Genomic DNA, 144179 nt, shown 5'->3' with positions numbered 1-144179 from the left:
TAGGACCTCTGGAGGGGCACACCATTATGCCTACATACTCGCATACATAGACACATATCTTAGCATGCGCTCAGCACCCACCTACTAGTCCTGGATATACTGTTCTACAGCCAAATTATCCAATGCTTGGGGGCCTCTAGGCATATGCAAAGCCACCCTTAGGACAGGCATGAGCACCCTGAATGCCTAATAGTACCAGTGCTTACCGCTCTCTCACACTTGTGGGCTCTGTATTGTTGAATGAAGTGGAACAAATATATATTATGTCCTAGTGTTCTCATTAGAGCATGAGGGAAAGTGGGACCACTTGCCCCTTTTTAGGGACATAGGGGACAGATTCTCTTTCCCCATGTCCTTGCAAAGCATGAGGGCATGTGCTTAAGGTTCCTAATAGATAATCCAGTGCTGGGACAACTACAGTTCATTCCTATAACATTAAATTTTGACACTTTATATACACTTACTGGAAAAACATGTTTTTTGCAGACAAAATACCATCTTTTGTACCAAAAACACCCCTAATGTTTTCAACAGATGGCTAGTTACTGAAAAAATTTTTTGATTTCATATTGGTTGGAACTTTGTGAATTTCTCAGTCACATAATTCTGGGTGTATTAGAACAGAATGACATTGTAGGCTGAACAATAAACCACTTTATTGAACAATGAGCCCTGGAGAGAGGTTCAGTGTCTTCTCTGCATTCTCTCCCCCGACTCAGCCATATGTCTGCAGTTCCGTGCATTAAAGTGCTAGCGGCAGAGATAAAAATAAATCTGTCCAGGATAATCATTCTACATTGTAAAGATTGATCCAGAGAAAATGCATTTCCATTTATCCTTTATATTTCAGGCAATGGCAATTAGTTCAAAATGTGGCTAGTAACATCAGACACAAATCATAGAGACCTAGAAAAGTGCTTGCCTGCATTCATAACAGTGTTTACTTGAGGTAAGCAACACTATGCCTGTTATAGGATGATCATAAAACTATATTTTGTAAGGCCCATATATGGTACTCATCAACTATTTTTCTTAATAGGCATATTAATTCTACAAGTTGACGTTTTTACAATGTGTTGTGGTGAATTATTATTACTTTTACTCACAGCGACGAGTTCATAATGCTGTATTGTTGCTGATAATTTTGCTCTTAAAACAATAGTCCCACAAGTTAAAAGGACAGCCGGATCATGCCATAAAAATATCACTTATTTTTTTAAATTATGTCTGACACTGACGTCGTTATTAGTCAATAAAATAAAAATGATTGCAAATGATAAAACTGTCTTATAGCTCATTATGCATAGGAAAACAAATACAAAAATTAAAAGTAAAAATTATAAAATAATGAAGAACACAAACGCATTTTGGGAAATACGATGTTATGTATGCAGAAAAACTATGTGCAAGAAGAAAACACTTAGATGTATAGATGAGTTATTAATGATAACATAAAAAATGTCTAAGGCAATTAAACAATTTAAACAGATTTTAATATGAATTATATTTTGTGTGGCACATATTTGTTGCTTAAAATGCACCAAAAGGTCGCACCGGGATGTGTGTAAACAATCACGCACCAATTACTACTTCAATGGCTCTCTGGCTGTTGCTGTGTGCTGCTGGTAGTGGAGGTATCTGCTTTAACACAAGTAACTCTAAAAAATAAAGCCACAGATTATTACGCTATAATATATCCATAATCCGTACTTTTCCATGTTTAAATTACATTTTTATAGTAGCTCTAAAAACTGGTAAGGACCAGCGATACAATCAGTGAAAAATCAACCGTATTTTATTTCAGGCTCTGAAAGCAGATATTAATATTTAAAGTTTATTGTAGCCGCATGCTCCATGAGAGGTTGAGGTATGACATTTTGCACCCACCCAAAATTACTTATAATTCCTGTGGCATGCCCATACTCAAGAAATACCGGCCTGTAACATCTTCAGATAAGCACTATACATGTGTTATGCAGGTGCTAGCTTTACTTGGTTGTGCCAACCTTGGCGTCAGGGTGACTATGAATGGTTAGTTACAGTACAGATTCGTTCTACGATAATTGTGCCATAAAGTGGAAAGATATTATTTCATATTATTAATTCGGAGTGCCGAACCTGCTCTTGCGACTGCTGTTTTTTCATTGTATCCTCTACCTCTATCGCTTGCTATTACATTGCCATATATTAGAAAATGCAGTGCAATGTAGTATGTTAGATGACCGCCTATATTACAAGAAAATACATCTCTGCATTTCCCATAAGCTGCTTGCACGAGTCTGCATTTTTGTTTGTGACTTTTTGAGCGGATACTACTTTTGCAGTTGCCGAGGACAACAAAATAAATAATAAATAAACAACTAAACAAAAAAAATAAGGTCACCTTTGTAGCACACATTTGGTGACACACATTGACTAATTGAGTGGAGTAGCAAAAGCTTACACTGGCATAAGCGCACACACACACACACACACACGCACACACACTTTTATTACATAATGTATCTATTTTCGACTTCTCTGCTAACTACTCGTGGAGAGGAGAGAAAGAGGATAATACCACCAAAGCTGCTAGTTACTGCACATGTCAACAATCAACAATTTCTGGAGCTGTGCATCTTTCTTTTAGAGTAGAATATAGGGGCAAACATTCAGTTGAAGTGGATTGTACCATTGAATTTGAATAACGCTTTTGGAATAGCCACATTTATTTTCATTTATTTGGAGTTAATACTTTGCAGGATATTTGTAAACCATGGTTCATGCACTAAAGCAAGAGTTTGTGGTAGGGATGCAGTTTCACCTTATGCATTCGGAAATACCAACCATGACCAGTTTCTCCTACAAGTGGTGGTTTTAATGTATATGATAACTGAGAGGTCCCCTTGATTTCTCTGGTGTCCCCTTGCAATACATTGTATGGGTGAGAATGTGTAAGAGAGCGAATAAACGGTTACAGAAGTTGCAGCTATTCTCTAATACAATGAATATCAATTTAGTTAAATAGCATTGCTTAAATCTCTGTTATGAGCTACCTAAAGCTTAAATAAACCTCAGGGTCAGCTCCTTCATAAATATTTAAGAATGAAAATCACCATAAGGGGCAGAAGATGAGCTGTAACTTGGGGTTCTTTGGCATTTGGAGCAGGACTGGAGGCCAAACCCTGCACTGATGCCACATCCACTTCCGGAAGCAGAATTAAATTAAAGAAAGGCAGGGGCACTGATTCCAGGCAGCTTAAATGTGTGGCTTCAGAGGTAGCTGCCCCTCTTACAGCTCTGTGTGGGAATGCATTAAATTCAGCATCACTCCGTTTATGTGCACACATGAGGCCAGGAACTATGGAACATTTTTTGTAGGAACTTAATTTAATAGAAATTGAATACAATACATGTTAATGAAAAGAATAAAAAATGAATAAAATACATCACAATATTGTTTATAATCATGTTTGGTTACTATAAAATGCAATATATGTTATTTACATATACTGTATGGCCAGAACTATGTAGTCATGTGCTCATCAAACATCTCATTCCAAAGTCATGTGGAGCTGGTCCCCCTTCAATGCTATAACAGCCTCCAGTCTTCAATGAAGGCTTTCCACTGGATGTTTGGGATGCTATCGGTATCATTCTGGGGCTTTTAACCACTCGCTATTGAAATATCACCCATTGTCCTTTCTAGTTCTTGCTTTTATGTTATGATTAGTCAGAAGGAGATGATGCATTCATATTCCTAACTAAGCAAATATTTCAAAGTTTCTTAATTAAGTGATTAAAAACATTTATTGAAAAAATGTTTGGTCATATTTGATGTAGCTTACAGCAGTGTTCATAGGAAACATGATAATATGCATAATCCCATCTCATAGAAAACTGACCTTTGAATGAGTTGCAGAATTATTAGAGGACAATAGGGGTGTCAGACCCTTGTGCGCTTTTCTGCTTTTCTGCACCCTCTTATCTGTCCAAATCCCTCCCTAGGTACAAAAGCATGGGCATTGGTAGCTTTTATATTGTTGAACCGAAGGTGGTCTCCCACCCCATATCCCATGGTGAACTTGAGCATCTACAACGCACCAGCAATATCCACGGATTATTATTATTATTGTTTTATGTAGCGCCAACAAATTCCGTAGTGCTGTACAACAAAGTAGTATATAATATAACAATTTGACAGAAACAACAGGTGAGGAGGGCCCTGCATAAACGAGCTTACATGCTATGTTATAATTCTCTGAGTTTTGTTAGAAATGCATTGCTTTTGAATCACACTGTTGATTGTAGCAGGGTTGTTTTATAAGTTAGCATGCTGGATAGTATAGTATATGAATATTACATTTCTTCGGGCTTCCTCTCCTTGCTTTTATCCAGTAATGCGGATTATTTTGGGCACTCACTTTCCTGGCATCTGAGATGACAGCTTTGTTAATATTCTGCTTGGCCATGATGACAGCCTCATTGAAATTCTGCATTGCAGCTCCACCGAGAACATGCCACACAAAGGAAATCTGGCAGCATGCTGCATTATAACAAGCTGCACATGTAAAAACAGACCTTCCTTACCATCTAATCTGTTTAATCAGTCAGAAACCCGGCAGTCATCCATCTTCGGCTTGTCAATCCACAGACATGGCATCTGATCTAGTACACTAGCATTAGGTATTTCATAAAGGCTTCAGCTTTACATCAAGGAAAGGACTGAAAATCTGGACATTGAGCAAAAAACAAAACTCTTACTTCTAATAACAATGTTTTCATTGCGAACATTGTCTCTCACTGGCATTATTTTATTGTATTACTATCATTGTACATGTAAGTGCTAAAATTGGTCGAAACGGCATGTATATGTCTAGATAAGTCTTTTGGTTGCTGAACGTTCTTTAGGATAAAATAAATAGGTGGCATAATACCTGAAAAGGGAAAATAGTCTGCCATCTTAAATTTAATTACAGGAATGTATTGAGTCTTGCACACACATCTTGGAACCATACTTACTTGTAGGCTACACATAAAGAGGCACTGACCTAGCAAGCATGCAAGGTTTGAGGTGCTGCGAAAATGGGCATACAACCAACCAAGGAATCAGTAACCCATTAAATGGATAATGAAAGTCTTATACATGCGTTAAAAGAACTATTCAAGAAAAAAATATTGAGGATTTTGTCATACTGAGTGACATATAGTTATCTATGTCCAAGTATGGCAAGGTACCCCAGTTTTGGGAAATCCTATCCAAACCTAACTTGGCTCTCCACAGGACATGTGTGTAACATAATGCTACATAGCATTTTTTGGCAGATGGGTTAAATAAATATTAGGGCAGCCTTTCCAGCAATAGTGTTGACATTCAGATCTCTGTAGATCACTAGCCAGACCTCAGCTAGTCTATTGTATAACATATGGTTATATATATACTGTAGATAGTCCAACAAAAGGACTGTTAAAATTATGACAGTCAGAAGCATATCAATGTATATGTTTTAGAAGAATGACCATAGTGCACCTCATGTTTGTGGGTACCCAGTGCGAATTCATTTCCAGATTCCAGGTCAGAGTTTCATGCGGAGCAAAGCATCAACATGCGATCCATTGAAAGTCATCTTTTAAGCAGTCTCTTGATAGAAGGATTCAATGGGAATACATAAATAAAGGAGGGGAGTTATTTCCATTGACATCTTAGTAATTTGCTTAAACACAGCTTGTCTGCCTATTTAGTATTGAAAGGAGAGCTTCTCTTGGAAGCAAGGATAGGCCAAGGACACCAGTGTCTGTGGCGAGGTTTGTGAAAGTCCATAGAACATCATTAAATTGTCCGCCACAGACCCCAGTGAATGTCTACTAAGAGCAATGTTGGTGCCAACCCTTGCTTGGAAGGTGAACATAATAGAAAGGAAGTAGAGGTTTTTAGCAAGTTTCTACCAGATTTTGTGCAATATCAGAGTTCAATTGAATCAGTAGTTTTTATTTAAGAAGAATTTAACAGTCCATCAGCAATCAGGGGGTTCGCCAAAAGGAGGTAAACAATGACTACATTTCATGATATAAATGCTGACTAATGTTTTGTTGACTCTAGACAGCAAGGTGACTATAAGTAGAATCTTAATTAAACCATGGAACAAAGCGTGCAATGAAACATAGGAGCGAATGCACTCACTTTGGACACTTTTCTTACCTTATTCCACCAAGACCAAAAACCAAAGACTCTATGGATAGATCACTCTGCGGCATTTCTAAATATAGGAAATATTATAGATATTTACTGTTGTGGCTAGTTAATATTGGGTAAACAGTTGCTAGCCCAGCCTAGTCATATCACATTACAATACGGCTTTCTACACTGTGAAAATAAATGGGTAAACTGTATTGGGTACATTTCTAGGTCTCTAAGGAATTACTGCCTTATACCAGCTGTTCCTCCATTCCCTCGTTAATAACCCTGCCACTGGTTAATACAGGATACACTCCTCAGTAAGGGAATGAAATGTATTTGCCACTTGTGATGGATTATGTCTCTTATGATCTCTGCTTTTAGCTATACTATTTCTCTGATAAACCATTAAATTATAATCTGGTTGCCTGGAACATTTTAATGTTCCCAATAAATATGATATTCTATCACTAAAGTGATAATAATGCAGTTAACCCTAAAATAACACGGCTTACTACAAGCTTTTAAACTACAACTACTTGTGGTTGTGACTTGTATTTCAGCAACAAGTAGAAGATCATGTGTTCAAGATGTAGTGTGGAATTTCTAATCTTCTGTGGACATACTACATAATCATGTATTAGCTAAAAACAGCCACGATATATTTCTTGTTAGGCTGTATCTAGTATTACCCTGTTATCGCTTTTTGATATAAAGGTGTTTTATTCAAAATATAGATTTTGTTACTGTGTGGGAGTCACATCAGCATCCATGTGAATCTAAACCCTTGCCACTAAATAATATGTTGAGGGCAAATGCTTTTAAAGACTTATTGTAAAAAAAGTTATAAAAAAACCTGACTTTAGAATTAATTGCAGGATTGTTAGAGAATTATTAGAGGCCATAAGTGGTCAGATCTTGCCCATTATCCCTTTCTCTGCACCCTTCTACACTACCTCAGTCCAAATCCCTCCCTAGATTCCTACAAATGCATGGGCCTTGGTAGCTTATATATTGTTGGACTGAAGGTGGTCTTCCACTCCATATTATCCCATGGTGAACTTGACCCTCTACAATTCACCACACATATCCACTGACGCTACCCTTGCACTGATCACCAACACTTGCCCTGACTATACCACAAAGCATTACAAAGCCCCACACAAATGTCAACATGGAGAATCTTATTACAGTTAGTTGGGAAAAGAAACATGTGTTTCACGTAAGCATGTCCCTCCAGACAATTAAACGCAAAAAAAAACATTGCTTGGATTTACACAAAGCAAGCAGATGCCCCAGGAGCAGTGGCGACTATTATACTTTTGTTATTGGGTTAAAATGATACTTAATCATTCAACATGGGAAGCCTGAAGCCACAATTGAGTGCGACTAATCCTTGAAATAAATATTATAACACAATAAATAACTTTTCCACTAAATGATTTCAGGGCCTTGAACGTTTTGTCCCCTGAAGTCACTACAACTTCAGGAGGGCATTTTATCTCTGGATAAATATAAATTAAATAATTCCTACTGTAAGTTAATTGCAAGGAAACAGATGGCCAAACACACACACCAACACAGGCTCTGTCACACCGACACCCAGACACACACCAGGACATGCTCTGCCACACCGACAACCAAACACACACACACACCAGGACAGGCTCTGACACACTGACACCCAAACACACACCCTAAGACAGGCTCTGCCACACTGAAAACCGAACACACACACACCAGGACAGGCTCTGCCACACCAACACCCAAACACACACCAGGACAGGCTCTGCCACACCAACACCTATACACACACCAGGACAGGCTCTGCCACACCAACACCTATACACACACACCCGAGGACAGGCTCTGCTACACCAACACCCAAACACACACCAGGACAGGCTCTGCCACACCAACACCTATACACACACACCCGAGGACAGGCTCTGCTACACTGATAACCAAAAACACACAAACAGCAGGACACAATCCAAGTCACAGACGTCTACATCAGGATGGATTTTTCACACTGCATTGTCGTTTGTACCCCCCCTTAGTGTTTTTGCCCCTTGTGTGTTGATGCCCCTGCTGCCCATATATATTAATATTAGCCCCAGTTGCCGATAGCAGGTATAGATCAACACAAATTCACTTGTGATCTCAGCACTGAAGGTATATATCAAATAAACAGAATCAGGCATACAAATCCTGTATTTGCAGGTATACAATAATATATGAAACGTAGCATTGCAGGTATAGATCAAATAAATACATGGAAACAGCATTGTAGGTATTAATCAACTGAATAAGACATACAAACACTGTATTTGCAGGTTTACATAAATAATGTATGGAAATATATAGATATGGATCTACAGAAATAACGCAAAAACCCACCTTTGCAGGTATAGATCAATTGGAATTCACATAAAAACACGTCATTAAAAGGTATATTTAAAACCCCCTAAATTACAGGCATGCACACCCCAAAGCCAGCCCTGGCGTCAACACTGCCCACATAGAACCTGGCCAGCACCCAGATAACACACAAAAGATTTGCAATCTTTGTCCCCATATAGCACAGCACAAGTCAACTTTGTCCCCAAACAGCCCGGCCTGTGCCATCTTTGTTCCATATACACCCGCCTGTGCCGTCTTAGTCCCCAAGGTTCAAACATTAACACATTAACTCATGCTCTCCCTCATTCAGCATCCACACATTAATTCACACTCTTTACTTATTTAAATATTCTTACTACCCTCTTCCTCACTATCTACCCCCTCTCCCTCCCTTATCACTTTCTACCCTCTCTCCCTCCCCTTTCCCTACTACCCTCTTCCTCAATATCTACCCCCTCTCCTTCCCTTATTACTTTCTACCCCCTCTCCCTCCCTTATCACTTTCTAACCCCTCTCCCTACTCACTATCTACCCTCCCCCTTTGTAGTTCTCTCACCTTTAGGTACAGTGACGGGAGCACGAGGCTTCTGTCTTCCTTCTCTGCTGCGGTGGCCGCTGCTTCACTGCTGAGCGACGAAATATGACGTAATATTTCGGCGCTCAGCAAGAAATGCCGGCACCGCGACGGAAGTAGAGGCCTTAAAAAAAAAAAAGACGGGATTTAAAGTCGCATTGCGACTTTATTCCAAATTCGGCAGGGGGGCAACAGGGGGGGCAAGGATTAACCTAGGGGGGGCAATTGCCCCCCCTTGCCCCCCTGTAGCAACGCCACTGCCCAGGAGCCATGAGCACGTGCGCTGCCTGTGGCGATGACCCTGCACTCCCTTTCACTTGTGTAGCTGTTCTTCAGTGTATGAGGCTAATTTATAATGTTATTGATTATTATTGTTTTCTGAACATTATTAGTGGGTCTTCATTTGTTGGTTTATATTTTAAATGGCCTTCTACACCCAAAAATCACATTATTTGAAGGTAGTTGCTTAATTTGAAAAGTCCTCTGGCGAATACACAAACAAAAGGAATGGTAAAATATCATGATTTTTAGGGGCACTTCTGTAAAGGTGCGCGATCATAGAGTAAAGCTTATTAACCATTTACTGCCTCTGTGGCAGTCCGTGGATTAAAGATCCCAATTGCCTAACAAGGATGGCTTCACGCACACATATGTTTATGCAAATTAAGAAACAACATCACTTTTTGGTTTGGGAGTCAGGGGATTGGGTAGTAAACGTCACAGAAATAGATATATAGTTGCCATGTAGTTTTCTCTTCCTAGCCATGGCGTAATGAGACTACCTAACATAACTTTCACTTTTTTTTATTTAGTACCGCATAGATGTATTTATGGAAAATAACTGATTATGCTAAATATCTATCTTTTACACTTAGAGACCACTTGATCTCTATGTGCATGCCTAGCGCATAATGTAGAAATGGCTTTTCAGAGACAAGTAGGACAGCTGTCCTATGCTTGTTATATTGAGATACCTGCAGCTGTTTACCAATCCCATATAAAAGATTTTTGTCATTGGAAAAGAGCTTTTGGTTTAAATTGAGTTTTATAGGGTGAACACAGACAAAGATGTAAGGTAACATAAGCTTTTAGAACCTCTGACCTGTAGGTGTCTTCTTCATGTGCAACAGATTTAAAACGAATATACAATATAAAATATGCTGGGCTACCACTACCGATGGGAGGAACATGTAAATTTGTTTTGGCTCACCCTGTGGGCTTACTTTGAAGATGATGATGCTCAAAATGATCATAATACATTTTTCACTGAACTGAAAGAGTGCCTGTTTCATTTACTTTGTAGAAACTAATATCCCAATCCATACTTTATATAGAAAAACAAAAACTGTCTGCACTTCTTACCCTAATAAAGCTGGCAACAAATATATAAACATAATATAAATGAGAGGTTTTGGTTATATGAATTGACCAAAGCATAATTAAGCTCACCCGCCACGTCAAGGCACACTCTCAGTAGGGAGTAGGTTCTCACCCTATTGAGAGTGTGCCTTGACGTGGCGGGTGAGCTTAATTATGCTTTGGCCAATTCATTTTTTCTTTTCCCAATCCATACTTTAGAACAAACTCTAAAAAAAAATAAGAGAATAGATAAAATGATAGCTCACAATGCCCAGAAACAAAATGCTATGTTTCTTAAGTAAATATATTTTAATGCAAATTAAAATTCTAAAGATATGTGATGTTTATCCTTTTAGTATTTCTTTATAGTGTTTATAAAGGTAATGCAGCTCAGAATTGTACTGCAATAGAATTTCTTGCCCACTCCACAATGCTTTGCGGAAACAAAGAAAATAATTTACATTCCTTTGTCCCATAAGAACAATCCATCTGTTGGCATGTGTCCTATATTTGTAGAAGGCATTTTGATATGAGTAATAACTCTGCTGGTTTATCTTGAGGATGCTACATTGTGCCAAAAATTTTGAGCCTCTCTAAAGAGCCCCGGCTGCGGCTACAATGAATCCGTCTGCTTAAACCTGTGCTATGCTTTTGACCATGAAGCTATTTCAGTAGTATTCGAGTCGATATGTGTATAAAAGTTCACATTTACAGAATTTACCATGAGTAAATTGAAATCTAGCAGGTCTTTTTTTTAACAGATGTGAACAAGACTTGGAAAGAATGGATGTAGACGGTTGAAGTCACAGGTAAGATAACCATTTTACTAGATGCCATATCACTATAGTGGTGCATAGTGTGTTCTTTTGCATACATGGAGGTATAAGAAAGTAACTGTGACAAGTATTACCGCGAAACTGTGCTTCCTTAGCCCAGGACAATACTCAGGAACGTCACCAGCCAGGAACAGCAGAATCCACATATGAATAGAGTGAAGCAGGAGCATTGATTAAAGCTAAATTTCCCTAGTCAATAGCCAAGACTCAGTCTAGGGGGAAAGCACACTCTTTTATTAGGTGCACACACAGGTATTAATACAGAAAAAAACACAACACTGTTTCCCATCTGGTCTTCCCATTAAATTAGGGTAATACACAAAAAGTTTTCTTTGTAATCGAATTAGCCCTGGTACTTAACCCTGGGACCACTTGTGAATATTTTGTCTGGGGAGCAGTAGACATGTTGTCCCTTAAGGGTTATCCTTACAACTGGGGTGTCTGGATAGCTCGGGGGTTCCCGCTGTCTCTTGCCCAAATATTGTCCTATTCAGCATTTCCTCTTTAAAGTTCCAGCAAGCTGTGGCAAAGTTCATATCCACTCAGAGTTTCTAGGTTTGTCCTGGTCAGGCATATGGAGCCCTCATAGCGAGTTAGTCTCCAGAAGTCTGGATTGGGTAGGCCAAACTGAGTTTCCCGGTTGCCATGTGCCCCCAATACTCACAGCATCCAGAGAGGACTGGGAAGCTAAGAAAGGAGCTTCCTCATGAATCTGCCATGGCCGCCCTCCCAAGCTCAGACCTACCCCCGTATGCCCTCAATCTCAGGGTGACACCCACACATCCCTACCATAAGCCTGGATCCTCGTGGTTGCAGCCCAGGGTAGTTCTCATCACAGTAATCATGACAAACATTTAAGAAAACTTCCTTTTGATCTCTTGAACCATTTCTGCTGCTGTTAAACAATACTTAGGAGTCAGATTCCATTCATATTCACCACATTTTGCTGTCCTCCTCCTAATGTCCCTTGCAGGAGCTGGACAGGTGTGAGCTCACATTGGGGGGTGATTTCTTGCACAGTGATTGAACTGGTTGAATATATATAGAGAGAGGTGTTCTAGTCTAAGCTTGCAGCTGCTACATTTTTACAAGGTAAGTATTTTTTTCTTTAATAGGGATCCCTTGTTATCATACTGATGCATAATAGCATAATATACAGAACAACTTCTTGACAATGTACCCTGGTTAATCTGTGTTTGTGTTCCGATATAGGGGAATCTTGTGGTGTTTTATATGTTTTTCAATGTTCTCCCTTTAATAAGGGCTTCATGAAGAGCAAACTCCAGTGCTTCATAGCATCAACTCATAAAAGAAGGTCCCATTTCACTGGGTGATGGCTCCTCCTTACTGAAAAAGTCAAGCCAGAGAAACTCAACATACAAAGCAACCATGTCAAAGAAAGGGCGTAATAAGGGCGAAAAGCCTGAAGCCCTCATACTTGCTCTCCAAGCTGCTAATGAAGAACTCAGGACAAAATTAACAGATATTCAAATTGAGCTTCATCAGGAAAAGTCCAAGGTAACTATATCAACAATTAGGGGACGCAAAGAAGAGGGTTTGTTCTCCAGATGGCAAAATTACCAGTGATTTTATTAAGTTTATTCTCTTAGGTGAATTGGTACCTTTCAAAATGAACATTAGAGACGTGTTATTTTGCTGTTAACAGAACCTGGAGATGCATCATGATGTAATACATAAACAAGTTTTTGCTACAAGTTGTCAAAGATGCCTTATTTTGTTTCCTCTAGAGTTAAACTTATGACATGTTGGTACATGCTACAAGTTTAGCCAACAGTAATTTTCCCTGTTGTAAATATTCCAAATATGCTAATACCGGTATTAACGTTTTAGCAGTTCATCAGAAAGGATGCTGTTGTGGTGACTTGCTAGTGGTGGCAACCACATGTTTCTAGTAATGGTCCAAAAAAGCAGTTTTGCGTCTTAATGTGTCAATACTTTAAACGTAGAACCAATACAAAAGGCTACTTTTAATGGTATGCGAATGTGGACTGAGAATTGATGTTTTCTCCAATATGCAGGTTGCCAGACTTGAAAGGGAGAAGAACCAGGAAAGTAAACGCATAAAGGAGCAAGAGCAGCATAAGCACACAGTAAATGTGACAGAACTGAAGGCTAAGCTGCATGAAGAGAAGATGAAGGAACTTCAGGCAGTGAGGGAAAACTTAATCAAACAGCATGAGCAGGAAATGTCTCGGACTGTCAAACTCAAAGAGGCAGAGATCCAGCGACTAAAATCTGCTGTCAGTGCCTTGCGTGATGGCAGCAGTGACAAAGTTAGGACTGCCCTGAGTGTGGAAGCACGCGAGGAAGCTCGGAAAGTGTTTGACTCTGAACGCCTCAAGCTCTTACAAGAGATCACGGAGCTGAAGTCAGCCAAGAAGCACGTAGATGAGGCTCTCAATAACATGATACAGGCTGACAAAATCCGAGCTGGGGATTTGCGGAGTGAACACCAGTCCCATCAAGAAGCAGTTGCCAAAATCAAATGGGAAAGTGAGAGGGACATTCGCCGACTGGTAAGAGAGCCTTGGCCCTTCAGGTGTATGATGAACATCACAACCCATGAAGCTTCTTTAGTGCAGAAGGTTTTAGGTGGAATTGCAAACATCAAAAATTGTGACTCAGACTGCACTCCTAGATCTCTTTTGAATCATATGGTGCATTATAAATGAACCATCAGATTAGAAATTTGGTTAAATGTAATTTGACTTACATGACAATGGGTAACAGTACATTAAAGACCACATAACAATGTAAAACAGCATACATTACCAGGATATTTTCCAATTATTAACAGATATTAAATGCCTGCATAGTGAATGTATATTTATTTTTCTGTAAAATATTTGACATATATGCCACCAGCAAACTTTTTGGAAACCGCATTTTAATTTTACATTGATTCTTGCATTTATTGATTGGTTGATTGATTCTTCATTTTTATTGTGTCATCTAGATGGATGAAATAAAAGCGAAGGACAGGATAATATTTTCATTAGAGAAGGAAATGGAGACTCAGTCCGGTTACTTACAAAAGCTGCAGCTCCAGAAGGAGGCCTTGGATGAACAACTGTTCTTGGTGAAGGAAGCTGAATGTAATGTTGGAAGTCCCAAACGCGAGATTCCGGGACGGGCAGGGGATGGTTCAGAGCATTGTGGCAGTCCGGTAAAAATACTGCATTCATAAAACAATTAACAATCAGTTTATCAAATTAAAGGAAACCTAGCAATGTTACGGTTGGAATATAATGGAAATATTACACTTTTGACATCTGAGACTGAGGCATCAGCTTTGTGCAGTTTTTTAGGTGACTGGAACTATTCCTCAGACTACTTAATTCTCCAACTAAGTATCTCTAGTATCAAACTTTACGTATTAACGTATTTTTACAGCTTTTACAGCTTCCTACAAGATACCTTTAACCTCTTAAGGACCAGGGCTATTTTAATTTACAGTACAAGCATTTTTCATGTTTTTGCTATGTCTTTCTTAAACCATTTTTTCTCTCTTTCTCATTTAGTGAACCTACGCGAATTATATATATTTTTAAAACCATATTTATATATGTAAGACTTAAACCAGATACGTCTTTGGTCCTGTACGGGCATCTTTTCATGCCGTACCTGGCACGTCATTGGTCACAAAAGGGTTAATGGTGCTTTTCCACCTACTCTCCTAAACCCTTTTATAAACAAATGCAGCATTATAAAACATTTTCTAGAACTGTAAAATGCCAAAATCCATTCCCAAAATAAGTATTTAATCACGTAAAATCTCATCTCATTTGGATGTTGTGTCAGGGATATTAAATTGTGATGTGTCACGCAAGCCCGCACTGATTGCAATAGAAACTGAAAAAGCATCTTAAAAGCTTCTGTTGTCTTTAGAGGAAATAATAAAACAACGGATCGTATAATGTTGATTAAGTTAACATACAAGAAAGCGCAGTTAATATTTTATCGAAGTGTAACAGAGCGGTTAACTTCATATACAGTATAAAAATTGTGTTGAAGTTGCATTTGGTCTTGTTATACCTAAGGTTTGGCACACTGGTCACTGGGTCTTGTACAGTGAAGCTGATCTTGCACATCAGTAGCACGAGGAGAACTTTCTCTTTCATACTTAATGTATAAAGAATATTTTAGCCATTTTAAGCACATTATTGTTGTGTCAAAAGTTACCTGTTAAGACAAATGTGTTAGTACCCATTCCTAATTTGGAAATTAATTTGAATAAAAAAGGCATCAGACTTGAAGTTTGTGCCACTTGTGATCTATTAGAAGACAAAGACACTCTCAAGTTCCTTTTTACAAATTATAGTATAGTATGTGTATCTATGTAACCAATTTTGCTTTTTCTTTTAGGACTTACGAAGGAATCAGAAAAGAATAGCGGAATTAAATGCTACAATTCGAAAACTTGAGGACAGAAATACCCTTTTGGGTGATGAACGAAATGAACTGGTATAATATCACATGCATATGTATTTTCATAACAAAGTCCATCTTAAAATATGTGAACAAAATCTTTGTTTGGAGTTACATATAAAGATGCCTGGGTGGCAGTGTTGATCAAAATATAAGTTAGCTAACTTGTCATCTCAGCCTGGGCTTCCATTCCACTTTGTGTAGGCAAATGTTCTCTAGTTCTGTATACATATGGCAAGGTGTGTGTGACATCCCGTACTCATCGGGGTCAGCCACAGTGCTCATGGACCCATAAAAACTACTAGGAGCTAGGCCTTCTAAGTGTCTTTACTGAGACTTTACTCTAACGTATTTTATTGTTAAAAGAGCGTTAAGCCATTTTGCTAAATTGTTGCATTTGTTCAACACGTTTACCAGCAGCCCTATATGGTGCTATGATATAAGCAAATTAATATGCTGGTTAGGGCTCCGATAATCTTTTTTTAATACAGAAACCACTTGTATATACCATTTGCATGTTCGACAGTTGAATTGATGCTGTTTGTGTTGCAGCTGAGGAGAGTGAGAGAAGCAGAAAGACAGTGCAAACCTCTCCTGGAGAAAAACAAGTGCCTCACTAAAAGGAACGAAGAGATGATGCATTCTCTACAGCGTATGGAGGAGAAGCTTAAAGTCATCTCAAAAGAAAATGCTGAAATGGTATGTCGAGGCCTGGACATCATCCAATGTTAATTATATGGGAAAGAAACAGTTGTACAATGTCTACTGGATTTCTCTACCTCTTGTAGGCAAGAAGATCCAGCCAAGGTTTAGTAAGCAGAGCCCCTTTTGACTTAGGCTGAGGTTTTAGCTGAACCCAACGACAAACTTATTCAGTACAGAATGCCAAGTCAACAGATTCTGTTTTCTTTCTTTCTATCTATCTAATATCTAAGATAACCGTTATGTTATCTACAGTGAAAAAATAGATGGTTATTGTACCTTGACATAGGTAATATTAAAATGAAATTTTATTTTACAGTTCATTTAATTCATAAAATCTAGAATGTAGTATGTAAATATTTATTGTGTTTTTAAATGAACCTGCAAAATAGTAGCGATTGGCTAACGAGAGGTAGCATAGTGCTCTTGGGCATTTAATTGGGGTTACAGATGGTCACTTATGGTCAATTTCATAAGTTAATATATGTTTTTATTTTCAATGCAGAGAGAGAAAATCACATCTCACCCTCCACTAAAGAAGCTGAGATCCTTAAATGATCTCGATCAAGCTGGTGAGGAGCAAGAAATTGAGTTTTTGAAGCTACAAGTGATAGAGCAGCAGAATATTATTGACGATCTAACAAGGGTATGTTTACCAGGTTTGAGTGTTAAAGAGACTACTTGCATTTGCAATGCTTACTTCCTACATGCCTTCTCTCAGGGCCTGGATCGTTAAAGCCTTAACCCACAAACATTGGACATAATTATAGCAGGCTCAAGAATCAGACACAATATCTTAAGATGAAAACAAGGATGGTATTACATATGTCACGTTCCAAACATGTTAGCTCTGGAATGTCATTTTAACCAAAAAGGATAAAACAATGGGCATATAAATTTTGGGGGCACGTTAAGTGAGCATATAGCACAATAATACCGCAGCCGCTAAAATATACAACCAAAAACAGATGCAACAAACTCTACAAAATGTACAGACTTACGATATAGAATACCAGATGTTGTTGACCATGAAGTAAATTTCCGTTCATGAGGAATCATTTTTCTGTTTAAATCGGTATTCAGGAAGTTGGATCATGCTTGTCAGTTGCCATGGGTTTCATTATGCATTCTGTTGAATGTAATAAAATAATTCTATTCATTTTCTAGGACCGGGAAAAGCTTATAAGACGGAAGAGACATAAAAGAAGCTCTAAACCGATAAAGGTATATACACCCTTTTACCTAAACTGTATACGGCATGTAAATATAGCACAGAAATCATATTCCTCTGTTAGTAGTGAGATTAATAGCAATTAATGAAATGTACAAATATGAATGATGTCAAAATTATCTGAAATATAACATTCTACTCCAGAGACATCTGGTTGACACTGTGTTTGGCTATGATGATGACTCCATGGACTCAGAAACCTCTTCTGTGGCATCTTATCGAACAGACAGGACACCAGCCACGCCAGATGATGACTTAGATGAAGTAAGCAAAGGACAGAATTTGCATCCTTTCAGCCTTTAATATCTATCAGCATATTTAATTCCCACATAGCATGAAGTCGAAATGGCTAAGCCACCCAGAGTAGGTAATGTTTAGTAGTTTTTCTAGTTCATCAAATGTCAGCCAGAGAAAAAATGGCTCAGTATATTGCTTCTTAGGCAGTTGCATTTTCAGATGGTAGAAAGGTGGCCTTTGTTTCCCAAACATTTGTATTCGATGCAAAAATACCATCTGAACCCATGTATTTGTGTTTAATACAAATACGTCTAATCTTTTTGCTTCATAGGGTTTGGCAGCAGAGGAATCAGAGCTTCGGTTTCGACAGTTGACCAAGGAGTACCAGGCACTACAGAGGGCCTACGCCTTGTTACAGGAGCACACTGGCAGCATGATAGATGCTGAGCGAGAGGCCAAGGTAACCGCGTACAAGTAGATGAATCTGAATTGCGTATCATTCACTTTCATTTTGCACTGTAACACAATAAAAAGGCGCAATCCCATCAGGTTTAAACTCTATGTTGTTGGGTGATACAGTCTTTGGATTTAACTCAGACATATTTGTAAAAACATTGGATTTTTTGACTTACTGTTTTGTAATTCAGTTGAGTTTTTGGGAGTTTTGTGGCTGATTGCCCTATGGTGAAACCTTTCATGATCAAGTGCCTCTGAGTTGGCTTTTCCCATATGCCTTCCGAGATGTTGAGCTGAGATGTTTAATAAGGTTTTTTCATGCCCTAAGTTGTTTCTATCAAAATGTACTTAACAGCCTGCAATTAACTGTTTAAAGTTCTGTTCTGCTTAGACAAAACATTACAGTCTTCTACAAACACTGAACTTGACATTTGGTCCATCTAGCCTGCCAGTTTTGATCCTTGGTCAAAATATCTGACAATATCATATGCAGGATAACTGTATATTCTTTTACTGTATTAACCCCTACCACTTTCCCTGAAAAGCTGTACCACCACTTATGTACCACCATCTCAGTGAAGTAAAATTTCTAGCTTACTTTCTAGTTTTAGACCATGATCTCTTATCCTAACATTTCTTCTCATTTGAAATATGTTTCCCTCTTGTACTTTGTTCAATCACTTTATCTATTTAAATCATACCCCTCTCTATCTACTAGCCTCCAAACTTCACATATTGAAGTTGTTTTTTTTCTTTCCTGATGATTTGTATACTGTAATCCAGCCCATATTTAAATAGCCCTTTGAACTCTCTGGAATGTCTGTATCTTCTGTGAGATGGGTTATCTGCAAATGTATACAATAGTCTGTAGAATATTAAGCTGGAAATCATTTGCAGATCTGTCTTGTTATTCTTCTGATTATTTAATCATCTGAAAAAAATATGACATTTCCTTCCAGTAGGGAGGCCACTGGAATGCTGAAACCCACTGGAAGGTCAATGGAGCAGATGAGAGACCCAGCAGGGTCCGCCACTGCTTATATCTCTGATTATCTGATTGCCCCCCTTGCTGGCTGATCGCACACATTGCGATCAGCATTACAAGGTTATGGGGGTGCGCTTGCTGATCACGACGTGATCAATGCAAAGGAGATCACAATGATATTGGGAGCTTAGTGATGTCGCTGTGACACCATTAGTATCCATAAGCTATATGTGAGAAAATATAAAGGGGAAAAAACTAAAACTAATGAAAAAAATTAAAAATATTTTTTTAAAAATGCCTTTCACTCAAGAACAAAAAAATATATGAAAAAACCTTCACTAGTCCCAAACCCCTTATGCCAGTAATAAAAAAATAATACACTATATGGTAACATGTAAGGGATCTGGCCCTCTAGAATATTGTATGATTGCGTAATAAACATATGTTTGTGGGATATTACTGCAATCAAGAGTTGTCGTGGAATATACAATGGATTATTGTTCAGCAGTGGCACCTACTGTGTGGAAGAATTCCTAAGAGAAATCGCCAAAAAATCTATTTTTCGATTTTTTTTAACATACTCGCACTAATAATTATTATATTTTGTGTGCGTCTATGTTTGTTCCCTACTTGCCCTGAACAAAAGGATATCTAAAGTGTGTGGGTACATTAAACACAGGAAAGGGGACTCTTGATCAAACCAACATATGGAAAAAAATGACAGAAAACAGTCTTTTGTGTACTGGAAAAAACCCTCAGTACTAAGGGGATTTAATATTTACACCAGTCTCTTTAGCAGTGTTATACATGCTGGCTGATTTATGTAAATAAATGTTGATATATTCAAAACTAAAAGTGAATAGAATTAATTATAAAGAATCCTGAAAGTCATGTTATAAGGTAGTGATCTTTAATTACTGTACAACATATAACAGATACAGGAGCAGATGCAGACCGAAGCTTTACGGTACAAAGCAAAGATTGAAGACCTGGAAAAGGCCTTAGCACAGAAGGGACAGGTTTGTTGTATTCTAAATATATCTATATCTTTTCTAAATAATCATTAAGATTTGGATTATGGGGAATGGATGATTAAACCGAGATTTAAAAAGTAGGAAATCTAGTAGCTTTACATATAATAATGTCTATAAAAGTTAATGGAGGATGCAATGTATCCTCTAAAAACCTGGGGCTGGTGGAGTATTTAAACACTAGCCTGTGAGTTTACTTTTTTGTACTCCATCGCACATAACAGGGAATGTAGGGAGAAGATGAGGCATCTCTAAAAGCTTAACGTTAAGCTTAAAGTTAAGATCTAAAAGCTTAACTTTACTCCCTACATGGATTGTGATGGGGGTGTAGGTTGGTCAAATATTATTGCATCCCACTGCACACATGAGCCATTGGGCCCCTTTGATTTTTCTTATTTTTAATAATGTTTTGTTTTTTTTATTTCAGAGTCTCATTTCTCATCATAAATTTCTTTGTTTTTGTAGCAGAATTCTGCAAGTAGCAGGTTAAGGAAGTGAGGTTGTCATTAAACTCACATGTCCAAAAAGTCACATAAAATATTCTCAAGCAAGCCACTCATTAATTAGTGAATGTAACAGCTTCTTTTGCGAGTTTTAGCATATGAGGCCATGTAACTTGGAAAGTTGAACATAAAACCAGCATACAAACTTTTAAGAATTCCTTTGTTGCTACAACACAACTTTGGACGGTATCATGTCTATGTGACTGCAAGCTTGAATTGTCTGTGAGAAGATGTGTATGTTGCATGCTGGCTGATAAAACATTTATTTTCTGGTGGGGTTTGGATACAGAAAACTAACAGAGATTACTTTAATGTTTTACATAGCTGTACATGTGTCCTTTATTTAGACTTTATACGCTGTCACACATCTGATTGTCTCTATTTACACTAAAATAGTTTCTCTTGTAAGCAGGACTCACAGTGGGTAGAAGAAAAACAGCTTTTTATGAAACGGAACCAGGAATTATTGGAAAAGGTATAGTAATAGTAACTCTGAAATGTACAAATGTTACAGAACTGAATATTCAATTATTATATTTGTAATTTAATGAAACCAAACCAAAATGAATTGACTATTATCAGGTCACATATTACCAGTTTACAATATATGTTTCTAAAAGCATAATGTAATATACATATACCTAAGTTCTAGGACTAATTTTTTGACACTAACCCCAGAGCACTGTCAATGGTACCAAAAGTTTACACTCCTAGATGGATTTAATATAGAGTATGCCGAACTCACATCACAAATGTTCAAAGGTGAACATTTCTCGACAAGCACTCCTTTTGAAATCTGTTTAGAAACAAGTAACTGTTAAATTACATAGCTGTAAAACATGAACTTATAGAAAATGCAAAATGAATGCCTTGTCATTCGTGACTACTTGTATCTGGGATCAATTAGTCCATAAATTAAATATAAAAATAGTCATAATGATTACTTTGTCTTAGATAGAAAAACTGGAGGTGGAGAACACCAAATTACAGCAGGAGCTTCAAGATGCCAGAGATCAAAATGAATTACTGGAATTTCGGAACCTGGAACTTGAAGTAAGAATGTTATTAAAGGCAGTATATTAAATGTTGAAATGTCATGCAATGAATCAGGGTGGGACTTAACCAAAGATGTAAAGTATAAATAAGGGGCACAGGGGAGAAGCACATGTCATGGAGATACGGAGATGGTAACAGGTAAGCCTGTAGCAGATGGAAGCAAAGACTAACATTCCAGCAGCTTTAAGACTATCATTCCAATTATCCTTCCAATTGGACACAGAAGTCACATTCTGGCACTGGCTGTGCGAACGACAACACCGGAGAGGTGATATAAATAACGTTACCAGTTCTAACCAACCAAAACAGACATGAAAATAAGATTCATAATTGGTAACGTGATAGATCAGTCCTTTGTAACTTTGTTTAATAAGTATCTGTTTAGATTGATCTTCTCTAATATATCTAATTTATATATGTAATTTATATTTGTTAATATAAATATCTAGTCTAAGTTGACTTTGGAAATATTTTTAAAAGGGATACAATAGCTGGATTCCTAACTATGCATTTTGTTTTCATATCTGATTCTAAATACATGTTATCTATTTACTTAAAGGAAAGAGAAAGGAAATCTCCTCCATTTAATCTCCAGATCCATCCCTTCTCAGATGGTGTCAGTGCATTGCAGATCTATTGTATGAAGGAAGGGGTCAAGGTACGTATTTAATATTTAATACTGTGACGTTTCAATACATAACAAAGACACTGCTGGGTGTTTTTCTTACTTATATCTAAGTAGAACGAAATCCAGTAAGTGGATGACCAGCGTAGGTAACCTTGCTATGTTTGGTATAGTTTCTAGTTTTCTGAATATTTTGCCTTTTTAACTGAACCATAGCACAGCTACAAAAATATATTTGTGTTATTTTATCTGCTGAGGAGGTTATATGTGAGCATTGGACAGTTTTGTATAGATATATCACTATGACCACAATCCAAGAAAAATATGGTTGCAGTATTTCATGGAACATTTAGGGAGGAGAAAAATTCTCCTTCATGCAACCCTCCAACGATGTGCTGATACAAGCAGGGCCTGGCAGTAAGGTGGGTCTTACTACATCTGCAACTCAAGTACACTCCACCAGATGTTAATATTAGGTGGAACATAACACACTAAAATAAGTTGTGAGTTTTTGCCAAGTTCAGATGCCGGTTTGGAGTTAGTACCACTTGATCCCCTGTACTTGTGGATCCATCCATATTCATCTGAGGAGTGAATTGTATTAAATACTAAAGTCTGAAAATGTTTAGGGAGACTCAAGGTAACAGCTCAAAAAGTTTCTTTGATAAGCAGTACCTTTCAATTTGACTTAAAGTTAGGTTGAATTTATTGCTTTTGCTTTGGCTAAATACAACAATGAAGAGTGACAAAAAGAGAGAACAAATCATGATTGACTGACCAGGCATTGTGGAAGCTTCTTTCATAATATGTTCTCTGCTTGATTAAATTTAGATCAATTTGTTCATTTTAGGATGTCTGTATACCAGACCTTATAAAACAACTCGACATACTAGGAGACAACGGGGTGAGTAGAACACCTTTCTCAACTAATATTATGTTTAATAATAATAAGCAAGTGCCTGTATGATGTCAATTATTTGGGATTTATTTTTGTAAACTGTAAAGGAGATAAAACGGCTGCCTGGAGTCACTCATTTAATTTTATTTTCCTGACCACCAGAATCTGAGAAATGAAGAACAAGTTGCCATAATTCAAGCAAGCACCGTATTATCTCTGGCCGAGAAGGTAATACTAAATTATTGATGGGTTCTAGTAGACTTTAGTCAATTAGAGAGCTTGTGATAGCCTTCCAGTTACACTGACTCAGTGTTAGTTCTTTAGAAGTTGTCATGCATAATTTAATCTGCCATTGGCTCTAATACTCTAACAAAAGTCCTGTAAATTATTGCATAAAACAATCTTACATGACAACATATATGTTTCTTCACCCACAAATACACACACACATATATATATATATATATATATATATTATTCCTGAATATTATTCTTGTCATTAACGGTGGTTCTTTATTGTTCTTCTGACTGCTGTAGACAATAGAGATCCAAATACCACAGTAATTATCCCATATATTATTAATACTGTTAATATGGCAGATTGTTTCACAATATTTTATTTTACCGGACAGTGGATACAACAGATAGAAGCTGCAGAAGCTGCCCTTCATCGGAAAATGATAGAGTTAGAGAGTGATATGGTAAGATTTTTTCTAGTTTTGTTTTTTTAAATAACAAAAATTCAAAAATATACCTGAACGCTTATGTGTGTTTATATCTAAAATCAATGTGTATATATATAGATATATATATATATATATATATATACATTGATTTGATGAAAGGTGAAAAGGCACTAAGATCCCTTTTGTTATATAATTTGTTCAAGCAGGGGAGGCTGGCAAGGGAGACATGGGGCAATGGCCTCTGGGCATCTCTAATTCAAAGACGTTGGGCTACCTAAAGAATCATTATGTGCTTTATACTTACATTTCCACCTATAGCAATGACAATTTTATCTAGCACTTACACATTGAATTGATCCTTTTTGGGGCTTTTTTGTTGGATTTCTTTACATTACATGAGGACTTGTCCGTTGAATATGTTTTTGGTTATTTCATTATTGAGCCACTTGGATCAACTTCCCACTCAAGTGAATGTTACCAGCCCTTCCCTGCATTCAATGACAAGTATCAACATGTTTCAGTGTTGCAGCACATGTAATTAGTATTGTTGATGAAGTAAAGAGTATGGTGGCTTAAGCCTTCAGTACTGAGGGTTCTGCAGCCTTATGTTCTGTGCAGCTGGTCCCATTCTGTGATCATTATAATTTTCTGATTTGTGTATTATAATTATTTCTAATGATATTGTAGGTGGTTTAAAATTTTGTTTTAAAGATTAATTATTGAATAATTGCATTACTCCAGGACCAGTTCTGCAAGCTGAAAGGTTACTTAGAAGAAGAACTTGATTATCGGAAACAAGCCCTGGATCAGGCTTACATGGTATGGGTTGAACAGTCCATGTCAAAAATGAAATGCTAAAATGTTCATTAAATATGTGTCTGGCTCTACTATAGGCGAGTAGAGCTTGCAGTAACATGGAAATGTCATGTAGCAATATTAGCTATGGTGCATAACATAAGCCTCCCAGAGGAGAAATTAAATTATTTGTATTAATTAAAACAAAGAAATGACAAAAAAAATGCCAAATTTTTTACATTTGTAACACAACTACAGTGTGTTCTGCTGACATACTGTATATGTCAAGATTGTATCACATTATAGCATATAGTCACATATAAGGACAATTGTGTTAGGGTGTGTGGCTAAAGGCATGTTGGGGGTATTGCCAGGCTTATTAGGAGCATGGCTGGCCCCGGAAGGGGATGTGGTCTGGAGGACAGAATTGAGACATCATTATGTATTGTACTTCCATGTTTGTATTGTTTCTTTAACTAACTAACCTCTGATTGAGCAGCGAATTCAGGAACTGGAAGCCACCCTATATAATGCGTTGCAGCAAGATACCAAGATCAAGTTTGGTGAACTTTTGAATGACAAACAACAAGATGAGCTCAGAATGGCAGTAGAGAAGCTGAGGAGACAAATGTTAAGGAAAAGCAGAGAATTTGACTGTCAGATCTTGCAGGAAAGGATGGAGCTCCTCCAACAAGCTCATCAGGTAAATACAATATACGGAATAAAAGATTGCAAAGGCTCAACCTACTAGAATCATTGTGAGAAATACCGTATTTGCTCGATTATAAGACGACCCTGATTATAAGACAACCCCCCAAATCTGAATATTAATTTAGGAAAAAAAGAAAACCCTTAATATAAGACGACCCTATAAGAAAAAAGTTTTACCAGTAAATGTTAATTCATGTAAACTATTTTTTTTTTTATAAAAGCTATGATTGAGAAAAATATTTTGGTTTTATTTCCTTCTATTTTCCAACCTGCCCCCCCAGTTATGCACATCTGACCCAGAAATGCCTTACACCCCCCTATATGCCACTGTGCCCCATGATATGCCTTTTAACCCTATATGCCACTGTGCCCCATGATATGCCTTTTGACCCCCTATGTGCCACTCTGCCTCCAGAAATGCCTTATACCCCTATATGCCACTCTGGCATTAAGGGGGTTAAAAGGCATATTATGGGGCAGAGTGGCATATAGGGAGGTTTAAGGCATTTCAGGAGGCAGAGTGGCGTATAGAGCGTTAAAAAGGCATTTCACAGAGCACTCTGCCTACAGAAATGCCTTATGCCCCCCATTTAACACTCCCCTGCCCCCCCCTCAAACTTACCGGTGCAGCCGATTCGCGATTCGCGTAGACAACTTACACTGCAGCCGGAAGGAGGTGTGGCTAGTAGCGGGGGTTGTCTGCGTCCATCGTGCAGACCTTCCCCGACTGTCAGAGAGGGTTCCCCGCACCGGTGCCGGTGCCGCACTGGTGCGGGTAACTCTGATCTCTGACAGCAGGGGAAGGTCTGTGCGATGGACGCAGACAACCCCCGCTGCTAGCCACACCTCCTTCCGGCTGCAGCGGAAGTTGTCTGCACGAATCGCGTAGACATCTACACACTGCCCCGGCTACACACCGGGGACTCAGAAGCACCGGTAAGTGGGGCGGGTAAGGGGGGGAGACAGGAGGATCCAGGTCCCCTGCAGCTGCGGGGGATCTGGATCTTAGTCGTCTCATAGTCAGACCTATTTGAGGTCTGATTATAAGACGACTCCGATTATAAGACATTTGCTCTGAAAAAAACCTTGTCTTATAATCGAGCAAATACGATATATAAAAACATTCCTGAGACAAGATGTTACAAGTTTCATGCTTCCGTCCATACTTTGTAGAAGGTTTAATTATTTCTTAAAATTGTATCCATGAAGTCTCACATGGTGCTCCAAAAAGTCTCAAATAGTGACCGTACAATAACAGATAAAAATGTTAGCAATAACAAAACTGATACTATCCTGTAAAATTCATAAGGTAAATATCCTTTTTGTGTATAGATATGCTGAAGATAAGCTCCTTTAAGATTACCCCATATATTTTTATCGGAAATTGAGAAAAATGGACTAATAATCATTCATGTTTTGATCTACTGATCTACATTTCAGATTACCCATCCAAAGCCCTTCCATAATGTACCGTATTTGCTCGATTATAAGACGAGGTTTTTTTCAGAGCAAATGCTCTGAAAAATACCCCTCGTCTTCTAATCGGGGTCGTCTTCTAATCAGACCTCAAATAGAGTCTGATTAGGAGACTAAGATCCAGATCCCCCGCACCGCTGCAGGGGACCTGGATCCTCCTGTCTCACCCCCCCCCCCCATCATACACACTTACCGGTGCTTCCTGCTGTATTGCCGGGGCAGCGGGTTGACGTCTACGCGATCCGCGTAGACAACGTCCGCTGCAGCCGGAAGGAGGTGTGGCTAGCAGCGGGGGTTGTCTGCGTCCGTCGCGTAGACCTTCCCCGACTGTCAGAGATCTCTGATCTCTGACAGCCGGGGAAAGTATACGCGACGGACGCATACAAACCCCCGCTGCCAACTCCACCTCCTTCCGGCTGCAGCAGAAGGCGACGTCAACCCGCTGCCCCGGCTGGAAGCACCGGTAAGAGAGGGCTGAGAGGGGAGAGAGGGGAGAGAGGAGAGAGGAGAGGGGAGGGGAGGGGGAGGAGAGAGGAGAGGGGAGGGGAGGGGGAGGAGAGAGGAGAGGGGGGGGGAGAGAGTGTGTGTGTGTGTGTTAGTTAAATGGGGGCATAGGGCATTTCTGGAGTGGCGTTAAGGGGGCATTTAATAGAGCACTCTGCCTCCTGAAATGCCTTATACCTCCCTATATGCCACTCTGCCCCATAATATGCCTTTTAACCCCCTAAATGCCAGAGTGGCATATAGGGGTATAAGGCATTTCTGGAGGCAGAGTGCTCTATACAATGCCTTTTAACTCCCTTAATGCCACTCTGCCTCCTGAAATGCCTTATACCTCCCTATATGCCACTCTGCCCCATAATATGCATTTTAACCCCCTAAATGCCAGAATGGGATATAGGGGTATAAGGCATTCCTGGAGGCAGAGTGGCATATAGGGGGTCAAAAGGCATACCATGGGGCACAGTGGCATATAGAGGGTTAAAAGGCATATCATGGGCCACAGTGCCATATTGGTGTGGCAAGCCTGGGGGCAGATGTGCGTAACTGGGGGACAGGCTGGAAAATACAAGAAATAAAAACAAAAAAAATATTTTTCTCAATCATAGCTTTTATTAAAAAAAATAGTTTACATGAATTAACATTTACTGGTAAAACTTTTTTCCTTTAGGGTCGTCTTATATTCAGGCTTTTTCTTTTTTCCTAAGTTAATATTCAGATTTTGGGGGGTCGTCTTATAATCAGGGTCGTCTTATAATCGAGCAAATACGGTACTTACTGTACGGATGTTAGTTTTTTTTATTATCTGTCCCTATCTAATTTGTTCCTTAGTCCAAGTTTTATAGCCAGAATGTTATACCATAATTAACCTCACATGAATTGCTACGAATAGACATTAAACAATTTGTTTTGAGACCAGGTAAAGTTAATGCTTATAAAAAAATATCCATATTTTAAAAATGTATTTTGTTACTGTATGGAATTTCAGCCAGTCTCCTAGATTCACATTATAGCAATCATTTAAAGGTTAAATCTTTTTAAGCCTAACAATGTTACTTCACTCAAAGTTTTCTCTTTGATTTCTAGAGGATACGAGATCTGGAGGATAAAACTGATATTCAGAAGAGACAGATTAAAGACCTGGAGGAAAAGGTTGGTTGTAAAAGCTTATCTTTAAGAAATTACTTATTTTTCTGCTAAATGAGAAATTAATTTGTTAGTAAAGCTCTTATTATCAGTTTGGTCATTTTTTGTTGAATCAGCAGTCCAAGCCAAATCCAAGAAGTAATATGTAAGGCTCCCGGAATAGTGGAATAGTTTGACTCAACTGCATTTTATTGAGTTGAAAAAAGCAGGTCGGACCAGGGAATTTTCTTATGCGTATGAATAAAATGCTAAGCCAGATATGGACCCTCTTGCCCAGTGGGACTAAAAAGATTTCAATATTATAGATGAAGCAAGATTAGACTGTAGATTGTAAGATTCACTAAATAACAAAATATTTTAATGCTAGTTGGTTAATTATGCAAAATACTGAGGAAACAAATGCAAATTAAAGTGATTAATATAAGTGTAATAAAAATTCACAGTATAAATTTAGACAGTATACTAAGCTAAGCTTAAGCAGATGGCTTCAAGCCTTAAATGATCTATGGAGCTGAGATCAGTGTATGGAGTGGAGACCTATGTAAATAATAAGTGTAATGCCTATAGTATATTATAGAAATATTCAGGCATTTTCACATATAACTAAATACCTTTTAAATATTTTGTTTGAGACCCCAAACAAAAACCTGCCACTGTCCATGCTGAAGGACAAATAGGGTTAGAAAGACCAATTCTGGTATACAATGGGAAAAGTAGATCAGAAAAGCAATATCACACATATCACATTTCATGGTGTTTTCTCTTAAGCATTATGCGTTAGTTCAGCTTTAGTATACTTCAGTAATGGAGATTACATGTTTCTACTAATTTGCGTGTTTCTGTAATTATGGCTATGTTTTTAAAGCTCCGTAAAAACTAGACTTGGGCACCAGGGGGCTCTTCGTGTTCGTCTTCGTGCTCGTCTTCGGGGAAAAAAAAATCTTCGTATTCCGCGAATATTCGCCCGTTCCTGTCTTCTCTTCGGGCGAATATTCGCGGACATTCTTCGTGCTCGTTTAATCTTCGTTTTCCTCCTGGTTGCCTAGCAGGGGTTAATACGGGGTTAATAACACATCACAGCAGCAGCAGCTGCCGTGAAGGTACGTGTGTGCAGCTCTATTGGTCGTTTCGGCAGGGGGCTGGTCTGGCATCAACGAGTGAATTGCAGAACTGCAGAATGCACTTCATTCGTTGATGGCAGGCGAGCCCCCTGCCGAAACGACCAATAGAGTTGCACACACATACCGAGGTGTACTGTCCATAGATGTTTAATAAAAGAATAGGGAATATTTTACATTTTTAAATTGATTTTGGACCACTTTACATGCCTAACATTTGCTACCTATTTACAATGGCATACTTTGCAACAACCCAACTTACTTATTGGACAGGACTGGAAAATAGCAGGACTGTCCACCAAAATCTTGGGTGTGTTGGCAGGTATGCTGATGGAAAAATGTTGGACAAGAACTAAAAAATAGCTTAGGGTTAATGTACGGTTATGTTTAAGATTAGTAGCAGTGCACTGGTTTGGTTAAAGATGGATTATGTCTAAATAATAATAATTAAATTTTAATGTTTTTTTTTAAAAAAAAATAGGGGTTTATTTAAATGTATTTTAAAGTTAGATTTATTATTTAGTACTTGATTATATTTATTAAATGTTTATAGTAGCGTTACCTACCGAGCTATAACTACCTATGTGTATTTGCATTTTGCATACCTAGTTTAGCTAAATTAGATGGGACAGGACTGGAAAAAAGCAGGACTGTCCCTGAAAAAGTTGGGTCTGTTGGCAGGTATGTGGATGGAAAAATGTTATAGGGTGAAGTGTGAGTTATAGTGTTAATGTAATGCTATTAGTGAGTGAAGGCCAGGGCAAATAACAAGGAAAAGGTCCTTGTGTTTTGTGCATTGTAAGTGTGTGTGTATGTGTGTTATGTGTGATGTCACTGTGTGTTATATGTGTTATATGTGTTATTGTGTGTGTTATGTTTGGTTGGTTGTGTATCAGAAGGAAAATAATGAAATGGAAAAGGAAATGGGAAAGGCAAATGAGTGGGCAATTGGCGACCCGCTCACCTGTTTCACCCCAGGGCAAAGCACCCAAACACTGTCAGTCTTAGACGTTTGGCAGCAGACTTCCAGAGCTCAGACACAAGGCCCTAGCGTAAGCTGGCCACTCCGGCGGAGGTAGCAGGCGTTGCCACACCGCAAACAGAGGCAGCCAGGGGGGAGAAACTGCCCTTACCATTAGGGACATTTTGGGCATGACTCTAGCCAGGAAGCGAACTGGCAGAGAAGAGATGCTGGCACCACCACCAGCAGCAGCATTGAAAAGGCGAATGAGTGGGCAATTGGCGACCCACTCACCTGTTTCACCCCAGGGCAAAGCACCCAAACACTGTCAGTCTTAGACGTTTGGCAGCAGACTTCCAGAGCTCAGACACAAGGCCCTAGCGTAAGCTGGCCACTCCGGCGGAGGTAGCAGGCGTTGCCACACCGCAGACAGAGGCAGCCAGGGGGGAGAAACTGCCCTTACAATTAGGGACATTTTGGGCATGACTCTAGCCAGGAAGCGAACTGGCAGAGAAGAGATGCTGGCACCACCACCACCACCACCACCACCAGCAGCATTGAAAAATTGGAAAGGCGAATGAGAGGGCAATTGGCGACCCGCTCACCTGTTTCACCCCAGGGCAAAGCACCCAAACACTGTCAGTCTTAGACGTTTGGCAGCAGACTTCCAGAGCTCAGACACAAGGCCCTAGCGTAAGCTGGCCACTCCGGCGGAGGTAGCAGGCGTTGCCACACCGCAGACAGAGGCAGCCAGGGGGGAGAAACTGCCCTTACAATTAGGGACATTTGAGGCATGACACTAGCCAGGAAGCGAACTGGCAGAGAAGAGATGCTGGCACCACCACCAGCAGCAGCATTGAAAAGGCGAATGAGTGGGCAATTGGCGACCCACTCACCTGTTTCACCCCAGGGCAAAGCACCCAAACACTGTCAGTCTTAGACGTTTGGCAGCAGACTTCCAGAGCTCAGACACAAGGCCCTAGCGTAAGCTGGCCACTCCGGCGGAGGTAGCAGGCGTTGCCACACCGCAGACAGAGGCAGCCAGGGGGGAGAAACTGCCCTTACCATTAGGGACATTTTGGGCATGACTCTAGCCAGGAAGCGAACTGGCAGAGAAGAGATGCTGGCACCACCACCAGCAGCAGCATTGAAAAGGCGAATGAGTGGGCAATTGGCGACCCACTCACCTGTTTCACCCCAGGGCAAAGCACCCAAACACTGTCAGTCTTAGACGTTTGGCAGCAGACTTCCAGAGCTCAGACACAAGGCCCTAGCGTAAGCTGGCCACTCCGGCGGAGGTAGCAGGCGTTGCCACACCGCAAACAGACGCAGCCAGAGGGGAGAAACTGCCCTTACCACTAGGGACATTTTGGGCATGACTCTAGCCAGGAAGCGAACTGGCAGAGAAGAGATGCTGGCACCACCACCACCACCAGCAGCAGCATTGAAAAATGGGAAAGGCGAATGAGTGGGCAATTGGCGACCCACTCACCTGTTTCACCCCAGGGCAAAGCACCCAAACACTGTCAGTCTTAAACGTTTGGCAGCAGACTTCCAGAGCTCAGACACAAGGCCCTAGCGTAAGCTGGCCACTCCGGCGGAGGTAGCAGGCGTTGCCACACCGCAGACAGAGGCAGCCAGGGGGGAGAAACTGCCCTTACCATTAGGGACATTTGATTCATGACACTAGCCAGGAAGCGAACTGGCATCGAAGAGACACTGGCACCACCACCAGCAGCAGCAGCAGCAGAATTGGGAAAGGCGAATGAGTGGGCAATTGGCGACCCACTCACCTGTTTCACCCCAGAGCAAAGCATCCAAACACTGTCAGTCCTTGGCGTTTGGGAGCGGACTTCCAGAGCTCAGACACAAGGCCCTAGCGTAAGCTGGCTACATTGGCGGAGGTAGCAGGCGTTGCCACACCGCAGCAAGTGCAACCAGGGGGGAGAAACTGCCCTTACCATAAGGGACATTTGAGGCATGACACTAGCCAGGAAGCGAACTGGCAGAGAAGAGACACTGGCACCACCACCAGCAGCAGCAGCAGCAGCATTGGAAAAGGCGAATGAGTGGGCAATTGACGACCCGCTCACCTGTTTCACCCCAGGGCAAAGCATCCAAAAACTGTCAGTCCTTGGCGTTTGGGAGCGGACTTCCAGAGCTCAGACACAAGGCCCTAGCGTAAGCTGGCTACACCGGCGGAGGTAGCAGGCGTTGCCACACCGCAACAAGTGCAACCAGGGGGGAGAAACTACCCTTACCATCAGGGACATTCGAGGCATGACACTAGCCAGGAAGCGAACTGGCATTGAAGAGAGACACTGGCACCACCACCAGCAGCAGCAGAATTGGGAAAGGCGAATGAGTGGGCAATTGACGACCCGCTCACCTGTTTCACCCCAGGGCAAAGCATCCAAGCACTGTCAGTCCTTGGCGTTTGGGAGCAGACCTACAGAACTCAGACACAAGGCCCTAGCATAAGCTAGCTACACCGGCGGAGGTAGCAGGCGTTGCCACACCGCAGCAAGTGCAACCAGGGGGGAGAAACTACCCTTTCCATTAGGGACATCTGAGGCATGATTTCAGCCAGGAAGCGAACTGGCAAAAGATACTGGCACCACCACCAGCAGCAGCGTTGGAAACGGAAAAAGGTGAATGAGTGGGCAATTGACGACCCACTCACCTGTTTCACCCCAGGGCAAAGCATCCAAAGACTGTCAGTCCTAGGCGTTTGGGAGCGGACTTACAGAGCTCAGACACTAGGCCCTAGCGTAAATTGGCTACACCAGCGGAGGTAGCAGGCATTGCCACACCGCAGCAAGTGCAACCAGGGGGAGAAACTACCTTAAACATTAGAGAGAAAAAATTTAACTTTCCAAGCTAAGAGCTGGGTAACCCAATTTGGGCAGATTGAATTTAAGAAAGGCAATCTGCTCCATCAGATGAGGTGCCATGCGTGAGCGCTGTGGACTCAGTATGTTTCCAGTCATAGAAAACACGCGCTCACTTTGAACAGTGGTTGGCGGACATGATAGAAGCTGCTGCGCAACCCATGAGAGTGCAGGCCACACACTCTTCTTTTCATCCCAGTAGCTAAGAGGATCAACATTAGGAGCAGAAGGAACTTCACAGAGGTAAAGTTTGACCATTTCAGCAGCACTACTCTCCTTTCTGCTGCTAGCTCTGTCAGATGGTCCAACTATACTGCCAAGTGCCTCTTCCCAAAACGCAGCTGCTCCACTCAGCTGTGTTGTGCTGCTTGTGGCACTGCTGCTGATGCTGCTGCTAGGGGTAGCAGACCACATCATCTCTTCCTCCTCCTGCACCTCACCCTCCTCGGACAGCATTCCCATTTTACGCTGCCAGTCACGCACCTTGTTGACCAATTGCTCCCGGTAGCTACTGAGAACATTGAATTTCAAAGCTAGCTTTCCCTTAATTCTTGGATCACAAAGGCACGCTAGCATCATTTCGGGACTCTCTTCCATTCGCTTGCGAAGGTGTACTTTTAGCAGATCCTTCAGCTTCCTGACTATGGCTGCTACGTCAGGATGTAGAGTGCCACCTTGAACAGCCTCACGGTTTCCAAGGAACACATCCATCTTGCTGCCTAGATGGGAGAACACTGGGATTACCTGGGCCAGACTGGCAGTGTTTGAGCTTAAATTTTCTGTGGCATCCCTGAATGGTTTAAGGACTGCCACTAGCTGGGCGATCACTGTCCAATCCTCCCTATTCAATGGAGAGGTAATCCCAATATTGTGCTCTGAGGCAAGATTATGGATTGCCCTCTGCTGCTCCAAAATCCTCTCTAGCATGTCTAACGTGGAGTTCCACCGTGTACTGACATCCTGACGTAGGCAGTGTACGGGAAGACCTGACCTCTCTTGCTCTTCCCTCAAAAGTTGGCTAGCCTTAACACTATGGTGAAAGTGCCCAGCGATCTTTCTGCAGCGGGACAGAACTACTGCTGCCACATTAGTTCCTTCTGACATTGCTGCCTTCACTACAAGATGGATGATGTGGGCTGCACAGCGCACACCAACAATATGACCATCTCGCAGCGCTTTCACCATATTGGCACCTCCGTCAGTTACCACAAAACCAACTTCAACATTGGTGCCCGCCTCTGCTCCCACCCAAAGGCTAAACATTTTCCTAATCGCATGCAGAATATTTTGGGAAGTGTGCTTTTCATCCATCACTTCTGCATGGAGAAGGAATGATCGGTAGCCTGCTGCAGCAACTTCCTTAGACACACCGGGCTGCCACCAGTGTGCTGTCAAAGAAAGAAAGGCATGCTGGGCGCTAGGTGCACTCCACAAATCTGTAGTGAAATGAACACACTGACCAGCAGCCTTGGAAAGCTCCTCTTTCACTGCTGCAACACAGGACCGATACAGCGAGGGGACAATGTTCCTGCTGAAAGTGGAACGTGACGGAACTGTGTATTGTGGAGCCACAGCCGCCATCAATTGTTTGAAAGGCTCCCCTTCAATCATGGAGAAGGATGCCCCTCCAACAGCAATGAACTGACCAATAAGTCGCGTTACTTTATTGGCCTGCTGTTTGGGCATCGTTCTCTTGGAGTGGAATGCCCCAAATTCTTCCAGGGTGGGCTGGGCATGCAGTGCTCCAACCTGCCTTGGTCTCTGGCTGCCAGCACTAGTTGCTGCTGCTGCTGCTGCTGCTATTGGCTCAGAAGAAGAAGCTGTTGGGGTTTTTCCACGGCCACCAGCTATGCTGCCTGCACTAAGTTTTACCTCTGCATCTTTCCCCAATAGCACAGCGTTGTGTTGAGTGCTGAGGTGATGCTTCATGCTAGCACTGGTAAAATGGCCAGACACTTTCCCTCTGCTTATTAGCTTCCCACAATGTTTGCACTTTCCATAGCGCCCTTCTTCAACATTTTCAAAGTGCTCCCAAATTGGGGCGCGCATAGCCTTGGAGTGTGCCTTGGGTGCTGCTCTTACTGCTCGGGGTGGATGAACAGAGGCAGAACTAGTGGTGGTGGGACTGGTGGTAACAGTACTGGCCATAGTGGGACTGCTAATTGCTTTAGATTTGCTAGGTTTTGCTGCTGCTGCTGGTGGTGGTGATGGTGATGATCGTAGCGGAGAAGGTGGAGGCTCAGGGGAAAATTGTGCACTAGTCATTTGGACACTGCTCCCTGAGGAATCTGATTCCTGACCACTCATCTCCTCTACTTCCTCTGGCTCATAGTCTAGCTCTTCATTAGCCAGATCGAATGGAATTCCTGCTAGGCTGGAGCTAAGACTGATATCGTCGTGAGACTCGTGACTAGTAGTAGTGCGAGCAGGAAGAATAGACTCTGCACTTGGCCTCTCAGTCTCAGGCTCCTCTGCTACCTCGCTAGGTGGAGTTCCACTATGTGTAGCCCTCTCTCTAACTGTCTTTACAAAAATTTTGTAAGGACTTGGTGGCTTGCTAGAGGTACTAGGAGGACATGGCGTGGCGGTACCAGTGGGAACAGTAGGCGCAGCACTAGTGGTGGTAGAGGCGGGGGTGGTGGTGGTGGTGGTTTTCCCTACAAAGGAATGAGATCGCTTTGGTTTGGGACCCCTCTGAGTCTTGCTGCTAATTTGGCTCTGCTTGGTACCTTGCATGCTGCTGGTGGATGGGGAAGATGCTGCTTGGGGCAAAAGGCACTTCTTTTTAGTCACTGGGCTGGTACTACTTGTGCTACCCTTTAACTTTGAACGTGCTTCTGGTGCTTTAGGCTTTCCGTAAAAAACCATAGAGCTTGTGGGCCTAGCCGCACTACTACTGCCTGCTTTTGGTGCCTTTCCTTTACTTGATGATCCTTCAAGCAATGCTTCCCCAAATGATAAGCGAGAGCTTGGCCTACTTGGCCGACTAGACTGACGCAAAGGCTGCATCTTAGAGCTGGTGGTGGTGCTGGTGGTGGTGCTGGTGGTGGTGGTGGTGGTGGTAGATGGAGCTTGTCCCTCCTTAGTCCCAAAAGGAGGATCCATTTCAAATTTTGTGTTGTGTGTGTAGTGTAGTGTAGTGTAGTGTAGTGTAGTGTTTAAAAAACTATAAAAAAAAAAATAAAAAAATAAAAATAAAAAAAAGGAAAAACGAATTAAAGACAAAAAAATTAGAGGAAGTTCTCTTCAGTGCTACTGCTTAAAAAGTAAAACTATGCACTACTGCACTGTGCTGTGTGCAATCTGCCAAAATCCTAAAGTTATTGAAATTATTAACTCAAGATTAACTATTTAATAACTAGCAGTATTTTATTTTTAATTTGAATTTACACGGGCCTAAGAGCTTAGCCTACCACTATGCTAGCCTAAAGCTATATTTCCTTACTATAAGTCTACCTCTAGGCAGACGCTCTCAAACCCACTAAGCTAAAGTGAGGTTAAATCAGATTCAGTATATGATTTATTAATTAATATTAAGTTATATAATATTAATAGATTAGAACTAATTTACTTATATATTATGTATTATAGATAGAAGAATATAGATTATGAATTAGAATTTAGAATTAGAATTACTTATATTATAGATTATGAATTAGAATATTATTATTTATAATATATTATAGATTAAGATTAAAGAAGATTAGAATTATTTTAGTACTACAGCTAGTAGCTTGAAGCTTTGCTTAGTACAGCTCGTCACAGTCAATTTTTCTTGAAAAGAATTAGAAATAAAATAAAATGTCACAGCAAAACAGTTATCTTCACTGCTTGCTGCACTCACTAGCCCAACAAGTTCACTTCACTGATGGACTGAGGTGAGCAAAACACTAAGGGTACTTTTAATAAAATTGAAATAAAATGTAAAATAAATGAGAAAATCTTTGCAAAACAGTTAACGTCACTGCTTGCTGATCAAAAAAAAACACAGCACTTATGCGGCTGCACTCACTAGCCCAACAAGTTCACTTCACTGATGGACTGAGGTGAGCAAAACAAATGAAATAAAATGAAAGATTAATTAAGAAAAATTGACTTGGTCTCTTACTGTTGCTAAAACAAAGCACAAACTATAGAGCTGCAGCACCAGTACTAATAAGATTAGCTGAACTATACGCTAGTAGTAATTAATTAATATTATTACTTTTATTTATAGCTAATTTAATTAACTATTAAGATAAGAAAGAATTAGAGAATTATTGATATTACTGATTTTAGATTAGACACTAGTAGATGTTCTGAATGTCTACAGTACACTCTACACTAGTATACTATTACTAACTATAACTGACAAATATATATATAATTTTATAATGAATTCAATTATTAATTATATTAATTAATATTACTGATTTTAAATTAGACACTAGTAGATGAATGTCTACAGTACACTCTACACTAGTATACTATAGTATATATATATATGACTGACAAATATATATATATATATAATATTATAATGAACTATTAAATTATAGATTCTATTAAATTGTAATTTATAAATTCTATTTAATTTATTTAAGCAGGACAGGCAATAGGCACTAGTGCCAGCCCAGGGCAAGGGCACCCCAGTGCCACTGAGGCACTGGGTGCACTGTCAACTCAACAGCACTTACACTAAAGTTGATGACAAATTAATTTTAAAAAAATTAAATTAATCAAATTATTATTATTAAATATATTAATTAAGTAGCACTGAAGTGAGGATGAAGTACACAGTGAGAAATGGCAGGCTAAGGCTTACCAGTCTCACACAGAACAGAACAATCTCTCTCTGTAACGCTCGGATGCAGCACAGCAGTGTTGCCAAAGCAGTCACAGCGAAAAATGAATGGATCTCTCAGGCAAGCTCTGGTCTTATAAAGGCGCCTTCAGAATTCAAAAAACAGCAGCACAGGCATTGGACGAGACCCTTAGCGTTACGTCACAAGAGTGAGCTGATTGGACAGACGAGGATCAGCTCACTCCTGTTTGAAATTTTGGCGGTTGCGCGGCAAAAACGAAGACGATCACGAAGAATCTTCGAATCTTCGTGATTGTGAGTCTTCGTCTTCGCCTACGGTTTGCCGGCACTGTATTCTGTTCTACGTTCCTTCGGAACGAACAAAAAAACGGCCTCTTCGTGCTCGTTTTCATGTTCGCCCGAAGACGAATGCACAAGTCTAGTAAAAACACGCTATATGAAAAAGAATGAATGTATTACATTACTGAACAGTTTGGGAGAATGTTGCAGTTTTTCTGTATAACGAAATTCCTAATTGTAAATGTGGCCATAAAATCACGTTTTTAGGAAATTAGCCAAATCTTGAGACTGTGTCATTAACAAAATCTAATCACTTATGTTTCGGCTAGGCCAGGCATGCAGATCACGTCTACAGCTGCGTTTACTTTGCTTAACAAATAGCTATCTTTTTTTCCTCAAAAATCATTAGAGCAATGTTGTTTGAGGTTCATATCATACAGAGTTATTATAACTGGAGATGATTGTGGTCTCCCTGATTTGCTGATCTGAGCTGTTCCAGATGCCAGTTAATGAACACTTGGACATATTCAGTTTTTTCCATCTTGCATTACATACATACAGCTGATGAGCAAACGTTATTTTATTTCATTACAGAGTGGTTTCCTATAGCAAACCATGGGCTCATCACTGGTTAATATTATGAGCGCGGTTAGGCAAAGAACTTACCTTGTAACCGACATTCGACTACATTGCACATATGCATCAATGGCTCCCATAAAAACAACTTCAATGAACACATACCAGATCTGTATAATCTCAGATCCTCTCATATCCAGTCATTCTTATAGTAGATCATCCAATCACACCAGGCATCAAACTTTCTTTTTTAATTTATACTTAGCACCTATATTTAAAAATGTTCTTCTCCATTGCAAATATCGTGTTTCCTTCCAAATCCCATTAACATCAATATGGAATTCTTGATTTTTAATATAGTTCAACATAATAATTAATGAAAACAAAAAATGCATTGAATCACCCAGACAAATCCCGTTTTAATTAAACAATAAGACATATCTGATTATCATATGATTCTGAACTGGCATTCTGGGCTCTCCATTATTGTCTAAATACTCCTATTTTTCCTTCTGCAGTTTCTCTTTCTATTCTTGTTCTTCTCTCTTGCCTTCATTCTTTGGCCTTGATGCTACGTTACCTCTTGAGCAGGTAAGAGCTCTCATTAGCTTCCTTTTGCCTATTAACTTATGTAATTAGTCTGCTGATAACACCATGCTTCTTTTTATGAAGCATCCCTAAACTGAAGACCTCCAGATTTTGATTCACATAAAACATTGTCTTTAAAGATTTAATAACTAAAAATATGAAACCACTTAAACAGCAAGAGACAAGGTTGGATTTTCTAGAACAATAACACGTTGGTGTGATGGTATTTTTTCAATGCATATGAATACATTATGTATTAATTTATAAAATGTTAATAACTTGTGTTAAGTTTTTTGGCCAACATCTTTATCTAACTTGAAATAGTCTGGTCCAGAGAGCACAGTTGAGAAGGCTCCATGGCAAGGGCATGGATGACTATCAGCAGGGAACGGCTGGCAACTTTCAGCCCAGGGGTACCTTCAGCCAAGAGGCTCAGTAACATTTGGGGGTTCTGCTGCATACAATTTTGAAGCGTTACAAGAATGCAACGTAGATATTGTTAAAGTGTTTAAAGTGTTGCAAAGGATACGCTTCCGTTCAATATCTACTGATCATTTTTACTATGTTGCAGAGTGCTAGACAACATGGAGGAACCTGTACAAAAAGACAAATGCTTCCATATTTGTTGAGGAGAGAACACTGTTTATACTTGTATTGAATGACAATTCGAACATGTTTTTTAAAGCCATTGCTCCTGATCTGCTGCTTGGCAGCTCCCGAGTGGTCCTGTCTAAAGTTACACTATATGCTGCATTCAGTGGAAATGTACAAGTCGAAGCAAAAGAGGAGATCAAAATCGTATTCTTCTGAATCCACAAGGAATTGCAGGTCAAGAAATCAAGAAGACTTGGGCGTAGAACCAAAGCTAATTAGAGATAATCTATTCCCTGCTGTGCAGGGGGAAACTTTTAAAGTAGCATCATGAATCCAATGACTGAATTGACTGAAAAATAATTCAGATACTGCAAAGGAAAGAGCAGGAGGTAAATTGACTACCCCATTGAGGTTATTTACAATAAAATATGAAATTCGGACAGTCTGGTTTACTTTATACAGGGATCCTATTTGTTTTAACTCAGGGATTGTGACCGCCTAAATGTGACTATAAGTGTGAAAAAGGGGACTGTGTTATTTGTTACGCAATAGTAGTACATTTTATGGTCTATATTCAGCATGTTCACCCCCAATGCATTATGGGAACAGGCATGAATCCCACATAATTCAAACACGTTCTACACGTCCAATCTCCATAAAGAGTTTACAATGGCGGTTTGCTGTAACAGTATCTGGTAAAATAATTATATGATTGCCGGATACATGTTTCTGCTACCAGGTGTTTTTAAACCAGTTGTCACCTTCACAACCTTTAGCTTAACTAAATTAATTTAGTTAAAGGGGAAATTTTACCAAATTGTGGGCATTCTGTTTTTACAAATTTAGGGTTATGTATGAAAATGGTTCTGGGGCAACACTATGAAAAGTATTCATATGACTGCAGTAACCAATGCAGCAGCCCTGCCGATCATTGATTTTTAAGGTGATAACACCCCTTTTTTAACCTTTTGCATAATCACTTTTTATGCATAATTCCGTTACCAATTCTTCAAATACACAAAAGTAAATTTACCGGATTATTGATGGAAATTATCAATATATGGCCAAGTGGAGCATACAATGTTATTATCTGTCAAACCTTGGATAAAGCCTTCGAGAAATGATAAACGTTGAAATCATTGCTCCTATTTTGAGGTCAAAGTTGATGCAAACCTTCACAAACAAGGTATGGAAGTGGATTGTGGTTTAGTGTAATCAGGCCTAGGTGGCAGTTCTGGTGGGGGAAGTCTTTCTGCCACATAAATTGGGGCAGAATGTCTTATTAGGCAATCAAGCTCACAGGTACACCACTGCTCCATGAGCTGGTTGGGGACACTATAGATTACTGTGCCTAGACAATTAATGCAGTGTATGTAAATACATTTAGCACCACTAAATGTTTTGTAGGTGACACGTCTACATTAACTAAAAATAACAATAACTAACGTAACTCTTTCCTGGCAGCAAAGGAGATATGATGTTTATTAGTAAACTCTACATCTGTGGACATAATTATAAATGTTGATTCCATGCAACACACACTGTATTCACATGTACTTAGTTCATCACTGTGCCCATAATGCCTTACAGTACCAAAAATGACACCTGATTACTTTATGCACACCTCTCTGGCGCTCGCAGGGTTAATGTCACGTTTTTGTAGTACCTACCACAAAATGAGAACTTAGCATCTGTAGTGCCTTATACCAGACGCCTCAGAGTGTACTGTATACATACTATAATGTGCTGCAGACAGACAGTTTGTATGAATTTTTCGTGCACAGAACCCTGACATGATACCCTGGAGAACGTGCCCCTTGTGTTCTGGAGAGGTACTGCATTGATAACAGTTGATAGGATATTACATGCAGCAATACAGGTTTACTCATTTGATTTATGTCTGTCCATATTAATCTCAGTTAAGGATATAGGTCACGAGAACTGACCGAAACATTTACTACTATTTCCCCCATTTTTTTTCCCAAACCTGCATTGACACACTTACCAGTCTATGGAACAATTGAGAGTGTTTCTTTCTTTCTCTCTCTCTCTCTCTCTCTCTCTCTTCGTTGGTTCAAATTAATTCATCATTTTTTTTCCTCCTGATGTCCCATGACCTTACCTAATTACCCTTCGCCATTGACAGAGATGTCCACTGTAAATTAATTAAGCTGTGGGGAGTCAAAAAGCAGTAGATCTCACAGAGGTAAAGGGTTTGGAATTTTAACAAATATTTTTTAAAACATGTTTTTTCAACCTACAGCGATACATTATCTTTCTTTTCAGAAACACGAGTACTTACATAATACATAAATGGTTGTTTCTAAACAGACTCGGACACCTTTTCATGGTGCGAACCTGAAGTGTGGGGTTTGCCCCCTTCTTACTTATGGTGACAAAATATTTTATGCCCTGGTAAAAATGAATAGGTCTAACCATCATCATCCCTGAATTATGAACAAATGTATGTGTGCATCCAATCAATATGCAGGCCAGTGGTGTTACACGTCACTAATCCTGCTGTTGGCTAATCCATGTAATCAAACTGAACAAAAAATAAGACTGTACATAATTATATTATTAATGTATATAGTAGGTTGTTTTAGCAGACAGAAGTGTATTTCCTTTCAATAAGGAGACTGGAATGATTTATCCTGCTTATTAAACTGTACAATCTTTTGTATTATGTTTCCTTTGTAAATGTATTTATTTTTATTTGTTTTTTATCCTAAAGGTTGCTGAGCTCACTGTATATGGGGCAATATATAACGTAGACTGGATAAAATCATAAATTCATATGCTTTATTATGCACAATTTTTGTTTGGCACCAAGACCAGCTAAGGTGCTAACACACATCTAAAATTTAGAAGAGACAGCCTTGGTAGTGTCCCAGATAGAAGGCATAGATAAGAAGCTCCCAATTCTCACAGGATTGTGTCTGGATGATGTGTAAAATCAAAGTTCTAAAAACCCTAATTGTTTCATTGTATAACTTTTCAGGGGTAAAAAATCTAGAAGATTTGAGACACTACCAAGGGTGACTCTTTTGGATTTTTGATGCGTGTTAGTATCTGAGCTGGTCTTAGTCCCATACTAAATTATAAGTGCATAATAAAATATATGAATTTATAATTTTAGCCAATCTGTGCTATATATTTCTCTCTCTCTCTCCTCATATATCATCTAAGTATCTGTGGAAAAGAACAAAGCTTTATGTGAAACAAACTTTCTCTGGTTGTAAACAACTCATATTAGACCTTAGCAACATGCTAGTCCTTCTATGTTTGGTGTAAGTTCCCAATGCCATATTAACAACCTGAGTATCTATCAACTACACAAGCAGCTCTAGCTCTGATATATTAATGTATGCTTTGATAGTAAAAGTATTTAAAGAAACTGGCACTGTGAGATACAATCCTGTATTTTACATAGTGGTACATTTTCATTCCCTCTGCTAGTTTCAAGTTATGTGCAATCATTAACATCGGGGTCTTTGATATACACCAAGTGGTATTGGCGTAAGAACTCATATTTTCTCAGTCATTATTCAACTTCCTAATAAGTCAGAAGCATTCAGTCATAAATTACATCCACTTATTTTGATTGCACTTGTCATGAACGGGGTCTATACAGATGATGTAATGCAGGACTTGACAAATCCCAGGCGCCAGGTCGCCATGAATTTTGTCCTGGCGCCTAGGTGTTTGTCAGCCTCTTACATCTGCAAAAAATTGCACAGCCACTTCGAGCCTGCCCCCAAGCCTGAGATCACTCCCACGGAGTCATCCTGTAGGCTGAAAACACCCCCCTCCTGCCTGATCGCTCCATGAGAGCATCAGTGCAGCGTTAACCCCTTCTATGCTGCGATTGCGGCATTTAGGGGTTAATTCCCGTTTTGTAAGGGGCTATGCTGCCAGGCAGACCAGCAACAGCAAAAACGAGCCCCCAAAAGCCCTTTGATGACTCCTGTAGGCATGGAAGCCTACAGCAGTCATCAAAGAGACTCCCCCTGCAATGGCTGGTCTATAGACCAGCAATTGCGTCCTAGCCAGGGGCGGGCTGGGCCGGGGGGCAATTGCCCCCCAGGCCGTCCGAAATCTAATCTAAACGGCCGCTGGGTGCTGATGCCGCCGGCCGGTGCTACTATAATACTTTTTTTTTTTACTTACTATGGCAAGCGGCAAGCCGATCCTTTAAAAAAAAGGTATTAAAGCAGAACCGGCCGGCAGCATCAGCACCCAGCGGCCGTGTGCGATGGCCGCCTAGTGATGGGAGCAGTGCCAGCGTGAGGGTTGAAAGCTCCGCCCCCTCGCACGGAGCTTTCACCCCTCACGCTGCTCCCATCATCACTATGCGGCCAATCCAATTTAAACGGACGATGCGTGCCGCTGATGCCCCCGGCCGGCGCTACTTTAATTTTTTTTTTTAATTTAATATGGCAAGCCGGAAAAAAAAAAAGCCGCCTAGTGATGATGGGAGCAGCGTCAGGAGTGAAAGCTCCGCCCCCTCGCGCTCAGACTGCTGGAGCACCGGATGTTAGTGACACAAAGTAGAAACGGCAGTCTGCAGCTACGAGGAGACGGAGGCCTAGACGAAGAAGTGGAAGAAGGTTATTAAACCAATCTTTGTACAAATTATATATTATTCTTTTGTATTCGGTAAAAAAAAAAAAAAAAAGGTAGTGTCACCTCTGTCCCCATTGCTGTCCACATTCAGCTCCCCAGTGTTACCTGTGTCCCCAATCATACCCTCCCGGTGTCACCTCTGTCCACAATCAGCCCCTCCCAGTATCATTACTATCCCCATTCAGCTCTCCAGTGTCACCTCTGTACCCATTCAGCCCCCCATGTCATTGCTGTCCCCATTCAGCTCACCAGTGTCACCTCTGTCCCCAATCAGCCCCTCCCAGTGTCACCTCTGTCCCCATTCAGCCCCCCGTGTCACCTCTGTCCCCATTCAGTTCTCCAGTGTCACCTCTGTCCCCATTCAGCCCCCCATGTCATTACTGTCCCCATTCAGCTCTCCAGTGTCACCTCTGTCCCCATTCAGCCCCCCATGTCATTACTGTCCCCATTCAGCTCTCCAGTGTCACCTCTGTCCCCAATCAGCTCTTCCAGGGAATTAATATTTGAGAGTGTATGGGCCCACTTGATCCTGGTAGGGTACTCATATTAGCCTTAAATACACTTTCCCTGCTGCTGTGTACTATACGTCCCATAATTCTCAGCCAGTATCATGGGGGACATTTACCTGGCTGAGCATCAGGGGGACATTAGGTTTTGCGTTTTTTTTACTATCCTTTGTTGCTATTAAATTTACTTATGTTAAACCACATTTGAATCATATTTGTATTTTTATAATCAATATGCGTTAGAAAATCAGGAAAAGATGGGCTGATTCGGTGGCACAAGGGGCCACTTGACTTGACTTGCCCCCCAGGCCTTAGGCTGCCAGCCCTCCCCTGGTCCTAGCTGCCAGAGGCAGCTTCAGGGAGAGGGGAGAGGGTTCTTCGGTCTCCACATTAGTGATGTCCGGATCATGGACGAATTGTTCATTTGATCCGATTCTTTTTAGTGATCCGGATGAATCGGTTCAGTAGACTGAACGATTCATTTGTAGCAGTGCCAGTTCAGTCTGTGAATCATGCAGCTGTAACCTGATCCTAGAGTGAGTCATCTGCAGAACACTCAGACACAGACTCTGGGGTCAGGTTACAGCTCATTAATTCACAGAGGAACGATGACTCATAGAGTCAGAGAGTCGTTCAAAGATTCGAATGATCCGAAGATTCAAATGATTCAATGATTCAAATGATTCAAATGATTCGAATCTTACAGGGATCCGGATCTTACAGGGATTCGAATTCAGAGAATATTACTGATACCATACTTTTATAAATAAATACATTAATAATGTTCACTGCCCCCAGGATTTAGATTCCCCTGAGTTTGCCCCCCTTTACCTATAACTGCACCTTCAGTTAACTTTATTAAATTAATTAAATTAACCCTCAGTCATCAGCATAAAATTAACCCTTATACCCCATCAACCATAACTGCCCGTAAATTAACCCTAAAGCCCCCATCAACCATAACTGCCCCTAAATTAACCCTAAGCACCCCATCAACCATAACGGCCCCTGAAATTAACACTAAACACCCCATTAACCATAACGGCCCCTGAAATGAACCCTAAATACTCCATTAACCATAACTGCCCCTAAATTAATTGCATGTACTCCAGATAAATTACCTAATAAATTGGTATGGTTAATAGGGTCTTTAGGGTTAATTTAGGGGCATTTATGGTTGATGGGGTGTTTAGGGTTAATTTAGGGGCAGTTATGGTTGATGGGGTGTTTAGGGTTAATTTAGGTGCAGTTATGGTTGATGGGGTGTTTAGGGTTAATTTTAGGGGCAGTTATACTTAATGGAGTGTTAAAGGTTAATTTTAGGGGCAGTCATGGTTGATGGGGTGTTAAGGGTTAATTTAATGGTGAGGGTTAATTTAATTAATTTAATAAAGTTAGCTTAAGGTGCCGTTGCAGGTAAAGGGGAATGTAAATCCTGGGGGCAGGGATTATTAATGTATTTATTTATAAAAGTATGGTGATATTATCTGAATGATTCGAATCCCAATGAAGGCAGAGAGTCGTTCAAAGATCCGGATCTTACAGTGATCCGGATCACTGTAAGATTCGGATCCCTGTAAAATCCGAATCTTTGAACGACTCTCTGCCTTCATTGACATCACTCGAGTAGGCAGGCAGGAGGGTTCATTGACTAATGAAAGGGGCGGGGCCAATCGTTAGTGTGCCTGCACGGAGTTACTGGAAAACAGTAACTCCTGTGAGTCACACTGAGTGATCCGAAGATTCGAATCATGAATCAGATCATTTCAGTGAACGAGTCGAAATGATCCGATTCACTTTAACGATCCCAACTTCCCATCACTACTCCACATGAGTGTGGAGACCAGCCCCAACCCTCCCCTGCTGCCTGATCGCTCCATGAGAGCGACAGTGCAGCGTTAACCCCTTCAATGCCACAAATTCGCAAGGCAAGCGAATTCAGACACTGGAAACTCGACTTTCTGATCTCGAGGACGACGCTGCTGGCCTTAAAGCTTCAGAACAATCGCACGAGGAACTTATTAGCGCTCTACAGGCCCGTAATCGAAGACCTTGAGAACCGTAGCAGGCGCAATAATTTGCGTCTCGTTGGTCTTCCGGAATCGGTAAAATCGGCCGCCTTCTGGCCTCTAGTCACGGAGTGGCTCCCCGCTGCACTGCATCTTTCCCTCCCCCAAAATCGTTTGGTGGTTGAGAGAGTCCACAGAGTGGGGCAGGAGAACCATTCGCCGACCGCTAGACCCAGAACAGTTATTTTCAAGATCCTGAATTATCTGGATAAAGTTAAGCTTCTCGAAGCCTACAGAAAACACTCGCCTTTACAATATCAAGGTCACACTATTTTATTGTTTCAAGATTTCTCAGCCGCGGCGGCTAAGAGGCGACAATTCTCACAAGTGTGCTCCATTTTACACAAACGCCAAGTCATGTTTGCTCTTATATACCCGGCCAAGCTCCGTGACACCTATCAAGGGAAGACGCTGTTCTTTGAGACACCTGAGTCCGCGGATTCCTTTGTCCGTACCGACTTGGCAGATGCTGCGACTGATGTGGAGGCTGTTCGAGGGTCGGGCCCTTCTTCTACCTCCTCTTCTCCCCTTCGCTCTCACTCTTCTAAACCTTCTAGGGTCTGATGTTACGCTTCACAGACTACCTCTCTCTGTTCTGGTTCTCTTTTTTGGTTTTTGGTTTTCTTTTGTTTGTTGTTTTTGGTGCCTTTTCCAGCGCACCATGGTTTTGGTTAAAAGTTATAAAATGTCAAAAGGAGGTACTTTACTGTTAAATTCAAAGCAGTTGTCAGATATTATTCTTTGGTTGCTGTGGGGGGCTAGCTGGGACTCTCCCGCACCGTCTTTCCTAAATGTTCTCGTTCTCTTCCCGACTCCACGGGCGGGCATTGGTTGAGCCTTTAATACAAATGAACACAAATACTGATTCTACCTCTACATATTCTAAAGCACATGTTCGGATGGTCTCCTGAAATGTGGAGGGCCTAAACTCCCCTGTAAAGAGAAAGAAGATTCTGTCTCACCTTAATAAATTATCCCCAGATCTCCTGTTTTTACAGGAAACCCATTGGACGGATCCTGTCTCTAATACATTAAAAGCCCCTTGGCTGGGCAACTGTTACTCAACTCAACTGTTATGTCCCGAGGGGTGTCAATTATCCTTACAAGGCGATTGCCCTGGCTCGTGGAGTCGGTTATCAGAGATCCGGGGGGTAGATACATTGTACTTACACTGACTCTTAATGGTGTTAAATACACCATTGGTTAATGTCTATGCACCTAATATGAATCAGCCTTTTTTGCTGATTTATATTCTGTTTTGTCAGGCCTCCAGTGTCCAAATTTGATCCTGGTCGGTGATTTTAATATGACTGCCCACTCCCATTTAGATTCCTCTGCTCCTCAAGCCAGACCTCAGTCCTTCCTTTCCGCTCCATTGCTAAAACACTTCCATCTCAATGACGTTTGGAGACTCACACATCCAGTAGAAAGGCAATACACTTTTTTCTCAGATCCACATAAGTCCTTCTCTCGCCTGGACTATGTTTTCCTTTCCGACGACTTACTCCCCTTCCATTTGTCATCCCATATTGGTAATATTGTCATTTCTGACCATGCCCCTGTCTGGACTGACTGGACGCTTCGTGATCCCCTTGCCTTTTCACTTAACTGGAGATTCCCATCCTTCATGTCCCAGTCAGAGTCCTTCAAATCATTTTTGGAAACTGAGTGGCACAATTACATTGATGATAACATTGTTCATCTGGACGATGTTAATCTGTTATGTCTGTTATACTTGTTTCTCTTAATAAGACATTGACTCAGGCTTACCAGAATTATAAGGCTCATGCCACCCCTGAGACGGAACGGGCCTACAAGGAGGCTAAGGCCTTGTACGATGCTTGGGCAGCTGAGAAGGCCCAGACCTCATATACCTTTGTCCGTAATAGGTTTTTCCGTTGGGGCAATCGTTCTAGAAAACTATTGGCCAACCTCGCCGGCACTCCCTACATACTCACCGGGGGGTTCGGAAGGTGCGTCCCACTCCGACATCCTCCTGTACAGACCCTAAAGACGTTGCCTCCAGTTTTGCGGATTATTTTGAGTCCTTTTACTTGGCTGTTCCGGTTAATACTGAGACGGTCTTGGAGATATTCACCAAAGCACAAATACCTAAGCTAGGGAGGTCCTTGGGGCCCCGATTACACTCCGGGAGCTACAAACAGTCATTAAATCCTTGCCTAACAACAAAACGCCCGGCCCTGATGGCCTTCCAGCCGAATATTACAAGCTTCTCTCGCCCCATATTCTCCCATATTTGAAGGATCTTTACAATAATATTCTGAACGGCAACCCCCCCACCACTGAATTTTAATACTTCTCTAATAGTCTCGACCTAATAAGGACCCTACACTTCTTCCGTCGTATAGGCCCATCTCCATTCTTAATCAAGATCTTAAGATTCTTTCTAAGCTAATGGCCAATAGACTCCAAACCATATTGCCTAACCTAATCTCTACTTCTCAAACCGGTTTTATGAAGGGGAGGCGCTCGACACAGAACATCCGCCGTGTTTTAGCTGCCATTCACCACACCAAACTTGCCCGTCAGTTCCATATATTATTATCAGTTGGCGATAAGGCGTTTGACAGGATCTCATGGCACTACCTCACCAGTTTTCTCAAATTTCATCATTTCGGAATGCCATTCCTGAACCTGTTTAGGGCGCTATATGAGTCCCCTGTAACACAACAGTTAATTGTCTTAACTCACGGTTCTTTTCACTAGGGAGGGGTACTTGGCAAGGCTGCCCCTTATCCCCACTTTTTTTCAACCTGGCGGTGGAACCCTTGATGCTACTTCTACAGTCCTCTCAATCTATTGTAGGTATCAAGGTGGGCAGGGTAGAACTTAAATCAGCGTTTTTTGTAGACGATTTTCTTTTATTTCTATCCGATCCTAAATCGACCATCCCCCACCTTCTGTCTTTATTACAATTATTTCACGTGGCCTCCGGTTTCCTAATTAACCCGCTTAAGACAGTGGCCTTGCCCATTTATGACCAGGCTAAGTTAGGTTGGGGTGATACTTTCCCCTTCCAATGGTTCTCTTCACGCTCAATAACTTACTTAGGTCTGCAGATTCCCGCAAATTTACATCTTCTTTATGATTTAAACTTTTCCCCACGCCTCTCTCGCATGGCGAACGATTTCTGCTCCTGGGGACGACTACCGCTCTCCCTAACGGGTCGTTGCCATTTATACAAAATGGTGACCTTCCTTCGTCTTCTCTACCCCCTTCAAATGCTGCCGCTTATCATAAAAAAATGCGACCTCCACACACATGATAGACTCCTTCGTAACTTTTTATGGCAACATAAGAAACGTAGGATTTCTTTATTTAAACTCCAACAGCCTGTTTCCTATGGTGGCCTTAACCTTCCGAGCCCTCTGGGGTATAGCCTTGCTGCTAACTATAAAATAGCACTTGAATGGCTCTCACAAACACCTTGCTGCGCCTGGCCTCTCTTGGATCAACAGTTTACACCTGACGTTCACCTGCCCCCTTCCGACTGGCCCGTTTCCTTACGGGACAACCCCCTACTTGTTACCCCTGCCAAGGCTTGGAGGTTGGTGCGTAGGGCCCAAGGCCTTAGCCCGAATGTCTCCTTGTTCCTGCCTTTTCTCCGCAATCCTGATTTCCATGACGGCAGGGCTGCTGCTTTGTTTTCCCACTTATATGCTAAGGGGGGCAGGCTCCTGACTCATTTCTTAACTGATGGTACCGGGGCATTACTTTCCTACGAAGGACTTCTAAATAAATTCTACCCCATTCCTATTCATAGGTTGCATTTCCTACAAAGGTCCAGTTACACTTCTAAAATTCTCTCCTGCCTTTCTCCATCTGACATAAACAATAGACTAGATAAACAGACCCTACTCTTGCAGACTGGTCGTACCTCTGTCTCCCGACTGTACAGTTTAATTCGCCCGTTGATTGATCTTGAGACCTCGACTCAGGGATTTGCTAAATGGCGGCTGGACCTCCCAGACCTTACGACAGATTGCCTGATTGACGCCACTATTAGGGCTACTAGGATATTAGTCTCTAAATCCTATTCCGAAATGTGTTTGAAATTGTTACATAGGGCCTACCTTCCCCCAAATCTATGGAAACTGATGCACATGGCGGCTGATTCCCACTGCCTGAAATGTCTTCATCCTGACGCAGACGTAATGCACTGCCTTTGGCTCTGTCCCCAAATTCAGGTTTTCTGGGCTTCCATTCATGATTTTGTCACTACATCGTTGAAACTGCCTCTTACTATGACCACTGAATGGGCTTTATTTGGCATTTTTTCCTCCACCGATACTTGTCGACTTACAGCGAGAGATAGATCCCTACTGGTGGTGGTGGCGGCGGTGGGGAAGAAGGCCATTCTTTCCCAGTGGATCCAACCACATCCACCCACTTTAACCATGTCCCTGTCACGGCTTAATTATATTTTCCAAATGGATTGGACCGAATCTTCCCTACATAGAGAAACCAAAGCCCGTGCCTTCTTTACTAAATGGTCGGCGTATATTCCCACACTGGCTCCCTCCACTAGGGCCTCTCTCTCCTTTCCATGTTCCAATACACTGGATGGTTCTCTCGGCAAATTCTACTGGGCAGACACCCCCTGCCGGGTTTAGGTTGATTTTTTTTTTGTTTTGTTTTTATTTTATTCTATTACTATTGTAAGGTTTTACTCCTGTATCTTGAATTGTATACTTCGGTACACGGTGTATCGTTCGTTATCCTGGCTGTATGCTGTGTCGGGTGTCCCTCATCATACTCTTACTTTGTCTTATTTACCACTGTACCACTGACGACTGCTTTATGACCATCTTGTAATCTTTTTTCTTTTTGGTCTTTGTATAAGTATGCTTGTATACTTATACTTAATACCTCCTGTCTGCGGCAAAAATAAAGGAACATAAAGTGGGCCAATCAAAATAATTAGAATAGCCAACCATTGCAATACAATGAATGCTATTTTTACTGCTTTTTTATCTGTAATAATTGTAAAAGAAAAAGCATGATACCATAGAAATGTTATATTGCATATTAATATCAAAAATACCCAATACCTGATCAATTAAACATGTTTATATGTCATGTTTCACAAAGACTCAAGAATAAGAGTTTCTCACATAACAGAAAAAATTCCAGCAAAATAATAATACAGTAAATAAAAAAATTAATACAATATAAAATACTGTTAAATACAATAAATATTGTTTCCATATGTCAAAAATACATAAACCACAATCTGTATACCTTACAATGTATCCAAGGGCACAGGGGACCATAGTCTTTGGGAAAGTAGGTGCCCCTCAGACTTCACTGGCACCTGGAAGTTTTTACTGTAAACAGTACTCCAGATTATACCAGAATGGTATGCATAGCATATAGCAACCTAGGTAATACATTCATCTTAATAGACACCATACAGTCTAGCCACGGTATCTCATTTGTATGCCACCTTTCCAAGTCACCTTTTGTCTCTCTTCCTAATTTCCTAATGTTCCAAGTTTGAATAGTGGTTGGAGATTTAGGGATTTTAATACATAGGTACTTTACTATATGCCTCTAACTCTTCATGTAGAGACGATAAGGAAGTGTGGGATTTGTTCGCTTTACCATCATTTTGAGAGGCTAGGAAGGCTCTGATGAAATAATTTTCCCTTATTCTAGTTGCATGCAGGTCCAGGGCCTACAGCTGTAGGCTTACTATACAGAGCCATAATGAAAAGCCTTCTCCACATCTAATGATAGAAGAAAACATGGTCTACTCGACCTGTTTGTGAATTTGAGTGAGAGTAAAAAGGTATGAGAGAAAGTAGGAGAGTGTGAGCAAGAGTGAAAGAGCGTGAGCGAGCGATTGTGACAAAATATGAATGAGATTGTGTGAAATTATTTTCGGAATCCAAAAAGCCCTCGGAATTTTGCCTGGACTGAAAGGACAGGAAACTAAATCTGTTTTCTGAAAATGAATGGACCAAAAACTGAATGAAAAAGTCTAATTATTTGTGCTATTTGCAAGCAAATTAATTCTTGGTTTCAAAGACCAGATTTATGACTTCCAAGCTACTGCAATGATTCAATTTGCTTGCGATGGAGCCCAAATGCTATTTAAACTTTAGATTGAACAAACTTAAAGTGTAAATTACTGACTTTGTAAAAAAGGGAATAGAGGAAATTACTACAGCTAGTTAGCAATCTAAGGGGTTTTGCACAGGCCCACCAATATCCATGTGGTCCTTTACTCCAGTTACCTCCTTACACTCTGCAGACCGATCCTGAGCTTCCACCACCTGGGAGCTGGGGTACATGGCATTGGCAGTGCCTCTACCCTGCTATTGATGTGGGTGTATGTCAGTGAACTGGAGGCCAAAATTTCTTAATGGCCTCAGCCCCAGGCCTCAAACACTCCTTAGCAGGGGTCCTTCAACTTACACATCCAGCATTCAATTCCCCCCCAAACTACTAAATGCAGCCTTTTATATATTTAGCCATGTGCTTAGCAGTTTGCTGTCTGCTGGTCACTCCACAAGAACTGCAGCCAAGTCAGTGACACAGCAGAAATTACTGTCATCTCAGAGGGGTTACATTATCAAAAAAGGGAAAGAAAAAAGTAACCAAGTTATACTAGCGGGGTAGGTTGTCAGGATAACACTAACAGTAGCTTGGTTGAGGTTGACAACCTACCTACCCCTACCCTGATCTCAAGCCTAAAAAAAACAATGAGGGGCAGGGGATGGTCAGTCCTCAGCTCCAATTCAATGCTCCAGACTATCATATGTGAAAAGTCTTGGGGATATCATCTGCCATAAAAGTAAAGATAACCAGTGTGTACTTAATCCCTCCTCCCATTGACATCTCCCGACCTAACCATTAGGTTGCAGAAATATTTATACTTGGAACGTGTATTGAACAGTTATTAACAAATAACTGCAAGCAGGCAATCTCTAAATATCCAAGTTAGGACAGAGGTCCTTCCACCCAAATTGTAACCCTATAGGGGTAAATAGTTATGCAATAAGTAAATATTGAAGTAGGGCATAGTACCAAATGCCACTTAACAATGTTCATTATTATGAAGAGTCCAGCTGTTATTTTGCTCTTTCAGATTTATTAATATATGATGTGGAGTATGCGACCTGGCAGCTGTATGAATGAACATATTATTTCCTGCAGAGAAGCAACTTACAACTGATATTGCTATTTGTATGCTATCCGTATGAAACCTTAATATATTTCACAGGTCACATCTATTGAGGTACTTAGTATTCCTTTCAATACCTCCAGTCCCTCATTTACAATTCAGTTCCCATAGCAATGCAGTTGAGATCTCAGAGGTGCTAATTGCTTATAACAGTTGGGAAAAAGCAAAAGAAACTAAACGTTTTTATCTGTGACCCTGGACTAATTCTGCAAAATGCCTCACATCATATAATGCATGCAGTACATATAATTTGGCACTGGGGGGCAGCACATCTCTTCATAGCAAACGCAATAAAGGGTTGGGTCACAAAAGAAAATGACTGCTTGTGCAGAAGCGTGTATTGAGCATGCATGTAAATTGCGAGCTGTGATTAATTCTTACATAACAATACCACTGCTTTGCCGTATACTGACGTTCTAAAATATGTTCAGTGATGCAACATTGCCATGTGAACAAATATGAGTCATGATCCACTAATTTGTTGCAAGTGTGTTTTATGTCAGCTTCCAGAGTTCCACAATAATAAAAATCATAGGGCGTAGAAACTATTGACTAGGTAGAGAATAGTAAGAGGAGGATGGGGCCTTTGAATGTGTATAGGACACGTATTAGCAAAGACAAAGTAAACCTCTTGTAAATTAAGATTATATGGGTGCCTATGCAGAAATGTACAGTATATGATTCATTTAACAGCGTTGATGTTGAGAACCTGACTTACCTGTACACCCACTGCTTGAAGATATGTTCGAATATAAGCCCTGCAAGAGTTGTTTCATGTGCATGGCACATGTGCACCTAGAAAACTCTTGAAGGGGCAGCTTCACGCTAATTGATACATTTGCTTTTAAGGCTGGACTTACACTATTTGAGAAACTTTTTAAGCAACTATTTTCTGCACTTGCCTAGTTCCTGGCCTGTGCCTTGTCCAACTAGTAACCCTGGGCTTAAAGTTGTCTCCTTTTTTGACCCTGGCCTGCCTTTGACCTCATCGTTTGGATGCCATCTGTCTGTGCCACGACTCCTGTCGTTTGTGCCACAACTACTGCCATCTTTCTGTGCCATGACTCATGACATCTGCCAGTATCCAGACTCCTGCAATCTGCCAGCACACCATCTTCTGAGAGGTCCATTTGAGACATTAAAACACCATCTCCTGCCCTGTCCACTATGAGTCGTATTCCCAACCATGTGGTTGGTGGGTACTGCAAGGTATGGACTACTTGCATAAGAATAAAGAGTTCATAGAACTTAAGGACCAGGTAGGTCCTAACAATTGATATATATATATATATATATATTCAAAGAGTCAATCTAATAAAAATCTAACTATTTGGGCTCCATCAGTGGAAAAATGTGTAGCCTAACTCTAAGGTACTCAAAGTTTATCACTATCACTATATAAGAAAGAAATAATTCTGAATTTGTTTGCATTTGCTACTATGTTCTCAAGTTATTTTAGCCTCTAGTTTTACAATATTGAAGATCCTCACAAGTTTTGGACACATCTCGGCTGATTTGTTTTAAAGATATTGTGGTTTTGTGCATTTTGCTTAGTGTTCCACATTCCTGTGTGCCTCAACATATGAAAATAATTATTTTTCTTTATGCTCTTACATGATACAGTATGCAATCATATTCAGCTGAATGTCTACATAAAGAATCTTTAGTGGTGTTCTGTGTCTCCTAGAATAGACCCATTTACAGCCTCCTAGAATGGACCGACTTACATTCACTAAAAGCCAGTGGAGGGCATTGTGTTGTTGCAATAATTATCTAATATGCAGAAATACATAAAACATTTCAAAAACAACAAAAGGAAATTAAATTGGAGATGAACCAGATAATTAGATGGCATTTATCATAATTTTCTTGTTCACATTATAATTAGTTTAATAGAAAAAATATAATTATTAAAAAATGCAGGCACAATAAATTTTGCTCTGAGAATTACAACCACATTATTATGATATAACTTGAGGCAGAGAAAGAAAATAAGTGTATAATCTGATTGCATGAGGTATTCCCAGGTCATGGTCATACAATAAATACATAAATAAATAAAGACTTTACTGAGTTCAGCTTTCCACTGTACTCAATAAGTCCCAAATAAAAAAAGTATGGAAACAATTCTGAAAGGGAATTGTATGTATGTGGTCCAGTGGAAGAAAGCCAAGAACATATTTTGGAGACAATTCGTAAGATAAAGATAAACACGATCGCTCCTGTCTCAGAAACCACTGGGCTGATGGCGAGGGACATCCTATTTCGGACAGAGGTGAGGTTCACGTAACTTTGCCTCACGTGACCCTATAGAAGTAGTGGCAGCTCATTCTATGTGCTAGTTGCATTAAAGGTAGACTAAGGCTTCATGGAGGGTAAGTGAGTTCCATGAAGTGCCTAAGTGTGCGTGTGTGTTAGGATGCATTTATGTGTCTAGGTGTGTTCATGTGTGCATTTTTTGGTGTGTTAGCATGTGTGTGTGTGTTAGGATGCATTTATGTGTCTAAGTGTGTTCATGTGTGAGTTTTTTGGTGTGTTAGTGTGTACGTGTGTTAGTGTAAGTGTCTTGGTTATGTTTATGTGTCGGGACATGTTAGTGTGTGTGTGTGTGTGGGTGTTAGGGTGTGTTGTATCTGTTAGTGTGAGTGTCGGGTGTGCTTATGTTCTGGATATGTTATTATGTGGGTGTCCAGGTATGTTAGTGTGTATGTGTGTGTGTCTGGGTGTGTTTGTGTGTCTTCCTGATTGCACCATCAGCATCTCCCTTTCCATTAACACTTTCTCTCCCCTCTCCATGTTGGTGTACCCCAAGGCTCAATTCCCCAAGGCTTTATATATATCCTGCACTTAAAAATTATTATAGTCAACTAATTTTTTATGATGCCACCCATACAAATGTTGTAAACACCTAACACTGTAAACAGATTTTAGGTGGCATGAGAACTAGAGCGGTATTAATTGAAATGACCTTCATAGAAATAAAACTATTAATTCTCTACTAAGGCAAACATGTTGATATGCAAAATCAATATATAGATAGAGATAAAAAGAGTTCATCTCAGGATAGGGCTACTTTAAGGGGATTCCTCCCAAACAAACTGTCAATTAAAAAGATACTAAAGAAACATTACATTAGAAGGAACAATCTAAGCGCATCCAAAAGAGAATACATAAAAATAAAGAAGGAAAAGCCAAATGGCAAATAAAGAACTATAATGTTCAAAAATCAAGATAAAAGCTACCTATTGTATACAATTTGCAGTTCAATTTCTCACAGATAAAACTAAAAAAAAAAAGTATGTACTCCAGAATAAACACTACTGATGATGCAACCCAAGAGTCAAGACTTGGTAGCTATTGGTGGTTGCGGTCATTGATGGCGCTTTGTATTTGGCAGTACCCATTTGTTTGACTAAAGGCTCTAAAATAAATACTTCACAATCAGACTTGGGAAATGCTAGCCCACATAATCACCCAATCTGCTGTTCCTCACTCATTGCAAAATACACTCCTAACCAATCTCTCAGCTGATCCAATGATCTCTGTCTGTCCTCTACTCTGGTTTCTAGTACACATGCACGCTTACAAGACTTCTCAAGGGTTGCTCCTATCCTCCCAGCTTATCCATCTTTCCCCTTGCCTTCGGCCCTTTAAAAATCCCTTAAGACTCACTTTTTAAGGACACCTACAAGCTTACGCCTCAGCATCCTTTTCGCCCATATTCTTCTAGCTCACCTTTCCTGGTCCCTTTCCTGCATTACTTATAGTAGTGTTGCTGGTCCATCCCTAACAACGACACCCTCACCTGTTGATTCTGTATGTCATCTTGTTTTTTTATATACTAATTGATATGGTGGTGCTTTATAAAACTATAAATAATAATAATAATAATAATAATAGAAACAAGAAACATTTTGGAGGCTGTCATTGCTGCTAAAGGTTGTGCAATCAAATATTAAGGAAGGCTGCTAATTAATTAATTAATTCCATTACAAAATCAGGGTAAAACTGTCAGTCTCCAAGCAGATAAATGAACAAAGTCAAATAACCAAAACTTAACAATTTGGTTATTTAAGTGTAGTTTTTTATTCAGGAGAGGACTGCATGACCTAATTCCTACAAAGCATGTCTGCTTTAAATGTATTTAATGCATTCAATCAGTGAAAAATGGTGGTTGTTTCCACTATCTTTCAGGATATGAAACACAGACTAACGTAATGAGATTAAAGAGGGGAAATACATCAAAATGAAGCAGTATAATCAGATGTAGTTTACCAAAGACAAAAACACATAAATAGGTCCTCTGATACATTGTCGAGCATAGAGAGCATATGTTTGACTTCTTGAAGCAGTGCATAACGTAATTATAAACAGTGCATTCTATTAGCAAATAAATGCCAGCAAAACACTTCAACACAATGGAACTACCTATTTTTGTACCTATGTGTATCTCTTTAAGAAAACAATATTGCTTAAATAATATTTTTAATCTTATTAAACATTACAAATAAACAACAGTAAATAAAAAGAAATATTTACCTACTAAATGGTATGAACAAGTTTCTAACGCAGGATATGGACATGTGGTAAAACAAAATGATGTTCCCATTGTTTATCAACATAAATATTCTTCATGTATTATTTCATGCTCTTACATAGTGCCCCAAGTCATTTCCCCCCCCCCCCCCGAAAACATCCAGACTGAAATTGACTTCAGAGTAGATTTGCAAATTTTTTATTTTTTTGGGAAATGGGATTTCCGAAAATGAACATATTGGACGAGTTTCGTTGAATACAAAGACGGAGATGGACGGATTTCGTCGAATATGAAGAACCCCCCCCTCCCCGAAAACAAACACAATAATGCCAACGCCCAAGTCTACTTCAGAGACATTAGGAAATATTGTAACACTGTACAGGGTCATGTGAAGACACAATAAGCAGAGGATTCTATTGTGAATAAATAAATAACAAAAAAGACAACAAAGCAATTTATTCACAAATTATCAAATTCCAACCAAAAGAACACATTTTTATAATAGGATAATCACAGATCGTACTGACCCTACTTAAAAAAAAGTGAATTAGGGGTATATTGGGAGTATGAATATCCTTCAGTGAATGTACCCCACCCCCATTACAATAGATGGTGTCCTGTTAACAATATTGAGGATGAAATGTAGATGAAGCATTTAAAAATGTAGGCATGAATCCTTACAGCCCTCAGCAACCTACTTAAGTTCCTATATTACTTGAATACATTGAGTAGACAGCATTGCTTAGCTTATCAAAATGCGATTCCAGAATTTGCAGTGTTGGCTTCTCAGGACAGATTATATGGTAAGATTGCATCCAGCAATAGCACATCCTTACAAAAACTAACATTCACTTAATGAAATGATTACTTGGCCCAACAAAAACAGTGCAACGGTCATGTTTTGGATTCCTTTTTATATTAGAGGTAAAGGTTTGAGGTTACATTAAACTACATAATGCTTTGCGTTGCATGGAAAATGTCGAAACTCTTTGTTCCAATAATTCTTCCCCGAGACTCACCTTTACCCCCTCTGGCTGCAAGACATTCCTGAGAAAAAGGCAGACAGATGTGAGTGCCAGTAATGCCATCACACGGAGTCATGCTTATTACAAACAGCTATATCTTAACCTGGATGAGAGACTCTATATTTTGCGGTCAGATAAAGTAATATACCATGCCCAGGAGAACATTTTCTGGAGAGTAACATGCTGCATGTCTGACAGGTATGTGAAAAATGTGTATGAAGGAGTAGCTTTAACTTGCAATGGATGGTTTAAATTAAATGTAATGTTAATTATGAAGAAACATTTCTAATTTAAAAATAGCCTTACAGGGACTTTAACGTTTCTAGAAGGCTTTATTGGATTACAGATGATTTACTTAATACAATCTCTAATCCTGTCTGATAACAATGTTGCTGCTAATTAAGCATGAGCTAGTTTGGATGCTCTGAAACTGAATCCTTGCAAGTATCACTATTCCTAGGCGTTGAAAAAAATCCTCTGATCATTGCAACTAAATCCGAAACCGAGGCAAAAAATGAGTGGAAATTAATTTACTTTAAAACACAATAACTGGGCATTATTATCATGGCAAATATACAGAAATTACAGGACAAGGTGCAAACTATGGAACCATCAAGTCCAAAATACAGAGTCAAAGTGCAATTGATGAAGTCATAATGTTCACCTGTTTTGACTCAATAAATATGGTCTATAGTTTTAAAAATCTTATGTTATCAGATGACCACTTTTATTATAACTTTTATTTTTGCAGTTGACGCTAGTAGCTAGTGGAGATGTCTGTGCTGGCACCTCTACAGGCCTTGACTTTCATCATGCTGCACCCCACCATAGATGAAGAAGGTATGACTGGGCTGGGGAGGCCACTAGGGAAGGCATGCCCAGGGCAAGGATTTCCATGTCCAGATACTGTTGGTTGTTGAGGGAAGCCAAGGGGCACATTTTGTAGGTCCCTAAAGAAAGCCTGGGCCCAAAGAAGCTGCACATTTTACCTAGAGAATATCGTCATTGTTTTCACTGTGGTTATCTTAACCAGATATTATGGACAAATATATATATTGTACCATCATGTTTGAGAGAATGGAGGCTATGCATCAAAGTATAACATTTGTACTTCTGGTAAATTGTTGACGCTATATAAATTAAAGATAATAATAATAATAATAATAAAAAGTTTGAAAAGTGGTCCTATAACATAACTTAACAACCAATGGAATGCTCTACTTTCAATTCTAGCTAATTTTAAGGCAAGACGGCAGGCTTCCTATGTTGCATATCTCATAAGTTCCTTTACTCTCACCAACAGCGGCAAAGAAAGAGTTAACATTAAAGTGGAAAAACAAGAACCAGTGGCATATAAACCCTCAAACCCTTGTTTTGGCCGGTTCTGCTGCAGGGATTTGTTTACAAGGTGAGCCCATGTATTATTTGGAGGTGAGCCCTCGCTATTTATTGTACCCAGGATGAGCCCCTGTTGGTTTCCGGGTGACTCTTAGGGTGAGCCCCTGTTCTCTATACCTCCTATTCCTCTGCCCTCTATCATGTCTCAAGACAGCATCCCCAATCAGGATGCCTTTATGGCATGGTTAGAGTCCAAACAACTTTCTCAGTTGTTGGCTAAACTTTCTTTGCTTTTATGCCTCTTATCCTTTCGCAGGGTGTCTGACGTTAGGGCTTTTGATGCTCATGATATTTCTTTTTCCCCTGAGGGGATTTTCCTCCGTATTCATCAGAGGACTAAGTCCCTGTCTGCCTCTGTATCTTACATGGATTTTTTTGGAGGATCCCAAGCTCTGTGTCACCAGGTGTGTTCACACGTATCTGGCGCGTACAGAGGCATTTAGGTCGCCTTCTTCTCCTCAGCTTTTGATTTCATATGTCAAGCCTTTTCAGCCGGTTTTGTTTCCTACACTAGCCAGGTGGATCCGTTGGCTCCTTTCTTTGGCGGGCATTGCGGGCTCTTTTGGGGCCCATTCAGTTAGGGGCGCCATGGCTTTTGGGGCTCTGGTGGTGCCCTGGCTGATATTTTGCGTGTGGCGGAGTGGGCGCATGCTTCCACCTTTCGTACCTTTTATTTTTGCTTCTGCGTTAGTTAGTGACATTAAATCTTCAAAATAGGAAGCCTACCGTCTTGTCTTAGAATTCAAAATTATTCTAGCCTTGGTGCCAGAATAATTGTAATTTTAATAAAGACAGGAGGTGAGTATTCCCCCCCCTTCCCTCCTGGAGCTGGGTCTTATGGGTCGTATGGTTAAGCATTATGTTTGCTTGTGTTTATTCTTTATGCATCCTGCATTATTGTTTATACTGGTGTTGTTGGTGTTTGTTGCCTCTGCGCTATCGTGGGGATACGGTCCTGTTATGTTGTCTCCTTATTTTCCAGCTTGATCCAGCATTGGCAGGTTGATGGTTCCTCATTTGGAGTGGTCCTTGGTCATCACTTCCTGTTGCTGTTATCATCCGGTTCGGGTTCCGGTTCAAGTTTGAGGGAGTTTATATGCCACTGGTTCTTGTTTTTCATTGGTTGTTACCACTTTAATGTTAACTCTTTCTTTGCTGCTGTTGGTGAGAGTAAAGAAGGATATGAGATATGCAAAATACTCGCCTCCTGTCTTTATTAAAATTACCAAGGATAGAATAATTTTGAATTGTCCATCCATTTGCTATAATCTGTTTTCAGACTGTGCATCCTGCTGTACTCCAAAGCAGGAAGTTGTAACATGTTTTCTGTGCTCTTTGTTCATATATTTAAGAGACCTAACCTTTTTTTAGAGCCTTATGGTTCCTCTTTAAACATATTCTCATCATCAACTGAGGGTGAAGGAGCCATTTAAAACATGCAATGGAGCATCAATATTGCACAGTAGAAAATTAACATTAACAACTAAAAAAATAACAGCTAATCTTGAAGTGAAAACACAAAATATCGCTGTATATGCTATAGGTAAAATATTTAGAAAAAAGAAGATAATCTAAATGTTGAACCTCTGCCTGAATAAATGTATTGTTCCATCTTTCATCTGCTGCTCCACTATGCCATTGCTTTTACTGACTCCCTATATCCTCCAAAATTAAATTAACACCCTCATGACAAGGCCCGTACATGTATGGGCTCAGAAAGCATTGTCCTTAATTGGTTAAGGGACAAACCAATGCCAACAAACCTTTGATTTACTCCTCTCCTCAAACATTATCAACTAATCCTGCTCAATCTCTGTAATTCCCCACTGTCACGATTACAGGGGATTGAACCTAGGGAGAATTGGTACTCTTGTTGTCTGCTGTTTCCCTGTTCTAACCAGTGTAGCCACCAGAAACCATGCATTTTAGATCGATGTTTCTATAATGCCACTACCTGCTTGATCTACAGCCGTCTAGACTTACTTGAGAATTCACCTGTGCTTTGATACCAATTAGTCAATAGAGGGCTTCCTATATAAAAGTGCTGCTCTATACCTCTTCTGCAGATAGCTTGCTATTTATGTATTTGATTCCCATACCGAAACTGACTATTGACCCTTGGACTCTGCTGACCTCCTGTACCCCTGATCTTGTCGACTAAACGGCTCTCCCTGATTCCTGTGTACCGACCTTGGCTATTGACTCCAGACTCCGCTATCTTCTGCGTACTGGACCTTGGCTTCTAATTGACTCTTGCTGGTTCCTGTGTTCTTCATTCTGGACTCCTCAGTACCTGCCCACCTCACCCCTGACACTAATGTGACATCACCGGGAGCACGCACAGCCCACCGCCTCCCGACAGCAGAGAAAAAGGGGTGGGGAAGTAATGAAATAGAATTATATTTTGTTTCACTTTTAATTATTATTAATATTATTCAAATTAAAAACAAACCATTTATTTTCATATCTATCCTTATCCCCAAACACCTAAACAAAGGCTTCTCTATCGATTAGATGTACATTGGTTGCATAAGTAATTTTCCACTCTCATCTTTCTACGTGCTAAACATTTTAACAAAATGTGCATCTTTTCAAGAATATTTTTGGGAGACGCATATCATTGTTACATCTAGGAACTATAATCTATGTTTCGCTGTCAGACCTGAATTTGTACTCCACGCTCTGAACTCCTTTTTCCTATTTTGGCCCAGGAGACTTACAAATTCCAGCCAGCAGAATGGGTTCATATTCCGGCCAACAGTTTAAGGGATAAACCAAAAAAAATAAACGCACTATGTTGTGATAATGTAACAGAAACCTTAAGGGGAAATAACTGTGTCATTACCAGTCAGATTCTGGTGATCCTGCTAGGCCATTTTGAGCATTTTGAGCATTTTTTTTTTACAACTGATCCATTAAGTTATATATCCAAAATAAACTTGGTTTATCTAAAGCTTATAATTTTTTAAAAAAGAAAACATTTCGTTTGTATAACTGTTTTATTTCTGGACATTGTTGTTATTCCTACTTCTACACAGATGTTTGGTGTTACCCAATTAGAATATACATTCCAACTAAGTAGGTATAGAACACTTTTTTCGTATGCTTTGTTAATGCTTTCTTTTAAAATTATGTCATCATGGGAGTTTTTTGGCCTATAGCCATATTCTATAAAACAATCTGGCTCCTAAAGGCCAATTGTCTGGTTTTGTTGACATACTCAGAATTTTCCATGGCAACAGCATGGAAGTGTTTCTAATAGATGTCTGAATCAACGGTTTTACTTGTAACCAGTAAAGATTTAATGGTCATGCCACATCGCAAAGATTTCAAGGGAGAGGCCGAACTGCTGCTTCATTGACTCTTTTGATACCACTGATTTCCATACACAATTGAATAATTCGACATGCTATTTTCCGTTTTCTTGGCCCAAAATCAAGATGGTATTTCTCTATCTTGTATATCTGTATATTCAAATCATGTGTCTCTTTATTTAAAACCAGATTTTACATAAATAGCTCAATATTAATAAATTAGGAAGAAAGCACGTATGCAATAGTATGGAAGCATGTACACAAAATTCTATTGACCTTGATACATATCACAATGTGATATATTTAATTTGGTATTTAGAAATAATGAATGAAAATCCATTTGGTGCTTCGGGCTAACATCTAACCAAAAGACAGGTGACCACGATAGGAATTATAGACATCAGCAGCTGATATCAGAGAAATGATCTAAATATTATTTAGAATTGTCATCTAAAATATATCACTTAAAAAAAATATATAAATGATTAATATAAATCGTCAACTTACAGAACTTCTAACAAAGCCAGTAAAAGCTGAAAAGTATGTTCAAGAGCTAAAGAGAAATTCTTAACATAAATATTTAAAAAATATATAAAGCCCTAAAAGCTGATTCCCATTTTTTTAAAAACCCATTTCTTTACCATAAAAAATGACATAAGAATAAATAAAAGGAAAGAAAAAAATTAACATTGTTTATTACCTGTTACCATATTTATTTCCGCTGAAATTAGTTTGTACGTGGCTGGCGTCATGCCACGTTCTGTTAAAACTAAACTGTGGCCCCCAACATTGTAATGTTTTATCTAAGCATGTAGTATCTAGTTTGCCTTCTTTATGGTCAATGTAGCACATTTAAATCATTTTAAGTCATAACAGTTCTAATTCAGTTCAGAAGTCAAACTTGTACCTTCAATTGTATTCATGACAATCATCATAGAGAAAACTAAAGATTAATCAGAAGATTGGCACCCGCTTTGCTTATTTTTGTCTTGGTATTGATCATATTGTTGTCGTGGGCATATATATTGTGACAATTTTTTTTTTAATGTAAGCTTTTGTCTGGCAGAGTCCACTGAAAGCTTAACATGTTATTTTATTTCCTGTGCCAATGTTCATGTCAAAGACAAAACATTTCATTACAAGTAAAATGTACAGTATGTATTGTACATTTTTTTTGTCCGTAGGAGCATACAAATTTAATTCAAATAGGGTATACATAATACATTGCATTATAAGGAGACGTTACCGGATATTGCACTAATTAAATAATTAACATGTTAAATAAGAGAGATTGAAGCTCACCCTAACAGGGACTGGTTTGATGTCCCTGTGCATTATTTATTGCATGGTTGAGTGGTTGAGTGCATGGTTCATTCCTAGATGCAGTTGAAATTGTGAATAAATCCTATATTAACTGTAAGCAAAGATCATTGTATTGATAGGCATATAAGTGATTGGCAGATTAATGTCTCACGTCTCATGGTCTAGGTGTAGGTTACACACCAGTTCTGTGAAAGCACATCAAAGTGCTGAAGGACACAAGGCATGTTCTTCATTTAAAAGAACTAGCCTTGTGTAAACAAGACCTTTGTTTGATGATAGGGCTTTCAAAAGCATATAACAATCTTATATGGATTCATCTCCATACATCCAACAACTAATATTTTTTTTCTCTTAATTATATTAGACCACATGAATGCTATTTAAGTGTAGGCACGATTATACACAGAATGCCTTGTTGCCATAAATTGCTATGTTATATCCCTGAATGTTGATTTGCTGTATGAATATGTAAAGCAAGACCAGGAGGAGCTTAAGCAGCTCAATAATATAGTCTTAATATAATATGTAATAAAGGATCTAATTATTATGTAACTGCATTGATACGCCAGACAGCCTAGTGGTTATACGTGAAACTGCATAAAAATCTTCTGGTCTTTTTATTATTCTCAGAACAGGGCAGTGATGGCGCATCCTGTGCAACCATAGATGACACAACTAGAAAAATACTATGTCTAGCATGCAATGGCAGTGTGCCAAGAAACCAGTAAAGCAAGGAGAAATTAAAGAAAGAACAGAACAGCAAAGAGAAAGAACATCTGTATGAGCTCTAAGGAGCCACAATAAACAGCTCCCATTACATACATTACAGGTTATTGATATAGATTGAATATTGGACAGAAACGTAGGCCATATTGCATAATAAGCGATATGAACCATTTAAGCAGGTGTCTGAGAAGTAATAGTATGGCTTATATATATTTTTTTTTTATTTATTTTTTTTTAATTTTTTTTGGTGCACCGGTCCTGGAGGTACTGCAATACCAGGTCAATGCGTGGAGTGGACAGAGCAAGCTCTTCTTCCATCTCCCTGTTCTAAAAATCCATTTAATATATGGTCCCCAGATAGGGGACGTATCAGATATTAAACTGATAAGAACAGATACTACACTTGATCTTAGCCAAAAGGCCGAGAAGCGATGGCTTATATATTTAAAGCAATGGGAATGTCTTTTACATTTTCGTTTTAGAGAAACCCTCATTTTTCAACCTCCCTCTGACCTTCAACGTAAAAGCCCATTGGTACTTGGTTTCATTTTGAACCCTGCCTTGAGAACGGTAGGTAATTGGTAGACTTGTGCATTCGTCTTCGGGCGAACATGAAAACGAACACGAAGAGTGCGTTTTCGTGTTCGTTCCGAAGACACGCCAAAGAGAAGACAGCGGCGGTAAAACGTAGGCGAAGACGAAGACACACACCACGAAGATCTTCGTGATCGTCTTCGTCTTCGTCTACCAGTCCCCCCCCCTTCTAACTTACCTTGGCATCGCGGCAGTTCACGGAAGTGGAAATCCGCAGGTTCGCCGTCACGGGTTACAGGGCAGTGCGAATGAGCCTATTGGTCGCCTACAGGGACCTCCTCTGGCATCAACCAATTGGTTGATGCCAGAGGAAGACCCTGCAGGTGACCAATAGGGTCACTCGCACGGCCTTTGTAACCCCTGACAGCGAACCTATGGATTTCCGCTCCCGTTAACCCCTACCTAAAGCTCATATTCCACTGTTTCTTAAAAGTGGGAGTTGGATGATTAGGTGCAAGATGGGCTTGGTTTTCGCTGCTGTCAACCTGAAAGGATCGTTCACTTTCTCAAAATCTCTGTTGAGACCATTTTCCATATTTGCAACAACTGCTGTCTCCAATATACCATATTTGCTCGATTATAAGACGACCCTGATTATAAGACGACCACCCAAAATATGAATATTAATTTAGGAAAAAACGAAAAAGCCTGAATATAAGACGACCCTATAGGGGGTTTTTTAATAAAAGCTATGATTGAGAAAAATATTTTTTTTGTTTTTATTTCCTTGTATTTTCCAACCTGCCCCCCAGTTACGCACATCTGCCCCCAGGCTTGCCACTCCAATATGGCACTGTGGCCCATGATATGCCTTTTAACCCTCTTTATGCCACTGTGCCCCATGATATGCCTTTTAACCCCCTATGTGCCACTCTGCCTCCAGAAATGCCTTATACCCCTATATGCCACTCTGGCATTTAGGGGGTTTAAAGGCATATTATGGGGCAGAGTGGCATATAGGGAGGTATAAGGCATTTCAGGAGGCAGAGTGGCGTTCAGGGGGTTAAAAGGCATTTCATAGAGCACTCTGCCTCCAGAAATGCCCTATGCCCCCATTTAACACTCCCCCCCCCACACACACACTTACCGGGGCTTCCAATTTTCTTGCTGTATACCGGGGCAGCAGCCTTCCTTCTGTCTCCCGCTGCAGCCAGAAGGAGGTGTGGCTAGCAGCGGGGGTTGTCTGCGTCCATCGCGCAGACCTTCCCCGGCTGTCAGACAGTCGGGGAAGGTCTGCGCGATGGACGCAGACAACCCCCGCTGCTAGCCACACCTCCTTCCGGCTGCAGCGTAAGTTGTCTACGCAGATCGCGTGGACGTCAACCCGCTGCCCCGGCAATACAGCAGGAAATTGGAAGCACCGGTAAGTGTGTGTGGGGTGGGGGGGGTGTTAAATGGGGGGGGGAGACAGAAGGATCCAGGTCCCCTGCAGCGGTGCGGGGGATCTGGTTCTTAGTCTCATAGTCAGACCTCTATTTGAGGTCTGATTATAAGACGACACCGATTAGAAGACGAGGGGTATTTTTCAGAGCATTTGCTCTGAAAAAAACCTCGTCTTATAATCGAGCAAATACGGTACAATGGACCACTACCCAGTTCTACAAAACTAAGCAAACTTGTATTTGTTATATGATCTGCTTTTCATCCATAATCTTCTTATCAGCCTCCTAATAACAGTTGTAATTATTATGTATTTATTTACAATGCTTCATTATATACCACATTATCATACAAAGGGTAAATAGGTGAGGAGGGCCCTGTTCAAACAAACTTATGAACAGTCAGCCTTTGCACTTGATAAAGTAAAGAAAATTGTCTGTAAAAAAGGCATTACCAACTGCAATCTGCTCGCTTCCTACCACTGCCAACATGACAACCATCACCAAACACCATACATGATGTAACTAGTAAAGTGGGAGTTTTCCGGAGAGAGACGGGTTTAACTCAGCAACTTTATTGTGCATTATAAAGTAACTAGTAAGAGAATGTTTGAAAAAGCACATCTCTCTTTAAAAAATGTATTGGATCAGCACAGTTCACATTGTCCTTGTCAAACATGGCGATTCCATTCTAGTTTGGAGGACACTCTACAGAGGAGCGAATGAACAAGGACACAGGGAATAGAGCAGGTCATTGTAGATTCATTTCAGTATCATCCAAGGGGAATAGAATGTATTACGATTGATACAAAAACTGTAAAAACAGAAAACATATCCCTGACCAGTAGCTGATGTAAGCTTTAAATGAATTGTTAAAAGTAAGGGAAGCCAAGAGTGAATAATGTTGCAGTGGCAATATGAATTCTAATTACAGAATCATGCTGCCAAATGTGAGTGATTAACTAATGTGGTTATTTTAACCTTGTGGTTATATCCTCTTGCAAGCATCACACTAATCAAGCATTTATTATATGATGGTATTCAAGAGGACAGTCAAAATGAATAGGTTTATATTGGAATATGCTCTTCATTATGTAATAATGTTATTGTTAACCATATCCTATCATCATCATACAAATGCCTTTTTAGTATGTGATTTACTTTATATTTTAAATATTTTGGGGGCTAATCAAGGATGTAGAATGCTTGGTGCCTATACAACCAGTTTATTTGCTACTTCAAGTGAATGTCTAGTACCCATGGAGCCAACATGGCAGCTCCCTGATAGGTTGCAGAAAGGAAAAAAAAACAACCATATATTAAAAAAAAGATTTGATCTTAATTGATGTAAGAGGCTACAATGGAAAATATGCACCTTTTCAACTTTTTTTTAAGAGACTTGCTGAATTCAACTTGATTTTAACTAAAAGTCTAAATGGTCTGAGTTTGTAGCAGAGAGTTTTTTAGGAGAGTCCTAAAAAGGCTTTGTAGCATTTGAAGATGGATGAAGGAGATATTTTGTATTTGAGTGAACTCTTGAATGAATATTAGTAAGAGTTATATTATAGTCCAGGGAGGGGAGGAAAAAGATACTACAATCTTGTTTGAAAATAGGGTGATGCATGCGATCTGGAAGCTTACGATCTACATTATTAGATGACACATAGACAAGCCATTTTTTAAGGTTTAGAAATAAGGGCAAATGGCAATTTTCAGTACCAAGTATGACGGCTATGTCAAATTTTGTTTGTTTTTATTTAATAAATATAATGTTGCGTTTAATTGAATGGTATTTCCATTAGTAGGTAACAGGAGACAGATAGTCCTATTCTGCCCAGAGCATGCAAGACCAAGCATGCCCGCCCAAAACATTAGGCCAGCAACGTGTTCAATAAACACTATTTAATCCTGTCCAAAGAATATCTCTCAAAAGAGACTACAGCATGAGCAGAGGAAGAATAGGATTCGTGTGTAAAAGCTGTTGTGTCCCTTATTACCATACCTGGGAACCTCTTGGCTTGACATGAGTCTCAGGCTTGTTGCCCCAATCTCAGGGTGAAGGGGCAGATGGTGATTTTTCTCCTAGTATGATATCCCTTGGAATGATAATTCCAACTCAAGCTTTCCACGATGACCGGTATAAGGGCCATTTGGGTAAAACATTTGACCAGTGACTTCATGATGGGCTATACATGATGGGGTTATCAGAGTCATGCTTATTACTCAATACATTGGAGTGCAATGAAAGCAATGTTTCAATCATATCAGCCCAGGTGCCCCCTGCCCCCCCAAGTTGATATAGACAACTGTAAGGCTTTAATATGATCCACAAAACAATGAAATACTGGGTGTTATTCATGTATGGTGCTTTTTATTAATACACATGTATTAACCAACTACTACATTATATATATATTTATATATATTTATATATATATATATATATATATATATATATATATATATATATATATATATATATATATATATACAGGGATATGGAACGGCCAAATACCACATTATGCATTCTTTAATTAATTTATGTAATGCCCCTTTCATCCTCACAAATAATTAGGGCTGCATACAGACACAGGGATAGGTGACAGAGAGCACAGATGATGGGAAGATGAAGCTGTGTATGTACCAGACACACGTTTAGCATTTATGTGACTCGACATGTTAAGCGATTGCCTGTAGAAATGACCCGGCGATCGCTGCATAACTAGTATCAGGAAGGGCAGTGGCCATGTGTATGTACGGCACCGGCTGACCTCCGACCCCTCAGCGTGATGGCAGTTAGTAATAGGAGTCGGGCTCCGCCGGTGGGCGCAACACTGCCACCTCTGGCCGAGCGCTGTATCGCGTCGTGTCCTGTGTCAGCTGTCTCTGCTCTGCGGACTGTGTTCGGCTCCAGCTTCCCTCTGTGTCTCAGCCATGGCATCGGGCAACAGGGGATGGGACAAGGAAGACGATCTGCCTTTCTATTTCGCTCGTCCTGGCACCACTGACCAGGTTCCCCGGGTAAAGTACGGGGGCTTTTTCTGCAACGTGGAAGGAGCTTTTGAGAGCAAGACTATAGATTTCGATTCCTTAAGTGTGGGGCAGAGAGGGGGTAGAAAGAGCTCATCTGGTCGCCCAGGGGCCACCAACCAGCCACAAGAGAACCCGGCACAAGACCAACCATCTAGCAACCAGGACGTGGACAGCCCCCGGGTGGAGATCACCACAACAGCTGGGAAAGAGTCTCTGCAAAACCTGGACGAGGAAAAGGTAAGAACTAAGTGGGTGATACGCCCTAGCCAGAGTGGGGGTAAACTGATGCCCTGTAAATCATTCCTACTTTCAACTCATCATATCGTTTAAACTAGTATTCAAGAAAGACACCAGTGTTGCTGATGATGGCAGTGAGGTGTGTCCCTCCAAGCAGTGATGGAGACTATGGAGACTGATCCTCTATTCTTTATGTGTTCTGTGTCTTTTTACACTTGGCTAAAGTTTGCTTGTGACTAAGTCCCTGCATTTTGAAGTTGCAGTTATTGTGTCTGGGAGCTGAGCACTGCACTCCAGTTCACTGGGAACTTCGCACTGCATGTGTCTGAGGATGCAGCTCAGTGTTCTGCTGGGCAAGGGCTGTGCTCCTCTTGGCTTCAGGGTCTTTTCCTTACATGTGATGTCCATCGGTTTTAATTGAAGGGCTCTTTGAGGTTCATTCCCATAAAAAATGCATTTCTTTTGTTTTTGTAGCCATATATGCTAATATTGGAAACATTTGTTCCTTTTATTCCATTTTGATCATTGCTCACCAATATACACCTGCTCACTGTCTCCAACTTAAGATGGTTTTCTTGATGCTTTAAATTATGCCCTCAATGCTTAATTACCAATAATTTGTTTATACTGATCAATTGAGCCCAATGTCCCCCAAAGAACTTCCCCCCCCTGCGACCACATTTACCTGGCAGGTAAGTTGCCATAAAGCGCAGAGGTAGCATTATCATATAAGTAGATGAAGCAGCTCCTTAGGACCCACATTGGTCCAAGGACCTCCTCAGAAGATGTGAGGTACAGATTATAAGGTAGGTACAAAACACCTAGAGCCAAATTTTAGAGTAGTAACACAGTGTGTTATGTAGTGTTGTACAATGTGGAATCAAAAAATAATGTTTTATGATATATTGATGATATACAGCACTCTAGAACTCATAATACACTAAGTATGAACATGAGAAGTCACAACTCATATGGAGTTTGTAGATTGACCGTGAAGCTTTACAAAATCGACTCTGCTGGACAGGAAAGAAAATATATGGTTCCCTTCATTGACACCTAAATGACCCCAGAAGACATCTGTCTCACAATGAAGGGTGTTGTTGAAAGATGTAACAAAAGAATTAGTTCATCAACGCCACTTTTAGAAAATACACATTCCATGAATCATGTACTCCAGCTTTTAACCTCTTAGCAACATACAGGCGGTTTCTATGTCATATAATAATCCCCAACAAGTGTTCCTGCTTATTAATATTTCATATTCAATTAAACGCCTTTGTCCTTTACTTGATGGACGCCTATTTTATACATGTTTGTAATATGGATAAAATCGTGTTTCTTGTGACTCTTACATTTTTTTGTAACTTTGTTTGATAAAGTAGCAACACAATCATTGTTGAAGCATTATTGTAAGGCTAATTCCAGAACCAAATAGCTGTTATTATGTTAGTTTAACAAAAAAAAATCAAACAAATATTAAAAAAAATTGAAACAAAATGTTCGGCAGATATTCTACAATAACATATATTTTAGGATTGGTTATATACACAGCAAAAAAGAACAAATAATCTATGCTCTACACATTACCCATCATGCAGTTGACTTCCTCCATTCTGCTATGCTACACATTATCCTCTTTTTATTGTTTTGTAGCTTCCTTATCATTTTTGTATGAATTGTACAAAAACAACCATGACCTCTTGTTCTAACATTGCTCCTTCTTTCAAATAAGCTTGCCTACTATACTTTAAATGTTTCTATTGCATCCGCCCTCTCTCTTCTTTCCTCTGTAGTATCCATTTGTGCATTAATAGCACTTTAATGAGCAGAAGACATGTACCAAACTAATGCTATTTAATTAGCCCTAGGGGTGATGCTGACATAAGGCCTAATTGTTTAAGGTGTCCGAAGCATAAAAACCTATGCCATAAAAACCTATGCCTATCCCTCTATAGAAGTTCCAGTTTGACCCAAATCAACTGTCTGTTGTTTCTTTCCTGAGGTCATTCTAGGACCTAATAATGTTTGGTGGATATAGTTGTGTCAGTGTATTCCATAGACCCTATGGACTTGTTGTTATGGTGTTTTTCAGTTTATTTTCGGTATTCAATGTTTTTTTATTTTTTTTCCAATACATTTCTGGTACACTTGTACAAATTAATTTTAGACAAGTATTATTATAATTTGTAACTTAATGCAGCAACAAGACACTATTAAATTATCCAATCTGTTGGATCAAACATATTTGCAGACACAAACGTGTCACTTTTTCTAGCAGGAAAAATATTTCCTGTTGTTTTGTCTGTGCACTGTCTGATCCATCTGGAATTACCAGAAATTGCAGTATATGTACGGTAATTTAATTATGAAAGCATGCGGCTTGATTCTGCATACTAAAACATGACTATACAATAATATATCATTATAATTATTCTATATTATGTAATTATAATTATATAATAATCATAATATAATATTGTGAAGAATCAAATTTGGTAATATCCAATTTGAATTGATTCCAGTTTAACTTAATAGGAGCTGAATCTATTTACAGTATAGTTCACGTCACCAGATAGAATCATATAAAGTGAACAACTGTTGAAGTCTGTTTAAAGGGAATGTTTTTTTTCTTCCTGATGATAGATGACTTTAATTCTAAAGAATATAGTATTTTGAAACCGTTAAAAGGGCTGACATAACTATTCATATGCAAATAAAACGCACTCATATGTAAATGAGTATTTGCATATCCATTACCTATATCACAGGCATGGTCTGGGTAAGGGCCCCCCAGGGATGTCAAGTGCCATTATAAAAAAAGAGTTAGGTCATTTAAGATGGTTTTTAACTGTATCATCTATTGTTGCCTTGAGAGATGTTTAATGTGAGTTATGGATTTCAGGTTTGAAATTGACCGAGTGTAATCGTCTCATAGGCCTTGATAAGTTATTTTATGATACATTTGTATACGGTAACCCAAGATAATCTTAGCATGCAGATGCTGAATCGACCTTGTATGGTCACTGAACAGATTGTGCATTGTTCTAGTTCCAGCTGTCTGGTGGCAATGGGTGATCAAACGAAGCTTTGATTAAAGGGGGCCTGTCTCCTAAAGTTAAACATCACAATACTTTGGCATCACAACTATATGTATGTGTGGTAACATTTTGTAATACTACTACTAATAAGAATAATAATCATACATTGTTTTGTCTTCCAATTAAAATATAATGTACAGCAATGTGCCAGGTATTATCTTATCTGATTGGCTAATAATTTATATATTTTAAATAACTTGTAAATGGACACAGAAATAAATAAAAGGCGGATTGTTGACTAATATATTATTGCAATACATGAAAAATGAATTCTAGAGATCAGAGTTCCCCGCAGCCGGGGAAGGTCTGCGGGATGGACGCAGACAACCCCCGCTGCTAACCGCACCTCCTAACGGCTGCAGCAGAAGTTGTCTACGTGAATCGCGTAGATGTCTACCCACTGCCCGGACAACACACCAGGGAATCAAAAGCACCGGTAAGTTGGGGGGGGGGGCATAAGACAGGAGGATCCAGGTCTCCTGCAGCGCTGCAGGGGATCTGGATCTTAGTCTCATAGTATGACCTATTTGAGGTCTGATTATAAGACGACCCCGATTATAAGACAAGGGGTATTTTTCAGAGCATTTGCTCTGGAAAAAACCTTGTCTTATAATCAAGCAAATACGGTACGTATTTAGATATATAAATATATATACCAGTCATACCAATGTAGAAACATTGTTAGAGCTTTATACATAGATTCTCCCATTAAGCTGGAACACAAGTAGAGAATACCCACAATCTAAAAAAATTACCCAATTAACAATAAACATTTTTACATAGATGGAGTGAGCAGTTTCTCTGTTATTTTCTCTTTCGTACGTAAGCCATAAACAGGCAGCAAGAAAGAGACAATAAAAGAAAATGATGTGGGAGCAATTGGATCGGAATTTATAGCAGTGTAGTTAGCGAGACCACCCTCGGGCAGTCACAGAAGATAGTGGTCTTGGGAAATCGGAATATGAAGGTATGCTGCAATAAGAAGAAAGAGGGATATAAAAATAAGCAAGCAGAAAGACAGAAGGTAGAAAAGATAGGCAGAGAAGAAGAAAAATGAAAAAAGGAGGAAGGGAGGTTGGTTTGCTGTTCTAAAGTTGCATAATTTCCATATGAGTCTGTTGATTAAAGGGAGCTTGTATCCGTGGTGCCCATATGGCTTGACATTTAGGCATGTTATCATGTAGTTTGGCAGTAATTTGCTCCATCACAAAAGTATGCCATATATTGTTGTTGATCTCAGCAGTCCTCGGAGTGGGATATTTTTATATTTTAATGAATAGTGTAAATTATCTTTCAGTGTATCTGTTAATGTCTGTCTATTTCAAAAGTATACCATCCAAAACAAATAATTATGGCGAGAGAGAGGTGATGTGATACAAACCTTTAAATACATAAAGGGTACATCAAAGTACAGGAGGAAATGTTAGAAGTTTACATGTAATATAAGGAAGTTTAACTTTACTGAGAGGGGGGTGGATAAGTTAAACAGAAGTGGCAATAAGTGAATTTAAACATGCATCCTTTATAATCTATAAAGATTCTATTTTAAAGCAAGCAGCCTAGGTTGCTGAGTTGATGTGGATTGCCACTGCCGTGTTCCCTCTTGTTTTAGTAAGCAAGGGTGTGCTGGAGAGGAGCGCTGGAGATATCGTCTACATCACAAGAAGCCACAAGGCTAGCAGAGTTTACAATGGCACTGAAGCTTGCTGTACCTGACATTAAAATATAGTTTTCCTAAGAAAAAACCATAAAATAGTTTTCATAAAAACTACCTAACCCTACCTTTTTGGTATAACAAGCAGTGGTTAGGATTTGGGTGGTTTCCAAACAGGTTTGTAGTTGTACATCATGACTGAACATCTACAATAAAATATTCTTTAAATATGCTAAACAGTCTTTAATTTCTTGCAGATCCTGCACATAGTTTATGTACCATGTATCAGTGGTAATTCTTCTGTGGGCGGAATGCAGGAAATACCTAGAATGTTTTGTATCCCATTGTTAAAGGTTTCCATTTGTTAGTAAAAGGAATAATTACTATATATATATATATTTATTTTTTTTAATCAGAATTAAGCTATCCAGACAAGTTATTTTGGCATGCTCATTTAATAAACACAATATTCACATAGTTATTATTTCTCGAGAGGCTTAGTTTAAGATTTAAACATTAAAGTAGACATTTCACCTGAATAACAAATCTCAAAGAACAATTGTCACCTATGGACTTTTAGTTTCATTAAATTTTTTCATAAAAGCTACCTATAATTTGTTCCTTTTTTAATAGTTTTGGAGATATTTTTTTTCAAATAGGACTAAAGACAAAATCATTTTACCACAGTAACCTTATATTCCCTTAAAAGGGAGAAATATTTTATTGGGAGGAATAATCATACATATACAGTATTTGCTCGATTAGAAGACAACCCTAATAAGACAGCCCCCAAACTTTTTGATCTTCATGAAACAAAAAAAAAAAAAAAAAGAAAAGGCATTAATATAAGACATACCTATCGGAAACAAATCAAAACCACTGTTTTTGCTTTCGTTGCTCTCACACTTTCACTCACTCTGTCTCACACTCTCACTCTCTTCAGTCTCTCATTTTCGACAGCTCTGCTTCTTCTCTTGCCTCTTCTTGTTGTTCTGCCTTCTTTCTTCAGCCGCTTCTCCCGGGTATCAGCTCCGTTATCCAGGTATTAATGCAAAAGGGCGGAGCCTCCATTCACACCCTCTCCCCTGAGTTATGCAAGTACTCCAAGAGGCCAAAATATCTCTTGGAGATATTGAAGTGCAAAAATGAGGCGCCACGGAACACACCACAAGAACAGCCTTTCCTTCGTCCTTCTGATTGGAGGAGAGAGTATGTACTGAGGCTTTGCCCTTTTGCAGAAGTACCTGGATAACAGATGTGATACTGGAGAGAAGTGGACAAAGGAACAGAAGAAAGAAGACAGACGAGCAAAAAGAGACAAGAGAAGAAGCGCCCCTGCGGAAGCTGCACAGAACGGAATCTTCTAGGTAGCATCGACACTTGAGCATCATGTCCAGGGATAGGCACGGCATGGTCCATGGCAGAATTTTTTAAAGTTACCAGATCTATTATTTTTTTTATTTAAAACAGTACTAAGTTCCCTAGGTTAAATGTGTGTTCCCTTTAGGTCCAAAGTAGTAAAATATAGACCGTCAAGATATACATATACACTTGCCCTTACACAAGTCTGTCCATACAGACACATATTCATGCTTTCTCTTACACACATCTCAAGATTGTAAGCTTGCAAACAGGGCTCTCTCCACCTAATGTATCAGTTTGTCTTAGTCTTAGTCATACCCCTTGAATATATGTATTGTAAGAAGCGCTGCGTAAATTGTTGCCGCTATATGAATAAAAGTTAATAATAATAAACATCCCTGCACACACTTGTCCTTACACAGACACACTTAAAATGACAACCGTTCACACAAACGGTTTCAAAACACAAACACACTCACTCTTTCTCTCTTCCCCTTCTCACTTTCTCATCCTACCGTAGTGGGAGCATAAGTTGTGTTACTACAGACCTCTGTTCCAGTGCTTCCTCACGGTGCGTGCGGCTCCTATGCCCAGATACGATATCATGTTCCAGTGCTCAGCATCGATCGTGAGTGAGCACCGAAACAGGGTATGCAGGAACAGATGTCACTCTTCCTTAATTTTAGGCTAGTTAGAAAGAGATCAATGATCTCCCCAACCATCCCTGCTCCTCCAGTGGCAGACGGTTCAGTCAGCCCCTGAAGGGAACCATCAGGGTGGTGGAACCCCCCATGGCACCCTGGCACCAGGGGCACACAAACCTCACCACCCCAACCCAGTTATGCCGCTGATGCTATATAAAGTGATCAACTATAGCAACGAACAAAACTTGGTGTTATTTAATTTTGTTCCAATAAAGTTTTCTCTGCAGGCCTGAGGTCATCATCATTGTCCATTTCAGTCCTGTTTATCCATAAACTTTTATTAGTCAGAGTCTGTCTAGTTGATTAAGACATTCTGTTGTTTGCCACAAGACAGTATGATACGAAGTTAGGATGTTTGTTTGGTAGATTGGGTTTAAATAATACAGTAAATAAAAAAATTTGCCCAGATATAAAGGATGTTTTCTTGAAGATACTTCAGTTCTGGATCTACTGCTTGAAAGGACAGCTGTTCATCCTAGTCACTAAGTATTTAATCTGCTCATGTCAGTAACTAGCATATGTGATTGTGGATATCTGAAAGGAATCTGTTGCAGTTTTTTTTAGTCTGTTGCATCTATGTGTGGAAATTCTCATCTTACCAGAGTGAACATTAAGCAAGAACTTTCATCTATAGACTTTAAAATCATGCATGTATTAAAAAATTGTGTATTTTTTATTTTCCCATCAGTGAAATTGTTTGGAGATACTTAGTGTCAAACGGGAGTGTATTGGTATATGGTGGCAGACTACATAAATTATTACTCTAGACTGTAAGCTCGTTTGAGCAGGGCCCTCCCCACCTGTTGTCTCTGTTAGTCAATTTGTTATGTTACATACTACTTGTTATGTCCTGTCTACCCATTGTACACTACGGAATTTGATGGCGCTATATAAAAACAATAAATAATAATAATTACTTCTGCTATAGAAGAAGAGTAACATAATGGGGACAATCAGGGCAGGCCCTACCATGGAGCAGAGTGGGGCAATCGACCCCAGGCAGCACTTTTGAAGAGGCGCCCCAAGTGCCGTTTGTTTTTTTTTAAGCGGAGGAGAGAGAGGGGCGCCGAGTGGTTTTCGCTTATCAAGTTTTCAGCGCCCCTCTCTCTCGTCTGCAAGCACTCTAGCTCGGTCCCGGTGCCGGCTTGTAATGCTGAGCGCCGGAAATGACGCTCAGCAGTAAAGCAGCACGCACCGTGGCACAGCAGGGAGACTCACCGCAGGAGTGCTGAAAGGTGAGTGAAGTACAAAGGGAGGGAGGCCCTGGGGACAATAGTCCCAATCTCAAAGTAAACCTATGCATTTGTGGTATCACTGTGCTCAGTAGATTTTGCACATATATTGGGGTGATGTTTGGCGGTGACATATACCAGGAGCTGCAAATTTATACCTGAATTACAATTTGTGTAAAAAAACAAAACAAAATAAATTACTACCACAAGATTTGACAAAGCCTGGTAGTAGAATTAGTGCATTGAAAGTGTTAAAATATCAGCATTTGAAATACCTAATGGTGTCTAGAGTTTAAAAAATATATGGTTTGATGGGGGTGAATTGAACTGTCCAGCTTCAAAGATGTCCCAAATAGGACATGGGGACAGGATTATCAGAGTTAAAACAGAAAATGGTTTTGAAATAGCAAAACAATGCTTGTGCTTATAGCCCTGTAACTTGCAAAGAAAAACCCATAAAAACATTGGGTATTTCTAAACTCAGAACAAATTGTAGAATCTATTTAGCAGTTTTTTTCATAAGCTTATATAGATGAGTAAAAGATGTTTCAAATAAACATGAGAACAAGTGCTTTTTTCCAAATTTTCACCATGATAGGATCAAAATAATGAAGCCCTTCTTGTCCTGAAAAAAAACAATATATAACTTGTGTGGGTACACTAAAGAGAGAGAAGAAAATTACGATTAAACACGACCACCACAAAAATTTTAAAACAGCCTCAGTCATGAAGGGTACAAAAATAAAAAAAAACAGCCTATACCTTAAGGGGTTAAGTTTGCCTACAAATAGCAACTATTCTTTACTACTGCTGAAAAATCCATACTGAAGTGTGCAGCTGCCTATTAAGGATTATGTGCCATGAACTTTGTAATACTGAGCCAAAACTAAATGTGGTTCAACATTTTCATGAGATCAGGCATGTCTGATGTATGTGTCTAAAATGTATTATTCTAAAACTCTTTTAAAACTACAAAAATTTACAATAATGGTAATTAAAGGTATGGTATTCTGTATTTGTTCTGCCATCATTGAACTTCTGGTCACATGCCTTCCTAAGCTTACAAGATAATATGAACAATACCAGGCCTAGGGTTTCTGGTACACTTGACACACTACATCTCTGATGCTCTGCTCCTCATCTATATGCCACGTTACTAGTTCTGTGCCATAGGCAGTACTTTAGATCATCTATATAAAAGAGCTGTTCCTGAACTAGACTATAGTAAGGCAAATAAGACAGAGCAAAGTGGATGTAAAGGATAGAAATGGGAAAATGTATTTTTACTTTTAATCAAGGAATCATGTAACACATATATGTACAAATACACTTGGCAGTTCCTTTAAAAGACTCACAGTGGTTTATGTGTAGAAAAAAATAGAGGTTTTATAAACCTTTGTGTAAGGCCGGTACTCTCGATAGATATGGCAATATGAATAACAAACACATGATTCTGTGATGTCACTTTCTGCCCAAGAAAATCCTTTCCCTTCATGGAAATACTGCCTGAGGTCAGCTAGTGGATTTATATCGTCCTGTCACAAAATGGAAAACAGCTCCAGGTTTAATAGTCTTAGGAAGTAGATCATTATTGGATTTTTCAGCAACGGAACATAATGGAATAAAAACATCAATCCATGTCATACATGATCTTATTGTTCCAGATTTTAAAACAATTTCAGTAGATTATTTTTTTAGTACAGATAATTTAGCATTGCTTCCACAAGCCATTTACTAACTAATCTTGTCGTTTTACAGGATTCCATATATTACACTGACTGCTTATGAAATGTGCTTCCTTCATGGACACTAGACTCGTGACATGCTTACTTAGTAGCTGACATGTTTAAAGAATTAAAATCTCATGCCATTTTGGTTAGAAGAACATAGCTTTTTCTAAACAGCAACAAGTTGTCAGGGTCGAGTTAATGGAAATACCCTCATGTTGGTTGTCTGGAATTCCTCTATAAATGCAGGTTATGGGAATGTGGCATACACTATTTGTGATGGTCATAGCACATAGTTCATATGTACATAAGCTTCTGATTTATGAATTTACAAAAGTTTAAGAGAGATTTGTGGAGCCTCCAGGTACCATGAGTGCCAGGGTTTAGATACTTCTCTCAGAGAAATCAAAACTAAGGTTGTCAGGAATCTGCCAAGCAGGTCGGGTAGGAGCCCAGTTGCAGGGGATACCAAGCCCCAGGCAAATAAAGACAGAAGAGGCTGGATAAATACACAGTTAACAGTCTATATTGGAGTAAGCTGACAAGACAGGTAAGCGGAACACAGGGCTTTCTTGTGCATCATCTTTAGAAGAGGCTTCCTTCTGGGACGGCATGCGGACCATTTTGATGTGTGCGGCATATGGTCTGCGCACTGACAGGCTGACCCCCCACCCCTTCAACCTCTGCAGCAATGCTGGCAGCACTCATACGCCTATTTCCCAAAGATAACCTCTGGATATGACACTGAGCATGTGCACTCCACTTCTTTGGTCGACCATGGCGAGGCCTTTTCTGAGTGGAACCTGTTCTGTGAAACCACTGTATGGTCTTGCCCACCGTGCTGCAGCTCAGTTTCAGGCAATCTTCTTATATCCTAGGTTATCTTTATGTAGAGCAACAATTCTTTTTTTTCAGATCCTCAGAGAGTTCTTTGCCATGAGGTGCCATGTTGAACTTCCAGCGATCAGTATGAGAGAGTGTGAGAGCACACACCTGCTCCCCATTCCCACCTGAGATCTTGTAAAACTAACAAGTCACATGACACCGGGGAGGAGAAATGGCTAATTGGGACCAATTTGGACATTTCCACTTAGAAGTGTACTCACTTTTGTTGCCAAGGTTTAGACATTAATGGCTGTGTGTTGAGTTATTTTGAGGGGACAGCAAATGTACACTATTATACAGGCTGTGCACTCACTACTTTACATTGTAGCAGAGTGTCATTTCTTCAGTGTTGTCACATGAAAAGATATAATACAATATTTACAAAAATGTGAGGGGTGTACTCACTTTTGTGAGATATTGTATACACAAACACAATCACACACATATATACCGTATTTGCTCGATTATAAGACGGGGTTTTTTTTCAGATGGGGGAGGGCATTCCAGAGAATAGGGGCAGCCCTTGAAAAATCTTGTAAGCGTGCATGAGAGCTAGAAATAAAAGGAGAGGATAGAAAGAGATCATTGTATGAGCGGAGAGACCAGTGAGGAGTGTATTTAGAGATGAGTGAGGAGATGTAGGGAGGGTAACTGCTGTGAAGGGCTGTGAAAGTAAGAGTCAGGATTTTGAAATAAATCCTGAAGCGACAGGCAGCCAGTGAAGAGACTGACAGAGGGGAGAGGTGCTAGTGAAGCATTGGGAGAGTCTGGCAGCAGCATTCATGGTGGATTGTAGAGGGGTGAGATGGTTAAGGAGGAGACCAGCTAAGACAGAGATGTTAGCCGGGCCAGGGGGGTGGTATATAACAGCTATGCTTAAGGAGATGGGATTAAATAGCATGGACTTCAAATGAAGAGAAAGAGAGTGATGGAACAGAGCGAATAGGTTGAAAAGTACAAGTTGGGGAGAGTAGGAAGCCTACCCCACCACCCTTCCTGTCATGAGATCTGGGAGTATGAGTGAGGTGGAGGCCACCATAGGAGAGAGCAGTGGGAGAGGCAGTGTAACAAGAGGTTAGCCAGGTTTCAGTTAGAGCGAGAAGGTGCAGGGAGCTAGAGGCAAAGTGGTCCTGTAAGGCTGTTAGTTTGTTACAGAGTGCGAAGGTAAATGGGGGGTAGGATGAGCAGCAGGCAGGGCCGGCCCAAGACATAATGCCGCCTGGGCCGAAGTTTAAAATGCTGCCCCCCCCTGCTGACGTCGGGGGGGGGGCTTCATTTTAAACTTCGCCGATGACATTATCTACCCTATCCCCCCTCCCTTTGTACTTACCTTTAAACAGTCCTGTGGCGAGTCTCCCTGCTCTGTCACGGTGCCGGCTTGTAATGCTGAGCGCCGGGAATTGATGTCACTTCCGGCGTTCAGCATTACAAGCCGGCAGCGAGACCGAACTAGAGGGCTCGCAGAGGGGAGAGAGAGGGGCGCCGAGCGGGTACTGACAACTTGGTAAGCGAAAACCACTCGGGGCCCCTCTCTCTCCTCCACTTTAGAAAACAAAACAAAAAAACGCTTGGGGCGGCAAAGTGCTACCTCTTCAAAAGTGCCGCCTGGGGCAATTGCCCCACTCTGCTCCATTGTAGGGCCGGCCCTGGCAGCAGGGTATGTGGACAATATTATTGAAGCTTCTGGAATGTTGTCTGGGAGAGGATAAGGAAGAGAGAACCAAAGGAGGGCCAGGATTTGGGGAAATATCCCCAGCTGCTAAAAGAAGTAGAAGAGAGAGTGAGAGGAGGTGGGAATAGGACTTGTGTGAGCGGAGAGATTGCTGGAGGTGATGGTGGCTGGAGAGAGATAACTGTTCTACTAATAATAGATGAAAGTGAAAAGAGGAAAAAGAGGATTGTGAGCATGGTAACTGGAGACAGATGGTGATGGGAATGGAATGGTGGTGGAGTTAACACAATAAGCAGTAGGAAGCACTTGATGACAGTTCAGTGGAGTATTGATTGCTGGGAGTCTTTGTCCTTCCTTGTTGTCCTCCTTGGTGAACTCCCTTGGTAAACTCCAGAACACTGGCACTTATATCTTCTATATGCATAAGTATGTTAATCTTGTTAAATTTTGTTATTGTAAGTTTTCACTGCCCCACTAAGAATTACTGGCACTATACATAGATGTAATGTGAGTTTGGGAACAATACTTTTAATATCCCTTACCACTTTTTTCCCCTGTTCCCATCTATTGTAATTTTTCCCCAAAAAGCATTGGACACTAGAGTAGACTTTCTTTCCAGAGTGCGTCTAGGATATAAATCCAATCCTGGCAGACAGCCCCTGGAATTTAGTAAGTATTTGGCATGATCTGCAGATGCTAATCAGTGAACAGAATAAAAAATGCATTTACTTTAACTGTTTTTGTTTAAAGCACTGACATATTGCACAGAGCTGTGTTATATTTACAGAAAACTACAAATAATTGATCACATTACGCATATACCTGCATTGTGCCAAAAGAAGAGAAAGGTCTTCTTTACTGAGAGTTTAGTTCATATAGTATGTAGATAACAATCATATTCCTTGATGTGGCATCTTATAAAAGATAAAATCTTTGTGTTACAATATGTGTCTAATATTTTTCATATGAATGCTGTGTACAGCATTTTTTTTACTTTTTCTGTTCCCCCTTACATATTCCTGTGATCCATTGATATATTTTAACTATAGGAACCAAAACCTACATTACAAACCGCTACAGGAATTTGCCATGATGTTCTCTCAGCAATAAATGTCTGAGATAATTAATAGGTCATACTTTTAACTAGTAGAATTATTTATTCTTTGTATAGTTAAACTGCCTTAAATCGTGAGTTTAGGAATATAATATATAGAGCACTAGATATTGTATACTTTCCTATTATCGAAATTATGTAAAAGTTTCCTGCATGTGCAGCAAATTGCCTTACATACTTGCACATACAAAGAAGCTTATTTTTTTCGCGCAGGGGAAGCAGGAACCTGGGCATGAAAAGAGAGTTTCCTCTCACAATGTGTGAGCTCCACAGCGGAAAGCTGCAGGCCTACGTTAGGTGGCCTTGGGGCCGCATAGACATCTGTGCAGCCCCAGTGCTTCTTGGTTGGCCCTTGGCCCACCGGGAAAAATTAACTATGCTGTATTAGATGCCATGTTACATTTGTATTTCAGTTACTGGGTATCAAACTAGAGACCCGTGGAAAGTGTTTATGCTGCATTAAAATAAATTACTTTGTCCCTTTCAAATACCCTGAGGTTTTTGAGACGGAAACAATAAAAACCAAAACAACCGAACAAAATCAGGTACCAATAACCTATGGGTTCTCCATTTACCCCCCACCACCGGAGAACTGAACAACATCCCGGGAGCGGATCCAAAAAATCCCGGGAAACAAAAATGCATCCGCCCCCCTTAAACGAGGTTTGGGCAATCTGTGGCACCGGTCAGTCGCAAAATCTAAAGCCTCACATGCCAGAGGAAGACCCCTAAAATATCAGAGCATTTCATATGTAACGGCTGGATCGATTCAGCTATATCTTTAAGCCTGAAATTGTTCCTACGCAGTGGCGTCTCCAGCTTTCATATTTAGGGGGGGCACATGGGGGGCCAGGGACCAAAGTAGGGGGGCCAATTATAAAACGGTACATATACACTATATGTACTATGTGTACTATATATATACACACGTTAGGTTAGACGTGCATTTTTAACTACATAATATGCACTTATCTCTTTGAAGTAAAGACTGTGATTGAAATATGATTTCAAAATAACAGCTAAACTGGCGGTTATTTTTCATTCTTTAATATTAGCTCCTGCTGCAGATATATAGAAGTATTACACCCTGCTTCCGATATATATTAATATTAACCCCTGCTGCGGATATATATTAATATTAGCCCCTGCTGCGGATACATACTTATATTATACCCTGCTGCCAATATACATAAAAATTATACCCTGCTGCCAACATATATTAATATTAGCCCCTACTGCCGATTTATATTATTAGTCCCTGCACCCAATATATATATAAATATTAGCCCCTGCAGCCAATATTTATTGATAATAGGCCCTGCAGCCAATATATATTAATATTAGCCCCTGCTGCCGATATATATAAATATTAGACCCTGCTGCCAATATGAATATAAATACTAGACCCTGCTGCCAATATATGTTAATATTAGCTCCTGCTGCCAATATATATATATATATATATATATATATATATATATATATATATATATTAGCCCCTGCTTCCGATATATATTAATATTAACTCCTGCTGCTGATATATATTAATATTAGACCATGCTGCCGGTATATATTATTAGTCCCGGCTTCCGATATATATTAATATTAGCCCCTGCAGCCAATATATATTAATATTAGACCCTGCTGCCAATATATTTGCCACACTGACTGCAGATCAGGGGAGGACTGTGAGAGTCAGTGCAGTGTTCCCTCCTTCTGACTGCACCGTGACATTGAGAAGTCCTCTCTCCTGTAATCATCCCCAGAGTCCCTTTGTCCCCTCATTCACTAAACCATACCGCTCTTTTACTTACACCCTGTGGTTCAGGTATAGATCAAATAAACAACACATGGAAACAGCACATGCAACTGAATAAGACAAAAAAAACCTGTATTTGCAGGTATACATAAATAATGTATGGAAACTTAGCCGATACAGATCAACAGAATTTGACACACTATTTGACATCCAAACAACTATAAATCATTCTTTTTTTATCACATTATTAAAATCCCAGAAATCAAAAAAGTTAAAAGACCCAAATAAATTAAGGAGATTAGACATAATGGAATCAAACATTTGCTACTGCAAAATTTTTTAGATGAAAACGTCCAGTTTTATTCAGTGCAACAAAACAGTGATGGCATTATTCTTAACAATATTCTTGAAAACGAAATATGAAGCTTCAACAAAACTTTTAGCCATCAATGCAACACAACCATCCTAGCACTGCATCACCTAATGAACACCTCATCACAGATAACAAAATGCATACGGCTGCATATAACTAAGCTGAATACCACTTGGTCTGTGAAGGCCTGTGAAACCAAAGGGGAATAGCGTCCTGTATAATGAAATCAAGAATTGAGTTTCACAAACTCTGAACCAACATCTAAGTTTCCTTTTTAATAATATATTCAGATTGAAACAGAGTAAATAACACAAAACCTTTACTTTTCCTCTCACTGATTTCTAGGCCTAGAAAGTTTTGTCCTCTGAAGTGACCACAAAATCTGGATAAATAAAAATTACAAAGTTCTATTTAACCCTACAGCAAGTAAAGTGCCAGGAAACAGATGACCAAACACATATCAGGACAGGGTCTGCCACACTGACACCCAAACACATACCCCAGGACAGGCTCTGCTGCCACATGGACCCCCACATCAGGATGGGATAACCTACTAATAGTATAAAAAATGCCTTCCACATTGCTTTGTTGTTTGTGTGTATTGCCCCCTTGTGTATTTGTGCCCCCCCAGCCACCCCCCCCTTTGTGTATTGATTTATTTGATGCCCCCAGCCAGCCCCCCTCCCTTGTGTATTGATTTATTTGATGCCCCCAGCCAGCCCCCCTCCCTTGTGTATTGATTTATTTGATGCCCCCAGCCAGCCCCCCTCTCCCTTGTGTATTGATACACCAACCCCTTGTAATGGTTATTATAATGGCCCCCATACAAATGTGTATTACCCCCCCCTGATGTGTAATTATGTCCCCAGCCTGCCAGCCACCATCTTTTTGTATTTAATTTTCCCAAGGCAGCCCCCTTCTTGTTAATGTCCCTCCTTCTGCTTATCAACTATTTATTTAAAATGAAATAATTACTTTTTTGATGGTCTTCGTTCTTCCGCCTTAACACCGCTGCTCTTGCTCTTCTACCGCGCGCTCTTCTCCCTGTCACGCAGTGACGAGCATCTGTTCCGTAAGTGCCCGCCCCCTTGAGCGTCACGGTGCATCTTCAAAGGGGCGGGACGAAGAGCCTCAGTGATCGGCATGCCGGCAACCCTGTCAGCCGCATCGGTGGCAATTTCAGCTCAATGTGCCGGCACACTGGGAAATGTCTCGGTTTCCCGACGGTGGGCCGGGTCATGGTGGTATAGCGTTTCAATTGGCCACTGTTCCTACGGGATCTTCCAAATCAGCCAATTTTAGTAAGAGTTGGGTATGTTCCGCTTCAAGATCACTATAGCGTTCTATTAGATCATTATGACTTGTGCAAAATTCCTCCATTTTCTGCTCCACTTGTGCAGTCCTCTCCCCCAGCTCCTGCACATCTCTCCCAATCTCTTTAAGAGCATTTGTAATGTAAAATGTTCACAAATTGTATTCTTTAGTATTAACTGTTAAATGCAAAGCCGTTTCTTAAGAACATGGCTCTGAATTGGTTTAGCTTTGGCTAAACTGAATAATGAAACAGATATATACTAACTAGAAGAACTAAAGCATTCCAAATACATACATACATATATGCTGCTAGGCTTATCTTCCTTACACACCACTGTTCTTCTACTTCCCCACTCTGTAGAATCCTCCACTGGCTCCCTATTAAATTTAGAATTAAATTTAAAATCCTTGTACTAATACACGGCCCTCCATACTTTTCTGTCCTCATAAACAAATACTCTCCTACTCGGTCTTTACGTTCTTCCAATGGGCTAAGGCTCTTCTCCTCACTTATCACCTCTTCCTTTTCCCATCTACAAGATTTCACTCGTGCTGCCCCATACCTCTGGAACCTACTTCCACCAAACCTTCAGCTTTAACCCTCCCAACATTCAAGAAAAATGTCAAAACCCACTTCTTCAGAGAAGCATACCAACTTAAGTCTAGAACTTCCCTGTCACTAATACAACCACCACACAACCTCTCACCTTTCTCTGTTCCTTATGTTTGTCCTCACCTCATTTCCTCAAGATTATAAGCTTGCGAGTAGGGCTCTCTCCACCCAACATATCAGTTTGTTTTGCCATACCACTTGAAAAGTACTTCGGGTCACCAAACCCTGCAATGCAGCATATTAGCCATACATTTCAAATAGCCAAGTGATACTTTGTCAGTGTGGTTAGAGGTGTAGGTGGCAGGTCACACAATTACTTGTAAACATGTTTCCTGGTACTTATACAAAGTATATTTTGTATTGTGTGGTGCCAGAGGTTAACCTATGTTTAGTGGCAGCAGGGTGGAGCATCTCATTGGCATTAACCATACAATAACACATACACTATCTAATACCATACAGTAATATACACACACATTCTAACATGTAAGCATTCGAAACAGTCTAAACATACAATAACACAAACACTATAATCTCACACATGATAACATGATGCATACACCAACTCTAACACCACCCACTGTAACACCATTTACTCTAGCATATAAACTAACACACTTATACACTCATACTAATATGCTAATACCCACATACAGACGCAAGTTGTATGATATTAGCCATCTGCTCCTGATGAAAAATATTCTACTGAATCTGTGGTAAGGTTCTGCACCTGGTAACTGAAATGTTTCTCAGTTCTCTGTCAGACTTTAAGGAACAGCATAAAATTAGCCATGGCTGCCTCTTTGAAAGTGTTCCCAGTTTTTTTTCTTACCTGTCAGGTCATCTTGTAACGATAACAATGCCAAGTAAGCATTCCACAATAGGAGTGCCAAGTGCTTGTCTAATATAAGATAAGTGGTAAGTCAGCCTGGCACTCTGTTTTAATGGGAGAATATTAAGGAATGCTTTCATGTGCAGGCTGCTAGCAGTTTCCACCTATTGACTGTTGCAATAAAATCAGGTCTTTGAATGTGGCATGATGTGCAGTTAGCAATAGTTCTTGGTATATCCATGTCTTTCTACTAAGGAAGGCAGGTAATATAACCTGGTCTGCCTTTTTTTCACCTTGGTCTTTTAACTTAATTGACGTGTGCTCATGAAACAAAATAATTAAGTTCAAGAAGCACTTTCCACGGGAGTCCCTTGTATACATTTTGCAATGTTTATTATTTATATATTGTCTTCATTATATATTCATGTCATGAGACACTTCTAAAAAAACCCGATATTACTATTTAAGCATTATTAGTCAGTATGAACATAGATTCATTCATTTGTTTGTGATAATGTAACCATACTAGCAGACAGGCCTAGACTGGCCATCTGACACGCTGGATAAATGCCCTGTGGGCTGCTGGCTGATAGCCTTGTCTTGCACTGTGTGATTTCCAGCTGGAAATGCATGCTACAACAGTATAAAAACTGGATATTTAATACCGGACACATAAAACATTGTATCATTCATGCCACACCTTCTGGCCCACTATGGAGTAGAGTGCTGCCACTAAAAACTACTTTTGTTCATTAAATACTTTCCTTTAATTCAAAAACGGATGAATGTGACTTACTGTTGGCCATCAAACTTCCTATCTGAGTATCCCAAGTGTGTTATTCGTCTTGTATTAGTATATGATTTGTTATCCCTATTTGCAGAAAGCACATTCAGAATCTACATGACCTAATAATCTGGTATTAAAATTATTGTATTCTCAAGATTTGAAAAAAAGTTGGTCTGTATTAAGTTTGGATCACTCCAGGCTTAGAAGGCCATAAAACACCAAGTGTTTTGGATAAAAATGATCCTGTAAATAAAAGAGACATAAAATAACTCAGAACTAAGCAGCTCTTATATATATTGCTCTTAGCACACTTTTCTTATGCTAATGATATTTCTAATTCTATATTTAACAAAACATCAAAGGGCTGATTAATTTCTCCTCGTGACCATAGATGTACAAAGTGTGACACGTATGGGACCCATGTTAAGTGAATAAATCAGGGATGTCCAAAAAAGCATCAAAATACAGTAAGAGTTTTGGAATTCTTCATGCTTAACAAGTTACATAGTATATTTGTGTGTAGTTTGCTAAGTATAATTCTAAATCGAAGTATGTCTTTCAATGTCAGTGTCCAATGTGAATTGGAAAGCCACTAAAGTACTCATGTTCTGCAAGCTTCTGACCTTAATCTAACCATTTTCTCTGGGCACACTAAAAATCACTGTTTTCTCCAGAATTATGGTTAAAGTCTATAATCAGCGACATATTCTAGCCTAGTACTTTTAGGTGACTGGGGACAGTTGGAGATTCATTTTGCCATTTAATTACTTAATACCATATTGTGTCCACCGCCATTTGTAAGGTCTAGTGATGTGCCAGTCATTAATATAAAGGTAGAGGCCTCACCCACTTTCATATCAGTGTTGAACAAGATACAGGTCAGTAATCCATTGCTCTACCAATCGACACTCTGTGACATGAGGGTAACAAATACGGAGCAGCAACACAGCTGCATATATATATAATGCACCCAGCACCATAACATGGAGGACTTGCATTGTTACTATTAAATGCTGGGCCATATTTATTAACGGAAATTGTGAGACAAGATTCTAAATGTGGACCAATCACAATATAAATCAGTTGTGTCACTGTGTTGATTTAAAAAAAAAACCTAGCTCGGTGAGTCTGTCCTAATTAGCCTTCTAATCATTCTGCCCTCCAGATATGATCTTTTTGAATAAGCTCTTCAATACCATCTGCTGGCCACAGGAGGCAGTGAAGATCAAATTTTCTCCAATGGAGTATAATTCAGGTCTACAGGGGTTATACCAGAAATGTATTTAAGAACTATCCAATTTTCACATGATTTATAGATAATTTTTCTTCATCTTCTTTCACGTACACCTCCTACATATCTAAAGAATCTCCAATCTATAAGTAATTTATATTTTTTCAGATTTAATTTATTTTTTTTAAAACAGCGTAGTGACAGAAAAATATGAAAAATAGAAATTATATGGTGTTTGCTATCTAAACATGTTGGTTCTTACAGAAAAGTCTCAGAACACACAGTGCATTGGAGTTTGTTACATATGGGTCTGCATAGACCAGACCACTGCTGAAAGTGCCTACAATGGGCACGTGAGAATAAGAACTGGACCACGGAGAAATGATAGAAGGTGGCCTGGTCTGATGAATCACGTTTTCTTTTACATCACGTGGATGTCCTTGTGCGTTGCTTACCTGGAAAACACATGGCCCCAGGATGCATCCATGGAGGCCCTTCCTTGCAATTTACAGGTCTTAAAGGATCTGCTGCTAATGTCTTGGTACAAGCAAGACTTCTGTCTAGGGGCGCTTGTAACTCGCGATCTTAATTGCTCAAACAAAAAGCAGATACGAAAAAAATATAGTGTAATAAAGTAAAAACACTTAGGAACTTCAGGACAAAACTTCAATGGTTACACTCACAATGTGTATGAACCTTTTGAGCCTCCAAAAGCAACTCCTTGATGTGTGTCAATCCATCAATCTCATGGACATAAGAAAAAAGAAATATACCATAGGATGATATCTTTCTAAATCAGTGTACACGCAATAATAGGATGCACTCACATTTAGGTAGATGTACCGCGCTTATCAGATGTAAATCTTGGAGTTGTGATGGTATTTGATGAAGTTCTGGATCTGAATCTTCTAGATCCTCAATTTCTTTGAGTCCTGGTCAGGTGATTCCTGTGTTCCAATGGCAGTGTTTATAAAGTGTTTTTAAAGTGCAGGTGCAGGTGCTCAGGAGAATCAAATGGTAATTAATTATAAGGTATGTGTTGTTTAACCCCTTAATGACAATTGCCGGTCCTGGCACGGCACGGAAAAGCATGTGCTTTACGACAATTGACGTGCCAGGACCGGCACGTCTTTAAACGGGTGCAGAAAGCGATCTACTATCGCTTTCTGCACCCAAAAAGCGTTGCTGAATGCCTCGACCTCGAGGCATTCAGCAACGCCATCTCTGGCCCCTCCACGGGGCGTCAACATCCGCCATACTTTGTATGGCGGCGGACGCCCGTTTTAAAAGCGTTTAGGAGGCGATCGACGATCGCCTCCTAAACTTAAATGGTGTCGCTGGAATGCCTCGATCAGGAGGCATCCAGCGACACCAAACACTAACCTTTTGATGGGCTGTGACCGCTCCGGAGAGCGGTCACAGCCGCAGCTGCCGGAATTCTTCGCCATCAAGGAAGATGGCCGCCGTCCTGTAACAGGAACCACAAATTTTAAAAGTTCGCTAGATGGTCCAGACCATCTAGAGAACTTTGGCTCCACTTGCAGGTTGAATACAGGTACTGCATTCACCATGCAAGTCAATGGAGCCCAGCTTTCTAATCACAGTGTGATTAGTAAAAATAAATTAAAAAATAAAATAAAATTAATAATAATTAGAAAAAAATAGTAAAAAACAGTAAAATGTAAAAATCATTTCCCACTGATGTCACTATCAGGGGAACCTCCAAGTTGAAAAAAAATGTTAAATTTTTTTTAAAAAAAAAATAATAAAAAAAATATATATATATATAAAAAATATATTTTTGTGAGCAAGTCCTAAAATTAGCATATTAGCTTAAAACAATTCTCGCATGGAAAGAGTTAAAATACTGGCATATTAAATGCCCGTGGGGTGTCTACTTTTAAAAAATGTATGATTTGATGGGGTAAATTGAATGGGCCAGGTTCAACAACGTCCCAATTAACACGGGGGGAAGGATGGCCACACATCTAATTTCCAATTAGAAAAATGCACACGTACCAAATGTGGCCTTTTAGTTCCCCCAAAAAATGACACACCCATGCATGTGGGGTATCACTGCACTCAGGAGATGTTGCTGAACACATTATGGGGTGTCGTGTGACAGCGGCATATACCAGGAGCTGTAAATTCATACATAAAGTAGGTGTGTGTGGGAAAAATACACACACAAAAATATTACTGCAAACTTTGAAAAAATGCTGGTGGTAAAATATGTGCATGCAAAGAGTTAAAATACCAGCATTTAAAATACCCTGTGGTGTCTAGTTTTGAAAAATATATGGTTTTGTTGGGCACACTGAAATGGCCTGGCTCAAAGATGTACCAAATAGGGCATGGGCAGTGGATCCCAAATGCCAAAGTTCAACATTGAAAAAAGCGCATGCCCCAAATGTGGCCCTTTTGCCCCAAAACAGCCAGGCAAAATCATTCATGTGAGGTATCGCTGTACTCAGGAGATGTTGCTGAACACATATTGGGGTGTTTTGTGATAGTGACATATACGAGAACATTTTAATTCATACCTGAATTAAAATGTGTGTGGAAAACCAAATGCAAAAAAATGACTACCACAAAGTTTGACAAAGACTGGTGGTAGATATGGTGCATGGAAAGAGTTAAAATACTAGCATTTGAAATACCCTGGGGTGTCTAGTTTTCAAAAATATATGGGTTTATTGGGCACACTGAAATGGCTCGGCTCAAAGATGTACCAAATAGGGCATGGGCAGTGGATCCCCAAATGCCAAAGTTCAACATTGAAAAATGCGCATGCCCCAAATGTGGCCCTTTTGCCCCCAAACAGCCAGGCAAAATCATTCATGTGGGGTATCGCTGCGCTCAGGAGATGTTGCTGAACACATATTGGGGTGTTTTGTGATAGTGACATAAACTAGAACATTTTCATACCTGAAGTAAAATGTGTATGACAAAACAAATGCAAAAAAATGACTACCATAAAGTTTGACAAAGACTGGTGGTAGATATGGTGCATGGAAAGAGTTAAAATACTAGCATTTGGAATACCCTGGGCTGTCTAGTTTTCAAAAATATATGACTTGATGGGGTAAATTGCATTGGCCGGGTTCAAAGATACCCGAAATGGCACATGGGGGGAAGAATTACCAGATTTGGAAAAAATGGCTTTGAAATAGCAAAACGCTACCTGTACTTATTGCCCCATAATGGGTAGAAAAAAGCAAAAAAACATAAAAACATTGGGTATTTCTAAACTCAGGACAAATAGTAGAATCTATTTAGCAGGTTTTTTCATTACCTTTTATAGATGAGTAAAAGATTTTTCAACTAAAAGTTAGAAACAGTCATTTTTTTCTAAATTTTTCACCATATTTTATAATTTTTTTAATAGTAAATAATATGATACAATCAAAACAATGTCATCTAAAGAAAGCCCTTCTTGTCCTGAAAAAAACAATATCTAATGTGTGTGGGTTCAGTAAACGGGAAAGAAGAAAATTACAGCTAAACACAAGCAGCGCAGAAATGTTAAAAAGGCCATTGTCACAAAGGGTACAAAAAGTAAAATCAGCCTTTGTCTCGAAGGGGTTAAAAAATGCAATTCATGATTTTTTTGCCCAAAATTCATCAAAAGATAATTATGTGTGCCATGATCAAATCAAAGGAGTAAATCAATAAATAAATAATTTATTCCGGGACTCAGCCCTTAAAAAATAAATATGGAGTTGTATCTAATCAGTACAAGAAACTTGGAATGTACTAAAAAAGATAAATAGATATACATAATCAGATAAAAATCATTAAAAGATTTTTTTTTCTGTCTACACGCTAATGTCTTGGTGCCAGATACCACAGCACACCTTCAGAGGTCTAGTTGAGTCCATGCCCCGATGGGTCAGGGCTGTTTTGGTGGCAAAAGGGGAACTACACAATATTAGGCAGGCATAATGCTATGGCTGATCGGTGTATTACGGTTACGGTTTCACGTTTTATCTAAAAGTAGACTCCTTCCTTCTGCGTGAATAGGCCAGAATGCATAAGCTGCAGTTTGCTGGTAACACTCATAATCATCCTACATACAGTACAGCTGTTGCTATGGGTGGATGGCACACAACAGGGGTAAGAAAATAAACACATCACATAATTCCTTCCTGTAGACAGAGAGCTTCCAGAACACAAAATAGTTACAAGCCCACAGAGGATGGACTCCACATCCTGACTCATTTTCCAGGGATGACTGAAATCTTCAAGTATTTGGGGAAAACAACAGTAATTGCAGTTTCTCAAACTAAGCAGAAACATAAAATAGGCAAGAGTTAATAAAGAGTAATTGTGGATTTTAGGACTAAGATTGCAGGCCTCCAATCCCACTCCCCTTGTTCATTGTAAAGTGGGTGATGGACATAAATTTATGAGAAAGTGCCTGTAAAATGGGAACCGAAGTCAAACGATGTTTGAAGTATAATAAATGTTATGTTAAAAAGGTCTGTTAACTGCCATAAACACAGGGGAGGTCATGACAATCTACACTATGATACACAATATACACTATAGAGTGTGGAGTGTGTGGAATTAATGTTGCTTAGGGGCACATTAAGTGAAACCCTGATGGGGTCTCTTAAATTTCAGTGAATAAAGAAAACGTCATGGATTTTCTCATTGATTCTTCCATCATCCCCCTTTTGCCATTGTCTCCCATCCTCCAACAACCACCTTCTGTGACTCAATTAGTTTGGTCCACCCCCACTATTCACCAGCTGTGTATCTCCCCCCCACACTCCCACATGGCCAGCTGGTTTGAATCCCAAAAATAATCAATTCACAATAATTAAATATATTGTGATTGGTGTATTTCTTTTATTACAGTACAGTATGTATATATACATGATAAAGATTGAAACTGTTTTGCATCAACTTCTTAGATTACCCTAATTGTTTATTGGTCCTCTTTTGTGTAGGATGGGAATCTAGTGTGGAAAGGTTTTGTAGTCTAGAAAACATCATATTTTAAAACACACATAAACCTAGTGCAACATAAGACCGGGTCAGACTCAAAACACATTTCCTTACTATCCACTACAGTGCTAGATCATAAAGATACTGTCATAATATTGTCATAAGAGCTCAGCCACAAAATAACCGCCCCCACCTAGGACATGGTATGACCCTATCAACATAAACACTTAAAGTTGAATCATTTTTCCAAACTTTAATTAAGTTAAATAATCTAACAGATTAGTAAAACAGTAAATGTTACGGATATATAAAAATGAACCTGATATGCCATGTAGTAAGGAACAAATAAACACACAGTGTACATATCCATTCAGTCCCTGGAGCTAAGGATCCCCCTCTAAGGATGACAAAAATCACCATGGGTAATTTGCTTATCTAAACATTAAAAAAAAAATCACAAAGCCTTAAAGTCTTTAAATTTTACGGACATCACGCATTTAATTACAGGTTATTTTGCCTATGTCCTTATGTGTTTTCAATAAAGAGGTACAAGCCTGTAGGTTGAATATTAAGCAGCATATTGGAATAATGCAAATTGTATTCCTGGCTTGAGGCTTCTCATCTGTCCGCCCTTCCCATTGTTTTCACAAGCAAAGCCCTGGAGTACATTTCAGAGGAAAACTATGTAGAACCTCCAGGAGCAGAGAGTGTTTCTGGCAAATCACCCATGTGTGTCTGAACAACAATGTCCTGCTGGAGAATAATCATTATGTTATCTGCAATGTCTCGCCTTCTCACTGCATTCAATGATGTCAGTGTTTAAACTTTTAATCTTTCCAGGGGAATATTTATTTTATAAAGAGCTATAGCCCTTAAAAGGAAATTATGTCCCCTAAATTTGGGGCATAATTACCTTTATTACTTTTATAGACTTTGTAATGTTCACTGTAACACATTATTGGAAGTCTTTTGACATTTATTAGTAAAATTAGCAATTAAGCCTACGGGCAGCATCTACTTTTAACTTGTACATGCTACATCTAATGTTTCTCTAGTAAACTGGTTTCAATTTTTTTGCCAATCAATTTGAAACTCCCTAAAATGTTGTCAGTTCCTGAGTGTGATGCAGGAAAATGGATTTTTGTATAACAAGTTATTTTTTGTGGCAAGTTTGAAATATGGACCTATTACCATACCAACCAATGAAATGTCCATTCTGATTGGACCATTCAGTTGGTTTCTGGGGTGATAAAACAACTCTCCAAACTTTACAGAAGAATTGCTTACTGTAAGCACAAATGTATATGAACATCACATCCAATTATCTATATTAGCAGGACTGCCCTCCCTAGGCCCCTGGAGAACAAGCTGAAAACCATTACTCTAGTGATGTCATTGCAGTTAAATTGCAGTAATAAAAAGTAATCATTAATTTACTTTTGTGAAAGTGTTGCACAATGAGAGCTATATTACAAGCAAGATTGTCCAAAAAAGACAAATATGAAACCCAATTAATGTTGCAGCTGCCTCCATTTCTTACCTCCGGGGATGCAGCGACATGCACAAGCAGCAACCACAACTATGGCATGCGGACTGAATTGGTCGCACACCATACAAACTGATTCAGTGCATATCAACACGCAGGAACGCACATGAAGTAATGCGCTAGCATGATAACGTTAATGGGAGACCTAATAAAAAAACAGGAACATCAGTGCTTGCTTATTCCAGTACTCCAGTGGTAGTGTTATGATACCCACTGCTTCCGTTTGCTTGTTACAGTGCATCCTGTATTTTCTGAGTGCCTACGTTTTTTGACCAAAGCATGCAGCTGTGTTTGATTGTAACCGCCATCAGCTTGTGCCTCGAGTTTTCGTGGTTTATATTTTCCTACCTATATTTTCCATGTATAGATTTTTCAAGTTACTAAGCACTATCCAATGTATGGTATATATAATAACAACATCTTTAAGCAAACAGGGACAGAAAGTATAAAGGGTTTTGGATAGTAAGATTTTGGATTATTTGTAGTATGACCTGATTCACCTGTTTTAATTTCTGCCCATTATGTAGTTGCAATTTGAACCTTTATAAACCACTCATCCACCATGAAAAGTAGGTTCAGATTCTTTTACTATATCGTGCTTCAGCCTAAAATGCCCAGTTTTTTTATACAACACGTTACATTGTTGTATATTTTGCAATGTTAATTAGTTTTTGCTCTTTATTATGCGCAAAACTATCAATACTTAAATGTATTGTGACCAAATTCCTAAATCAATCAATAACAATCAGCAATGCAACACCATGTATAATCCCGTAAGTAGGTTTTGCCTATATTATGTTTCCTATTCTTTTGAATACCAGTTCAGACAGAGCATTCAGTGGGCAGTACACATTTTTCACATTATTTATAAATATGATCAACTGGATTTTCCATATAGAAAGAAGTAAAGTGCTATAAAGAGTGCCAAACTTTTAGTCCCCTATATTAAAAGATCCATAATTGAGGATCCATATCAAATTATTGAAACCAACAGTTATACCTGTTATTGATCGTCTGGTTCCCATTGCTCCCTAGGTTATTCTGTTACTTCCTATTTGCTATAAAACCACCGCCTGGGGCCACATATAGTGGCAAACATCCTAGTATATAATTTATAGTGATTTAATCCATAGAACTGAGTTTCACTCAATTCCCAATCTGGTTTTGTCTCTGGTATGCAAAACATGATTGTAAAACCTGTTACAATAAAACATAAAATAATTAAAAAAACATAATCCTTATAAAGTTTAAAAAGGTGAACCGCGTTCAAAGAAGTCAATAAAGACATTGTGGAATTTGATGCGGTTGTGTGTTTATTTTTTCGCTGAACAATTTATTTGGGCATACCAAGAATAATTAATTTTATGCACTTGTGTATAATAAAAAAAAATTGCAGTCTTCATTATAATCAAGGGATACAATTCCCTATTTTACAAAAGGCCTGTTGGCAGTACTGACCAAAGGCTGAGCCAAGAACCGTATGATGGACCATAGTTTGTTTTCAGTTTCAAACCACATTTAAGCACTGATACATTTGGAAACATTTAGCCATATTTGCTTATTTTATTGTTGTAAAAAAGTAATTATGGGAGCCATAAGGCATGCCGTGTTCAAGACATGCAAGACAATATGTGGGAAAAGTTTAAAAATGTCTCATTAAAGCTATGTTATGCCCATATTAACAAGTAAACAATGTTAAAATAATAATAATATAATAAAGCATATGCTGAATAAGAATATGTTGACATACTTGGTAAATTTCCTGATGTCCCTTATATTATTATATAATTATATTTATGACTTGCAGTTTTTCTTCTCCAGTTTGTCCTGATATGAGTTTCTCAACCCATAGCTTCTGTGCAAGTTCTGTCAATGTCAGTATAAAATACCTTGTTTTACCGCGAACTCAATTCCCAAACCAAAATATTGCATACAATTTTTTTCTACTGTTTCATCTATTTTCTGTCATTAGTCACACTTTTTCGTAGGTGGTACTGTCATTTACCAACCATGCTATATTTTTGTACAGCGAAAAGTGCGTAAAAATAAAATAATAAATAATATATATATATATACTGTATATACACACACCATGGGAAAATCTAACTTAACAAAAACAAATAAACTGAATGGAAAAATAAAACCTCAAAATATATTTATTTACTCGTCTTTTAGTATTGAAAATGCTGATATTCATAGGATCTATCTTTGGATTTTACAGACAGACATTAGCAAGGACTCATCACTTTTTCCCAAGCTGTAGTTTTTTTTCTTTCTTTTTTATGTGCTGGGACTGTAGACTGTTGGCATTTACTGCTTTCCCTCCATGATGCAGACACCTGGTCCTCTCATGTCCCTTTCTAAGGATAAAGTCACCCGACAACCCTCCTAAGAGCAATCCCTGATGAATATCTTCCATGTTGCAGACCTTTTATTTCAAATGCAAAAAGACATATTAGCTTGGATAGCTTTATAAAATATACCTAATAAAAGTACTAAAAATGTCACATTCCAGATCCATGATGCATCCTACTACAACCTTCAACATGCTTATCATTCACACATTGCCTTATCCATTCAACTATTTTAACTAATATCTGACCCAAAATAATGGAAAAGCAACACATGGGTTAATTTATTATCGTTATAATTTTCCAACATTTTTACATCCCCATTACGCTCTATTTCCTGTTTATACTCTACAACAACACCATGTATCCCTGGAGACAATTATGCTATTAGCTATAGTCACCAGTTTTTTTGTAAAAGCATTTTTAGAAGAATTGCACTTCTCAGCATGACCTGGGACGATGATGAAAGATTAATAGATAACCAGATCCCATTAGTGATCCATACTGGGGTCTAGCATGGATGACTGAAGTCATCCCTGGAAAGGGATCAGACCCGATTAGCTGGGATCAGTTCCAGTAGCTTGAGCTAGGGTCTCATCTGGTGTCTGTTTGGATATTAGGCCTTTATCTGATTCAAGTAAGAAACTTTTTGGCTAAGTAAAGATGATTGACAGCAATTTCTGTCTGTGGCGAGGAAATTGTAAAGGCAGAAATCACCAGAGAGACTACTCACCTGCATTCTGTCTGATTGAAGAGAGGCAGGGGTTAGAAAGCTGACATGAATCATTTTGGTTTAATTATTCAGCCTTTTAAGACCGCCTTGAAATGATAGACAGGAGTGATTTAGCTACAAAATACACCGACACATACAGTACAAAATAATGTATATAGACAAGTTAGATGTACAAGTTAAGGTTAGGTTGTGCAGGCCATTCGAGTTCCTCCGCACCACACAAATCATTTCTTGGATCTTGGTTTATGCAGAGGCACAGTCATGCTGTAACAATAAAGTGTCTTCTTCAAACTTGTGTCACAAAGATGGAACGATACAATTGTCCAAAATGGTTTTGTGTGCTGTAGCTTTAACCAGGGGCATAACTAGAACATGGGGCCCTCGTTCGAAAAATTGCCCCGTGCCCCCCTAACTTCAACAGCTGTGCCATCATTGCCCCCACACAACTGGTCTGTGCCGTCATTGTCCCTCACCCCCCTTCCAACATACAACATATGTAAACACGCTATGTGCTTTAGGCCGAGCTGTTATTACACTTAGGCACTTTCACTTTACAATAATAGCACTTACAGTGGAATGGGACAGATCAATCATGGCACAAATTTCAAGAACTGACTTATGGAAAATATGGCATCCTATGACATGTTTAAAATCACTGAGCTCTTCAGTACGACCCATTCTGCTTCCGGTGTATATCTATGGAGATGACGTCCCTATGCTATGTGCTCGATTTTATACCCAGGCCAGCACCCCCAGCCTCCTGCGTTGCATCTCCAGTCACTAATGCTGAACATGAAAATATGATGTCATATCACAGTGCTCTGCTTATAAAGGATGTATGGCTCTTGAAGCAACATACTACGGAGGCTGTGTTGGTATAGTCCTTTTTGGTGTAAATAGGGCAGTTGGGGAGATCACCCTTGCAACTGGCCCACTGAGCAGCATTGCACCAGAGTAACTGACTACCCAATAGGGCAATCTGCTCCTGGTTTTATGGCACAGGGGCTGATGCCCCCTTGGGCCCGCCACCCTAGACCTCTATCTAATGAGTTTCCAGTACTTCAGTTAAGATGTGTATGGTGCATTATTGGTCTTTTTTGTCTTCTGCATCCATATATTTTCAATGTTATGAAAAGAGCATTTGCCAAACACAGGAAGAACATTGACAATTAAAACCGCTCCTCAACATGAAAATTACCGCTGTATATTTGAATGGGGTTGTGATCTAGATATACTCCTGCAACTTTTAACCCCTTTAATTTATTAGGATGTACGAGGTTGCAGAACCACAGACTAATGTATGGACTGGATGGTTGAAACCTCATATGTACATGCAAATTGCCCATTTATTGAAATTGCAGAGATCATACCTACACAAATACATTTATATGTTTAAAAAAATAACAGACATTATGTTAACCTAATCAAGCATGTAAAAGCCTAATATGAGCGCAAACGCATGCTCTGTAAGCCCCTATCGCACTCTAGTAATTCCCCTCCCTGGCACGCACGCTGCATGAGATCAGCCAGATAGAACTGCAGATTTCGTTTCAATTGTCTATGTAAATTCAAAGATTTTTAACTATTGAAGACGTTTTTTTTCTCCTTTTCCAAGCTATAGCAGATGCTCACTGACCCTTAACCCCATGGTGCCACTAGCAGAGTGTCAATCAGAAAATCCACGTATATATCTTGCCATTCTTAAATCTTTATGGTTGCCATGGCTACGTGGTTTGTAATGCAGTTTCTCCCGGTTACACCCTGCTCTGAAGCAGCTGATGGTAATTATTTGCTGTAGCACTGCCCATCCTCGCACGATTTAGATTTCAGTGGATATTTTTCTTAATGCGGTGAACATTTGCTGCTAATTGGCTGCTTGAAGTCAATCTTGCCAATTTGGTGATGATTAATTCATGAATTAAGATAGAATGAATAGAATGACATATCACTGATGCCTTACCCTCTGTCACATGCTTTTTCCTCAGGCCGGTATTATAACCCCCAACCCCTAGTCATTGCCCCTATATTGTCCCATACAGCCCCTGTATTTACATTATTTCTATACACTAACATACACACTTACTCAAATATACACTACCACTTATAGTTGTTCAATGAGTAGACATATTCAATAAGTCCTACTTACCTACAAATGTTTTTTCTGTCGGATATGTTTTTTTCCTCCAGCCTTGAAAATAATATTTTATATTCATTCTTAATTTTTCTTAAATTAAATGATGTTGTGCAGAGGTCATAATCCAACACGAAGTCAGTTGTTTAGATGTAACCCCTTAAGGACAATGGGTTGTCTTTAAACCCATTAAAAACAATGCATTGTTAGCCCGTACATGTACGGGCTTTGTCATTAAGGGGGTAATCTAAGGATGTTTTACTGGAACAGCCTCCCATCAGAGATGATAGCGGCTAAAACAGTGAGTGAATGTAAACATGAATTATTGAATAAGATCTTTACATCAGGAACAATGGACAGACTAAAGGGGCCCAGTGGTTCTTATCTGCTATGATATTCTATGTTTTCATGTTTTTATATTCTTAATGTATGATTTTACAACAGTGCAACCTTACTTGTTGGGTGTTTGGTGCCAAATATGATATATTTACCTTATGATCAACTTCCCAAAATCAGCTTCTTAATAATTAGGAGTTTTAAAGTAGTGTCATCAAACAACCAATCTGTTCTTTAAACGTATCATTGCCACTAAGCCTGAGTGATTACTTGGAAACTGCATAGATGTATAGGTTTGTTAAACCCTTAATTGCCTTCTTGCCAGACAGAAAGCTAACACAGGGCTTGAAGTGTCAACATTAAGTCGGTGTCATTTAAGTCTGTCTATTTGCTGAGATAACTATAAATTTATGGTTCTTTTTTGCGATACGCTGCTGGCATCTTCTAATATAAAAGAATTCCGAACTGGATGCGATCCACCGACTTTGGCCATTGCTGTACACAGGCAGACACCGGCTGGGGCTTCCTCAGTAAATTACAGTGCTTAAGGGTATTTTTATCTTGGCTAATGTCCCAGGAATTTGAAAGAAACTTCATTAGTAAGCTACATGGTGCTCTGGCATGGTAGATGGAGCAACTATAGTGCACACTCAGTGCCATGGTAGCTTAGATCATTAACAATGGAATATTTTTGAATGCATTACATTAAGTTAATGTTAATTTATTGATCTTTAGTAGCAGGAGTCGTTAAGTTCTTTAGCTTTACTGGTTGGTCACGGTAGACACAGCTAACTTTGGGGAAAATAATATTTCATTTTTGTGTTCAATTGTCATCATTGTGAGATAATTCTTAGGAAAATCCTTTACATTATACAAAAAATGCATGATAATATTTGTAGGTGTCCATCTAAAAAGGCATGCCATTGTCCCAGTAGAACATTATTTCATTTCTGTTTTCACAGAGATTAAAGGCCAAAATGTAGTCGCAAGCTTATTATATTAATATCTATTTATATATAAAAAGAGAGTATGAACCGTACACATTTTTTTATGTATTATTATATTACTATTTCTTAAATTTAATTTAGCTACCTGCCAGCATCTATTTTTGTATGATGACCAAGTTGACCTGTCTGCAAAACCCTTATCCAATGATACTTTCTGGGTTTTTTGAGTTTGTCATTTTATCAATGTATATTAATGTACAAGCCTGGATTTCCAGGATTATTACAGGGCTGATGAGCAGGGGATGTTTCAGGCAAAATGCATCCCCTGCTAGGCAAGGATCTGGAGGCTAGAAAATTGCCAAATGCACAGAGATGATGCTGATGAATTCAATTTTAAAAAAAACCAACTAAAATACAAGGCAAAGCAATCACATACATTAAAGTGCATATGATGACTGGAGAGTAGCTTTAATATGACATTCTAACTTAAATTATAAATCATATTCAGGGAATAAAAGGATTATTTGGAACAAGTGCAAGATGATACATATTGTTTTGTTTAGTATAATACTAGAGTAATAATGTTGCAATAATAAAGAAACAGGTAGTGCTAGATTTCAGAGATATGTATAATGTTATTGTGTTCATCATATCTGTGCAATTGTAAATGCATTTGAGTTTACTGATTGCACACTGTTATGGCACACATCTGTGACATATATCTACATGAGGGCATTTCTTCCTAAATCAACTAAAATCAGCCCAATCTTTCCAGACACAATGATGAAATCTGCAATTGTGCACATCGCCTCCTGGTGTTGAAAGGAGCACACTGCAGCTGCAGAGCAGAAAAGTGGGTGAGGCAAGTAACTAGCAAAGCTACTAGAGGGAAGGGAGGAGCTGAGATCAGCTCTGCTTCTTGTTCTCTGTTTTCAGAGTCCCAGCTGACACTGCAAAGGGGGATTTACTATTGTCTAAGGCAGCTAAAGAAAAAAAAACCCTTTTACCTGATCTGCTGTTAAAGAATCAGTAAAAAAACCATACAAAGAAAGGGAGCAGAGTGCAGTGTTAGAGGGACTTTGGAGAGGAAAAGATCAGAATGTCTTACCAGGGAAAGAAGAACATTCCCAGGATAACGGTGAGTCTCCCCATCTCTGGGGTGTCGTCTACTAATCTTTATACACCGAAGGTTGTCATTATACATTCACGAGATTAGTATTTTCATATTCTGCTGCCTTGCATCCTCATCCAGTGTATGTAATCTGCAACATTTTGCATAATGCACAGGGTATGCTTGGCTTAGATCAGGCGACGTGTATTCCATTCCATGTTTACAGCAATCCTCGATCTTTTTATGCCATCCTGTATGTGATTTTTATTTTAGGCTTAATTGCATTAAAATGACTTTCCCTGCATTGTGGATGTGATCAGATTGTGGCACTGACTTTAAGCTTTCTAAGGATTAGCTTGATAAAGTGATATTGACCTGACAGCATTAGGATCAGGGCAGGGGTGGACATTCCTGCCTGTCCCTGCACTGGTGCTGAGCTTGGACTGCTGCCTACTCTGGGCAGGTGTAGTGTTCACTAGTGCATACTACATATTTTAATGCCAATAATGTTATTTCTTGTAATTTTAAAAAAAATACACATTTCTGGATGTCTAATTTATGTATATCATGTTTTTTATTGACGGACATAATCCCTAGCGTGAATTTGCATGAAAGAACGCTAGTACGCATGGACAATGAAATGTATGAACATTTCTTTGTATTAATGGTATGAATGTATTTACATGTATGTTCAGCTGTCATGATTATATAGGATAAATGATGATGATGATTATGATATAATGTTATCTATACAATTTTGCTGGACCAGTCATGTTCTTTGTGTGAACACATATGTCTAATTCAGTTGATAAGGGTGCTCTAAGTGAAGATATGTATCATTAATGCATGGACACGGTTGTATGTGTGTTGCCTAAAAGTCCATGAGCACAGGTGCATTATTTTAATATTGTATTAATATTTTGATAATCCCACATCTAATGGATAGACGCTAGCTACATTGGTTGAAGAGGCTGGTCCATACATGGGAATGACTTCCATTTCATGATGGATGCTTCTACCCCCACCTCCTTTTCATGGTTTATGGTGTATGTTAGCTCTACTGTGGTTACCATGATTATCACAGGTGCATTGCTTTGTAAGACATCATTTAGGTTCCTTATGTTTTAAACCAAGAAGGCAGGCCTGGCATTGTCAGATGCAAGACGTGCAGCTGGGCTTTGTCTCTGCTGAATTTAATTAGACCTTTTGTGGGGTTGAAGGGTGGGGGATGCTCTGGGAGTGGAAAAGGTGGCTGCTCCATCTTTGCAAATCAGACAAAGGGAACTTGGATTGAAAGGCAGGGGATCTGTGAATTACTGCTAGGATTACAATAGTGCTTTCTGTTAATATTATACATCATGTTTCTATTTTGGTCTATCAAACAAAGATCATTTCATTAACTGGGAATGATGTCTGAACGAAATCTCCAGAATCTAAAAATAATCTATTAGATTATAAATATATGATGTCTGAATTCAGATCTAACAACGGGATGATATATAACATAATAATAGCTTCTATTACATGCTGAGAGTATTAAGCATTAAATTAAGGTTCCTTCAATTTATTTTCACAAAAGAAAAGCCCACATAAGATTTTTAACGCCATACAGTGCTGGACCAAGCCTGAATACACATCAAGCTAAATTAGTGTCCACGGCAGTGTACTCTTTTGGTTGGCTGAAGATGTGGCATTTGAATGGAGAACTGGGCAGGTGCAGACAATCCAACCCAGCTGCAGTATCGTGGCAATCCTGTGCATTGTTTTATCTTCTAACAAATGCAGCATAAGCACAAAGAGTCTGAAGGTATTCTTAGGATATCCTCACCACCATCCATCTTGGATGCCATCCTGCCTTTTGTCATTAAATACTGACAATATACGCAAGGTTCAGTAATTTCAACCCCCTCCCACTATACCTGCTAGATTTCCTGATCTCAAAGAAAAGAGAATACTATCAATCAGTATTTATATTGTTTATCTAGCATTCTGAAATTACCTAAATCTACATATGTGTGTTGAGCGAGGCGTCAAGATTGTATAATAGTCATTTAGAATTTTGCTACAACATAAGCTATTTAATATTCATGCTTTTAATATAAAAAGACATATTGTTCACAATTCCAATATCTCAATTACCTTAGTTATTTCCAGCAATTTATACACATTAGCAAGGATTCTAACCGAAATTCAAATATACCGAACACCACTATTAAATCTAAGTATGTAAATTTTTATTAATGTTTGCAGAATCTAAGATTGAATCATTTACGTTTGGCATTTTTAACTAAAATCACAAAGAGCTGTTTAATTGATGCATACACTACAAATTCCCATATTGCAGAAAACGTGCTTCAGGGGAAGCTGTCACATAGTAAGTGATGTATCAGACGTGCTATTACTCTCCTTAATTCACAGTATGTTCTTTGTAGATTATGAACAATACCACACCCTGTCCCTCGTGCCTCGTCTCACCGGAGAGGTGGCATTACTATTAATTTCTAGAAGTGGTTGTAAGAAAACACTTGTGCAAGGAAGCTTTTGTTTTTGAAGGTGCCTTCCAATATAAAGTGCCCGCCACACCCTTGCAGATTTCTGCCAGTGAGATGTTATTTGAGACTCTGCTGTGAATAAGCAAACTAGTTATATATTTCATAATATAGATCATCATTTTAATCAAGGTTTTGACGTTGGAATTTGCAGTTATCATAACAATAAGGCAGAGGGCAGGATGAATAAGGGTAGATGGATTGAAAATTGCATATTTTTGGGTCCCTATGTAAGAACCTATACTAGGGCCTCATCTTAAACATGAGTAATACAAAGAAAAATATTAATTCACAGACCTGTGCAAATGGACCAAAAATGATTCAAACAAATGTTTAGGTTCGTTGTTTGGGCAATGATGGGCAATGTTCCCTTCCCATTCGATTCAGCTGAAAATTTGGGAGCATTTTTATTTCAGGAACTAATGTCATTCTCATTAATTCTCTCTTTTTCACGCTCTTAATGATTCCCTCCCTTTTCTGCAGACAATTTCCACTTCTGCCAAACACTCCTGCTTCTGCATTTTCAATTTGTTATCTTCTCCCTTTTCTTCTAGCTTCTCTTCTCTCCTGTATCTTCAATCTGCTATCTTTAATCTTCTATCTTTGTCTGCATCTCCATGGACATATACCAGTTTAGCAGATTGAAGGCAGAAGAGAGAAGAGAAGAGAGAAGATAAAAAAAGAAGACAGAAGGTGAAGAAGGTGTAGAAACGAAAGTAGAAGTAGAAGGGGAAGTGATCAACAGAGAATGTAGGGAAAGATTTAGAGAGAGTGAATGAGAATGTGAGAGAGCGAGTCAGAGTGTGAACCAATGTGAGTGAATGTGGGCCCACGTATTTCGGATGAAAATTCTGAGCTTTTTGCTTTGTTTTTGTCTGACTCATGGGGCTCTGGCCTAGTTTTCTTGGCTTTGTACAAATTGCCGAATCTTCCAAAATTCTGTAATTTTGTCAAATATAATCTGAAAAATATAAAGTGTTCGATTGACTTCATTCATTTCTGAATATTTTACCTGCTTTGGTTACACAAGCTCATTTTTGCAATTACCTGCTTTGGTTTCATGAGTTCATTGAGTACATCTCCCATAATGCTCTTTCAGCTAAGGGGCTAGCTGAGGAGGATAGGAGATGTAGTCCTGCAGCAGCTGGAGGGCCACAGGTTGGACTCCCCTGGCCTATATTGTAACCTAAAGAATCCACCATATCTGCAAGCACAAAGAGGCATTGAAAATTAGCCGGGTGTGGCACAATGATGCTCTTGTATCATAAGTTAATAATTACACTTTTATTCTGACTCACTCTTAATAAATGGCAACTATATAAATTTCAAAATGAGCTTCAGACGCTTTACAAGCATGTGTTCTTTTTGTCTGGGTAGAGTTCTAGCCAAAATGCAGGGCCGTTCTAACCAGATTTCTGCTTATGGTTGCTGGATATAACAGGCCAAGATAAAAAACCCTGCCCTGCCACAGGTTTGCCTATAGATGTAATTTCAGATTTGTTAGATAAGTTATCCCCTGGTTGTTATTTAAAACGGATATTTCCCAATGCTATAACTATATTAATTAAGACTATCATCCAACAATTTGTTTCGGCTCAACACAAAAGGTCCACAGATGTCTCAGTAGGTGGACAGATTTCAGTGATACCTGAAACCATGGTGATCTCTTATAAACCACTTAGTAAAAGAACTATTTCCCCGGGAAATGATCCTGAGGGAATACTCAACTAGTTCACGTACAAAAACAAAAAAAACAAACAAACATACATATAAACGTAAATACACACATAAATAGAGATATATAAAAAAACATTATCTTTCACAATAAGTAGCTGTATGGAATGCATAAAAATGTCCTAATGGTCATTCTTATTACTTTTTGTGCACAATTCAAATCACCTGAGATAATTTTAATAATCACATTGTTTGGTTCTGGTTATGGGTTGTTTTTTTTTTTTTGGCACTAACTACGTAGGCAGATCAAACGTGTTACAACCGAACTAATTTTGTCACAATGACACTTTTATACTTCTGCAATAATTTAATAATTATACACAGGCTTATGAAGTTAGCAGTAGACCAGGCTTTATAGTCATGCCAGCAAGGGATCCTTTTTTTTTTCTTGAATGGTAGCCAAGAAAAGCTAGCAATCCCCAGGCACACAGGAAAGCAGGAGAGATATGGTAGGTTTTACCATTTCATGATCAGTAATCAACCTAGGACTCACATCTTATCCAGATAATTTTTCGTGCATCTCTCCAATTGAAATGTTTTGGCATTGGGACGTTTTGGCCATTCAACATACAAATGAGGTTTGGCACCACACACAGAGTGTGCATTGTATTCCGTGTTGTCCTCTGTGAATATGCTTGTGAACTCCATTGCTAATCCATTTCCTTAAAAAGCACTTTTTTTCCTGGCCTGCATCTGGATCCATCAAACGTGTTTTGAAGCTTCGTTATGGAATTTCCAAGCTCGGAACAGATATGAGGTCATGGTGATTTTAACTAGTGAAACACTGGCCGGTAAATCATATGTCCACCCAATTTTAGAAATATGGAAAGAAAATCTTATTTTGCGTGTTGTCTGTTTTTGGATTTTTCTACTATGTTCAATATGAGCCATAGAAATTGTATTTCCTTTACTACCTAGTCAAAGTATTTGTATGAAGCAAGTAACCCATACGATACTTGGTTTATATCAGGTACTGCAACCATTTCTTAAAATTACCTTTTTCTGCTAATACGTACATGTTTTATACACATCTCTAAATGTTAGATAACCCAGCCCTATTTGTGCTTTGCTAAAATACAACAAGCATTAAAGGCTTTGTTGGAAATCGCATGTAAACGATAACAGCAGATAATTACTGTTTGGGAAACATAATTAGCCTCTTGATTTTGGCATCTTTAAAATGTTTTTGATTCTGAACTAAGATTTCAAGCTAAACAGTTTATTTATTTACTGCGTGGTAACTATTTTGAAACATTTCAAAGCATGCAAAGCAAATTATATATATTTGTTTCCTTAACTTGAAGTAATTTGACACTTAAATAGCATTTGATGTAAACAGTGTGCAATCAGGATTTTAAACAAGTACAGTACGTGGATCATGGAAAAATTAAACTTTGGAATGTACTGTTCTTCATCAAGAAGCATCCATGTGAACAAATGATGTTTTAATAGATAACACCCAGTCTAATTTATTCAGAAGAATGAAGTTAATATACACTATATGGACAACAGTATTGGGACACCTGACCATTACACTAACAGGGACTTTTATGACATAACATTCTAAATACATAGACGTTAAAATGAAGTTGGTCCCTTGCACTCTTCTTGGAAGGCTTTACACAAGATGTTTGAGTGTTTCTGTGGACATTTTTGCCCATTCATCCAGTAGATCATTTGTGAGGTCAGGCACTGATGTTGAATGAGAAGGCCTGACCCACAATCTCTGTCCCAGTTCATCCAAAAGGTGTTCCCAAAAAGTTGTAAGCATGGCATTATCCAAAATGTCTTGGTATGCTGAAGGGGTCATATTAAGACATTTAGGACAATGCTATTCGTCTAACTTTGTGGGAACAGTTTGGGGAACAATTTAAAACTATTATTGGTTTATAAAGCACCAACATATTTAGTAGCACTGTAAACAAAAACATGTTTAATGTTGTCTACTAACGCTATTGGTGTGACATATGACATCATACCACAGCTTCATACGAACACAATAATTCACTTTCAAAGGAGCTAGAAAAGAAGTCTTTGCTGCAGAGACATATATCTTGAGCTGGCCGCCCCGAATGCTAGGAATATTGTTTTAAGTAAATGGAGATCACTCTGGGTTCCTTTGGGACTCTGGATCTGGTCACATTTTCACCCTTGCAAGCCTGGTCACTGTGGAAATATGTGCTTGGAGAAATATACTGTACAGGGTTATAAGAATTTGGTGTACGAGGCTGTTGAATCCAACTCTAGTTATCTCTGATCAAAGAGTTATTTTGAACAACAAACCTCATCACAGACAGAATGAAACACATAAGACTTAATAAACAGGGTTAAGCCTAAGGCCACTGAATGGTCTATTTATTATTGCCTAATGAAATGATCCTTTATACTACATGAAAGAGGAGCAGGAAGAAATTACGATTGTGAAGATTTCTAGCTTTAATTTATTCATTTTATATGTGTTTTGAAGAAAGAAAATATATAAAAAAGCATATTGCTATTTGTGTGATTTGTTATAAAAAATTGTATTTGAATATTGTGTCTATTTTTTATATTTATTCTAATGTTATGCCTATGTGCTAGACTTGTGCAAATGGACCAAAAACAATTTGGATGAATTTGGTAATTCATAATGTACATTAATGTTCTAGAAGAGAATAGTCCTCTGAATTCTAAGAACTGTTTTCTTCTAGTTTTCCCTGACAGGGTTTTAAAAGAGGTTGGCAAATATTGTTGCCAGGCAGACATATTTAAGACCAACATCATTGTCCCAGAGGTAACATCCTTGGCGGTATAGACAATTTAAAGATTGGCTCCAGCAGTAACACTTAAAGTAACCATTGGTACCTGGCTGCTGAGCCTTCTCAAGTGTGCTTCTATGTCCAAGGCCCTGTCCATGGTACTTAAATGAGTGACACCCCTAACCCATCATCCAGGCCCGTTCAAAACGCCCATCTACCCCTATACTGGAACAATACAGCTAATATAGATTCAAAAACACCCTCCATTCTCCACATTTAGAGTGGGGAAGATAATACAGAAACCACCCACACATCCTGATATGTATATTCCTAACAGCTCTTTCTAAAATGTTTTAGCGCAGACCCGCAGAAAGCATTTCCCGCGAGCATCTAAGGTTAAAGGGGACATCTGGTCAAAGACAAAAATGCACACAATGTATTCATGCAAATTGGTTTTATAAAATGTACACATGCATATTCAAATCACATAGACCAAAGCAAGCAACATAACTCAACTCAGTCTGATAGCAAAATGCTTATGATTTACTTTGGCTATCTGTAATTTCTTATGGTAAGTATCACTGCTTTGCCCTCCAACTCTTGCCTTCAATGATTTTGTAGAACAAAAGAAAATTATGGATAAATTATTAATAGTAATAATAATTTATAATATTATTTAATAATAATAGATTTATACGTTATGATGTTTTTATTATAGTGATTTCATATAATGTTCGTAAGATTTTATTGAGGCACCTGTGCATGCACCTGAGCATGCCTCAATAATGATGGTATGTTATTTTCATTTTTGAAAGCACATCAACTTTCATCATCATCAGTAGACATGCCTTGGCTGCCATTTCTTGAGTAACGCACAGGCTGAATTTGCAGTAATATGAATCTGCGGTATACACTCAAATGTTTTCCCTAGGCTCTGAGTCATAAGGCAGAGAGAAAAGACATTCTCCCTCTGGTGCGTCCACAATTTCTGATTTGTTAACAAAACAACAAATATACTGAACAGTGAAAAAATGTTTACCAGATGTGTTTCAGATTTGCAAAATAGTACTCGATGTGAAAGTCAATAAGTGGTTGTCATAGTAACATCAAGAAAAATCAGACTATTTGCAATTATACTATGCAGTTTAAAATTAGCCTTTAACAACAGGACCTTATTGTTCCAAAGCAAGTGTGACACTTTCAAAAGTGTTTTTTTTTTTTACACATTACAACAAAATAAAGTTTTGTGTGGCTCCAAAGAACCGCAATAAGATTTCAAAGCACTAATTATTTTTCTGCTTACCCTTGTTACTACCACACCTAAAAACAAAATCTGGACCAATCCAGATGCTTAGGGGCTTGGAAGATCGTATATAGAGTTATAAAGATGGACTAAAAAAGTTGCATCTATATACACTACAGCGTCTTAGAGGGGATATTATAACATTGTATAAATATGTACAGGGCCAATATAAAGAGCTCTCCAATGACCTGTTCATTAACAGAAATGTACAAAGAACCAGAGGTCTTCCTCTGAGACTGGAAGAGCAGAGATTTCATAGACGACAAAGGAAGGGATTCTTTACAGTAAGGGCACTAAAGGCATGGAATTCACTCCCAAGAGAGGCGGTTCTATCAAATACAATGGATGCCTTTTAAAACGGCTCTGAATATTTTTTTAGAAAAATAGAACATACAGGTATATAAATGATAGAATAAGCATTGATATTTTAGAGCTTCTTTATCTAAGGTGAAGGATGTTTTATTTTCCAAAATTTAAATAATAGCTTAATTGGGTTTTGTTTTTCCTTCTTTTGGATTAAAAGCAGGAAGGATAGGTGGTAGGGTTGAACGTGATAGTCTTTTTTTTAACCTAAATTACTATGTTTGTGAAATCATTTGTGCTATCAGGAGTAATCAAAGCTGCCAAGGTGCCTACATACAATACCTACATTCAAGATGCTCCACAACAACAACATTGTATTCTATGACTATATAACCCTCAGATGCCAAATACTTCCAAATTTAAGATAATATGACCAGAGATAATTTGTACAATTAAAGGATTTCATATTTCCAGGGAATTTTCATATAGATTAAACTCTGGTGTCTATTGAGATTTAATCACTAAACCTTGTTTAACTGGCATACAGCCTTAAGCCTAGCCATCTCCTTTCAGAACATGGAGGGCAAGAAATATCGTGTACATGTTTATATGTACACGTTTGAAACTATACATGCACACATAGCACAATTTTTCTTAGGAAAAAATATTCAAAAGGAATTATAAAATTATTTATTTTTACAATTTTCCTCTCCTCACTGTATACATCTTGTGTGCTAATCACACTATGTGTGAATCGTGGCAGGAGGGTCATCAGAGACTCATGTGTAATCTAACATCAGTTTGAGCATCCACCTCACTGTCAGTGTAACAGTACTTGCACTAAACACCATTACAGCCACCAAGCCAATGATTCTGGGTTTCATTGACATATGAGAGACCAGGCTCTCAATAGATAGCCTGAGTGAATCTCCAAGATGATGCAAAGCGCCAATCCACATCCCAAATTAAATTTATAAAGTAAGGGAGGTTAATTTTGGGTAGGTGTAATCTGGTGCCAAATAGCAATATAACACCACTGGGAGTAGCCAGAGGTGACAAAGCTCTCACTCTATGTAGCATATTTTCATTATTACCATTGTCTATATATCGTGGAAACATACACAGCTGTATCTAATGTAAATATGTTACTCTGCTGTGCCATTTCCACTGTTGGATAGACATCATTAATTTGACCTTGAAGGTTGTATAAAGCTTTTGATTAGAGTAAATATCCAATGTCTGTTTCCTGCAGTTAAATTTGTATTGCTTTAGATTAATCAGTTAAATCATTAAATAGTGAGGTTCACTGTATAAGGGATTCCAGACATTCGGCAGTCCGGACTCGTTGAGTGGAAAAGAGTTGAAAAAGGAGATGTTCCCTTTTGAAGGCCTCATAGCCAAACTTTTTCTCATAAGGTCAGTTATTGTTAGCGTGTGGACAGGGCCATCCTGTTACCTTATGTTATGACTTTGTAATATTGGACACAATAATGATGTTATGACTTTGTAATATTGGACACAATAATGACATATTAAATATACTAAATATATACTTAATATACTTAAATATACTACCTAGCTTAGCTTTTTTTTCTAGTCTTCTCAGTGGTGGCAAAAGATACCTCTGAAATTTGGTGTATTTGACCTGAACCTTAAATGATGAGTGATGATGGGTCACATATACAACTGCTCAATTTATTTTAAAAATAATTTTAATGCAAGGTTACACTTAAGCCTAGGGTGTCATAATATTATTATTCACAATCTGAATCTGTATGCTGCTGAGGGTGTCCTTCCCTTTTCTGTATTTTTTTTTAAATATTATTACTACCAGGTAAAATACACAGATGCATTCTGTTTAGTTTCTGTATTTTTTCCTATTTTACATGTTTCCTATTTGGAAAAAATGCCCTACAATCTTTTGTATAATATATATGTAATAAATGTGTATAATAATACATATTTTAATGAAATAGTCTACTAAAATGTATCTAGATATTAGAATTGATTTTGCTCGCTGAGCACAAGTCTAATTAGAATTGTAGTTCATAACCAAGGAGAGAGCTACCTATTAGCTACATGTGCCCAATACTGTTTAGTTACGTGTTTGATGATAATGTAAAGTGACCTGCTCTAATTCAATCTCTCTGGCTGGGATTTTTTTCTTCTTACACAGTCTGTCTGGCGCTATAGCAGCCTGCTGAACATTTTTTTTTATTTAGGGTGGTTGTCAGACATAAGAAGTATATATACAATACTGTTGGAACATTATATGAAGATTGCATCAGCAAGTTTGTGTTAGGTGTTTGTAGAATTAATGAAAATGCATCTAAAAGGGTCTCCTAAGTAGTGTTTGGGAAGGAATTGTAGACCACAATATATCTTTATCTAAGTGATGGAAGGAGCCATGCATAGTCCCAATCTTAAAAATAAGGAGGTCCTTATTAAGTTGTGATGTAACATAGTAGAACATATACATTTTATTTAACTGCTGGGTTTAGGGAAGGAGTCAGGGCAAGGTAAGGTGGTTGGTAACAGGAGCCTAACAAAAAAACCATGGGGATTTGGTGCAAGAATTTCCACGGGGGGATGTTCCCTCTCATTTTTAGTAGTTGTGCACAGAAATCTGATGTTGTGCTAATTTTCATTCCTGTTACAAAAGCATGTGCACACTGTATAGATTGCAAGTATAGAACAACTGAATAACACTAATAAACTCAGCATTAATGGTATAGATCAAAAAAATAATGCATGGAAATCCTAACTTGCAGGCATAGATCACAGGTTGCATACCTGAAATGCCAGTCCTGGCACCCAGATTGCACACATAGGACTTGCCCAGCACCCAGATTGCACACATAGGGCTTGTCCCAACAACCAGATTGTACCCACAGGACTTGCCCAGATTGCATTCACAAGATTTACCCAACACCCATATTGCATCCGCAGGGGTCTCCCCTAAGAGTCCCAGGTTTCCTCTCAGTCTCGGCCAGGTGAACCCTTTATTCATTCCATACCCTTTAGACCCAAAGCATGCACACTGGATCAGTCAGACACAACGCCCAGGAAGAAAGAGTGAGAGATCATCTGACTGGAGTAGCAGACCCGGTCACAGTTACGGCCCCTGTGACCATGATTGTTATGCTCCTGGTTGGCAATGAGACTTGTCGTGAGTTTAGGGGAACCATCGGCCTCCATTTTCTCTGCTTTTTCAAAATTTCCTTTATTTTTATGAGTGGGGTTCTAGAACAGAGGTGTCATCTAGCACCATTTTTATGAAACCAAAAATATTAGGAGTGGAGTCTGGTGCAAGTATCCAGAATTGGTACATACAATTCTTTTAATGTTTTAGCAAAGAGGGTGTAATTTGTTTCTGTGAAGATAAAAAAGGCTGGGTTATTTGCTCCAGACCATTGACTATTAAAATTGTTAGATCAACTCATTTTTTTTCCAGACATTGAGACATAACATTGTCATATTTGTTTTTACAGAGTGATCGTCTCTTGATCAAAGGAGGACGGATAGTGAATGATGACCAATCTTTTTATGCCGACATCTACATGGAAGATGGTCTCATCAAGTAAGTCTGCATGAGCTGCTTTAGGTTTTTCACTAATAAGAAGCATGTCTAGCCTCCCTCATTACATGGTGAGACATGCTTCTCTCATGAGTTTGGTATTCTCCCTATACATACCCGCAAAGCATTGCTATTTCCTGAATTAAATGTATGGAAAATGTTTGTAGGTTTGCTTTAAACCATGTGAATTCTCTGTTAAAAGAATAGCCAAGTGTTAAAGACCTTCTTCAACTATTCTGCCCCCAAACATGAGTATACCTGCCAAATGCCAAAATAATCATGTAGCGGAGGCAAAAAAAGATGCCATATTTCCTTAATTTTCTTACTACATCCTTTTTTCATCCAGTCTCTTAATTTCTGAATAACTTTGTTGTTTCAAGCTCCTTACTTCAATGGCTGTTCAGCATGTTTCTTTAAATGACGCTGTGCTTCTGAAACAAGTTGTTTCTGGACCTGTTGCATGTGTATAGCATCACTAAAATATGACAGCCAAGGAAAGTTTAACAGCTGAACAAATTGTGTTTGTTTCCAAGGATGAAGTTTATAGGAACAGGAACTCAGTACTGAAGAAGTAGAGTCTCCTTTTTGTTTTAGGTTCTTAAATATTTTTCATGGTTATGCCGATATAGAACACATAGAGAGCATATATTAAATCCCAAAGTCAAATGATTCTCACTATATGAAATAGTTTGTGAGAGATGTTTCCATTCTGTGCATCCAATATGACTTTTTTTTCGGAATAGCATACAGTTTTCTTTGGGCCAAAATATAGTGTGTATGTGTACTTGAATTTAAAACATGCAAATATTTTATGAAAAATATTCTTACTTTTTAAGTAAAAATTACAAAGGCTTATAGTGCAAGTAAAATGGACTTCAAAAACTAGATCAGTTAAAAAAAATGCGTTCTTGGTTAATTCTATTATTAGCAATTTGTACAGATTTAGTAACCAGCAGTGGATAATTAATACATTGTGAGTATCTAAGAGCAAAACTGGATACTAATTTTTATGCCTAAATATTTTTTTGTATTTTTAAGTATAATATTTGGGCAAAACCACTGAATTTGATATCTACTAATTTCTGCTATACCCCTCCCTATTGTGCTGTTCATAATATCAAGGAGATCATTTCTTTATTCACAAGTAATCATGTACTTCTTACTGTTTTAACCTTTCCGCTTATAATTGTGAAGAAGTTTCAAGAAAGCTTTGTGAATAATGCTACCTTTATATTTTGTTCTAATTAAATGCGTGGATATTTCCATTATCGATATATAACATGAATAGCCTGTCCATACATTTTTGTGTCTACGTGCATAATTAATTATATTTCCCTTGTAAGTCCTAAGGCGAAATGCAGAGAGAGAGAGAGAGAGAGAGATATAAACAGAAAATATATATATATATTAACCTTTCAGCTAAAGCTACAAGACTTAGTTTAGGTTAGTATTTTGTAGTTTAGTCTACTAACTTATACCTCTGTTCATGTTACTTTTTCAGGCAGATTGGAGACAACTTAATAGTTCCTGGTGGGGTAAAGACCATCGAAGCCAATGGGAAGATGGTCATTCCCGGTGGGATTGATGTACACACTCACCTGCAGATGCCCTACAGAGGGATGACAACCGTGGATGATTTTTTCCAAGGAACTAAAGCTGCCATTGCTGGTGGAACTACCATGATTCGTAAGTATTGAGTCAACCTGCCTTGACTAAGGCTGTCAACTATGGGAAGCTATTTGTTGTTATGCAAAATCCTATACAAATATTATTTAGGTGAGCTAAGTGCTCATTCTGTTCTTAGCTAAGGCCATTCTACTTGTGGCATTGAGGTATGCAACATTAGCACATGGCCGGTATGTCCTTAAAACATTATCATGTGTGCTTTAATTAATTTCAATATATTGTTTTTTTTTCAGTTGACCATGTGATCCCGGAACCTGGTGCCAGCCTGACTGAAGCTTTTGAAAAGTGGAGAGAATGGGCTGATAGCAAAACATGTTGTGACTATGCCCTCCATGTAGACATCACTCAATGGAATGACAGCGTGCGACAGGAAGTGGAAACACTTATAAAACAGAAGGGTACTATACTTGATTTATCCATCTATACAAAATTGTATGGAAACGATTTACTTTAAGCACCATTCAGAATACAGGAAAAATGAATTACAGATTATCAGAAAGTTACAAATGGCAGGTAGCTGAATTACACATACAACACAAACATGGTGCTAATAGTTTCCTAGGAACTAGGTACTCGTATTATTTGTTCCAGATTAGAGATAGTTTAAGGCAAGCCTAAGCAATGCCAGTGTTAGAAGAAACCTATGTTTTTTTTCTTGCCAATATGCCCAGGCATTTCCTTCCATAGAACTCTCATAGCAAGTGAAGCACAAATTAGTTAAATGTTCTGTCATAAATGTGTTATTTTAAGCATAGCTTTAAACAGGACAATTTCCTTTGGTTTATTTATTAGGGCCTTATTGCCGGAACATTAAATATGACATACATCTCCAACTTCAGCTGTGTTGTTTTACCACTGGTTTTCAGGAGATAAATGACCTGATGAGGTGCCAAAAAATAACTTTCACTACATGTTTAGCTCTTCTGGCCAACTCCTTTCATTCCACTGCTGTGTAGTAATTATCACATGTTTCTATGTTAGACAAGAGGAAAATTATTGTAAGTTACTTTCCATCTTCATTCAAGTTATTTTTTTTTTCTACCCAACAGGCATTAACTCTTTCATGGTTTACATGGCCTACAAAGATTTGTATCAGATGTCCAACACTGAGGTAAATTATGTTTCCCTCCCTTCTGGGCAGTGTCCCAAAAAAGAGAAGGTTAATTGCAGTTTTTAATTTTCTTTGTGTCTGCTGGAAATAAAACATGTTTTGCCAACCTAGAACATGTTTATACATTCATAGCCACTAAAATAAGATCTGTGTTTTTTGCGTTAAATATCATTTACCGATAGCTGTTGGACTAACATTCTTGTTTTTCAGCTCTATGAAATTTTCGCTTGCCTGGCAGGGCTTGGTGCAATCGCTCAGGTTCATGCTGAAAATGGTGATATCATAGCCCAGGTAAGAGAAGGTGGTAGTTGTGCATGGAAAATTAAAAATAATATTGGATCAGAGTATAGAACATAAAATGGTAGATTCATAGTTGTTTCATGGATTAAGTCTCAATGTTTCAGCTTGATTAAGCCATTATCCCGTTATCACCAATCAGTGTCAAATCTGCCCAAGGCTGCCAGTCAGCAGCCAAAACAGATGCTATTTCCTACAACATTGAGAACATTTCCTTAAAGTCTAAGTTGTCCCAAGTAGGCCTATGAAGAATTGCCATTTCAGGAAAATCATATTTGGGAAGCTTCAAGCATCCAGAGAATCGCGAGGCTTCCAAGAGCAATGTACACTATTCTGTTGTGTAAACACATTTGTATGTCTTCTACAGTTCTGTCGGGTTTATACCAAAAAAAGTGATACTGGTGCAAAGTTTGACCTTATAACCATAGGAGCCAATGGATTAGCCCATTTATCAGGAACATTCTGTTAGCTGCTAAAGTGATAAAAATACTATAAAAACATCTCAGCAAAATCACTTTTGGGTCTGTTTACTAACAGGTTGTGTATTCAGATGAGTTAAGGGTTAACTCTACTGACCATACTCAACTGAGTACACATGTCCTAACTAATATGCAAGTTATCTGAGAATATATGCAATGATACATTTTGTGTGTTTCATGCGAGGGTAAACAAGATGAATGAAAATTTGATGTCCATGTGTGAAACTCTCAAAATTTAGTAGAGAAGAAATCAACCCCCCGACAACATAACTAAAATGTTAAAGGGAAAAGTAATTAAATACTATGAGTCCCAGGACACCCTTACTAAGGGTAAGGCCAGCAACTATCCTCTTTCCCTGTCTCTTGGGGTTAGTAAAATGTTCAGAGGGTGTTTGGTTAAATCATTGCGAAACAAACTATGGGGGGAAGCAAATTGCGCATAGGGGTTTTATAAAATATAAAACTCTTGGGAGTGTATCTATGCACCCACATTCTCTCCATTCAGTGAGGTGCAATAAATACACCTAGTTGTGAGGGTGAGATCCATCCAACCACCCAAGTCCCTTCAGATTTTTCCTCTTGCTAACTTTTTAAGGCCCATTCAGCAATGATCCATAACTCCTTCAAGGCCTCATCTTAGGTCCATGAAAGGGGCCATACAAAAAATAAAATTAAAACAAGTAACACTAGCAGAAAAAATAAGTATTAAGTATTTCAAAGACCATCTCTCACTGTGTGAACATATATGTATTAAGGCTTTATGTTGCATTTTCATAATGAGACAAGTATGTTTTGGCTGCATCTCTTCTGTGTCAATAAAACATAACCACAATCCTATCCAAACCTCTGAACTTCAGATTTTGGCTCCAATTCCATTATTTCTACAAATTGATACACAATGTTTAAAGAGATGTGAAGAATGCAGTTTAATGTAGTCTGAAGTCTAATAATGTGCAGCTTTTCAAGAGGACTCAGGGAGAAAACGTCTTCCACATGAAAGATTAAATATCTTTAATTAATTTTTCAGATTGTATTTATCTGGCATTCAGCTCTTTTAAGATGTATGTAGAAACCACGAAATAATTAACAGTATATAAAAAGTAGTTGTAGCTCAGTTATATTAATCAGGCCCAGACTTTGTTGCTGCTCGCACCACGGATCCTGTGCTTTACACAAGGGTAAGAGTGTTTTATATGGTTGTGTGTACCTAATGGGCCTTAAAGTTTCCTTAAATGGCTAAAACCAGCCAAATGTGGAAGTGATCAGCCATTTTGTTTTCTTTCTCCATTAATCTTGAATATATTCATACAGTTGATGTTTAATTACCTCTGATCATAAGTTGTTGTACATGGTGATAGATTTCCGTATGATGTTTTTGTTTTAATTTTCTAGGAACAGAATAGAATGTTAGAAATGGGAATTACAGGTCCTGAGGGCCATGTTCTGAGCAGACCAGAGGAGGTAAGAATTAGAACCATAAACCAAATACATTTCTTATTATAAGTCACCATTATTGCCTTTAAGACATCTAGTCACTAAACTTTGATAGGATCCTCAGGTAGGTTGGTCCTGGTTGAATTCACTTCTAGTTCTTTTATTATTACCTTTATGACATCTACAAATTTGGTAGAATTGTCTCAATCTGGAGCTGCCTACTTGGTACCAACTTCAAAGCAAGCTCATTCTTATTACCTGAGTCTTTAAGCCAACATTCACTTTTGTTAGTACAAGATCAGACAGATAGTATACAATAAATTGTTGTCCTGTATATATTTTGCTTTCTTTTATTTGTACACACATATTTGTCACCTTCCACACATTCTGCATGTGTACTTGGACCAAAAACAATACGGGCAAAATTTTCATTTTTGGTTTGTTTTCAGGCAATGGATTTCTGTTATTGCCCTTTCATTTCGGACAAAATTTGGAGGGCTTTTTTCAATTGGGAAAAAAAATTTGTTGTCACTAACCCTCATTCACTCTCTGTGACTCTCTCTCTCTCTTTGGTTACTTTGAATCTAGAATAAAGAGAACACACAATGTAAGCAAGGGGGAAACATGAACCAAGGAATAGTACCGTATTTGCTCGATTATAAGATGACCCTGATAATAAGATGACCCCCCCAAATCTGAATATTAATTTAGGAAAAAAAGAAAAGCCTGAATATAAGATGACCCTATAAATGTTAATTCATCTAAACTATTTTTTTTTAATAAAAGCTATGATTGAGAAAATTATTTTGGTTTTATTTCCTTTTATTTTCCAACCTGCCCCCCAGTTATGCACATCTGCCCCAGAAATGCCTTATACCCCCTATATGCCACTGTGCCCCATGATATGCCTTTTAACCCTCTAAATGCCACTGTGCCCCATGATATGCCTTTTAACCCTATATGCCACTGTTCCCCATGATATGCCTTTTGACCCCCTATGTGCCACTCTGCCTCCAGAAATGCCTTATACCCCTATATGCCACTCTGGCATTTAGAGGGTTAAAAGGCATATTATGGGGAAGAGTGGCACATAGGGAGGTTTAAGGCATTCAGGAGGCAGAGTGGCGTATAGAGGGTTAAAAAGGCATTTCTGGAGGCAGAGTGGCATTAAGGGGGTTAAAAGGCATTTCACAGAGCACTCTGCCTCCAGAAATGCCTTATGCCCCCCATTTAATACCCCCCCCAAACTTACCGGCACTTCTGACTTCCCTGTCATGCAGCCAGGGCAGCGTGTAGATCCCACGCGCTTACGCTGCAGCCGGAAGGAGGCGTGGCTAGCAGCAGGGGTTGTCTGCGTCCAACGTGCAGACCTTCCCCGACTGTCAGAGACCGGTGCAGGAACTCTGATCTCTGACAGCCAGGGAAGGTCTGTGCGATGGACGCAGACAACCCCCACTGCTAGCCACACCTCCTTCCTGCTGCAGCGGAAGTTGTCTATGCGAAACGTGTAGACATCTACACGCTGCCCCAGCTACACACCGGGGACTCAGAAGTACCAGTAAGTGAGGCGGGGGGGGGGGGGGAGACAGGAGGATCCAGGTCCCCTACAGCTGCAGGGAATCTGGATCTTAGTCGTCTCATAGTCAGACCTATTTGAGGTCTGATTATAAGACGACCCCGATTATAAGATGAGGGGTATTTTTCAGAGCATTTGCTCTGAAAAAAACCTCGTCTTATAATCGAGCAAATACGGTAAATCCCAGCTCATGGTGATTTAAAAATATAATGTTAAACTGAGCTCCAGAGAAAAGGGGTGAAACATAATTATTGTTTCTAGTAGCAATTGGAATATTGGTTGTCTCTCATGTCAGAAAGCTGACCTTTATCTTTTTTTTTTTTATTAAAGACCCACCTCATGTTTTCTTTAGCCTTGGCCTCTGAGATATGGTTTTACCTCCTAAACTGTGTCCCACACATTGCAAAGCACACTTTCTGACCCCATCTACACATGTATGCATGCGTGCCTTTCTTTAGGGCTGAGTATTGGAATTCAGGACTGGGTTTTGGCAAACTGTGTTGGGCAAAGTATGGCTTACTTTTTGACATATTTTCTCTAGCAATTGTTGAACAACCTTGATCCTACACTGCTAAATTTGTTCTGTATCTTTTAAAGGAAGTTACATTGACAAACAGTATAATAAAATAAAGATGTGCACACATAGCAAACAGCCTAAAGCCCAAATCATTAAATTAACAGGAAGTGGTCTTATCTCATTTCGAGCCATGTGGACCACAGTGCACGCCAAGACAAAAATACTTAGAGCATGAAGTCTTTCCTTTTTGTGATGTAATAGTAAAAGCTATCTCTAGCACTGTAGTACCACGATCCAACCATAAAAGAACAGAATACAGCTGAGCCAAAAGAATACAAAGCACTGATTGGAAACAGATCCATAAATGATATTATTTATGTAACTGTGAATCTTCTACATACCAACTGCACTTAATGTGGAATAATATACTCACAGATGTGCCTGTTAGTTATAGAACACCTGCTGAATTAATGGGTTCCTATATTTTTATTACCCAGAATGTAAGTGTGTCATTAACACAATAGTTAAAAAGTGTTTCCTGTAAAAAAGACAACATACAAAACAAAACCAAAGTATACATTATTAGGTTCACGAATATACCATCTTTACGGAGAAATGGCCGTTTATGTGCATTGCTACAGTGATTTGCAAAATGGCTACTTTAATACTTATGCACTAAATGTTACTACTTTATTAACTTAAACGGAACCAGAGAAATAGGGATACAAATTGAATAGAGGAAAATCCTATAAAACAACAGTTACACAAGAAGCAATTTAAACACAGATTTAAAGTTTCAACATACGGTATATGTATTATAGTTAGGTATTGCATGTCAATGATAGTAATGGGAGCCTGGGCTGTCCAGGCACGTTCTGGTAACAATTCCTCTTATATGGAAGGTTCCAGTTTGTGTCAGATTAAAAAAATGAATTAAACATTAATAACAAGCCATTGGAAGCCTTTATTTCTACATTACTGCTATTATTAGCTAATGTAACATTTACCATTGAACCCCTAAGAGAAATAACCAAAAGTACTGGCTCTTTTTTATTGTTTGTTTCTCTCATTGTGAATCCTTGTTGATCTTTCAGCTGGAAGCAGAAGCTGTTTTCCGTGCCATTACCATTGCAAGCCAAACAAACTGTCCTCTTTACGTGACTAAAGTTATGAGCAAAAGTTCTGTAGACCTGATCTCCCAAGCCAGGAAAAAAGGTAAACAGCTCACTATCTTTCAACCATCACATATGTTTTCCCTGTCATACAAAGAAACCACATGTCTAAAACATTTTTGAGTCCCTTGTCATTGTTCAACTTTCCTTCACTGTCATACAGTATATGGTGGCTTCAAGAATTGTGTTTGACTTTGTCCTGCCATCCATGGTGACCCAGTGGAGAAGCAAAGAGGTCCTTGCTAAAAGAGACACAGATCTCCCTTTCCTACTCCTTTGTTTCATGTGCTTGGAAAACCAACTAGATTGTCAGGAAAAGAGTTCCACCACTAGAGGGTACATAGCAACCAGGTCTGCTGGAAGGCTTCGCTTGTTTGCACCTAAATTTACACACCCCACTGGGTAGTGTTGGCAATTCACTGTTGCCAAACAGCCGAGATATTATTGTAGTAGATGAGACCAAATTCTAGTGGCTGTACTGTGCTTTATCTCCATCCCATCAAATAACACTGCTGCTGGATACCCATGATATTAATAATAATAATAATAATAAATAATTACAAGAAATATAAACACAAGACCGAGCCATGTATAGGATTTGCCGAAAAGGCATACATTTTGGTGGAAACTTTTTTTTTTCCAGAGATTAATCAGAGAATGTTGAAATATTATTCATATTAAAATACTTTTCCATGTCCGTTCAACAGGAGAGTTTTATGATAATTTACTCTTGTTGACATCTCATAAAAAAAAATTTATTTTTAAGAAAAATATTATAATAATCTCAAGGCCTACAACATCTCAGCTATGCAGAGCATTCCAAGTTCCTACAACAAAAGTAAAATGAATGGAAAAGGTTTTGCCTTTATTTTTTAGCATTGCAATACATGGTTTCATGATTTCCATGAATCAGCATGTGTATTTTAAAATAAGGGTGATCGGAAAAATATTAAAATAATCTCTGAACGTGTCATAAGGTTATAAAATATCTCAGTACATTCAATGTAATAATATGTTTCATGAAGTGCATTACCCTGATTTTGATGATCAATTTAATTTTCAGGTAATGTTGTGTTTGGGGAACCAATCACAGCCAGTCTGGGCACAGATGGCACACACTACTGGAGCAAGAACTGGGCCAAGGCAGCAGCATTTGTGACATCACCACCTCTGAGCCCTGATCCTACAACTCCCGACTACATTAACTCCCTTTTGGCAAGGTAAGATACCTTAGTCTTAGTTGCTAGAATCATGTTTTAGCATTATATGTGTATATAAAAGTGATAATGATAAAAACATAAACATAAAGCATAAATAAATACATTTTTCATTTCATTTCATTAGCAGCTGAACATTCTTAAGTCATTGTTAAATTAATCTTAAACTGTTTTATATAGTATAACATATCCTTTTTAACATAATGCCCACTCTCCACAGTGAGTGGATGCAACATCTAGAAGAGCATGGTAAACATAATAATCTACTTTCCATTTGGGTGCAGCGGAGACCAGTTTGCACAGTTTTAGTTGGGGTTAGGTGATTTTGGTCTCCATCCAAGCACTGGAAACACTAATTTTAGGAGATCGTACATTTTAATATGTAATGTGTCTCTCCTAAACATTTGTAGGTTTTACTATTCCTTATGGTTGAAATGGGGAGAATTTATTTTTGCCTATTACTGTATATAGAGCTGCCGAGTCATTGATGGTGAACAAAATACTAGTGGTTAGTTAACAAATAAGCATGTGGCAGCTACAGGGTCGGAATCTACATTATAAGTGGTTCTCTGGGACTGTACTGGTGGCAGATGCTCACCATTGTGAATCAATAATAGCCTTCATAGCTGGATGGTAAGAGTACAATGTATATGACCATATAAAGGTCATCTTTGCACCCTCGAACATCCAGACACTTCATATGTAACTTCCTAGTGTTCTCTATTAAGCATAATAAAGATATCAAGGAACAGCTGTAAGAAACCTTACCTTTAAACACGATTAGCAGAGTCCACAACTCTGCATTAAACAACATATTTTACATTCTGTGTGTATCATACAGCCACAGAATATTTATTGTTATATTTATATTAATTTAACCAAACTCATACAAAGGATCAACATCTTAAATTTTCTTTTTGATGTAATATTTAAGAATAATGTACCGTATGTAAATTTTTTAAACTGTGGTAGCCAGGCAGATATTATTTAATATTGGTTATAATTTTTAAGCAATGGTTTGAATCTGTTAATGTTAGTATTTTTTATGTTGTACAGCTTGCACTCAGTCATAAAATAAACATCATATTTTCCTTGTTAGGTTTATCCGTTATTTACACACAGTGAGCTGGGGGGTGTATGTGAATTTGACCATTGCCAGTTTTACTCAGTCTGGTTAGGATCAGAGAACATATTTAAATGCACATGTTTTTTGTCTCCTGGCGGATACAGTAGATGATGTAACAAGTTTATTGAAAACATATTTATAAAGCTAGAAGGTCAAGCATCTGAATGTTTCTTCCAAAGATATACACACCGTTAAGGGAAATATAACATAAGGGGCGGTAGAGTTATCCCAGCTCATTTCACCGGATATTGTTAATGTTTAGGAAAAAACTCTAAGCTTTCACTCAGAGCATTTATATTCCATTATTTGAAACCTAATGCATTTGATTAGCGTTCTAAATGCTATTACCTCATTAGACGGCTAATTACATCACTGTGCAGTGTCATTTGTTATAAAATCAAACAATCATGAATTTTCCTCTTGTGTGATGTACTGTTGGGCGGCAGACACATAATGGTTTTCTCATTAGTTAGTAACACAGGTGCAGGAATTGGATTGTGTCTGGTAAAGTCGTGTCAGGATTTGGAAAACAAGGGTCTCGGAGCTGATATCTAGTGTCCTTTATATATAACGCCTTAGCGTTTCATGCCAATTTAGCAGGATTCTTAATTTCCTCGCTCTCATGCTGTTCATCTATAGCTTGGCCACTTCTATATTGCAGTTATTTTCCTAAAAAAATAAAATAGTGCTGTGTGTGGTTTAAAATTTTCTTAGAAATAACAAGAAATTACACCCAAAATGTTACCTTACTATGAAAAAAGGCCTTCCTGCCACCATTTGTTTTAATGTAAATGTCTTGTGTGTTTAAAGTGGTGACCTGCAGGTCTCTGGAAGTGCTCATGCCACGTTCAGCACTGCGCAGAAGGCCATTGGAAAGGATAACTTTACTCTTATCCCAGAGGGAACAAACGGCATCGAAGAAAGAATGTCTGTTATCTGGGACAAGGCAGTGGTAAGAAAGCAGAATACTGAGTGATGCATGTATTCACTAAACTAAAAGTATGCAGGCAGGGGTATAACTAGACACCACAGGGCTCTGGTGTGCAAATTGGCGCGGGGCCTCCAAAAGCTGGTCTGTGCCATCATTGCCCCCAAACAACTTGTCTGTGCCTTCTTGGCCCCTTGCCCCCCTTCTAACATACACTCTGGCACACATATGTAAACACACTTACACAAATTACACACACTTACTCATACTCACTCATACTCAAACACAAACGTACACATTCATTCTAACACACACTCCATCTCACTTACACATAGATGCTCACACACAAACATCTATACATCCGTACTCACACACACAATTACACATCCATGCTCACATTCAAACATACAAACAAACCACCCCCTTCCCCTGCTTACCTCTCACCGCTCCTGCAGCTTTCCATCTGGCTGCTCAAACACTGTGCGGGCAGCCTCGGCTTCACGGCTTCACCTTACATAGTAACATAGTTCATAAGGTTGAAAAAAGACCAAGGTCCATCAAGTTCAACCTATATACATATTGTGTCCCTACTGTGTTGATCCAGAGGAAGGCAAAAAAACCCTTATGAAGCAGATGCCAATTGCCCCATACCAGGGGGAAAAATTCCTTCCAAATATGGCAATCAGAATAAATCCCTGGATCAACGTTCTGTCCCTATTAATCTAATATCCATAACTTGTAATATTATTGCTTTCAAGAAACACGTCCAGGCTCCTTTTGAACTCTTTTATTGAGTTTACCATCACCACTTCCTCTGGCAGAGAGTTCCATAATCTCACCGCTCTTACTGTAAAGAACCCCCGTCTGTGCTGGTGTAGAAACCTTCTTTCCTCCAACCGTAGAGGATGTCCCCTTGTTATAGATACGGTCCTGGGTATAAATAGGTCCTGGGAGTAATCTCTGTACTGTCCCCTTATATATTTATACATAGTTATTAAATCCCCCCTAAGCCGTCTTTTTTCCAAACTAAATAACCCACACAACCTTGGTGTCATGCGACTTAACTTGACCTCGATACAGTCCGGTCTCCCCCTGCCGGTTAAAAATAGTTTAGAAAGGTCCCTTCCGGCCTGGACTGGAGGAGAGAGGAACAAGGGGTCGCTTGTACACTGTAGTTACACCAGTGTATGCAGTCACAATGCATTATTTTCAGTGGGAACCATGTATTTAATACAAAGTGGGGGAAGAGGAGCCAGGGTGCTAACTAGACCTGTGCATTCCTATTTGTACAAACTTTTGAAAATGAGGAGGGATCCCTAACGAAACAAACAAAACAGAGAGCTCAATTTTTTTGTTTGCATTCCATTGTTTTTTTTTCACCCTCTCAGTCTCACACTCTCTCTATCACTCTCTACCTTCTCCTCCAACTGCGTCTGTTGTCTCCCCATCTCCTTTTCAAAAGCTTGACTTCTTGTCATGCCTCTTCTTTCTCTTCTGTATTCTTTCTTCTGTCTTCTTTCCTGGTCCGCTTCACCCTGCTATCAGCTCCATTAACCCAGAGAACTTCTGCAAAAGGGATCCACGTTTCTGCACCTGTATTTCTCAGTGAATCCTTCTGCATTATTCTGGTCTTTTGAATTACTTCCTGAAATGGGCGGAGCCACTGCACACTGCATGCCCTATAGGGAAAGTCTTTCCCCTATTCATTCAATTGGGGAAAGGGTGTGCACAGAGACTCCGCCCATTTGATTTGACATACATGGGGACATAATGTCTATTATTATATCATAAGTTTCGATTAAATTAGGTATCTACATATATGTTAACCTGTCCTGAAAAATACATCTTAATGTAGATCCTCATTTTCTTTAGGCTACTGGAAAAATGGATGAAAACCAGTTTGTTGCAGTGACCAGCACCAACGCTGCCAAGATCTTTAACCTTTATCCCAGGAAAGGGAGAATAGCTGTTGGATCAGACAGTGACCTGGTTATTTGGGACCCTGATGCAGTGAAGATTGTCACAGCCAAGAGTCACCATTCTGTAAGTTCAGTGTCATATACATTTGTGTATCTATTTTATAATGTGAGAATCACAAATAAAAACATGTTGTTGTAATTCAGACATGTCTCATCCCAGACAGGATCCAAGTCTAGCACATGTCAGAACAGTGGTTCCTCTGTACATTGGCTAGATTATATGTTTGTCTCTAACGAAAACTATGTGTTGCACAAGGCATTGCTTAAGCGTAGGCTCCTAGCCTGCTTACTGATATCTTATGCACAGTAAGATATGTTAAAGTGTCTTTTTAAATGCAGCGCTTTCCATGTTGTCCTATAAGAAATGGATTAGTCATTATGTATTGACACTTTTGAACTTCAACATAACATGCACTGTATGGAAGAAAATGCCTTCACCATGCAATGGCTTTTTATTGTCACCAAATAGCGATTTTGCAGTCTTTGGCTCGACCATAGCCTAAATTCCTGGTGACTTTTTCTGAAAGATGGAATATGTATAGTTTATTTTGTATGTAATTTCTGTAATGAAACCGGATATGTACATAATTAGTGTTATGTAATGGTTGAAAATGTATCAGTTACACAGGAAAAAAAATCCTAGGTGTTGGAACATCTTTGGAATACTGCAGTTTTAAAGACTTAAGTATGATTCTAACTAAATGACAGCATCACTTGGAAGATGTTTTTTTTTCAAGCAACTAGAAATAGCAGCCAAACAAGAGAATATAAAATAAGTCTGCACCTAGTTATTATTAAATTATGTTGCATGACATAATGAGATTTAAGAAACGCAAACCTGGGGATGTTAAGGAAATGAAAAAGTCACTGATTAATAAGCTAAGCCTTAGCCTTGACCTAGGGGAATTTTTATTATGTTCTTTGAAATCTAATTCATTTGGTTAGTTAGCCAAATGCTATTACCTCATTTATATGGCAGAAAGCTAATTACACCATTATTACATGTAATTTGCAGTAAAATCAGACAAACATGCATTTCCTCTTGCATGATGTATTGTTGGGCAACAGATACATCGAATGGTTTTATTATTAGTTAGGAGCACAGCTGCAGGAATCCAGTCCACAGCTATCCTCCTTTACATGACAGATAAGTACATTGAATTAATTTTCAACCTGACAAGTTGCAGCATTCATTCAATTCACAGACACTCAAACAACTCAGAGTGTACACAGACATACACTTACAAACACACATGCATAAAACTACACAACACAACAGAGATGGGAACTAGTTGGACCAAAAGTGGTTCTGCCATATTTTTTGTTTCGCTTTTGGTTCATTTGTTGTTTCTCTTGCTCTTTCACATTTTCATTCGCTCTCTCATTCACTTTCTCTCACACTCTCACTCATGCTCTCTTAGAATATCTCCGTACCTTTTTAATCGACCACTTCTATGTCCCTGTCTCCGTGCCACAAGAGGGTGTGCCTGGAGGACACATTCTTTTGCCCAACTTAACCTCATGGTGAACTTTTGCAAAAATGTCAGTTTCCGGGCACATCCATTCCCCAGATTGGAGGAAGGGGCAAAAGAGGTGCTCGAAGGCTCCTTCCTTTTACCTGACATAACCTCACAGTGAACTTCAGCAAAAGGGTGGAGCCTCCAGGCACACCCTCTCCCCTGGTCCTTCAATCAGAGGAAAGAGTCTATGTGGAAGCACAGCTACTTTGCAGACGTTCACTGGCAGGTTATGTACCGTTGTCCACGGTGATGCAGGTGTACAAACAAGACTTTTTGGAGCAGTGGCACAGAGACAAGGACATGGCAGAAGTTGGCGGAGAATGTAGGGAGACATTCCCAGAGAACGTAAGAGAGAGTGAAAGAGCATCAGAGTGAAAAGCCCCACAATTTTGGTCCGAAACAAAAATTGGCAGGAAAAAGACATTCTAAGAACTTGAGAGAGAGTGAATGAGAGTGTAAGGGAGCGTGAATGAGAGAGTGTGAGAGTGAAAGCACCAACGAAATACAATGGAAAATTTGGAGCTCCTTGCTTAGTTTTCATTTGTCTCATTGTGAGTGCCTCCTCATTTCCGGAGATTCGTACAAATTGCGAAAAACGCACAACATAGCTCATTGCTCTCACAGACATGCATTCACCCAAATGACAACAATCTCAGTCATTCATATGAGAACATTTTTCACATCCTTCACAGACATAAGATACAGCACTTAATCACACAATTCACAGCACACACACACAAGAAAACAATCCACAACACACATTGAAATTTGGAGAATTATACAATTCACAGACACCAAAAAAAATACAACTCGGCACTCACACAAGAACCCACAGCTTTAAAGACAATCACACAACTCACAGTCTCTCACACGGCCATTTCCCATCCTCCAGGCTCCATTACCTTTCTCAGCTTTTCAGCAGAGATGACCAGATGAGACGTGGCCCACATGTTTGACATCCCTAATGTAACCATTAATAATTTCTACTTAAACATGATGTGGCTATGACCATCACAGATTGGATTTGGACATAGTAAAGTGAAACGAATATATCAGTACATCCAAATGTGAAAATGTCTTGTTTTCTCTTGTATATCATAGGCTGCAGAGTACAATATCTTTGAAGGAATGGAGCTACGAGGTGCACCTCTTGTGGTTATTTGCCAAGGAAAGATTATGATGGAGGATGGGAATATCCATGTCACCCAGGGAACAGGTCGCTATATTCCTTGCCCTCCATTCTCTGACTATGTATACAAGCGCATCAAGGCCAGGGCCAAGGTAAGACACAGAATTAATATATGAATATATATGACTCGCTCACATTGTACAAAATATGCCATCCAAGGGCAAATCTCATTTGTCCATTTGCTATACCTAAATAATTAAACATTGCCTAAATGCCAAAAAGGTGCACAAAAACTATAAAAAAGGCAAATATGTTTTTTTTGTGTGTGTTAAAAACAAAAGGATTAAATTAACCACCACCTTAAGTGGAGTTACTGCATCTGCGATTTAAATACGTCTAATAGTCTAGTGATTCTGATTATAAAAAAAGGATATTTCTGGTGGGGCATTTCCAATAGTGTTTTAGTGACTTAAGGACAATTGCAATTACAACTATGACCCTTACTAGTATTTGCTGTATACTGGATTTTAAACACAATAATGTTAATTGTTAGTTGTACATCGATATATAATAGATACGCCAAGCTCCTATGGCAGGACAAACCAGGACAGAAGAGAGTCTTAGAGGTTTCAAATAGAACTTTTTCCTACTAAAGAGTTTTTTTTTCTCGTTTTTTTTGCATTGCACTAGAATATGAAATGAATTCACTTGCCATAATTATACTTGAAAAGCATTTTCAAGATCTCTAATCATTCTGCATGACCTTTTAACAGATTGCCGAGCTCCATGCTGTCCCACGGGGCATGTACGATGGACCTGTCTTTGACCTGTCCTCAACTCCCAAAGGAGGAACCCCTGCTGGCTCTACAAAGGGATCACCAACCAGGCAGACTCCACCTGTACGAAACTTGCACCATTCCGCGTTTAGTCTAGCTGGTAAGTACCATATTATTGTCACATGAAATAAGAATATAAGCTCTGTGTTTACATTCATGAGAGAATTGCTTAGTATGGTCACCAAGCCGTTAATAATTATACCTCTTTAGGGGTAGCACTGGAGACAAATTTGTGTTAAATATTAATATGTGTCGTTCCAGTAAACCACTACTTTCAAATATTTTACTTATATGCAGCCTTCAGCAGAGGCGTATCTACTGAAAATAGGGCCTATGGCAAGCACTGAAATTGCGCCCCTGTCCAAATATCTAAAACCCATTTACTAGCCCCTGCTGCCCATATATATATATATATATATATATATATATATATATAAAAATATTAGTCCCTGCTGCCGATAGCAGGTATAGATCAACACACAAACCCAGATCAATTGAAATTCACTTGTGATCTCAGCACTGAAGGTATATATCAAATAAACAGAATCAGACCTGTATTTGCAGGTATACAATAATATATGAAACGTAGCATCGCAGGTATAGATCAAATACATACATGGAAACAGCATTGCAGGTATTAATCAACTGAATAAGACATATTAACCCTGTATTTGCAGGTACACATAAATAATGTGAAATAATATGAAAACATAGCATAACACAAAAACCCAGCTTTGCAGGTAAAGATCAATTGGAATTCACATAAAAACACGGCATTAAAGGTATATTTAAAACCCCCTAAATTACAGGCATAGATCACAGGTTGCACACCCCAAAGTCAGCCCTGGCATCCACACTGCCCACATAGAACCTGGCCAGCACCCAGATAACACACATAAGATTTGCAATCTTTGTCCCCAAATAGCCCAGCACAAGCCAACTTTGTCCCCAAACAGTCCGGCCTGTGCCATCTTTGTCCCATATACACCCTGCCTGTGCCATCTTGGTCCCCAAGGCTCAAACTTCCTGCTAGTGCCATCTTTGCCCTTCCACAATTATACATCTATGATACACACAAACACTTTTACAGTCACTCACTAATTCACACTTTAATTCAGACAACTCATCTACACATTAACTCATGCTCTCCCTCATTCAGACAACTCATCCACACATTAACTCATGCTCTCCCTCATTCAGACAACTCATGCTCTCCCTCATTCAGACAATACATTCACATATTAACTCATGCTCTCCCTCATTCACTCAATGCATCCACACACTAATTCACACTCTTTACTTATATCTACCCCTCTCCCTCCCTTATCACTTTCTAACTCCTCTCCCTCCCTTATCACTTTCTAACCCCTCTCCTTCGCTTATCACTTTCTAACCCCTCTCCCTCCCTTATCACTGTCTAACCCCTGTCCCTCCCTTATCACTGTCTAACCCCTGTCCCCCCCTTATCACTGTCTAACCCCTGTCCCCCCCTTATCACTGTCTAACCCCTGTCCACGTTTGTAGTTCTCTCACCTTGAGGTCCAGCGACGGGAGCACGAAGCTTCTGTCTTCCTGCACTGCCCGCTATTCACTGCTGAGCGCTGTAATATGACGTCGTATTTCGGCACTCAGCAGTGAAGCAGCGGGCACCAGCGAGCGGCTTTTAAATGCTGTCTTTTTTTTTTTTTGATGCGGAGGAAAACGAGGGGCGCCGAGCAATTGCCCCTCTCTCTCCTCTGCATCAAAAAAAAAAAAAGACAGCTGGTGCCCACTGCTTCACTGCTGAGCACCGAAATATGACGTCATATTACGGCGCTCAGCATGAAATGCCGGCACCGGGATGGAGGTAGATGCTTCGTGGAGGAGAATGAGGGTCGCCGAGCGGTTGCAGGAGCCATAGGTGCCATACCCTAGATACGCCTCTGGCATTACCACCTTTCTAATTAAATGCAGCTGTAGAAACATCATTCCTCATACCACTTAAATAACATAATTGTCAGGCAGTGATAGGCTGTTGCCATAGAAAATCAGATAGATAGCTTATCAAAATTATTTGTGTTCTTATGCGATTACGTCTTCGAATGAAAGAAATATAATGACGGATCTGCTTTCTGGTTCATTTGCTTAACATACTTGAGAGGGCAATTGATGTTTTGCACCAACACCTTTAAGTGTATGTGTCATTTGTACGTGAACAGCATGCATTTTGGTATGATTATACCTAATGTATTGACATTTTTATTCACAGGAAGCCAGGGAGATGAAAGTGGAGTCCGTTCTGCCAGTAGAAGGATCGTAGCACCCCCTGGTGGACGCTCCAATATAACATCTCTTAGCTAAACACCTAAGATTTGGAAAGAACAGGAAAGCAAATTGGTACAATTGGTATTTAAGACAAAGGGTAACGAGTAATGTCAAATTCAAACCAAGTTCAATCTGGAAGTCTATTAACCCTCAGGCCTTATGTTTTACAAATGCTTTTTGCTACCTAGCTTTAAAAGTTAATGCTTCCATGTTTTCTTTTTTCATAATTGCATAGCCTTAATTTACAACATGTGCATGCTGTTCATTTGGTTGCAGTCTCCCAGAGGGTGTCAGATCCAGTTACATTCTCTTGTGATTATTATTTCTTTTTTTTTTTAAACGTGGCATTGAACACAGATACCTGGTGTGTGGATACGTTAGTTGTCAAAAATCATGGATCTTCTGTTAACAGGCTTTTCTGTTTTTATACAAGAATTGCAATAAAATAGAGATCCCCAAAATGTATCATGATTGTCTTCATTTAATTGCTTGCCATTTACAACAAACATTATACTATATTTAATGTTGCAAACATAGTAGGGTAATGTATAAAGAGCTATTCTAGTGCCAAAGCGTGCAGTCATCTGGAACACTGTTGGTGATCTCTATAGTGATTGCTTAGATTAAAATCAAAATTATCCTCTCTGCACATCCCCTTTATGCCATGGGTATAGTAAGCAATCACAATATACTCAAGGCAATGTCAGTGTTTATATGTGATCTAACTGTATACTTAAGCCTAACTTAATTATACTCAGGTTGGTTTAGGTGAACATCATTCTTCAACGAGGTGGCAGACTTAAAGATACACTATATGACCAAAAGTATGTGGACATCCCTTCTATTAAGTTTAGGTGTTCTAGCCACATCCATTTCTAACAGGTGTATAAAATCAAGCACATAGGCAGCAATCTCCATAGACAAACATTGGTAGTGGAATAGATTGTGTGGAAGAGCTCAGTGACTTTAAATGTCGTACTGTCATAGGATGCACCCCTACAAAGCGGGACTGCCGAGTGCTGTGGTACATAAAAATCTCCTTTCCTCTGTGGTATCACTGACTACAGAGTTCTAAACTGCCTCTGGAAGCAAGATCTGCACAAGCACTATGTGTCGGGAGCTTCATGAAATGGGGTTGGATTGGACAGTGGAAATGTGTTCTTTGGAGTGATAAATTGTGCTTTAGTGGAAGTCGGATGGGCAAATCTGGCTTTGGCCAATGCCAGGATAATCCTAACTACTAGAATGCATAGTGCCTACAATAGAGTTTGGTGAAGAAGAGGTAATGGTCTGGGTCTGTTTTTCAGGGTTTGGGCTATGCCCCTTAATTCCAGTGGTGGATAATGTTACTGCTACAGCAGACAAAGACATTTTAGATGTATACTATACAGCTATGCATTTGTCACTCACTCTGCTATTTTAAACATCGAAAGGCATATACAAGAGACAAAGTCCTGGTATACAACCTATCTATATAAAAAACAATGTACAAGCAAGCAGCTACTGAAACAGCCCTGCTGATATTAATTGGGTTGCTATGGTGATAAGACGTCTTTTAAAACTTTGCACAGGTAAGCTGTCCTTCCAATGCATTCTGGATGCCAAATACGCTGCAACTCCAAGGGATAGAGGCAAAATGTTTATATTTATGAAAGTTACAAAATGTGGTTTCTAGCATGGGGTTTACTATCACTACACACATTCGCCTATCTTCCTTTCAGAAAAGTATGTATAAGGTGATCTGTTCCTTAGCAGGTCTAAAAATTAGGTAAATACAACCTCGGATGAACAACAACACATGACATATTACACTGTGTCATGATTTAAACAACAAAAATAAAGCCAAAATGTAGAAGCCATGTCCTGATATGTTAAACTATAGAATTCAAAGAGGGTGTAATTCCTTTTCACACAACTGTGTGTATATATATATATATATATATATATATATATATATATATATATATATATATATATATATATATATATATATATATATATTCAGTAGTAGTCAATAATATATCAGCCACATAAAACCATTTTACCAGTGCAGTGAGATGTAGATACCACAAGATGGCAGCAACTTGACTTGACATTTTCTATTTTTTAAATCAAATTACTTTTGTGGATGGATGTTGTCATTAAATATGTTTAAACAATTACAGTAACCAATTATTCCCAATGAACACTTTTTTAATATTTATAGTTTAGTCTTACACCACCAATTGTTATACTTACTAAAGTGTCTAAACACATTTAATTTGATAAAATGATGCATCTCAGTATGTTTTGTTTCACTTAATAATGAGTCTCCCCTTGCTGTGATCTTTGTGAATTGATTCCCTGACACCTAACATTATAACATTAGCTTTATAACATCATGCATCCTGTTAAAATGACAAGTTCAATTTATTTCCAGGAAGTGTAGTTCAATCCACATAACAGTAATAACATTTTCCTCCTAACAAGACATACAACAGCTCTAATCTCAGAAATGTTTTTCTTAGTATAATCAGATTATTTTGAGAGAATGATGGGTATAGTTAGGGGATATTTGCAAAGGAGGTAAGAAGAACAAGAGAAGTTGAACTAATATTACTTAGCTTCCATAGATAATAGCTTCAGTTGTGGCTCCAAATGCAGATCACCAGGCCACCCAAGAGATTTTCAAGATGTCATCACAAATGACCTACTTGCTTATTGCTTAACACAGGTGGATCTATCAGGAAATGGCTGGCTGAACTGCCTGTACTAACCTGAGGAGGTACTGAATTACCTGATCTACTTAATGGCCTTGTGGACTTGATTAACCCCTTAATGACAAAGCCCGTTTGTTTTCAATGGGTTTAGGGACCATCCATTGTCCTTAAGGGATTAAAAACTACCAGCACTAGAGACCATTTGTGGCCAGCCTTTTCTCATACTTGGACCCTCAAAAACAAGTATTGACATTTCACGAAAGTTACTATACCAGCAGCTGAGATTCCGTATCTTTTTAATTCACATAGCACTAAAAGGTGCATTCACAGGTGTTAATCAACAGTAAGGTACAGAGCTGTAGCAGGTATTTGTATATTACTAAGAAGAACTAAGACACTCAGGACAGTGAAATCTAAAGGGATTGTTATCTCAATGGAAATGCAGCTAAAGAGAATTCTGGGAACAAAAGTATACAGTATGCTGAACAGTGTGAAACTATAAGCTCGTTTCATTATCAGCTGGGCTAAAACTCTGCATTTAGGTTAAAGGTGCTGTTTTTTTCCTAACTTTCATATATATACTAAATTATGAACTATTCCTGTATACAATAAATAAACATCCTCAGTTTTAAAGTAGTTTATTTTAGAAAACCTTTCAGCTGGGCTTCTTTATGTGTTTTCTATGGACTGCTCTTCTCTGGCTGCCTGCCAATTTTTGACAGCACAGAAGGGGCTTTTAATTGAATGTCTTAGTTTAAAGGGAGCTGGAAGGTTGTAGACTACTGTGACTCTATTGCTAAGCAGCTCTAATATCGCAATAAACATTTTAACCCCTTAAGGACAATGGGCGGTCCCTAAACCCATTGAAAACAATGCATTTTGAGCCCGTACATGTACGGGATAATGCAGTTCTTAAGTGGCAGGGAGTATTTAGGAGAAAAGGGGAATAACAGATAAGCTTCCTTAACTTCTCTTTAGACAATACAGCAAATATCTGGATATATTTTATGAGGCACCCAAGATGGGACATCACCTACAGACATAATATATTTTCTCAAAATTCAACATATTCTACGTATAACAGCAATACCTACTTCAAAACATGTAAGGAACAGTCATAAACCATAATAATATTAACAGGATAAAATACATATTTCTGTTAGCTATTGAATATTCTGGTAATTTCTAAATAAAGAACACTAGTATTAATGTCACTGGACTTGTTTTAAACGACTGCATGTAAATATGCAATTGGTTGTCATACTTTGGGTTTGCTGATATATTTTAGGTATTTAAAGTGTAAAATTTGACTTAAAAAACAAATACATATCGCTTTCAGATATGTTACTATGAAATGTGCATTTTCATTTGGCAGAGGAAGGGTAAACTTTGCTGCCAGTCTACAGTAATCAGTTTTTCATTTTGGGATATTACATTCAATATATGATAAAACTCATTTTCGGTGAGATAATTGAGTTAAGCATGAAATGATGGATGCAGAAAGACCTCAATCTCTTTTTGCCCTTGGACATAACATATGCAGGGAATCAATGCACACAGCAAGTACAGGCCTGCCACATTGCTACAGGCTGCTATAGTTACAGAACACCACGTCTTCCATATTTACAGAAAGAAAAACACATTTAGGCACGCACTCAGATCGTGTCAAGATGAAGAGTAAGATGACGTTAAGGTTTCTTATGTTGACGAGTGCTACAGAATAAGAAAGGGCTGTAGTAAGCACAATCCACACCCAGCCCCCAAAACATTACTGGGTTTATTCACTGAGGTTGGGTAATTATGAAGGTCTAACCCTATTTAGTTTCTTCTGCAAGAAGGGCTGTGCTAGCCCTGCATAATGCATAGTCCAATCCAACTTTCTAAATAATCTCACTTATTGAACTATGCATTATGTGTGCCAAACTTCGGCGCTTCTTGCAGGAGATAGATCTTGGGGTTAGACGTTCATAACTCATAAAAGAAAGAAAATGCATTCTTCCTGCAAAATCTATTAACAGAGACATTAGGACAGATTTATATTAAACATTATATTAAACATTTTTTCCACATCTTGTGCCCACTTGTACCGGGAGTATCAGACTTGCCTAATGGACACTTTTAAAGATGGTATACCTTCCGCCAATCTTACTGAAAAAGTTACATTTACACCTACATGATTAAAATTTGTCACCATGATATGGTAGGACCTGAAGAAGTCAAGCATTCCTACAGGATATGTCATGATGCATATTCATTTACCACCTGGGAGACGTGACTTTTCTCCTGGGACAGCGAATGCCAAAAATGAATTAAATTGTTTCGGCAACCTTGCTTGTATTTCATTACATTACAGTGACCTGGAAGATACCTAAATCCAAAATAGAGATGTTACATCAGATCCTTTGTTGGATCATTGGAGTATTATCTGTATTGTAAACGCTGCATTGACTTGTTCATGATCTGTCTATTGGCTCCAGTTGGCCGAGAGTCCCCCAAAATACCTTGTTTAACATGGCTTTAGCGTCTACATAAATATTTAAACGCTCTGATTACTGAAGTACAAGGAATAGGTACTCCCTTCGGGGAAAAGGCTGAAAATGGAAATATCCACAAGTGTGAAACAGCAAACTATTCTTGCTGATAAGCTGACAAAACAAGCAATGATAAGATCTGATATGCTGTTAGGTGTCCAAAAGGCATCTATTAAGAGCCCTGCTTATGGTGGTTTGTAAACATATAAAATTGGAGAGTTATACTTCAAAACAAACAGAAGTCCCTTTTATATTTCCATATTTGTTAGAAATGATGTAATAAAGTCAGGGTTTCAGTACTATAAACATAATATCAAAGCTACTGTGTATAGTATATAATGCATGCAATATATTCTTTGAATCTATT

At 39.0% G+C, this 144179-nt stretch overlaps 2 protein-coding genes and 1 non-coding gene across 4 annotated transcripts; 2 read left to right on the top strand and 1 right to left on the bottom strand.

Moving 5' to 3' along the window:
- Nucleotides 1–12715: 12715 nt before the first annotated feature.
- Nucleotides 12716–28868, top strand: LOC149297911 (janus kinase and microtubule-interacting protein 2-like). Its single transcript, XM_089488086.1, has 19 exons — nucleotides 12716–12844; nucleotides 13366–13863; nucleotides 14304–14513; nucleotides 15713–15811; nucleotides 16328–16474; nucleotides 16983–17123; nucleotides 17645–17701; nucleotides 17853–17972; nucleotides 18277–18405; nucleotides 20322–20405; nucleotides 21333–21395; nucleotides 21875–21973; nucleotides 22536–22634; nucleotides 23452–23505; nucleotides 23662–23727; nucleotides 24132–24200; nucleotides 24927–25004; nucleotides 25480–25683; nucleotides 28755–28868. Exons 1-19 carry the CDS (start codon nucleotides 12716–12718, stop codon nucleotides 28866–28868), a joined length of 2460 nt encoding a protein of 819 aa, XP_089344212.1.
- Nucleotides 28869–67601: 38733 nt separating this feature from the next.
- Nucleotides 67602–67792, bottom strand: LOC149297910 (U2 spliceosomal RNA). The gene has a single exon (XR_016272470.1). It is a non-coding gene; the product is annotated as a U2 spliceosomal RNA (small nuclear RNA).
- A 4474-nt stretch (nucleotides 67793–72266) lies between these two features.
- On the top strand, nucleotides 72267–138618 carry LOC149297909 (dihydropyrimidinase-related protein 3). 2 transcript variants are annotated; one of them, XM_089488010.1, is made up of 15 exons: nucleotides 72267–72602; nucleotides 118208–118213; nucleotides 119186–119274; nucleotides 120773–120957; nucleotides 121191–121355; nucleotides 122007–122068; nucleotides 122279–122359; nucleotides 124237–124305; nucleotides 127466–127586; nucleotides 128607–128763; nucleotides 130697–130838; nucleotides 132687–132857; nucleotides 135415–135594; nucleotides 136216–136378; nucleotides 138527–138618. In XM_089488010.1, exons 1-15 carry the CDS (start codon nucleotides 72267–72269, stop codon nucleotides 138616–138618), a joined length of 2019 nt encoding a protein of 672 aa, XP_089344136.1. The 2 variants fall into 2 exon arrangements, with proteins under 2 accessions (XP_089344136.1, XP_089344137.1); XM_089488011.1 differs by lacking the exon at nucleotides 118208–118213.
- The last annotated feature ends 5561 nt before the right edge of the window (nucleotides 138619–144179 follow it).

Source organism: Sceloporus occidentalis, unplaced genomic scaffold (genome assembly GCF_023333645.1).
Source record: "Sceloporus occidentalis isolate IW3139 unplaced genomic scaffold, rSceOcc1.0.p SCAF_36, whole genome shotgun sequence".
Taxonomy (NCBI): domain Eukaryota; kingdom Metazoa; phylum Chordata; class Lepidosauria; order Squamata; family Phrynosomatidae; genus Sceloporus; species Sceloporus occidentalis.
This window is presented reverse-complemented; position numbering and strand designations above follow the sequence as displayed.

What these genes read in the sequence shown, in the direction of transcription:
- LOC149297911 (XM_089488086.1), top strand. Translation starts at nt 12,716, where the DNA reads ATGTCAAAGAAAGGGCGTAATAAGGGCGAAAAGCCTGAAGCCCTCATA. An exon ending in CAGATGATGACTTAGATGAA is followed by an intron (nt 17,973 to 18,276) that starts GTAAGCAAAGGA and finishes TTTGCTTCATAG; the next exon opens with GGTTTGGCAGCAGAGGAATC. An exon ending in GTATGAAGGAAGGGGTCAAG is followed by an intron (nt 22,635 to 23,451) that starts GTACGTATTTAA and finishes TGTTCATTTTAG; the next exon opens with GATGTCTGTATACCAGACCT.
- LOC149297909 (XM_089488010.1), top strand. Translation starts at nt 72,267, where the DNA reads ATGGCATCGGGCAACAGGGGATGGGACAAGGAAGACGATCTGCCTTTC. An exon ending in TGGTGGAACTACCATGATTC is followed by an intron (nt 120,958 to 121,190) that starts GTAAGTATTGAG and finishes TTTTTTTTTCAG; the next exon opens with TTGACCATGTGATCCCGGAA. An exon ending in GCATCAAGGCCAGGGCCAAG is followed by an intron (nt 135,595 to 136,215) that starts GTAAGACACAGA and finishes ACCTTTTAACAG; the next exon opens with ATTGCCGAGCTCCATGCTGT.